The sequence below is a fragment of the Cajanus cajan genome, chromosome 9 (genome assembly GCF_000230855.2).
Source record: "Cajanus cajan strain Asha chromosome 9, NIPB_CcT2T_4, whole genome shotgun sequence".
Taxonomy (NCBI): domain Eukaryota; kingdom Viridiplantae; phylum Streptophyta; class Magnoliopsida; order Fabales; family Fabaceae; genus Cajanus; species Cajanus cajan.
The window spans coordinates 2978213-3117792 of NC_138525.1; the positions used below are offsets into that span (position 1 = coordinate 2978213).

The following is a 139580-nucleotide window of genomic DNA, read 5'->3' on the forward strand; positions in this document are numbered from 1 at the left end:
CCATACAAAACATATATATATATATATATATATATATATATATATATATATTTATTTTTATCTTATTTTCAAATTTTTTTATTTCTCTAAAATTGAAAATAATTATGTTAGTCCTATGACTACTATTATATGTAACTCATTAACTACTTATACGTCAAATAAAATATTAAACGGCTAACTTAAGTGATGCATACTAGTGTATGAAATACTATGTAATATTTTTATTTATTTTTAAATATTTAAAATAAATATTATTTACCTATCTTCAAATAAACATCAGAGACTAAAATTAGTTATTTCAAATTTTGTAAGGATGAAAATCAAACATAAATATTTTACAACAATTAAAACTAAATGTTTTTCCTTCTAAAGGGATCAATAACACTAATTTTTAATTTTAAAAAGATAAAAATAATTAAAAATTATAAAGACGAAACTCAATTTTATTTTATTTTATTTTTTACATTTTAAGTCTAGATATAAATTAGGCTTCTTCTACTTCTGCCACTATTTCATCTCAGGCCGACAGGGCCCAAACCCAAGTTATCCAACAAATATTGAGTGTATCCCTGTCAATGGTTATATATTTATTGCGTCCCTGTAATACAAAGAAAATAAATTATTGGCTCCTATCGTGTGAGATTGAAATTATTTGTTTTGTTTTTAATTTCAGTCTCCATCACTTTTGTTAAAATGATACATCATAATTTTTAAAGATTGATATTTTCTCTTTTAATATTTATTTTTTCACCTGGTAATTTTGTGTTAAAGAAAAAAAAATTAAAAAAACAAGTATATTGTTTCCTGTCAATTAAATACTGTTTGTATTTAAAGCGTAAACAATTAATTCTTAATTAAGTTTATTCTATTTTGTGTTGAACTTTGATTTTTATATGAAAAAGAATAACAATCAGCAAACCGTTGAGTTTAGATTGAGGACTTCCCAGTTTCTGATGCACAGGCTAATTAATGCCTATCATTTTGATTAATAAACCTTGTCACTTTATTAAGAAATAAATAAATAAAATAATTGTTTGAATTTTGAAAGCAATTTTTGTTGTTTTCTGCAGAAAAGTTGTTACAATTATTCGCTTTGATAACTTTTTTAAGATAAGTAAAATTATAGTTTTTTTTATTAAAAATATAAATTTATTTTATAATTAACTAAATTTTTTCCATTTTATCTTTAATAATGAGTTATTTTAAATATAAAACTGATTATTATAAATAATTAATTTTTTTTATATCTTTTTGTAACTTTACTAAACAAATATTTTTTCACATAATTAAAAATATCTTAAAATAACATTTTTATCTAATATATATAAATATCAAGTTCATTGCATGATTAGTTACAATAACTACTTATAACTTTTATTGACATATCTTTTCTTAACTAATATATACAAATATGTGAATTAAAGTATTTTTGATAAAAGAAATTAAGAAGCATTTTTATAATGATTTCTCCCCTGCCTGCCAAATACTCAGAATTTGAGACTTTATAATGCTGTTTGAGGAGTGGAGGTGGATGTTAGCATTATAGTATATACTATATAAAACAATCCAAATGCTCTTTGGACATAGATAATTTTTCTGGTTATGCAGATGTAACAGTCAACCACCTAGAAGTTAGATAACTCATGGTTAGTTAATGTTGAATGTTGATGCTGAATCTGCATGCATGCTTTCTGTGTTGTGATGGCTACATATTGTTGTTGTGCACGATGTCACACGCCCAAGTTTCTGCCTACATATGATTCTCCAAAATTTTGTGGTGCCTGTCATTGTGATTGTGACTGTCACTGTTCCACAAAGTTGGCAATTGGAGAATGGAGATAAATGGGTTTCCGCAAAAGCATGCTCATGTTGGATCTCCAAAACAGTGACTCGGTGTAGTGTATGTAGCTACATTGCTCAGACCAGAATTGGTTCGTTTTAACTTTATATATATTCATTTATGTATTTAGTATGTTGATTATGGTTCTCAATTTTTTACTTGCATTTTTTTTTATATTTCATTTATTATCACATTTTTCGTTCATGCCATTTCTATCATTATTCTGGCTAAAATTGCATTATTTTAACATGAAAATTTGACATTACAAATGCACTTATAAAATCTACCTTAAAAATTAAAGACAGGACTTTTTGTTGTTGTCTGAGAAACATTTTCTCTTTTATGGCTCGTTTAGTCCACTAAGGTTGTCTATGCTACTCAGAGAAAGCCTTGCATTTTAATGCGCTGAGGTCTGGTTCATTAAGATGCATTGATTATTTTTTGAACTCAAAATGCCAGCAAACATATACTGAACCATTTTATTTTTTTTGAAAAGTGAAACCCAGATCACTCTTTTAAAGTTATTGATTGTTCTAGTTATTTGCAGGCTATGTTCCGTATTTGAAATACTAAGAATTAAATTAAGATGGTAAAGATTCATCCAACTCCAACAAATGTCATTACAATGATTCGGCTAACACTATAGCCAATGTGTGCTTTTTACCTTAAATTATGGAAGATCATATTCCTGGGATGAGAAAGAAGCCATGTGGAATTTATAACCCTTCAAGTGGGGTGCTATCTTTTTTCTGTATACCGCATTATAAGCCTAAGTTATTGTGGTAGTAATGGCTAACTGCCAAAAAAGTCAAACAACCCTATTCAGAAAATCCTCAAAGCAAAGTTTTCACAACAAAATAAAGAGAAAGTGACCAATGACAACATGTGTATGTGCCATGTTACTTTACAAGACGTCTGATCTCATCCAGATTTCAAGACCCAATAGGGTGGCCCACTGGACCATCATGCAAAAAAAAAAAACCTGTCACAGCCCACGTACACAGCATATGCAACAGACGAAGGCACAGCACAATGTGATGCACTTGCATCCACTCTAACTTTACTCCAGATCATGAAACAGATTAAGATTCCTACATCAGTTGCCCAAAATCAATAACCCCTTCTGTAACACTAACCCAAACAAACCTAAGAATATCAACTTTCAAGATTATATAGATAAAGTCATCATAAAAGAAAACACAGTGGTGAGAACTGAGAACTCCAAAATAAAAAAATAAAAATCTAAGAACATGGGAAACATTTTCTTTCCTTGATCCCAACCAAAAGTACAACAAAGGAACAGAAAATTTGAAGGGAAAAAAAAAATCTAACTAATGGGTCTGTGGGAGAAAAAGCAAAAGAACCTAACCTAGGCTTCTTCCATAATAATCCATACATGATGATGGTGGTGATGTGAAGCATGATGACAGAAGTGAATTAATTAACCTCCAAACTTGGTCTTCTTCTCCTTGTCCAACTTGTCAAAGAAGCCAGTGAGAGCCCTCAAGGCTTTGACTTGGTACTGCAAAGCCAGAATATAGCCAGCAGTTTCATCAAAGAGCTTGTCCACTCCAAGTGACTCACCACCAGGCACAATCCTCTGCAATGCATGAATCTTCATCTCTATCTCTTCTCTGTCATCATCACCATCTTCTTTCTCTCCATCTTCGTCTTCATCTTCATCTTCATGTTCCTTCTTATTACTCTTCTTCTTCAGCACAGGCACTTGCTCCCTCCACCTCCTGCGGCTCCTCCGGAAAACATGCAAGGACTTGTGGGAGGGGAGGGGGGAGTTGTGGTCTGGTTTTCTGAGAAATGTGGGTATCAGGGTGTCTTCTTCTTCCATGGATGATGACATGTATGTGTAATAGTAATGTGAAATGGTGAGAGAGAGAGAGAGAGAAAGAGAGAGAGATTAATGTGTGTGAAGGAGTTATATGCGAGGGAGGAAGATGTTAAATTATTGTTGAGCTCTAGAAATGTCAATGCCAAATTGCCAACGAAGCTGGTCCCACTCGTTTTGGCCAAGAACACCCCCAAGTTTTGGATGGAGATGTGCCCTCACCAACACCCTCTTCTACTTCATCAATTTTTTACCCTCCTTTAACAAATACTACACGCTTCATCCAATGCTATCAAATTATACCATCATCAATTCCTATTAATGTAAAATAATGTTTGATAACATGAAGTCACTAATCATGTATTAAGATCGATTTTAATTGTTAACTTTAAGATATTGTGTGTTTTATTTATAAATAAAAAATCTTGATAATCAATTAAAAATGATAAAATTTCACAACTTTTACGTATAATTCTTTTAGCACACATATATGGTTTTCAAATAATTAAAATTAAAGTTCAACTATCTATCAACTCTAGTATAAAACTTTAAAATTATTCTATTATTAGTTTTCCATTGCTTATTATTTTAGTAGGTATTAATAAAATTATGTTAACTAAAATATTTGTAAGAAACCAGACAATTGACATATTTTTGTGGATTTGAGATGTTATTACAAGGTCACGGGGGAGTGGCATTAGCACAAATGAGATATTTATGGTCATTTGTAACATGCTAAACACATGCAGGAAGGTAATGATGCATAAAATATCTATTGGCACTAGATTTTAAGGATTCTTAGCTAGTAAGATTCAAATGAGAGACAGAGGGGGTAAAAGTGAAAGGTATAAAGTTTACAAGTGTGACTGAAAATGCAATGCAACCCCGTTGAGGAGTGAGAGCATAAAAAAATGGTCCCACAGGACACAAAACAAAGGGGAGAAAGCACATGTGCTCACATGAATTCCTTGAACCTAACACCCACCCATGTGCCTCTCCACTCTCTTCTCTTTCATATGCCATATGATCTGCATCACCACCCTTCGCATGACTGCCACGTGTTTACTTTCCAGTGACCCCACCTTGAGCCCCACAAAACCCCCTTTTAGGCCAAATTAATCATGCATCACCCATATTAAATTAACAGGTAGGGATTTTAAGGAAATCAAATACTCTTTGCTTAGCTAATTTTGGACAACTTGGTTTTCTGGATAAACAAGTTAACTTCGCATTTAAGCGCCATTATCGTATAAAATACTATGTCACTCACTTAATTAAATACAAAACACAAGAAGCATGACTACAGTATGTTTATTAAATGATTGATTATGTCGTATCCATAATAATAAATGCCTGTATGAAAATCAATTATCTGAAATGAAAGGTATCAACTGCCTTCAATTAATGATAGTTTTTTTCTTCCCCAGAGATCATAAATTTCACAGAACACCCAAAAATAAAAATTGGGTCATTATGATTAAAATAAAATTTTTAAATAACCTTATTACTGATGCCATATTCTAATATCTATGAACTTTATACTAATATTTGTCAAAAAAGTTATGACACTTCAGTATACTTTACTTTCTCAACTAAGATTTTTTCAAATTCTCATAAGTATGATAGATATTTTTTTTAAAATTTTAGAATTAGAAATTTATTTTGAATACAAATACAAATTATCAATAATGACATATAAGAATTTTTAGCTAAATTTTGTGCATATATAAATAGATAAAATTTTTGAGATGCAGTGGGGTTGTAATTTTGATGATATGGAGTAATAGTAGTAAAGATGATTGATGTTTGTTAATTTGGAAGTGATTGGGATTGCAGCTTTATTGAGTAATTAGTGATGGTGTGGCCCTGAGAGAGTGTGGTGGAGAATCAGAGAGGGGAGGTGGTGGTGTTTCCAAGAAGGAAACCAATCGGCGGATTGGGTCATTGGGATTGTATGAGAGATTTCCTTGTGTTGGGCATATGGGACTCCATGTGCTCAGACCCACTCGGATCCCTCCCTTCTTGTCACATTCACACACTACACCTCCCTTTTAATTTAATACCACACATTTTTTTCAATCCCTCATAATTTACCCTTTTTCCTATTTTATTTTCTTCCAGGGCTAATGGGGTCCGTACCACCATTTCTTGTACCAAAATTTAATCAAATTGTGTTACATAGGGCCTTGGCATATATCATTGATGAGAGAGCTCTTATAATTCACCATCATACATCTAATCTAACTGCAAAAGTCTTGTTTCTGTTCACATTTTAGTGCAGACCTTGTTTCTCGGTTATCTGTTCGTTCTTGCTCTTGTTTGGACATATTAACATCTCCAAAATCATCTTAACCAATGTCTCACATGGTAGGCCTCTAGGGATACCTAATGACATGTTTCCATTATGTTCCCTCCTTGGCCATTACATGGAACATTACGAGGACATAGGTAAAAAGTAAAGAATACATACAATAAATGTTTTACGTGTTTCATCTTGAATATTAACTACCAAACATGTTGAATAACTAGCATGCTTATGATTGTTTGAATTTAATTAGTAGTCGCAAGTTATAATTCTGAATATATAATAGTTACATTAAATATTTAGAAGAACATCGTTATCTACAATAATTATACTAAGATTAAAACATGATTATCTACAATAAACAATACATGTAGTATTGTACCCAAGAAAAATTGTGAATATTAACTAATATTTAGTTTATTTAACCATATTGTGAATGATGATAACCAAAAACATAGAATTGATCATTAATTAAAGAAAATTCTGTGAATATAAATGAACTAGGTTGGCCATGGCACCACAAAGGTTCAAACAAGGAAAGGGAGGTTTTGTCATCAATTTTAAGGATATGTAGGGAAATGAAACAAGAATTCAGTGGAGCAAAACTTATTAAAACAATATCAGCAATTAGGTTTAGAAAAAGAAAAAAGAAAAATAAATGCATGTAGCTAGTGAGGAATATTCACAGTTGGTGTTGTAGAGTGGGAGGAATGAGGATATCTTGACCTGTTTATAACTTAATGATCAGCACATGAACTGACTCAGACCTTTATTGGTGAGCCCCGCATTGTCTGCAGCTTGCATATGCAGTAAATGCCAAACAATAAACAAGCGACCAGATCATTCAAATGCATTATCTCAACTCCGTGTTTGAATGTCAGTTTTACCTCATTTTTTAGGAAATTCTTGATGATGCTTCTAATGTGTAACGATTAAATCAAATCAACAAACAATTGTACATTTTAGAGCCAAGCAAGTGGCTCTTTTTTACTTTTCCCTATGTGGGCTGTAACATTATTGTGACAAGAGTGATCCGCCAGGTTTTCTGATAGCTAAGTAACAAGCCTCTTTGCATCACCGTTACCAATTTAACTCTTCTGAAGTGAGAAGTAGAAAAAATCAAGATTACAACTGGTTGTACACTCTGAAAGCTAGCCTCCACATAAAGTTAACCTTATCCTGTATAGCTAGCTATTAGATAGAACTTCCAAAAGGTAGCTGCAGTAACTTCCTCCACATGGAAGGCCAATGTGGCTCCATGAAGCACATGTCCGTTCATATTTTCAAAATCATATGAAATACAGTGATGTCGTAATCGATCAAATGTTCGAACTATTTCTTCAGGGTTTGATTCCAATAAAAAGTGTCCATTTCTTCTTTTAAAATAAAAACAAAAGTAGAAGGAAATTATGTAAAAAGCAAACCTACTTTCAAGGATAAATTGTTACCGTGCCTAGGTGAGGAAACTTTGGCAGAGTTTGAGCCATTGATAAACTTTTAAATGGAATCCAGTTGTTTAAATAAACTTGTGAGGAATCTATTTTCGTAATGGCCAAAGGGAGTTGAACAATGAAACTCCTTAATCCTCTGCCAATAACATTTTCCACATTTTTACTAGTACTTTACCAGTCTGACTTATTTATTTCTATTTGGAAAATAGTTATTGCAGGAAATAAAAAAAAAAACTAGGAAAATGAATGTGTGGATTGAATTACAAGAGAGGGCTCAATTTCAGTTGTACAGTTTACTGATAACTGTAAGCAATGTTTACAAGGTTTGACCAATGACCAGAGAAAGCAGGCTCTTTCTGGGGAAGCACTAACCCATGTCATCATCTTACACGACACAAAGCACCACCAGAGACTACTGCTTCTCCACTATAAAGAACCTTTTCTTATTTTCCGCGAGGACTGCTCCACCTGGCCAAACTATTCACAAGACAACATTCTTCTAGAACAACCTTGTCATACCATACTGAACAGGTCCAACCTTTCTATGAGCAGTGGTACCAATCCTGCCATATTGTTGAGCCTTTGGCTGCAGCAACTTTGTGTCAATGCCTATTCTTTCATCCTGCTCTATCTTGTTCACTCCTGCTCGTGTCATAAAAAAAGGGTTGGTATCAATATTTATAGCCATGTCTGGTGCTATCTTGGCATTCACACTACATTGCTGGGCAAGTTTTGATTGTAAAGACACACCCTTGTCAACTTCTATTGCTGACCTTTCTTGTTTACCAGAGGTTGACCTTTGACAATGATTCGTAGGGGGGATAGGTTGAGAAGGAAGAACAGAACCTCTCATAAATGTCCTTGGATCATATGAACCCTTGACAACACTTGCATAATCGTAAGGAACAACTGGCCCAACAACTTTACCAGGTTTTGCTGAAAACAAGAATGATAGTTCATTGAGTACTAATAATGCACATAAACTTAATAAAACATGACGATAATTGATAACAATCATATACCCAGTGGGAATTTTTGCAGACCCTGAATGGACCTTGGCGCAGGATTTTCTGCATCCCTGGAATTGTTATATTCCTCAGCTGTTTGCCGGTTTTTATAGGAAGCAATATTTGATTGCTCTTTTGAGGATATCATATTTGAATGTACAATTGTTGACCTGTCAATAATTCCAAAATAGAGGAAAGCAAACCAACAAAAGTTCAGTATGATGTAATCTAATATGGTTCCCTATGAATGAAAACAGTTGAAACTTGTAACAGCAAATGGAAGAACATGCAGCCTGGAGCAGGTATGGATTATTTTGGCAGATTTCATCATCTCATGTTGTTTTGGTATGTCTAAAGTCGAATATCACTTAGGGTCATCGTATCCGAGGTATTATCCACTTTGACACTTATTAGACCGTCACGGTTTTGTCTTTGAAAAGGCACCTAAGTAGATTAAGGAGGGAAGATATTTATAAACTATCCTTGACTTCGACTCCTAAGTGATGTGAGACTTTTAGATATACTATAACACATGTCATGTTGAGACATGCAAAGAGCAGCTAAATAGGATGGCAGGGAAATAAATTAAGAAAAGAGCCAAGTAGAAACTAATTAACTGCAATATAAACCGTGGCTCCAATAAATAACACCAGGTTTGAATTTAAGGGTATATGCAACTCATGCACGTCACTTGCGATCCACACTGTAGTGACATTTCAAATGATTTATCTTAGGAAAATACATAGTAGCATCTGTGCATAATATTAGTCATTGCATTTGGTTTTTAGAACCTAATTCAACTTCACAAAATTAGCTTAAAAGGTAAGAATTGTCCAAGCCTTATGAAGAATTGGGTGTATCTCTAGTAGATGTAGGATTTCAACAAACATCATTGTCTACAAGGTGTAAACAGTAACACCACTTTGATACTGCATTATAGTATGTAACAATTGACCCAAGATATGACTTAAATAGAACATAAAACTTAGGCAATATTCAGCTTATTAGTTGGTTTTGTGCTATTGCATTAGGCCCTCAACCCAAATTCTAAGAACAATATTGATAGACCAAATTAGAACTAACTGGCATCACATCAGAGTCAGCTGCCTGTATCAGTTTCTTCTAGCACATGGATAAATTTTAATGCATCTCATCATTTGAGTGTATTTAACATTCATCATAGAATATTCAATCCTATCTTAAATATAATAATAATAAAAATAATATAAAAAGGAATCTTTTGTCAACAACCTATGATTACAAAAATGACAAGTGAAATTGATACATTAAGAATTATTTATAGGGAGAAAAGAGATATGGGAAGGAAATATCTGTTATTAGAAAACTCGATGCCTCAATCAATACACAAATATTCCTTTTATGCTAATGAGAGCCTATAACTGTCTTTTTATCCAACGATCCTACCCTAACAGAATTCAGTTATCAACAACTGACTCTACAAACTCACTTTTACCCATATATACATTTTAATGCCTAACAAAAATCCAATGAGATACTACATTAATGAAATTACCTGGGAAGTGATGCATGCTTTCTTTCAAGTGGCATAACTGGACAACTTTTACTGCCAGTTTCCTCAAGTTGAGCAAACTGCTGTTTGAATTGATCAACAGCACTGCAAAGAATATGCAACAATGAACAGTAAGGACAGAATAATTGGGTAGAACATACAATAGTTATTAAGGAAAAAAACAAAGAGCTGAAGAATAAACAAAAAGTAAGAAATATAAAAACCTTGGGTAAAGAAAATTAGTTCTCTCTGTTCCATTTATGTAGTCTTTCAATAGTTGAGGATGGTACTCTAGAATCTCACGGTAAATTAACTCTCCAATTTCTTCCTTTGAGACTCTCCGCCTTTCAAATTCAAACTCCATTTTTGTAATAGGCTGGCAGGATGGTTCCCTCTCAACTTTTGCAAGTCCCTTGAAGTAAGGATCAGCTAATGCCTGAATATGCCAAATCATTTGAAATTCTTGAGCAAGGAAGTCACATATAGTTGCAGATCAATATACTTGCTCTGATTGATTATATCTTTCTACTGTCCAAACTCCAAAGGAAGAGCATAAGCTCAAGAAGCAATTAAGTATCTGACTAAAAATAAATCCAGTGCACACACATAAGCAATAGATCACAATATAATGAACCTCTTCAGCAGTAGGTCGGTCTTTTGGATCAAAGGCAAGCAACCTTTCTAGTAGTCGAAGTGCTAAAGGATCTGCATTAGGAAATTTTTGTTCAAATGGAATAGGTTGCTTTTTCCTCATACTAGTGAGGTATCTTCGTGCCTTATCATTGCGTACCTGCATCCAACACAAAGATTCAAGCTTGTCACCAGCAAAACCATGATGTTAGTGAAATTAAGTTAAGCACTACAAACAGTTTTCCCTCAATAGAGGAAACGAAATTACCTGGGATATTGTGTCCAGCGGGGGAGTGCCAAGCAGATCTGTCATCAGATCTAACTGATGGACAACATTTTTTCCAGGAAACACTGGCTTCCCTATTAATACTTCAGCAAAGATGCAACCTATACTCCAAATATCAATTGCTGGAGTATACTGCAGTAAATACCTTAGTGTTAGCTCACCAGCAGACATATAACTACCAGAAACAGAAAACCAGTGGATTAATAATAAATAACAGATTGGTCTTGGGTCTTACTTTTAGCTATTGATGGAAAAGAAGATAACAGAAAGCATGTATCATGGGTTGATATGCAATTTCTACACACAAAACTAATGAGCATGAATTAGGGTATGGTGAGTCAAGACTATATATAGTTAGGTTCTCTCCCACTATATGATATCCAAAAGAATCTTGAAAAAGTCATACCCTTGAGTAAAAGGATCCACAAAGCTCTGGTGCTCTATACCACCTTGTAGCAACATAATCCTATAGAAGAATATTAAGTAATCAAAAAAACATCATCCCCTATGTTACCAATAATTTTGATATGAGAGGGGAAAATCCAGCATAGCTGGAAAAAGGTAGGAACAAACAGAGGTAATGCTGGGATGGAATACCGTCCAAAATACAGTAGTCGGTGTGTCACTGAAAGCAACTCTAGCTAACCCGAAATCACATATTTTAAGTTTACAGTTTGCATTGGCCAGTATATTCTTTGGCTTCAAGTCTCGATGATAGACGTTTGCTGCAACGTGTTGATAAGTATTTGATGAGAAATATTGACATTGATACCAGCAGACTTAACTTATGTTGATAAATAGACAAAGTAAAATATAAATGAGGACAAATGAATTAGTGAACATTCTGGCAAAACGATAAAAGTACAAGTTTAAAGAGATCCAGGAATGAAACAGAGAAGAGTCAACAACCGCAGAAGTTAGATAAAAAAATATACACGATTCCAATTTTCAACATCTTCACGAAGAGAAATTGGAGGAATGATGCAATTTCGATTATTTTTCATGAAGGTGATGAACACAAGGTATAACCACTAGCAACACAATGTGTATTCAACTAAGATATTCACGAACAAGTAACAATCAGATATTAAAAAATACCAGAGTGAATATACTTCAATGCTCGAAGTAACTGGTAAAGGAAAAATTGATAGTGCTCCTTTGTTAAGTCATCATTGGCTTTAATGACTTGATGCAGATCAGACTCCATGAGCTCAAAAACAACATAAATGTCTTTGAAGTCCCTCCTAGAAGGAGGCATCATAACATGCTTAATTTCAACAATGTCAGGATGTCGAAGAAGTCTAAGCAACTTTATCTCACGGAGAATACGTGCAGCATCGGATACATGCTCGAAGATATCATGAATCTTTTTAATTGCCACTTTTTCCCTAGTATGAGTGTCAATAGCTGAACAAACAACACCATAGCTTCCTTTCCCAATGACCTCTTGAATTTTATACCTGTTGGCATCGCCATAGTCGGAGAAAAATTCCATCTCCATTGAACTCTGTAGCAAAGATATGAAAGTAATCCACAAATGAAAATCAGGCAAGCCCAAATTTGATTGTCTGCAATTGTTAATAAATCATGCTAAAGCAACAAATGGGAAACAAGTTTCCATAATAGATAAATAGAAATTAAAATAATAAATAAATTTTCTTTGCTATTTTACAAGGGTAATTAATTTATATCTCAGATTCCATGATCCATCCATAAGTTTAATACACATAACACAAAATTTATGTGTGTCATACGATTTGCATAATGGAACTAACTCAGTATTGAAGAATCATAGACTCAAAGAAAGAGAGTAGAGATTATTTTCGCTGTAACTAATCATGTCTGCATAGACTGGACTAACACTAGCAAAAGAACAAATAATAAACAAAAAAGAAACACATCGTCACCATGCAACGCCTCACTCCCTGTCCCCAGTTTAACATAGCCAAAAGAAGGAGAAAATATTGCACTTAAAACCATCAACACGTCACAATTCTTATGACAAACAAATCTTCATTTGAGATTAAAACTTTTTTCTTCCCCAATTCACCATATTTCTTGTCAATTGTCATTCACCAACGTTTATTTTGGAGAGTCAATCTCGTACAACGCACCTAAAACGTGCAAAACACATCTCAGGATACGTAGAAAGAAAGAAAAGCAAAGGGTAGATTGATTGAGATGGAAGATCAACCCCATGAATGCCATCTAACCAGCTAAAAGAATAAGCATGCAAATTTCATCAACACATTAGCTCCTAAAAAAACGGTGAAAAAAATAAAGATCTTGTCAACCAAATGTCACGTGGGGGAGAGAAATTATGTCACGTGATGGACTAAAACATTAGGAGAGAGAGCTAACAAACACCATAACACGACCCCATGGAACCTACTTAGCAGAGCCTCACTCCCACACTGACTTAACCAATCTAAAAATCTCGGAAGTAACCCACCATCACAAAACAAGACAAGATTATATTTTCATTATTCATTCGGTTAAACTCAGCTTAGCCACAAAAGGGGCACCCTCATCATTCATTCGGGGACAGAGAAAAACTTGAATTTTTTTGCGGAGCAATTAATTAGAATAATGCTTGGAAATGAGGGAAACAAACAAGAAATCCACCTTTTTTTTGTGATCTTGCTGCATTCTGAGGCAACACCTACAAATTAAGCCACCAACATGAAACACAAGAAACTCATATGAAGTCAAGTTTCAAACTTGGCAACAAAGCTTAGGAACATTTGCCCCACCTACCCCAGCTCCTTAATTCAACAAACACAGAATCCAAACAAAACCCCACATCCAATCCCAACAACAACCACACCAAACTGCCACCACCACCAACAACAACAATCATGAAACGACGCAGCTCCGACTTATGACAAAAACTCACTCTTCCCTCTCTCGCACCCCCAAAGAGATCTCAGTAGCAAAAGCACGAATTGCAGAAGAAGGGTACACCGGCAGAGGGAGAAAGAGTATAAATTTTGAAAGGGTTTTGAAGGAATGAGAGAGGGAGGCACTTCTCTGCTTCGCATTCGCTTGTGAGATACGGATATGAGATTCTTGTTATACCAAAGTGGCGTATACGGTATTTTAAGAAAGTGTGGAGGGTGGTTTCGTAAATTCGGTTTCCAAAGACACGTGTCGAAGTAAGGTGGCAGATACTGTTACGGAATTACATGTCTGTCCCTTCTCCAACTTACATGGCACAGGGAATGTGCCAAACATGTGTCAGCTTTCAAGATATTAAAATGATGACAAATTTCGTTTCAATATATTTTTGGTTCTTCTAAATTATATTGATTTTTTTTTGTTAAAAACCTTATTTGCTCTTTTATAATATTTTTTTGTTTTAATTTAGTCTCACTTTAATTTTTTATTTCAATTTGGTTTCCAATAATTTAAATTATTTTAATTTAGTCACGTGGATGCTAGGTGGATGTCACGTAGATGTTACGTAGATGCGTAGGTGGATACCAAATTTTTTGAATACACCTGGAACCAGAACGGGCCGTTTTGATTTCAGAATGGGCTGTTCTGGTTTTAGAACGGACCGTTCTGGTTCCAGAATAGTCGATGATTATAGTTCACGGTTGTGAATCGTGAAAGGAAAAAGACCCAAGGTACAAAACATTTCAAACACTAGATTTGGTAATATTGTCAATGGGGATTGATAACTTCAATTGCTAAACATTTGGGCTATACAATATATCATTAAGGACGATGCAATGTATCACTAAGGATAATGGTAATAGGTTTTATTTCATTGTTAGTCAAACTGGAGTGTACCACTTCCTACCAAATTGACAGTCAAGATGAAACGAAACGGTGTTTCCTCTTGAAGTGATTGACGATGTACCCCAACAATAACAACATGTTCTTGAGGAGGTACAACCTGAATTTTTGTGGTTTAGGGTTTCCCTTCAACGTTACCCAGATGATTTCCTTTCTCAGTAATTTATTTGAACTTTTTTAGTATATGTTATGATCTGAAATTTTGTTTTCAGTTTCTGAATCATGTTTTTGTCTTTGAATTTATGATATGTTATGAATTTTTATTTTTAATTTTTGAATCACATTGTGGCATTTTGGTCAACGCATGCATGAAGTTGGCGTTCTGGAACGGGCAGTTCTGAATTCAGAACGGCCCGTTGTATAACCAGAACGACCCGTTCTGGTTTCAGAACGGCCCATTCTGCTGCACTCATGGTGTATTAAATTTATATTTTGGAACGGCCCGTTTCAGTGTCAAAATTAACACATAACATGTGCAAGCAGAACGGGCCGTTCTGGTTCCAGGTAAATTTGGCATCCACCTATGCATCTACGTGACATCCACGTGGTCAACAGTTAACTCCGCTTAAATCATTTGGACTGAAGTCCCAAATTGCAATAATTTAAATTATTAGGGACCAAATTGAAACTAAAAATTAAAGTATAACTAAATTGAAACAAAAAAATATTATAAGAGATCAAATTAGGATTTTAACCTTATTTTTTTAATCGAGTAAAAGTGTACATTTTTTTAAAATAGAAATAATATTATGTAAAGATAATTTTTATTTATCAAAATATAAAATTTAATCCCTCACTAGTTTTCTACTTACTTAATCAATTCTCTATTTACAATTTACAAATGTTTGTAATAAAATGCAAGACTCCTAGAATTAAAATTTAACAATGATATTTGTGTATTATTTTTCATTATAATATCTCTAATCCTTATTATAAACAATGTATAAATCATTAAAATCAAGAAGAATAATAAGTTGATTTTTTAATTAATTTTATCATAAATTTTAATTTTATTTTAATTATATCTTTATTTTGAGTAGTTGTTATATTTAATGTTAATTATAAGTAAATATATAAAAAGTATAGATAATATTTAATTAAATATATAAAAGAAATATAGTATTGAGTAACTTTAAAAATTAATAATTATTGTTTATGATTAGGACTAAAGAAAAATATAATTTATTACTTATAATTATGACTAGAAATAGTATTATTTTATGTCATATTTCTAGGAAATAAATAAACTTGTTTTTATGGAGGATTAATTACTCTATCTGGTGCACATAATTTTCGGATCACTCTTTCCTTCTAATGAACTCTCAAACTATTCTTTCTATCTCCACTATTTTTAAAAAATATCCTTACTATATCAATGACGTGCATAAACTTTAAATATTGGGAGCAATTTTTACATACTTTTTCTATTCCTAATTATAAACAACATGCTAAATTTTTATTTGGTCATAATTATAAATAATAATCATTAATTTCTAAAATTATCATAAACTTTTTTATAACCTTAATTACTATTATTTATATTTCATACACATTCACTTATAACTATTATTAAATAAAATAATTTTTTAAAGTAAAATGATATCTTTAAAATAAAATTTGAAATTATTGTGTAATTCGTTATAAACAACAAATTTAATTACTTTTATTGATATTGATGATTTTTTATATTATGTTAAGTAGATAGATTTTTTTGTTTATTGTACCCAATAAGTTTTTATTTTATGTAATTAAGATTCGAATTTTTTTAATATACAATACAACTTGTACTATAAAGATGAAAGAAAATTAATTTAAAATAAATAATTGAGAGATTTTTTGACTAATTATAAAATTAGTGCATAAAATGTAACCATAAATTATAAATAAAAATTAAATATTTAATTAAAAGTGAAGAGACCAAGACTAAATAAATATGTGAGGACAATAATAATATTATAAATTATATTTTTATTATATTTAAAATAAAAATGATAATTTATAATTATATATGTTTAATAACAATTAAATTTAAAAGTTAGTTAGGACATTTGTCCCCACACTTTTATTAATAGACTTGTCTCTATATACTTTTAAATTTGTGTAAAAAAAATATTATTAATCACTTAATTTATATATATATATATATATATATATTTAAAATACTTAAAGATACAAAGTATTTTTTACCTTAGTATTCTTATAAATTTTATAACCATAAAAAGCCTAAAACATCAAGTGTGATTTTTTTTTTGTAAAAGAATATATCAATGAGGAAAAGAGAACAACCTATTTATAATAGTAATAAAGATCTTAAGTTAATAGTATAAGTAATCTTTAACTTTTTTTTTTACCTATGAGAATCAAATTTAGTATGATAAGATTTTTAACAATTAAACTTTACTTAACCATTTGAATTAAACTCCACTAATGACAGGAATCTATCAAAATTTAATATTTTTAAGTATCATTTTCAATCGATGGAAGGTTTAGTGAGTATAAAAAAGTGTAAAAGAATAAAAATAATAATAATTTGATAAGTTCAATGAATTCAACACTAAATATTAAAGATGTTACAATAAATTAAACTTTATTTGGGTGATTTACTTAGCTTTTGGACTCATAAGTCACTTTAGTCCATTTTCTCAATTATAATGTAATTTTTTTCGTTTGATCTTAATTAAATAAGTTCATAAGACTTTTCATATTGCCTAAGTCAGATTTGAGTAATTTTAGGATTCTTAGTGGAAAATAAATGCTAGTGGGGGTTTATGTCCTAGTGAAGACTTTGTGGAGTCTATAAATAGGAGTTTCTTGTAAGCATCTATGACAAAATTAAAGATTAATCAAAGCGTGAGTTTTTCATTGTAAGAGTTTTTTCCTTTGTTCTTGGATAAGACTTTTATAATGTAGGGTTTACCAATGGTTAGAGTCTTGTTTCTTTTTGATAACTTTGGTTTAAGCGGTGAGTTGTAGTTAGGGTCAAGATCCTCTTTGTTCCTTTACTTAATTTTAGATGACCCTATTTTTAAAATCGTATCATTTGGTATCATAGCTTCGACTCTTAAATTTAGGTGTTATATATCATTTATCTGTTTATCTTCCTTAATCTAGAAAATAAAATAAAATTGTGCAATATTTTTTTTTATAATGGGTGAAGAGGAAAAATGGATGTTGATCTCAAGTTGTTGATGAAGGAGTTTCAAACACAATTTCAACTCTTGAATGCAAAATTAGATAATCTTAAATTCGCATCTAGATCTAGAAGTTCAAGGCAACACACTTATAAAGAGGATTATTCAAAGTGACACTATCAAATAAAAAAACAAGAGAGTGCGAGAAATCAAAAGAAATTAAAAATGAAAGAATAAAAGAAATAGAGATGAGAGAAAATGAGTTGAAAAAAAGTGAGAGAGTAAGAAAAAAAATGCAAAAGTTTTATGTTCTAGTCCTTTGTTTATAAGTAATAATTATCTTTTGAAGGGACTTGAAGAAGTGCTTCCAAAGAAGGAATGCAAAGCTTCAAATGAAAATGAATTTGAATTTTCAAATAAACAAATTTCTCAAAAGTTTGAAGGGACTAATTGTGGATTTTGTTATTCTTTTCAACCTAATCCTATAATTTCTTTTGTCTTGATGCCTAAAGAAGAATTGCATATAATTATTTTATGGGCAAAGCAATTCAATGAGATGGTGGATCCACATGCAAAACAAGAGATCGAACTTGATTCAAGGACGAATCACATCAAAGAAAGAGGGAATGATAGGAATCTATCAAGGTTCAATATTTTCAAATATCATTTTCAATTGATTAAAGGCTCAATGATTAGAAGAAGATCTAAATGGTCAAAAAAGGATAATTTGAAGAGCTCAACACCAAATACTAACAATGCTAGAGTAAGCTGAACATTATTTGGGTAGTTTACTTAAATTTTACACTTAAAAGTTACTTAAGTCTATTTTTTTAATTTTAATGTAATTTTTGTATTTTATTATAATTAAATAAGTTCAAATGATTTTTCATATTACCTGTTAGTTTTGAGTGATTTTAGACTTCTTAATGAAAAATAAATATTAGTGGGGATTTATGTCTCAATGAAGTTTTAATAGAAAGTTACTGCTTATAAATGAGTTTTAAAAAATATCATTAATCAAAGTGTGAGTTTCTCATTGTGAGACTTTTTTCCTTTGTTATAAAATAACAACTTTATAGTTAAATTTTATTGATAAGTTACAATTAAGATTACACTTCTTTTTGATAATTTTGGTTTTACTAATAGAAATTATAGAACGTAGTTAGTGTCAAATTCCTTTACTTGTTTTTGGACATCCTATACTTTAAAATCATATCAATTAATCTTTAAATTATGAAAAATTAAAAATTACAATTAAAAGGTTTCTTAAAAAAGAATAATTATCTAGCATTTTTTATATATATATTAATGTATATTAAAATACCCTTATTTAGACTTTTATTTTTTTCGACCCATGACCATGAGACATCAGTCACGAAACACAAATATAAATAAATCATGTCATATAACAATTAACGTCAAAATTGTTTTTGCATATTATATATATATATATATATATATATATATATATATATATATATATTGTGTTGTGTTCCCGTATGATCCTAAATTAACCTAATTAAATTGCATGAGAAATACACATTTTGCAATACTCAGAGACTTGGACCTATCTTTTCCTTTACACTTACTCTACTTGCACAACAATTCCAGACATCCTTATTAACCACACGATTTAGATTTACCAACATATTCAACAGAGTAAATCGTTTTGGATCAAAACAATGATATCTGCTGCATACTTTCATGTATCACAAATCCCAGATTTTGGGATAATAGTAAGCAATGGTAATCAGCCTAAGGCGTAGGGATTCGTAAGTTATTAATATGATATTTACATATTTGACCCTACGTATAAAATACAGATAGGAATACACGTACAAGTAGATAAGTTATAAATAATTGTACGTATATACGTATATTCTTAGCCTGCACCCAGGGGCACTCAGAATATACGTTTGGGCCCTTTCTGTCGGTTGCACCTACCACACTTCTCGCAATGAGCTTCCTACCTCTCCATTTCCATTTATGTCACCAACATTAATCTTTTTCTTAAATACATATTAAAACTTAAAACAATTTATAAAAAATTAAAATTATGTTACATAATATCTTCAACTAATTCATACTTAAATAACTTTTTTTTCAAATTAATTTCTTTATGTTAATTAAATATATTAATTCAGGAACTAAATTAACAGATATTCGATATTTTACAAACTACTTATATAATTTCATTAATTTAAAGACAAATGAAATTATACTTCATTATTCATGTTATTGTGAATGCAATGTTCAGCTTTCTTATTCCTCTAACTTCAAAAGGTTTCTAAACAGTTAACTAAGTGTCGACAAAATTGTAGTGCTACTCGTACACAACACAAGTGCTGCGATAATAAGATTTTCACGCTGAAAACATCAAATAGCCGGAAAACTATGTAATACATAAACTTGCACTAGTACTTTACAAGACACTACATTAAAATTACTGCTAAATTCAATTGAAATTGATTGCCAACTATTCCTACGCCTTTATATAATATGGAACACCTTATAGTGTGTTTGGATAAATTTTTTTACAAATTCAAGGAATTTTAAATTCTTAGTATTTGAATTACTTTAATTTCAATTTCTATCATTCTTAAAATATTTTGTTTGGATGAGTCAATTCAAACTTTTTAAATTTTAAATTATTAAGTTGAATATGATAATTTGATTCCATCATAGTAAAATTAATTTTAAAAATATATTTATATGTTGAAATTTTTAAATTAAATTTTATAAAAATAAATATTAATCCATTTTTAAATATTTAATAATTTTAAAAATTAATATTAGATAATATTTAATAATTTTAAAAATTAATATAAGATAATATTTAATAATTTTAAAAATATTTTTGAATATCCAATAATTAAAAGAATGAAGAGATAAGATAAAATATATAGGTGAAATAAGAAAAATAAATATGAGGAATTTCAAATTCTCCCACTTTTGAGAGAATTTGAAATTATACTATTTTAAGGAGTTTCACATGCTTGAATTTCAAATTCTTTGTAAATTCTTCATCCAAACAAAGCATTTCACCTCAAGAAATTTGAAATTCTTCAAATAAATGAATTACCCTATATAAATTTCTCGTCCAAACACACTATAAACTCATTCGCCCAACATTTATACAACGGATGGAAACATTTAATCAACTGCTTTCTTTCACGAGAAGTCGTAGTAAGATAATACAAAAGAATGGTTAAAAGGCTTCTTTATAATTCAACAATACCACCAACATTTCATGATTTGACTGTGTCAACTAATGCCCCAAGACAGCTCGACGTGGCCAATCAAGAATAAGTGGCACTACCAACCAAGGGAATTCTTTGACTGCTGCAATTTTAAGTTATAGGAATTTTCTATCTCCTCCTGCAATGTTCATTATTTTAAATAGTTATCATAGGTACATCTGAATGCTGAATATGTAATAGTGTATCAGATTATTAAGATTAACAGCATCATCACCAATGCTTTGAAGAACTTGCATTGCTGTAATGGAACCAAAATAACGTATAAATGACAAACAGATAATGAGTCATTAATCCTAGTATTTAACTCTTTCAAATGGAATATAGATTATTCTAGGATTTAAATGATTCATAATACTGGTATCTAGGTTTTGACATTGCATAAGCTTTTTAATGCAATAAAATGCTGTATAGGTAAAACCAACATTCATTAATGATCCCTACCTTGCAGGCTTTTAATAAAGGCTGTAAGAATGACGATCTGAAGAACGTAATGGCATTTCCAAGCGAAGTTCTATTCCATTCTGCTTAAAAAAAAGGTATTAAAATCACTTTCACTTGTATTGGACTCCAACTTGCAATTAGCATGAGTTATTAGAAGGAACATATCAATGTACATAAACAAGACCCCGAGAGTCCAAGACACGTAGTGATAACAAAGTAAAGGTTTTACAAAACAATAAAATTAACATACCACCATCAACATCAGCTTTTGAGCCTTCATTATTAAGCTCTTCTATCAGCTGCAATGTTACATACATACAACTCACAATATCAAGATTAGCATAAATTCAAGAAATGTCCAGAAATACTTAGAATTAGAAAGCATTATCCTGATGAACAAATGCAATAGTGGACTACATGCCTATTTTATACCCACTTTAGGCATGCCAAAAGGTGATGTTTATCCTTTTCCACAGATGAAAATGTGTTGGAGATGGGAGCAAGTGTCATTTTGCAAGTTTCTTATACTCCCAACTCCCAAGTAATAAATAGAAACATCCCTATTCAAAACTAAGCAAACAACTGAGCCAATGGAAAGCTTTCATCTCCCTGCATTGCAGGTAAGAAAATTGTCATTGCAGAAGTTTACCTGTGAAAGGGTGGGTACTGTAGTAGGATCAAACTCCTCGCACCGATTTGGATCAATAGGGACACAAACACGGCCTAGAACAAATAAGAATACCATGTAATGCTAGACAATCAAATTAGCCAATGAATTTATCAAACTATTTTAACTGGGAGATAGCTGTATAGTTTCAATTTTCTTGTTAAAAAATCAAAGAAAAAACCATGTGATTATAATGTCATCAGTGATTCTCAAGCCTCACATAAAATGTTCAACTGATTATGTCAATAAAAAAATGTGCATAAACATTAGATACTGACCTGTTTTAGGATGTACACAGAATGGTGCTTTAAGCAAATGATTCATATGTTTAGAAACCTAAAATATAAACAGTCTTAATGAACAAAAATGCAGACTAGAATTGAAAAGACCAAAAGGTGTTATCGGTTTTTTTATATATTGCTGGGCACTGTGACTACAGAAATGGTAATGGCATGAAAGATAACGTGATATGGGAAAAGCAGGCCAGCTCAGAGACGAACCTCCATATCTAGCCTGGGATAAGTAAAACAGAACACAATCTCTTCAACGCAACGACGCAGCCCTTGTGACTACAAAAAGGATTAGGAAAACAAATATCAAATCATGCTTGTTTCTGCAAATCCTGCATCATTTCGGATAATGAATCATACAATTTACAATCCTTTTATACGAACAATGGAAGCATGTAACAACTGTAGGAGGCCACAACAAGAATTTCAAGACCAATCTATTGCTTATGAGATCCATGCTCTTTCAATATTGAAGATAGCATACGACTTTGTAACCCTTATATTCTACATTTCCTAAAAGGAGGCTTGTGTTGTGTACCTTATGTTTTCCAGATTGCAGCAACTGTTTACACTGTTCCCATCGAACAACATTGATGTCTTCTTTGGCACTAGAAGACCTCCTACTATCTTGCCATCTTCCCCTAAGTTCAGACGCAATAGCTGCAAAAGTAACTCATGTATTGCATAAGATAAATGCAGGAAATGAAATAACAAGGTTTATTTGAAGGGAGGGTAGGAAAAAAATTACATTCATCAGGAATCATGTTAAGGATCTTCTCATATCTCTCCTCAGTACCAAGTATATCTTGATCAGTAAGCAGCTTTTTCTCAAAATAGTCCTTGAGAACATTAGTGTATGATGTCCTGGAAAAATAAAATACCTGTTTGGATATGAAATAAGAAATCTGCTTCTTAAAGTTAATCATTCATATGAAGACTTACGCCAAGAAAGGATGCAGAGCAGCACCCATCAAAGAAACCTTCTTGTGACTATTTTCATTGCCCTGGACAGCATATGAAATCAACAAAACACTTATACAAGTATTGACAAACCCACTTGTCATCATTATACTATACCTTATAGACACGAAAATAGTCAGCAACAGCAGCTCTTTGCTCATTAGTCAACCTGTATGAGTGAAAGCAACCTATTTGAATTTATGACTATATGGCCACAAGTAGATAAAGCATAACTTTTGATTGCTTAGTGCCTCACCTTCTTGCCTTCCCATCACAGACCCAACAATGAACACCTCTGCGTCCACTATATACCCAGAGAATGTGTTTGAAACCAAAGTCATCTGAAACAGTAGCCCCAAAGTAAAAGTCGGAACAACAGTTACAATATCGTATGTATAAGATGCAAATTAGTACCTCTTAAGGCAGTATCAATCACTTTGATCGCTATAGTCATCAACGGCCAGCAAACCAAACAAACATCAGCACCCGAACAGCAGTATCTAACATCATCGTAATCTGACATATCCTACAGAAACCCAAAATAAGAAAGGGTGTCAAATCAAACGTCAAGAAGGCCACAATAGCTAAAGGCTTCACTTGAAGTAAGAAGCAAAAAAATCTTACTATATCAAAAATCAACTCCCTCTCAACTGGGGCAAAAACATTATTTTCACTCTGTGCATAGGCATTCCTTTTAGCAGGCTGAACCAAATATAAGGAGCAGATTAGGCGACAGGGTAAAAGAAACATCTCATTACCACAAACATTTGAGTGAATCGTTTATGCCAATCTATCACAAATTGCAATGTATGGACAATAAGTTTTTTTTTTTTTATTTTTTTATTTTATTTTTACAATAATTACCTTAAAAGTCGTACAAAATATATTAATTAGTTGCCAATATAAAAATTAATCATTATTGCTGCATGAATTATAAAAACTTGAAGCATAATAATGGAATCTAGGTAGAGAGAGGTTGGAGAAAAGGGGATATATTACATCAACAGTGTAGACAGGTCCAATATCTATCTTAACAGGGGACTTTTCTTTGATGGAGTTTTCAAGCTCAATGGCGTTGTTGAAAGATTGAAAACGCAGATATATATCACTCTCCAGAGTAAAGGAAAACTCTCTTCGCCCCAAGTAAGATTGATCACAACCAGGGTGCTTCCCATCTACAAATAATCCCCACAAAAAAAAATAATTTAAAATTGAATTTTATGCGCCGTCATTCAACAAGAATCAGAAGCACGTGTTTGGCGATATTACCGTTTCCATAAGACACCCATCTGACTAAATCAGCAAAAGGAAACAGCTTTCCTGGCAAAATAAAAAAAAAAATGAAAAGAAGAGCAGAGAAAACGTTGAAATCAGGAAGTTATGCTAATTTGATGCAGAGATTGAAAGAAAAGACGAAAGGGGGAGCCAAAGTAACGAACCGTAATATAGTTTGAGATGATTGAGGTTGAAATCGGGTTCTTGTTGAGGGATCATTTGCTTTGCGACCGACATTACGAACTGAATCGAAGAAAACGAAGGAATCGAGAGCGAGGTGATTGGTGAGAGAGTGAGATGGCGGGAAGATGAACATATATGCAGCGGGAAACTGAGACAGTAATGGGCCTGGACCTCTTTGGCCCATAGGGTCCTTTTTAATTGCCCAACAAGTGAAAACGTGGGCCTGTCTTGTCGTCTTATCTTATAAATTAGAAACTACAATTTTTAACTATGTTCATTTTCTTAATTAGACATTATAAAATATAAATATTCTCTCTATTATTTTTTAATATACATTCACATATTACTCTCGTAATTAGTAAAAAAGAAAGAATTTAATTGTCAAAAAAGAAATTCTCTCAATCATTCAAGCTATTTATTTGTTATAATTTTTAACGTACAAAAATATTTATTTATACAGTACATAAACTAAAATATTAATTTTTTAATAAAATAATTTAATTTAAATATATTGAGTATACAAATTTATCACACTGTATTTTTTTGTCATTTAACCATAAGTTATCAAATATAATAAATTTATTAATTTTTATAATTATTTTCTGAAAATATTTAAATTAATTTTATTAAGTTAATTCATTTAATTTCATAAAAAATTACAAAGAAAATGCACCGCAATAAATTAATTAAAGTCCTAATAAAGTATGAATAAGTAAAAAAGAAAAACTACTAATAATAAAATGGAAGAGATGCTATTCCTATTCCGCGTGAGTTTTTGTTTTTTTTATTCTTTGATTTTCTTGGTTTTTGGAACATCAAACGTGTGTCAACGGACGCCAAATAAATATCTAATATGCCACCAATTGAGAGCATGCATAGAGAAAAAATAATAATAATGTTTTTATTTATTTATTTCATTTAAAAAAAAAATACATAGTAGAAGTATCTCAATTATTTTCTTCTGCTTGTACTTGTTCCCTCCAATCATTTTCCACCATTTTCTTTTCTTTTCTCTGATTTTCCGGAAAATCGTTGCTCTGCAGCACCGAGGTGATTGCAAGAGAAACTTCTCTTTATCATTCCAATTTCACTGATCACCGCATGCTTACTCTTTTCCATGAATTCTTAAGGTGCTCCTTTTCTACCTCTCCCTCTTTTTATTTTATTATTTTTATTTCCACTCTCACTCTATTTTCTTCTTACCAATCATTCGAGCTGATTCAAATTTAAGTTTTTCTTTTCAAGTTTTAGTTTTGCTACGCATGATCGGTTTATCTAGCATGTGGGTCCTCACTGTTCGAGCAAAAAATTTGAGCTTTAGTTAAGGTACTCTATTATTAGGTCTGGGAGCTTGTGGTTGGTGGTTGCTATGGATAATCTTACAGTAACTATAATATTTTCCCCCTTCTAGTTGACTAAATTTGTTGGGTCATTTTGGTTGGCCTTTAAGTTGACTACGTAGTCTCACATAGTTGTAAAATGCCTAGGCTGACAAATTATAAAACAAAGGGTGATCAACACCTTTTTAGGGCTATAGAGGTTTTAATTTAACATTTTGCTTGATGATGTGTACAAATGATTGCTTGTTTGTAGTTGTTTCCTGGCTGAATTGCGATGCATCTTCCTTAATTGATTGTAGCAGTGACAATTTTTTAATTTGTTATAGTTTGCAATATTTTGCATCCCTATAGTTTTATAACGTATTCGTGTAATTGATATTAGAAGTCTTACTCCTTGTTGTTTTTCGTTTCACTAAGTAATTAGAAAGTGTTTGGATGGACAAACATTCTGGGGATTCTATGCCAACTCATGGTGTAGCAGGTGCTTCCTCTTTGTGCATGATAACTGATAAATACATTCTTGCATGGACATAAAATTATTTAATAAGATGAAAATAAACATTTAAGCTGTTTTTATAGGTAGATCTGAGTTTTTCTCGCTTAAATCTGCCAAAGAAATGGGAAGCAGTGCATGGGGAATACCAGGTGGGACTGATTCATTTCATGCTTCAAGTGATGCTAGCTTGTTTTGTAGTTCACTTCCTGTTTTTCCACATGAAAAGTGTAAGTTTTAGATACTGTCATGATATCTGAGACTGAAATTTGAAACCACTCAAAATGATTGTTGAACCTTTATTGTTTCCTGTTCATTCTCCATATGCAGTAAAAATTACTAATTCAGAGCATTACGGTCAATCTGTTGATGATGACTGGCCAGTATTAGGCAAAGTTCTCAAAGGGGTTGGGGGACAGGATCCACTTGGACATATTGAAATTGGTGCAGTTGGAAACATGCTTCCTGATGATGATGAGCTATTGGCCGGTATAACTGATGATTTTGATCTGAGTGGGTTGCCCAGCCAATTGGAGGATCTGGATGAAAATGATCTTTTTGGCAGTGGAGGGGGGTTTGAAATGGATTTTGAACCTCAAGAGAGCCTTAGTGTTGGTATAGCAAAGGTAAGCTTATCTGATGAAGTTCATTCGAATGGTATTGGTCACTATGCAATTCCAAATGGCATGGGAACAGTGGCTGGGGAACATCCTTATGGAGAGCATCCATCAAGGACACTATTTGTGCGGAACATCAACAGTAATGTTGAGGACTCTGAATTAAGATCACTATTTGAGGTATTTTGCTTTAGCCAACTACTTCAATAAAAATATGGTTATCTTTCAAGTCAATATTTATGTTTTTGGTGATCATGCTATTGTTTTTTGGCTACTTATTTAGTCGTATCTTTGAATTGATTTCATGTATAAAGAACTAAGCCAATGCTACAACAAAGTTACGTTCTTGGTTTATTTGCTAGTTTGTACCTAACCTGATATTGTTATATACTTAAAGTGGAATGATGAGTTCTAAAATAATTTATTAATTTATTTATAGTTATATACTTATGAGATGTCAAATTAAAGTTTATAAGAAGAGCTTTGATTTACCATTTTATAGTTTAATGATTTTCTGAGCATGTCTCTACTATCTAGGAGGGTTGATGAGGAAGTTCTAATTGGAGCTTAAAAAGTTTCTTATTTTTAATTAGGAAATTTATATTTGGTTTGTGTATAACTTGGAGAGCTCCTTGTTTTTCTCCCGTTATTTCATTATTGTTAATGTTGGTTCCTTGTTTCTTTTGCTCCCCCCCCTCCTCCCCCAAAACTTCTAATAGCAATATGGGGATATCAGAACACTGTACACTGCATGCAAGCACAGGGGTTTTGTGATGATATCGTACTATGACATTCGATCTGCTCGCACTGCAATGCGTGCTTTACAAAACAAGCCCTTGAGACGAAGAAAACTTGATATTCATTTTTCAATTCCTAAGGTTTGCTATATATATATATATATATATATATATATCTGTAACTAAGGTTTGGTTAATTATCCAATATGTTTGCTCTGTGTAATTCATCTTTTCTTCTGCTGGTTTCAGGACAACCCCTCAGAAAAGGATATTAACCAAGGAACACTTGTAGTGTTCAATTTGGATCCCTCGGTATCAAATGATGACCTTCGTTTAATATTTGGGGCTTATGGAGAGGTCAAAGAGGTAAAACTTTAATTATTTACATGTTTTAACTTTTAACTGTTCATCTCAATGTATTTTCTTTTATCTTAATTAGTCTCTAGATCAGTACCTGGAGTAGTTTTGGTCTTACTTGCAGATCAGGGAAACACCACATAAGAGACACCATAAATTTATTGAATTTTATGATGTTAGAGCAGCAGAGGCTGCCCTAAAAGCATTAAATCAAAGTGACATCGCTGGGAAGCGCATCAAACTTGAACCCAGCCGCCCTGGTGGAGCACGTCGAAAGTAAGTTGGACTTATTGTTGATAGTTATGTTATGAGAAGTCTGCCTATCGATAAACATAATTGTTTAACTTTGACCTGGGGTCTTAGTAAGCATTTGCATACAAGAATAACCGTGTCAGTGCTTGAAACTTTGAAACTATGGTTTAATGATTGAGATTCGAACTTTGATTTCAACAACTCCTGCAAGTGATAGCTTAGAAAATAGAATCCTTTTACTTTCATTTTCTTGGCTTGTTTACCCAATTTTAAATGAGACGAAAATCTGTATTTTATTTAGCAGTTGATTTGTTCTTGCATGTTAAAAAACTATGAGTATATGGTAAGTTATTCTAAAGTGAGGTGGTGAAACACTTAAATTTTGAATTAATATGGAGTTCATGAGCATGATTAATGTTACGAGGTTTATACTCTCAAGGTATATTTTTGCCATGTACTCGTTAAGAAAGTTATTCAGGAATCAGGAACTGTAAAAATAGTTCAGAATCGTCAGATCTATCCCAAAGTCAATAGACAGAAGGAAGTAATGTCACCGCTCTAGTAACCCATATTTCCATACCTTTTTTTCCAGCTTTCTAAAAAACTCCAACTAAGCTGCTACATGCCCTTGCTTCCAATTTCTTTGCAATTATATGTACAACACATTTATGCCCTTGCTTCCTCCTTCTTTGCAATTATATGTACAATACATTTAATTCTTGACTGGCTATATTTTTCTTCTCAATCATGTAAATTTAAAGCTTCAACTCTTGTACATTTATTTGGTTTTTGTTTGTCTCATTTTTTAATTAGCTTTTCTTTGATATGGTTTGAGTTCGGCTAATATTATATAATATATTATATATCCTTACATGAATGATAATGTAATCTCTGCATAATTGTACCTGTAAAAAACTGGCCATACTTTTTCTCCTTTTAGCTTGATGCAACAACTGAGTCAAGAATTGGAGCAAGATGAAGCTCGAACTTTTAGACAACAAGTGGGTTCACCTGTTGGCAATTCTCCTCCTGGTAAAATGTCTTATCTCTGAGTTCAGTTTTCTTTGTCATTCACATTTCTAGTTGTATCCATTAGAAAAGCTATCTCCAGTTACAAGCTAAACTAGTTGGTAATTCTGCTCAGGTAACTGGGCACAATTTGGTAGTCCAGTTGAACATAATGCATTAGGTTCTTTTAGCAAATCCCCTGGTTTGAATTTTGGGAGCCCAATGAATACCAACCTTTTGCCTGGATTGGCTGCAATTCTTTCTCCACAATTATCAAGTTCTCCAAAGATTGCTCCAATTGGCAAGGACCTAGGAAGGGCTAATAATGCAAAGCAGATATTTGCAAGCTCAGGATCATCACAAGGAGCTGCTTTTCAGCATTCTACATCATTTCCTGAGCAAAAAGTAAATGCATTTCCTAGGCCTATATCTACTTTTGGTGAATCAAATTCAAGTTCTTCAAGTATTGGAACATTGTCTGGTCCTCAATTTCTTTGGGGAAGTCCAACTCCTTACTCAGAGCATTCAAACACATCTGCCTGGTCTTCATCTTCTGTGGGGGTTCCATTTACTTCTACTGGACAAAGGCAGGTTTTCCCATATACTAGTCGGCACAGTTCTTTTCTTGGTTCTCATCCACTTCATCATGTGGGATCTGCTCCACCTGGCCTTCCTCTTGATAGACATTTTAGCTACTTCCCAGAGTCACCTGAAACTTCTCTCAAGAGCCCGGCTGCATATGGGAATATGAATCACAGTAATGGGAATATTTTGATGAACATGGGTGGTCATGCATCTCTAGGTATCAGTGTTGGGCTTTCAGGAAATACTTCTGAAATGAGTTCACCCAATTTTGGAATGATGTCACTACCCAGGCAAGGTTCCCTGTTCCTTGGTAATGGTTTGTATTCTGGACCAGGAGCTACTAATACTGACGGATTAGCTGAACGTGGTCGAAGTAGGCGACCTGACAATAGTGGGAACCAAATTGATAGTAAGAAGCAGTATCAGCTTGATTTGGACAAAATTATGAGTGGGGAAGACACAAGGACTACCTTAATGATTAAAAACATTCCTAACAAGTAAGAGCTAAGCAATTATTCTAGTGAAGTGATCACTGTACCCATAATTTGAGTAGGGTAGAAATGGTAAGTGATGAATTTCATAATGGTTTTGTGTTGTGATTAAGGTACACTTCAAAGATGCTGCTTGCTGCAATTGATGAGAATCACCAGGGTAGTTACGACTTTCTCTACTTGCCAATTGACTTTAAGGTATGCACATCTTTGCTGAAGGGAATCACTTTTGTTCTCTAGGATGACTTATTTCATGAAGTTCGTTTTTGATTGCAGAACAAGTGTAACGTTGGGTATGCTTTCATCAATATGGTGTCTCCTTCACACATCATCCCCTTCTATAAGGTTTAAATTCTATACTTCTGCCTATCTGCGGTTGTATTTTTTTGCTATTATACTCAATTTCCTGTACTTGCTTTGTGTTGTAAGCATTTCCAATTTCCATGATGTGAAGTTGTATCTCGAGGACAAATGTCTTCATCTGTTTTTTATTTATTTATTTGTTTTTTTTAATTAATAGGTACTCCCTCTGGACCTTTATGAGTAAAAAATGTTTAATTTTTTTGGACTAAAATATAAGTAAATTTCAATGAAGCGAAATTTATTTGATGTTATTAATCCAAAAACACTCTTAAGACAATAAATTGGAGCACTATTTACAATAGATGCGGTTAAAGATATTTTAGGAAATGTAGTGTATACTTTATGTGAAAAAGTGAAAATTAAATGCATGTAATTAACTTTTTTAATCTGTGTAAAATTGGAGTAGAAGTAGAGGGTATTTCTTTTTAGTCATTTCCAGTAATTTGCTGGTAATTAAAAGAGTGCTGGTTTGAAGAAGTTTGTACACCTCCGTGTTAACAAGTTTCTTATCATGGAAATTTGTGTAGGCATTTAATGGGAAAAGGTGGGAGAAATTTAATAGTGAGAAAGTTGCTTCCCTAGCATTTGCACGGATCCAGGGAAAGGGTGCGTTAGTGACACATTTTCAGAATTCAAGCCTCATGAATGAGGATAAGTGGTGCCGACCAATTCTCTTTCATTCTGAGGGTCAAGGGATTGACGACCAGGTATGTTTTGACTATCAGCTGGTTCGATTAATTATAAGAGTGCTTGCTGAATGTATAGTTCCCAATTTTAGAGGTCTTGCAAATCTTGAAAATGAAAAGGCATTTGATATCGGATATGATTTTCATTTTCAACTTGTTCATACAATGGTTATCATGACGCCTACGTTGGATTAGGTCAAAGATGGGTACAAAGACTCCACTTTTGAAAAAATGTAAACTTAAATCAACCTAGAATTGTCAAATGTGCAATTAGCTTGATAAAAGTCTTTTCAACAATCTAATAGACAAAACTCGGTCATTTTGTTATCGGGATGTTTCTGAATAATACAAAGTTGGGGCAGACCATGAACCGCATGGACTTGACAGAAGGGTTGACTGGCGCTGTTTGGAGATAGAGAGAAAAAGATATGTTATTTGAATGAATAGAAATAAGAAGAAAGGAACTGAGGGATTTCTCTTGTTTGTTTGGATGAGTAGAAAAGAAAGTGGAAATATATAAATTATATAAAAGTATTTTTATAACAATTAAAAAGTGTAATTTTTACTTTTTTTAATATAATATTTTTTCTTAATATAAAATTATTTATTACTTATTATTTTCCTATTATAAAAGTTTTAAACCAAAAAAATAAAAAGGAGAGAGATTTTTTCTATCCCATTTAATTCGAATTTGGAGGGGGAGTGTTTTCTGGTGGATCCTACAAAAATAACTTTGTTCCTTTTTGTTTCTCATCTCAAACAAACAGTGGAAATTTAGTATTTTCATCCGATCTCTCATTTCTATTTCTTTCTATTCTATTTCTACCCAAACAAATAAGGGAGTAAGGAAGAGTTGAAGACTCCACTTGTTTATGAGATATTTCATGGTAGACAAGTAAGGATATTGAGGAGAAAAAAATCAAGTCCACATGTTTGTTGGTTGTTTTAGAGAATGTGCATCCACCTGTCTGTCATTCACATTATCAGAATCTATACAAGTTAGGTATATATGTTAAAGTAATAAATTGGAGGTAAATACCTACATTAACGCTCAAAGCCTCAAATCAAAATATGTACTCGTTTACATGATTGACATACCTGAATGTGAAATACTTGAAGCTGCATCTGAATTTCACATTGTTCATTTCACCAGCTAAATGTTCTTATTCACATGATTGTCAGACCTCCGCAAAGTCTATTCCCACGTAGAACTCAAATGATAAGCAAATTGAATAGTTTAAAGATGGCTTTGAGGATCGTCAACTTTGAAATTTAACTGTTTGTTTAACTATACGTTTGCAATACGAAATTTGCCTCATTGCCGCTTGCCAGACTAAACTTATTTTATTCATTTGAAATTTACATTCGTTGATCAATTATTTCACTTGTTTGATATTTCTTTTGAAGGGCATGTCTGATTATTTCTCTCTGCATACCATCCAGGAACATTTCCTCTCAAGCAATTTGAATATATGCATTCGTCAACCAGATGGTTCTTACTCAGGTGATTTGTTGGAGAGCCCCAAGGGCAATTTGGAAGAAAAAGATTAACTATTTGTTCCCTAGCCATAATAAATGGATTCTAGGAGTACTAACTGCTGCATAGTGCATGGCTAATCTTAAGGTGTACAAAGCTGATTTATCAAGTAAAAGAAGAAAAAAAAAACTATTGTTGTATAAAGGTGAGGGAAAAGCCTGGTTATCAGTGCCAGAAGACTAAAGGATGCAGTTTGTTGATGTGTAGTGTAGAGAAGCCATTGTCATTTAACCAGCGGAAAAGAATAAGGTGGAGTGTACTGCTGGATTGTGAGTCTCTACAGCAGCATGCTTTCCAGATTGTGCAGGATGACTCCGACTGGGATTTGTTGTTTTTTTGCCAACCTTTTGTTTTGGCCATTGCAGATATGGTTAATGTTAATAATAATAATATTATTGGGGGTATGTATGACAAAAAAGGTTGTATAGAAGGGATACAAGGAACAACTATCCTATGTGTTTTCAATGATGTCATGTAGCCAAAATAATGTTGAATGGCTGTACAGATGTTAACACTTAACAGATCATTGCTGTTGTATTTATTTCACGCTATTGTTAAGAATGTCTATACTCGGATAACATGTAGTGTCATTTCTCTTCATTTCATCATCCCGAAAATATCAGAATTTTCTTCATTATAATCAAGAATGAAGAGAATATGATTAAGGTTAAAAGTCTAGCATAAATTCTCAAATTCACATGGTCTATGTTATGCATTCCAAAATTGGAATCAAATTTTGATGTCTCTTGAATAGTATCTTTGACAAGTGGATGATTTGCTCAGAATGAAGGTCACATATTATAGTCAACATCCAGTGTGTTTGAATATCGTTTAAAATCACATTCAAGATAAATCCATCATTTTTTCCCTTTCACGTTTAGTTTATTGAAATGTGTGCAACGGATCTTAAAGGACTAACAAAAACACACAAATTTGTTCAACATACATTCCTCTCCAGATTCCACTGAGCTAAGCTCATATAGCAATATAGCAGAAATGAGTGGATGTCAACGACTTGACAGAGACTATGCATGGGAAATATTTTAATAGCAGAATTTTCCTCTGTAATATTAGAAGTGCTAAACATTGCGGTTGATTTAGTTCCATGATTTTCCCCTAGAGTAATGTTTGCCTTCAAATTTGTAGAGCATTGGCAATAGATCCTGCTAGACTCAATATTTCAAAAGGAGCCTTATTTTCTATAGCTTTCACAGTAAGTGGGCAAGAATCTGTGATCCAGAAGTTGGTAAATGCCTTTTTCAAGCCATCTGCATGTTGAATCAAATGGTAACACATTCAAATAAATGAATATAGGAGTATGTTACATTGTGCCAGGACTAACCATCTTTATGAATGAACCGTTCCCACGATTGATTAGGGAATGCTCCATGGGTGACATAGGCACTCACCTTTGCTGCACCATGAGCCACTAAAACTTTCTACGGGAAACCAATAGGAAAATAACACAAATATTAGACTAATGCATTGATAAATATAGTATCTATAATTCTCACACATATTCTATGTTGCCTTGACCAAACATGCTCTCTCTAATATATCATAAAAGGCATTTTCCACATAGTGTATATAGAATGAGAACATGCATAAGCAAATTTCCTTTGACAAAATAAACATTGATGTATACCATTTACCTGACACTCAATCAGGGTGCCTCCAGATTGGACCAAATCATCAACAATGACTACATGACGACCGGTGGCATTGCCTTCCTTGAGCTGAACAATTCTCTTATCACCTTCACGAACCTTTGTACATACCACCTACCATTTCATAAAATTAGATACTCTATAAAAATGAATTAAAAGTTAAACAAAGATATAGAGAACCAACCACAGGAAAATTATCAAACTGCTTGTGGAATCGCTTCCAAGCACCATCATCTGGAAAAGCTATAGCTATCTGAAAAGAACAACCAGGAATTCAGGATGTTAAAAGGTATATACTAGGATACCAACATTACTGCCAAAATTCAGGATGGAATGCAACATCTCAAGATTGGATCTACAGACAAAGGCAATGTGACTGAAGGATATAAAGGAATGCAGAAAACTTACATTTTCAGTGTCAGGAAGTTGACTCAAGCGATGTTTTAAGAGAGGAATGCCAGTCTCAAACAAGGGCAAAACCTCATCTCCAAAATAAAACCTCTCCTGCATAATATTTATTGTAAAAAAATGAGTGGACAAAGTTGTAGATTACATATATGATATCAAGTACATAAGAAACCAAAGAAAGAAGACAGAGTGATCATGCAATGTTAAATTAAACAGTTTCTAGCCAGAAGCCATGTTCTATTAAAAGGGGGGAGGGGAAGCTATAATAAGTTGGTTATGTAGTTATTCATGATGTTTTACCTGTATTATGTATATTGCCTCCAGTACTTACTTATTGTTAAAAGTTTGAGTGAATTATTATTTTAGTTCACCATCTCTGAAAGTATGTATAGATAGTAAGTAACCGGTAAAGGGAGTACAGATGTTTATATCTTCTAGTATACACATGATAATGATAGTTTACTTTCAAAAAGATTTTCACGGGGAGGAATTTCCATCCATGCTTAAAATCTGGTACATGTTTTCTGCATAGACTCTTCATGACACCTCATTTTGGGTTCCTTTTCCAAATCTTTCTCTTTATCTGCTGAAGAAACTGCTTAAAACATTTTATATAAGCCATCATCTTTTTTAAGTTCTAGCTAGACCCTAATAAAAAGGAACTAACTAGAGAAAACAAAATGCTGATGCCATATAAAAGCTGGTTAAATGTTAAGAAAATAAATGATTTCCAAGTCATCCCTGATCTGGCAGAAAAACAGATGGTAGGAGAGTTGGTTAAAACCCAATGCAGGGTACATGACAAACATGAATTATCGAGAGTTAAAATAATTTTATACAACTAAACACATATTGGGCTACTCAAGCTTTAATTTCACATCTGTTTACATCTAGGACATATTTTTTTGATGGGATGCTTCCTTCACTCATTATTTCAAGAGTCTGTCTATACTTCTCTCATTACGCAAAGTGCAAAAAAAATACATAAACACATCATCAAAAGACCCTGCAAAAATACTTGTACTAATAATCCAGAAGAACCTTAACTAAAGCACCACAATGCAACTCAAAAGTAATTCTTATGTATTTATGTTTAAATTGAAGCACACAAACCTGCAAGGCATGAATGTCATATATGACTAAACTAGTTGGTCCACCTCTTGAAATTGGAATATTAGATAGCATCCTTGCAAGGGTGAAGGCAGTGGCTACATCTCCTTCCTCTTCCATTCTTTCAAAGGAACCAGTTGGAAAGAAAGGCAACACCAATGTGAAGGAAGCAACAAAGAGACGAGGGAGTGCATATATGACAGAAAGTTGCTCACACACGTGTGCTGGGGAGCTGAAAGAGGCCAAAAAAGCAACATGCTGACCTCGGAGCTCTTCTGCGTTGTTTATATATATATTTGGAAACCCGTCAGGAAAAGACCTGCATGTGCATAAAAAGCTAACCAAATCAGTTTTTCAGTTTTATTGTCCAAAAAAGAAGAAAAAAATAAGAGAGAATAGTCTATGAATTGATAGGGTAAAAGGATTTTTACACCGATCCAATCACAAACCATCGTGTATTATAATGTAATTGACTTTTGTAATAAAAACCTTAAAGTTCATACAGTATAGGATTTCTGATTGATTCAGAGTACATAAATTTGTTTACATTGAACATGCATTGAAATTAAACTGAAAAGAAACCCCATCATGCAATTTGTATGCAATAATGATTTTGATGCGCCAGCGCCACTATGCCAAAGATGATAGCTATAGTTATTGTGAGATCACAACTAAAATTCATCAGAAAACATGACATGCAAGCAAGTTAAGGCATGACAAAGCATCAAAATAAACAGTTAGCAGATTCCTAGGAACATAACATGTCATGTCAGCTACAAAGCTAGAAATTCTAAGTCATGAATAATAATAAGCATGCTTAAAATGTTTCCCACAACGGGAAATGGATGAAAGAGCAAAGAGAATGAAAATGAAAGATTTTGGGTGGTAGAGAGAAAGAGACCTCCATTTGATATTATGGAGAATGATGTGGTTACAGTGATGAGCGATGTTGTGGGCAAGGTCTTGACAATCGATGGAGTAGAACAGATTGACTTGCTTCTTCTGTTCCTTCTCAACTGTCATCCTCAATTTCGTTTACTCACTCAACTCTCACTCCAATCATCAAATCAAATAGTATCCGATTAACCTCCTCTCATATATATATATATATATATATATATACAGGGAGCATATCAAATGAGAGAAAATTTATTATGAGAGATGAGAGGGTTAAAATATAATCCTTAAATTAATCAAGTAAGAAAAAATTTGGGGTTTAATCAAATGAGAGAAAATTAATCTAAGGGTTATATTTTAACTCTCTCATCTCTCATAATAAATTCACTCTCTCCCTATATATATATATATATATATATATATATATATATATATATGAGGAGGGTTCAAACGACACCGGTCATTATATATATATATATATATATATATATATATAATAAATTCCCTCATAATATAAAGTTATTGAGCGGTGTAACACTTAGTAAAAGTTACACCGGTGTCGTTTGAACCCTCCTCTATATATATATATATATATATATATATATATATAAATTATAATAACATCGATGTAACTTTTACTAAATATTATACCACTCAATAATTTTATATTAATTGTGAATTTTATAAATCCAACCGTTAGATTCAAAGTTCATATCATTTTGTATTTGTATATCAAATTTTGTTAAAATTAAACAATAACTTGAAGGTAATCAAAATATTCATATTTTAATATATTTTGAAATGAATATATTACATCAATTTTGTTTTATAATAATGAAGTATCAAATCATCTTGGATTAATATAAAATTTTGTATATATGTTTTAAGAGTAAAGAACTTTGAATCTAACAGTTGAATTTACCAAATTCACATTTAATATAAAGTTATTGAGCGGTATAATACTTAGTAAAAAGTTACACCGGTGTTATTATAACTCTTCTTTTATATATATATATATATATATATACAGGGACGGGTCCACGTTATGGAGAGTGGGGGCACCTGCCCCCACTACTATTTGACACATATATAATTTTTTATTTTAAAAAATAATATATTTTAAAAAATAAAAATTATATTCTAATAAAATAAGTATATATATTTAAATTATCATATGTAGAAAATATAGATTAAAAAAAATGTTTATTTATTTGATGCCTATCAACCTTTTAAAGGAGATTAATTCTCTTATGTGATAAAGAATACTCCTTAATAACGAATCAATTTTTTTTAAAAATTAATTATAATATATATATATATATATATATTAATACTCACATATATAATGTAATATATTAAAAAAAATAATTTTTGATAAAATAAAATTTACAGTATGCATGTTTACCTTTTGTGTTTTTTATTTATTGTATACGTTGATTAAAAAAATTAAAATAGTAAAATTGTATATATTAATTAAAAAAATCAAAATAAAAAAATTTAGAAGATTTATTTTTCATTTAGAATTGTTATTATAAAATATATTTTAAAATAAATTATCATCCAAAAATATATTAGATATTAAAAATATATTTATATCATAAATAAATTAAACTTGGTTTTTTTATAAAATTTAACATATTTATTTTTATATTTTTAATAGTATTAAATTATTATAAAGTAGACGTTTAGGATTGTAGTTCTACCCAAATATTTAAAAAATGTCTATGATAGATAATTAAGTTACTTAGAATATATATTTTTAAATAAACTTAGATTTAAACCTACTAAATTGTAATAAAATCTAATCTAACCTAATTTATTTTCATCTTTAATTGTAATTGTAGATATAAAAAGCTTGTAAAAAATAATTATGATATATATTTATGTCTTTAAAAATTATATATAAAATTTTTAATACTACAAATATATAAATAAATATTGCCCTCACTATATAAAATTTCTGGATCCGTCCCTATATATATATATATATATATATATATATATATATATATATATATAAATTGAAAGATCAATTCATTTCATTCAATATTTTATTTTCTACATCAAATTTTAATAATTTAATTATTAAATTAAAAGTTTTTAATACATAAATTAAGTTTTTAAATTTTTACAAGATTTAAAAATTATTTCATACTTCGTTTTATTAAATCAAATTAACATATAAAATACAAATACTTTTAGAATTATCGTGAATTTGAATTACTGATACGAAATTTCAAATGGTTTTCAAGCTTTTAAAAAATTTGTAACTTGATATATGTATTAAAAACTTTTAATTTAATGGTTTGATCGTTAAAATTAAAACATGAGTTATTGAAGAGAGTAAGTATAAATTTAAGGTTTAGGATTTACTCTTGGTAGACTTATTTTACTTAATAATTCATGTTTTACATCTAATTTCAACAATCTAACCATTAAATTAAAAAAAATTTAACACATAAATCAAGTCCACAAAATTTTTAAAAATTTGAAAAATCATTTGATATTTTGTTTCATTAATTTAAATTAATATATAATTATAAAAATATTTTGTACATTGATTTGAATTAATGGAACGAAATATCCTCTTATATAGAGAGAGGATGAAATTACTTACTCCAGAAAAAAGTTAACATATACTTACTTTCTTTAATAACTCATGTTTTACATCAAATTTTAATGATCTATTCGTTAAATTAAAATTTATTAATATATAAATAAAGTGTACAAATTTTTGAACAAATTGAAAATTATTTGGTATTTCATTTCATTAATTCAAATTGATGAATAATCATAAATATATTTTATATGTTGATTTGAATTTATAAAACAAAACATCAAATAGTTTTTAATTTTTTTTTTTAAATTTACAAACTTGATATATGTATTAGGAATTTTTAATTCAACCATTAGATCGCTAAAATTTGATATAAAACATAAGTTATTGTGTGAAATAAATTTAAGTAAACTTACTCTTAGAATAAGTTGATCTCTCTCTCTCTCTCTCTCTCTCTCTCTCTCTCTCTATATATATATATATATATATATATATATATATATATATATATATATATATATATATATATATATATATATATACTTCAATGATTAAATTAGGATCTAATTAACCTTCTTTTATGATGATTCAACATTTCAACTCCTTATTTTATTGGAGTTGAGTCAAAAGAGGAGATCAAATAAAAGTTCAATTAATCTCCTCTTTTGACTCAACTCCAATAAAATAAGGAGTCGAATCATCATAAAAGGAGGTTAATTGAATCTTAATTTAATTATTGAAATATATATATATATATATATATATATATATATATATATATTAATTGTGGGTAAAGATGGTGAATTTTGAAAAATATATATTATATTTTGTAGATTTATTTATGTTTTTAGTTTCCTATATTTAGGATAATTAAAGTTTTAATTTCATAATTATATTGTTAAAATTTGTTGTAAAACATAAATAATTAAATAAAATAAATTTAGGTAAACTTTTACAATTAATGAATCCCTTTCTCTCTTTATAATTAAATATAGAGTTAAGCCTAGGTTTTGATTGTCCAGGCAACCGCCTAGGGCCTATGGTTAAAATGACCCATTTTTTTAATTATACAATTATGTTATAATCTTATATTATTTTAAAAATAAATTAAATTTATGTATGTCTAATGATATGATTACAATATTTTATTATTGTTTTTTTTAATGTATTACATTCATAAAAGAGTAAAATATAATTTTGGTTCTACTAATTTTTTTAAGTTTAATTTTTGTTCTTAATTTTTTTTAGTCTTATTTTGCTTCTTCTAATTTGAAGTTGCACTACACATTTTGCTCAATGTTATTTACATAACATTCTATAATAAATAATAATATAAAAATAAATTGAATGAAAATATAAAATATTTTTTTGAGATTTGTTAACATTATTTTTTTTAGATCAGTGTTAACATTATTATTTGTTTAATATAAAAAATGTCATTTTAAGTTAAAGATTTAATGCATCATTTGATCTATGAATTTTTTAGAAATTTTTAACTAGATCTCTAAATTAAAAAGATAAAATAAAAAACTGTAACCGAATCTTTTATCTTTTTTATAATTTTATAATTTAGTTCATATTATTAGAGACCTATTCATAATTTGTAAAATATGATATATTTAATATATATATATATATATATATAATATTATGTGTTGTATTAGATCAACATTCTAATTTTATTTAACATTTTAGGATAAATTATAATCAAAACTTGAAGATATGAAAAGAGTTGAGTTGGAAGAATAATTATTTCAATTTGTAACTATACTTCCAACAGTCCTAATGAACAAACATAATATTTTATACAAGCAAAATAAGTATAACTTATGGTAGTATAGTCTTCTCTATAATCAAATTTGGTTCGCATTACCAAATATATTATTGATTTACGTCATTATATTTGTTAACATACTTACCCATCTAATTTGAACTCAAATTTTGTAATGCCTAAAAACATTTTTTTTTTTACCTTTTTGACATTTTGAATTTTCTTTTATATTTTGATTAGTTTTTACATTTTATAATCTAAAATGTGTATATGTATGAAAGTTCTATTTAATTTTATTTATTATGAAATAAACTCATTTGTAAAAAGGTTATTAATATATTAAATTTATGTCTAACACATGTTGCATCTGAATATTAAATTAAATAATATATTTTTAAAAAATCACTGAGTTATTATAAAAACTTATTTTATCAACTTTTTATACATATCAAGACACAAATATATTATTTAAAGAGAAAAATAATTTGTTTCTGTAATATTTTGTAAATATTTGAAGTGTTAAAGAAAATAAATCATTCAAATAAAAAAATTAAAAAAAAGATGATTAATCAAATTTTTTAAGCATGTAATTATATATTATAAACAATTGATTTCGTTTTAATATAATAGTAGTTATTATATAACTATTTAAAATATATTTAAATAATTTTTGTTTTTTTAGTTTGTATTATTATATAGTTATTTTTAATTATTTATTTCTCTATTAAAATGTTAAGTAATCATCATAAATATTAAAACTATCGTTAAGAATCAATAATAATAATTTTATATTTTAGAAGGATAAAAATTAAAAGAAAAATATTTCATAGGATCAAAATCAAAATTAATCATTTTATAAAGATAAAAATTATATTACAAAGACTAAAAATGATATTTATAAATTTTAGAAAAATAGAGAAATTTTTTTTTAAGAATTAAAATTGAAATTTACTTATTTTATAGAAACTAACAAATATTTACAAATTTAAAAGAAAATAAAAAATAGAAAAATAATTCAAGAACCAAAATTAAAACTCAAATAATGATTAAAAATATATTTAAAACTTAATTATATTATTATTCACACATATAAATCCATGTATAACACGGGTAGAGTGACTAGTATATTCTAACCAACTTATTTTATTCACTAACTTTGATCCATAGCTAATTGATACCTATTTTCTTTTATATATAAAATTATATATGGATAAGAAATGACACTTTTAAAATTACTATATAATGAGATACTGGGGTCCTCATTAGAAGCACCACCCCATTTTTGCTTATGCACACATAAAATTAAACATTAAAATATAAAGAAATTAGGAGATTAGTCACAAGTGGAGGTTAATTGGATCCAATTTGATTTGACGATTGGAGTGAGAATTGAGAGAGTGAGAAGGAACAGAAGAAGCAAGTCAATCTGTTCTACTTCATGATTCATCATTGTCAAGACCTTGCCCACAACATTGTCCATCATTGTAACCATCATTCTCCAGAATATCAAATGGAGGTCTCTCTCTCTACCACCCAAAAATTGTTTCAGTTTCATTCTCTTTGCTCTTTCATTCATTTCCCATTGTGGAAACCTTTTAGGCTATTAATTTCATGCATGTTTTGAGTGATATGTTTTGGTGCTTTCTGTGAGTTGGACCAATTCGATGTGCTCATCTATCTACTTCTGCTACATAAATTATAAATGGTAATTTTTTAAATATTACTCTTTTAACTTTATAGTGTGTTTGGATGGGAAATTTAAATGGAGTAATATTAATTTGAATAATTTCAAATTCTTTGAGGTGAAATACCTTGTTTGGATGGAGAATTTATAAAGAATTTGAAATTCAAGCATTTGTGAAATTCGTTGAAATAGTAGAATTTCAAATTCTTCCAAAAAAGTAAGAATTTAAAATTCTTCATATTTTTTTTCTTCTTATTTCACTTATATATTTTATCTTATCTCTTATTTCTTCAAGTTTTTAATTATTGAATATTCAAAAATATTTTTAAAATTATTAAATATTATCTAATATTAATTTTAAAAATTATTATAAATATTTAAAAATTAGCTAATATTTATTTTTATAAAATTTAATTTAAAAAAATCAACATATAAATATATTTTTAAAATCAATTTTACCATGGTGGAATCAAATTATCATATCCAACCCAACAATTTAAAATTTGAGAAATTTAAATTGACTTATCCAAACAAAATATTTTAAGAATGATAGAAATTGAAATCAAAGTAATTCAAATACCAAGAATTTAAAATTTCTTGAATTTGTAAAATTCCTCATCCAAACATACCATTAAAGAATTTATGTGTAAATACTAATATATATTTTTAATTTATATTATTACATAAGAATAATAAATTTTTTTTTACCCTGTGTTATTTATTACTAGTAAAGATTTAAGTCCCACATCTAAGATTATATAAGTGGAGGATAATTTTCACCAATTTTATAAAGTAAGTTACCTAAATCTATTATTTTAAGATTTACTTATAAGTCAATCATGATTTCATTTTTTTTTCAGGAGTCATGTTCGACCCTTATCCTCTAATGAAAATATTTTTCTCACAGAAATCGAAATATAAGATCCAACAGTCTTGAGTAGCGGTGTGAAGGAGTTCCAGCACAAGTATACCGTTGTTTAAGGTCATCGATTTCTTCAAGAAGAGATTCTCTATTAAAGGAGAAGGGTTGAAGATAATTTTTGGAAAAAAAAAATCCAATAATCTATGAAAAAAATCCTAACCTGACTTATAAGTAAATAATTAGTGATAATTTTTTTTATCCTTAAGTAATGATATAAATTAATATATATATATATATATATATATATAAACACATTAAAATTTGCACATAAAAATCTGGGAATTGAGGACAATATTTAAAAAATTACTTACTATAATCGATGTGATAAAGATGACAGGGTGGTTACATATTATTTGTACAACTTATAAAAGACACCAAAATATATTAATCAAAATATGTATGAAAGTAGTAGCCAGCCTTTTAAGCATTCTTATTATTATTCATCACTCAGAATTTCTAACTTTGTTGCTGACATGTTATCTTCCTAGGAATCTTCTACCTGTGTGATTTGATGCTTTGTCATGCCTTAACTTGCTTGCATGTCATGTTTTCTGATGAATTTTAGTTGTGATCTCACTATAACTAAAGTTATCATCTTTGGCATAGTTGCGCAGGCGCCTCAAAAACATTATTGCATACAAATTGCATGATTGGGTTTCTTTTCAGTTTAATTTCTATGCATGTTCAATGTATACAAGTTCATATACTCTGAATCAATCATCGTATATTGTATGAATTTTAAGGTTTTTATTACAAAAGTCAATTAAAGTATAATATATGATAGCTTGTGGTTGGATCAGTGTAAAAATCCTTTTACCCTATCAATTCATAGACTATTTTCTCTCATTTTTTTTTTCTTTTTTGGACAATAAAACTGAAAACTAATTTAGTTAACCTTTTATGCACACGAAAGTCTTTTGCTGATGGGTGTCAATCTATTTATAATATAAAAGTTTGAGCTACATTCTAATATTTCCAGTTATCACTTTAAAATAAATCTTATATATTGTTATGTCATGAAAAAAAAAAGTTTGTGTCATTTTATAATCTTTTTCTTATTCTATTATATTTTTATTTATAGAAATTAAAAGCTACAAAATTTAAAAGTCTTACTTTCCACAATGTCACTCTTCCTCCTCCTCTCTCTCTTTCACTTTTTATGTTTGAGTTTCTCACTCTTCAGTATTGTTATCGCCTCTCTCTACCTCCTCCTTCCTTTTTTTGTTTATAAGTTTCTCATTCTTCACAATGACGTTAATTTTGTCACTGTCCTTTCCTCTCCTTCATTGCCTTCACCTCCATTGACATTAACCTCTTCCTCTTGAGCTCATTTGTCCCAACACTATATCTTGCACCAAATCTTTTTTGCTGTCATCCACGACCTCCTCACCGCATTGAAATCATGTTTGTAACAACCAGAATCGTATCTATATCAAAAAGACGTAATGTTTGACATTTATTATGATTTTTTTTACCTATGACTAAAACTATGGCTTATATGGCTAGAAGAAATAATTTTCATATAACTTGAACGTATTACTGTATTAAATGTATGAAATTTCATTTTATAATCTTAAAAATTTCATTCTTTATCACTAATTTGTATTGCGTTCCTATGGAATCAAGGAATAAAGAGATTTCATGTTCGTAGATGGTATAGTAATTGGTTTCTATTTTTACTTGTTTTGATAACACATTTTTACATTTTCTCAATAATTATTTATTTCTTTTTCCAATGTCTCTCCATTTGGTGTAGGTTGGTTATTTGTTACATTTGTTATAATTTTTCTTTAATTTATACATGATAGTTAACTATTTCATATTAGTACCAGAATTAATATGAAATTATTTACTAAATCAAAATTTATATATCTCAAGTAATAGTTAGTTTTTATTTACAAGTATAATATTTATTATTTTTAAACAATTTTTATTGAGTTTTTTTTCCCAATAACCGAGTTATTAATCAAATTGGATATCTTAATTGTAAATCAATTATAAATATATAATTATTCATAAATTTTTTAAATAGCAGTTACTTAATATATATTGTAATATAATTATTTCATTTTATTATGACATAATTGTCTAAATTGATCACCTCAAAAAAAAAAATTGTCTAAATTGATTTTTATTAATTAAATAGTTGTTCCAGATCATTTTATTGTCATCTATTCTAAAATATGATACCTACACATATACTTAATTAGATTAACACATCTATTTGAGTATGCATTATTTTATACAATGCTACAAAAATTATCTTAATTACAAAGAAATTTAATTTGAATTATAGAGCTAAAATACAATCAAATAAGAATATTATTAAAAAACATTTTAATGTTAATAAGAATTATTCTTTATTTTTTTAAATATTAATTTGTATTATGCATAATTTTTTGATAACAGAAAATCAAATCAATTTATATGATTTAATTTATAATTTAAGTATTTTTATGCATAATTAGTTATATTTATTATTTTACATTAATTTTATTCATTTTTTATAATTTATGTATAATCATTTAAATTTATATTGAATTAACTGTTACGTTGTCCTACATTTAAAATATAATAATAACACTAAACTATAATTTAAAATTAAAAAGAATTTCTATCATATTTATGCTTTTTCACATAGAATAAAATACTTGAAAAGTAGAAGAAAAAAATCACAATTCTCAAAGAGACAAATTTTGTGATATAACATGGTTTAGTTTATAATTTAAGAATTTTATGCATTGTTTATGCTCATTTTGCTTTACTTATACTCACTTATTATATTTCATGTGCTTTGATATTTTATTTAAATTTTTATTAAAATAAAATAATTTTCTTGCAATTTTCATTGAGTAAAGCAAATAGTTTTTTTTACATTTTTGTAAATTGAGTCTTTTAATTACAAATTAATTATAAAAATAAAGTTGTATAAAATCAAAATATCTCCAAATTCTCCTTTAATTTGAATCTCAAATTATTGATATCATTTTTATTTGATTTGAGAATAATAATTAACTATTGAACTCTCATATTAGTACCAAAATCAATATGAAAGTTAATTTTCATAATATTTATATTTTTTTATATAGAATATAGTATTTGAAAAGTAAAAAAAAACATATTTCTATTCATTATTTCAAACTCTTTACAAATTTATTAAATATAAAATTTATTATAAATTTAATTTTTTAAGTATATTATATTATTTCCGTGCAATGCACGAGTTAATGTCTATTAACAGTGTTCCAAGGTTAACATGCTGCTTTTTAGCCTCTTTCAACTCCCCAACACACGTGTTTGCAATGACGAACCTTGATTATGACAAGGGGAGCCACGATTCTCCCAAACTTTTCTAATTTTATATATATATATACTCATATATATATATATATTAATATTATATTTGTATATTATCAGTTGGCACATGAAATTGAGTCTTGGACGACTTCACTCCTTTTTAGCCATTCTCCTTTTGGCTTAGAAGATAAACCAACATACAACCCCCTCTCTGGTTCTTGAATTTGTCCTCCTAGAGTTTTATTAAAGTTAATTGTGACGGTACAATGTCTAATGGAAGAGAGTTCATGTGGAGGAGTGATCCGAAACTTTGAAGGTGGATGCATTATTGCTTTTACTAGAAGAATGGGTAGCTGCTCAATTATCCAATTAGAATTGTGAGCCATTTTGCATGGACTTCAGTTTATTGTGGATCGTCAACTAAGCATGCAAGTCATACTTGAATTAGACTTTTTGGAAACAATTAATCTGTTGAAAGACGGATGTGCTAGGAATCATTTTTGTGCTGATATAATTCAGAAAATTTGCTAGTTATCCAATATTTTTTCGAGTTTTTTAATTTCCCATATTTTTAGAGAAGTCAATTTAGTGGCTCATTTGCTAGCCAAACATAAAGTTGTGTCATAGGAGAATTTTATTGGTTATGACTCTCCTCCTATTTTTTCCTTTCCTTATTAACTTTTAATCTAGCAGAAGTAGTTTAAATTTTGTTTTCTTTTTGAGCTTTTAAGCTCCCTATTTCACAAAAAAAAATAATTGTAATAAAACTAAAAAAATTGAGTAAAAAAAGAGAAATTCTATTATATTTTAATTAATAAAAAATTTAATTTAACATTTCCAATTTTTTTATCCAAATTCTGCCACTGCATGTTTGAGCAACTCTCTGTCATATATGCATTCCCTCGTCTCTTTGTTGCTTCCTTCACACCGGTGTTGCCTTTCTTTCCAACTTGTTCCTTTGAAAGAATGGAAGAGGAAGGAGATGTAGCCATTGCCTTCACCCTTGCAAGGATGCTATGTAATATTCCAATTTCAAGAGGTGGACCAACTAGCTTAGTCATATATGACATTCATGGCTTGCAGGTTTGTGTGCTTCAATTTGAACATAAATACATACGAATTACTTTTGAGTTGCATTGTTGTGCTTTAATTAAGGTTCTTCTGGATTGTTAATATAAGTATTTTTGCAGGGTCTTTTGATGATGTGTTTTAGTTTTTTTGCACTTTGCGTAATGAGTGAAGTACAGGCAGACTCTCAATAATTCATGCTAGTCATGTACCCTGCATTGGGTTTTAACCAACTCTCCTCCCATCTGTTTTTCTGCCAGATCAGGGATGAATTGGAAATCATTTACTTTCTTAATATTTAACCAACTTTTTTATGGAAGCAATTTGTTTTCTCTAGTTAGTTCCTTATTATTAGGGTCTTGCTAGAACTTAAAAAGATGATGGTTTATATAAAAATGTTTTAAGCAGTTTCTTCAAGAGATGAAGAAAAAGATTTGGAAAAGGAACCAAAATGAGGCGTCATGAAGAGTCTATGCAGAAAACATGTACCTGATTTTAAACATGGATGGAAATTCCTCCCCGTGAAAATCTTTTGAAAATAAAATATCACTATCATGTGTATACTAGAAGACACCATAAACATCTGCACTCCCTTTATTGGTGACTTCCGATCTATACATACTATCAAAGATGGTGAACTCAAATAATAATTTACTCAAACTTTTAACAATACTTGAGTACTGGAGGCAATATACAGGTAAAACATCTTGAAAAACCACATACCAACTTATTATAGCTTCCCCTCCCCCCTTTAAATAGAACACGGCTTCTGGCTCGAAACTGTTTAGTTTAACATTGCATGATCATTCTATCTTATTTCACTTCTTATGTACTAGATATCATATTGATATATGTAATCTACAACTTTGTCCACTCATTTTTTTTACTACAAATATTATGCTGGAGAGGTTTTATTTTGGAGATGAGGTTTTGCCCTTGTTTGAGAATGGTATTCCTTTCTTAAAACATCGTTTGAGTCAGCTTCCTGACACTGATAGTGCAAGTATTCTGCATTCCGTTATTTCCTTCAGTCACATTGCCTTTGTTTGTAGATCCAATCTTGAGATATTGCATTCCTTCCTGAACTTTTGCAGTAATGTTGGTATCCAAGTATATACTTTTTAACATCCTGAATTCCTGGTTGTTATTTTCAGATAGTTATAGCTTTTCCAGATGATGGTGCTTGGAAGCGATTCCAGATGTTGGAAAAGGATTTGGAAGCAATTCCACATGTTGCCTTCCTTCCTGAATTTTTACAGAAATGTTGGTATCATATTCATGACACATTGCAATGCTTGCTATTATAAATAGTATATACTTTTTAGCATCCTGAATTCTGGTTGTTATTTTCAGATAGTTATAGCTTTTCCAGATGATGGTGCTTGGAAGCGATTCCACAAGCAGTTTGATAATTTTCCTATGGTTGGTTCTCTATAAGTATATCCTTGTTTAACTTTTCATTCATTTCTTAGCGTATCTAATTTTTTGAAGTGATAGGTGGTATGTACAAAGGTTCGTGAAGGTGATAAGAGAATAATTCGGATCAAGGAAGGCAATGCCACCAGTCGTCAATGTAGTCATTGTTGATGATTTGGTCCAATCTGGAGGCACCCTGATTGAGTGTCAGGTAAATGGTATATATCAAATGGAAATCATATCATTCATCTAACAGGAATAAATATGCTAACTAGTTCCGAGTCTTCCGACCATTTAATATTTTTTATTTGACTAGTAATAAACTAATAATAAGTTCCATCGTATTCTTCCAAATGAACCCTATCTTTTTCTTTTAATAATAGTTATGAATCAAGCAAACCACTATTTTATTTTTATTATTTTGGGACATTCTTTGATCTACACACAGGCTGAACATTTTTTTAACTACAATTTCTTTAATATAATGTAAATAAAAGTGACAATAATGTTTCTACTTATAATCTCATTTAAATCATGTAAGCCCATGATTTTTAGTCAAATCCTGGTTACTTCTGAGAAACAAAGTGTACTACGTTAATATGCTTAACAGTTGACACTATCATTCAGTTAATATCACAATCACAAATTAATGGTCATATCATATCCAACAAGACCTAAAAAAAACAAACACAAATAAGGCAACCAAAAAACAAGTGTACATCAAATTTGAAAAGATCAGTGGGAACCCCATTTCCACATATGATGATCAACATCAATATCATTTTGTCCACTTGTCTTCATGAACAATCCCCTCATTCCCTGCTAGCATCATGTACTTATCCCTCCTTGTGAGTTTGGTGCACTCAAATCCCAAAGCATCAGCCAACTGTTTCTGTATATAGTTAGCCACCTCACAGCTTGACCTTCCTCCACCACCACATGTGAGTTCCTTTGGCACCTTTCCAAGAACCTCAATATAATAGCTAGGCCTTGGATTCATGAAAAAGAAAATAGGGTCCAAGCATTTCAAACCGCTTGCTGTGGTCCCATAGAACATGCTCACATGAGTATTAATTGCCACAGGCACTATCTCATCAGCCAATTCTGCAAAAAGTGAGCTGAACCTCAATAAATATGGCTCTCTACATGTTGTCCCTTCAGGACACACCACCAAATCACCTTCACTCAGAAGCCTTTGCATGGTTTCACCATCTTGCTTTCTGTCCCTTGTCAACCTCACAGTCCTAATAGGGGCTATCAACTCAGACACCTTGCTTAAGCTGTATGTGACTGCAGTCAAAGGCTTTGCCAAACACGTGCTTAGAAAAACAGGATCAAGGAGGGTCCTGTGGGAGCACACATAGAGGACCCCTTTGTTTGGATCTGACTTTTCAGGGACACTGCCTTTCACATGAAGATTTATGCCACTCCAAACACCTAAGGTCATTGCCAATCCATAAGGAAGTAATACACCAAGAAGGATTCTATAAATGGCCAAAAGAATTGCAAATGGAAACCACATGAACATATAGAGAGTTGCTGAGGGTGTAGGCAGGAATGCTAGTCTTCCATCATGAAATATTAAGGGCTTTGGATATTTGTCCCTTGGCATCACTGAGCTTGTGTTGCTCTTCCCCTCTTCATTGTTCACCACATATGATTCCTGTCATTATCATATAGCTGGAATTAGACACAATTCACCAATAAATTCAATAAAAACATGTCTACCGAATTAGAATATAAATGCAACAGACTTATTATTTTGTAGTTTCTAATAAACTTTAATAAATAATAGTGTGTTAGAAATATTATATTGCTATGACTGCTATTTAACTGTATTGTACTAACAAAGTTTTGTCAAAAAGGGAAACAACACAGTACACCTGAATAACCCGTACAGGTTTAACGTTGAGGTTTGAATGGTTTTATTTTTTTTCATTTAATGCTTGTAAGCAGAGGTCTCAGCTTTCTAGTGGGTTGTGGAAACAGTGAAAGGTTACTTAAGAGTTAAGAACACTGTACCGACAAGAGTTGAACAGTAACTGTGGTGGTTAAACAGGGAGCTAACTTGAGACTTACCTTGCAAAGGGAGAGGAAAAGATGATCATGAACACAAGAGCTTCCAACCCCAACATCAGGCTTTGAATTTCCAAAATAATCCTTTAGTGCTCTGTGCTTCACAAGTAAGCCAGAGCCAGAAAGCAAACCACTGAAGTAGGAACCAACAGTGTGCAACTCTGTGCCAACAACAGCCCCAACACTCAAATACTCCTTAAGAAACCCTTCCACCATAACTCTAGGCACACTTGTGAACACAACTTTGGACCCTGCTGAAGCTAGAACCTCATAAGCATGCAGGTTGAGATTCTCCAAGTAAAACTTGGGCAAAACAGCCCTTGACATGCTTTCCATGACACTTGTTCTTAGGCCACAAAAGGTGATGAAGGTCATGACCCTAAGCTTCAGCTCATGGTCCAAAATCCACAGCACAGGACAAGACAAAAGCAAGAGGAGTGCCCTCAAAATGCTGCCACCTTCAAAGGCAACAAGCATGAAGTAAGGAAAGAAGGAGTGAGACCTCAAGAGGACTCTATGGATGTCACAAGCAAGTGTTTGAGAGCCTCTACCCTCCAAATCACATTTGGTGACACTAGGGAAAGGGGAAGGACGAAGGGGTGGTTTAGATGACAAATACCCCAAATGAAAGCCATAACTTTTCATTTTCCTTGCTGCTCTATAACATGAGTTGGCAAGCAACTGGTACAAGATCCATTCTGCAAGCCTTAGGAGCACCACTGGAAACACCATTGAAAAGTTGATGATGTGTTTGAGAAGGAGAAAGAAAGGCAAGATGAGAGAGAGGGACAATGTGTGGAGAAGAGCCAAGTGTGCAGAGAATATTTATAGAGTCATTAAAAGGGTGCAGAAGAAGGGATTGTTCATTGTGGCATTTGGTTAACCACACCGCTGGCATTAACTTCACCTTCCTACATATTTTTCTTTTGTTTCCATTTTCAGCATTGGCTGTTGCATTTTCTTTCATGCAAGTGCTCTCTACATGATGCCAGATAATATTATTAGCCACTGACACAAATACAGTGGGTAGGTTAAAATGTTGGTGACCGCCTTAGAGCATTGCTACTATGTCTTTCAAATGTTGGCCTGAGCATTGGAACGTGTGTATGTGTATCCCTTTGAAAACCCTTTAGTCAAACTAATTCTATTGCATTTTCCCTTGCCATTTTTTGTAGGCCAATAGCAAGTTAGACCAACCACATCATCGAATCAATTTGACTTTGCAAAACCAATTACAGAATCATCGCAAGTCAAATTGCTCCTCTCAATACAAACTGTCGTTGACTACTAGTTCTAGTTCTATATTCTCAACCAGTTGCATCAAATTCTTTACCGAAAAATATTAGTAACTGACACATTTATGTATTACCTCTTTGATTTTTCTTTATAACAAATGTATATTAGTTATAATGTGTAAATTATTTAGAAAATAGGGAAAAAAAAAGGGTATAATTAATAATATAGTCATTAATGTTATCCTAAATTTTAAAAATGACAAGTAAATAAAAATAAAATTTTACTAAAAATTCTATAACAAGAAATAGAGGGAGTTGTATGTTTTCTATTCAAATTGAAGTTTCACAAAAGTCAACATCAATTATTTACTGTACTATGTTCTGTTATGCTGTCTATGGCATTGTGCATTCCCAAAGCAAAACTGGTCATACTCGAAGTGGGACATGTGTGGTTTGATTTTAATTGTTCAACTAATCTGCTGTCTGTGACGTGATTATCGCAAGTGACATGATTCCTTAGGCACTACACTACACATAGTTTTACAGTGACTTATGCACTATTCAAATTAAATAGATATCACATTTAATAAGTGTAATTATAATTTAAATTTTATCTGCCTAAATTTCTTTTACGTTACACACAGTACACCCGAGTAGATTTATTTGTTTTAACTGAAATATTAGTTATACGTCACTCCAACTTAGATGAAACTACATTTATGACAATAACATTGGGATGATTGAAATTAAGAGGTGAGAAGCGCCTGTGACCAAATAATTAATGTTTTCGCGATTTCCTACAGGGCAGGGAAGGTAGGTCAAGGTGGAGCAATTAAACTTATTCAAAATGTAAAGACATGCCTTTGGTACAAAATCTTTGAAAACCAACCTTATGGAGACTAATTCTTTCATATTTTGTTTGTTTGTGTGAGACGGTTAGTACAGCAATTCATGTCACCCTCATTTTGTGGTTTGGTGAACCCTTAATCATTTGATATGTCTGTTCAATGCACATAGTTTGCATGGAAACGTTTCGTTAAATTATTCCTATTAATTACATGACTTGATGTTATCATAGATACGGATGAGAATATAGCATGTCATACTAATATATAGTTCTAGTCCTGACCTATTATGGGGTACAATAGTCCTCTAATGAGAGTAATACGGGTCTTATGTTAACTCATTCATTTTCTCTGTATAATTTTTGTGGACAGTCTTTTAATTTTGGTTCTTGATACAATTAAATTAAGTTAACTGCGTTTTGATTTTGTTAGGGAACTAGATTTAAGACCCATGCAATGCACGGTATATAAACTATTTATTTATTATTAAAAATATATCTATTTTTCAATTTTATATATATTAAATATAAATTTTAGAATTATTATAAAATCAAATTGTATTTTATATGTTTTTTTTATGAAGTGTTTAATATAATTAATGGAAATAAATATTTACAATTAATGGTTTTTTTTTTGTTCTTCATTTTAATTAGGTTCATGTTGTCAATATAAATAGTTCATCATATAACTTTTAAATAACTTTGTTAGGGAATATGGTAACATCTTCTATATTGTAAAACATTTTTTTAATACATTAACAAACAAACTGATTCTTTTTTATAACTAGTTAATTGGTATAACTTTTTCACCGGTTTCATTATTTGTAAGGATAAACTAAGGTCTCTAGTCATAACTACATATTTAAATCAGAAATTAAACTTGATCTTTTATTAAAAAATACTAATGGCGATGTTGAATGATTTATTTTAACAACTTTTAGTAAAAAATTTATTAATTTATCTCTTTATTATTTTTTTCATAAAACAAATTAAAACTAAATAGTAAAAAAAAATTGGGTTTATAATGGCATGACAAAGAAATGTTTATAAAATAGAAGGATTGAGAATTTACTTTTGGTAAGATACTTTTGTTATATTATTTTTATGTTTAGGCATATTAAAGCATTGTGCTAGGTTTTGGAAAATCACTTTTGTATCATAATAATGTAATTAAGTGAGGAATAATCTTTATCCTACTAGTTAGTTTTAAAAGGTTAAGTTAGATTCCTATTTATTTTTTTTAAGAAAAACCAACTAACCTAAGAACTAAAAGCACTAAATGAATTGATGTGACTATCTTTACAAACTAATATGCAAAATTGTAATTAAAAAAATAAATACACATTCCAAAGACAAAAATACATTTCTGGAAGCATATTTTTTCAATTTTAAAAAGTACTTTTTAAAAGTATTTTTTTACTCTTGGATTTTGAAAATGCTAAAACATACTTTTGAAAAATATTTTTCAGAATAAAAAAAATACTTTTAGAAAGTACTTTCAAGAAGACAAAAAATATACTTTTTATAATGACCCGTCTGGTCATTACACTTATTGCAATCTAGTAACAATTAAGTGGAAGCATAAACATTAAACATCTACCTAGGATATTATGTAACAAGTAGGTAAATTTTATCCAAGCAGTCATATATGTAAGAAATAAAATAATTTTTCATAAATATATATATACACATACTTCATATAAAAGAAGTAACTACTGTATACAAAATAAACTTAGTTGTCAGTCAAATGTCTATATAAACCTAACTACCTCAGGATAGCAACATCCAAAAGAAAGTCACCTCCAATATGACTCACCACCGAACAACACAACTTGACTCGTTAATCTTATTCTGCTCTCATACTAAGTATAATCATAACAGTCCCAAACCATAAGGAAAAATATAAGGTAAGTTTGTGATACAAAAACAAAGTCATATAACATCATGCAACATAAATGGCTTAAAAGGAACATCGCTCATTACATCATATCATGTCTTGACATACAACTTAAAGTACCCAAGTACTCGTACAACTTAGGTAATTTCATCACAGTTATCAAATAATACATCGTCTTTATACAATATTATGTTCATATCGTTCATTATATAGCAACTCATACATCTTTGAACCTTTAACATAACAACACTTACACACACATATATACATATATAATCAACACTAGTTATGTAATAAGTAGCATAAACAACGATAAATACCAACACATCATAAACAACTACAACAATACAACCACTCATACAACTTCAATCCACTCACACATTTAATAGAACAACGTAGATTTACAATTGATGCGTCGTCATGCATATCAATCAGATCTCCTACAATTGAGGTGAATAGTTTAAGTGACTTGATCCTATTAAATCATAACAGTTGGTATAATACTAGAAAAGAACGATTGACACTAAGATAAAAAACAATGACTAGCACAAGGCTAAAACAACAATTAGTATAAACTAGATTGGTTTATTAGGTTTTGCCATTTAAATTAGGAAGTATGGTACTATGTCAAGGTAAAATAATTTGGATATGAGCTTACCACGACATTAGCTTGTAACACTAAGTCTCCTATGAAATTAACCAACTAACTATCTTCCAAATACCACAATCCTCCTATACTCGGTTAGGGATTAAGTTCCCAACTTCGTACTTTACTCAGTTGGTCACTTGTAATCAATATAACTCATCCTTGTCCCTATATGTCTCGACCTTGTCCACATACAGATACCACATAGAATCTATATGAGACAATTGAAAACAACTTGCCCATTTAAAAATCGACTTACTTACTAAAGGGTTCAACACAATGTATATTCATATAATGGGATATTAAATTTCAAAAACATCTTTAACTCTCTTATAGTTCCTATGTATCTGAACATAGACATGTGTACAATCACATGCCTAACAACTTAACAATTTATCATCATACATTGTTATAGCTTAAACATCACTTAACTTATGTTTTAACCATAACAACATAACATCATATCAACTTACATCTTTACAACTTAACCATCTATTAACATACATATCAACTTTCAACTTAACAACAATAATAAACACAATATTTAGCATGTACCTCATCACATACAACCATATATATATATATATATATATATATATATATATATATATATATATATATATATTGTCAGCATACCATTTCATCACACATCTCTAGCAACTTAGCATCATTCAATTCTTATAACTTATGCATCAACTAACTTACACCATTCAACTTATAACACTTCATAAAATATGCAACATGTCCATAAATCATCTTTCACCTTAACAACATAATTATCATTATACATTATCCATCATACAATCCATATATCCCCATTCTACTATAAGATAACTTAAAACATCATACAACATGTATCAACATAAAACTTATCAAAATCAATTATCATTCAATGACAACTTCACATAACACAACACAATTGGGGTTTCACTAATCTAATCAAATTCATCTTTATCTCATATGAAATCTAAAAAAGGTTATATATAACTCTTATGAAGACTTCAAGTTCTAACTCCATCATCTACTATATTAAAATTCACAAAAATCACATTAGTTTGCGTAAATGTTGACAACTTGACCCTTGTTCACTAAAATGGTCATAACTAAAGTCTTAGACTTCCTTTTTAGGTAATTTCAAAGTCATTGAAAAGATAACATCTAAGGCTACAACTTTTATTAAGAACAAACTCTAATTCAAAAATCATTGATTTGCTCAGTCCTTTCAATTCCTCTTAGCGAATCTTGACTTAAGTGGATTTTTTTAGAGACACCCTTATTCCCATCCTCATTTCACTCAATTGTTTCAAAACTGCTCAACGAATTCGTGATAAAGACAATCTTTGTTGCTCATGATTTTGGAGTTTTCAAGTCTCTCTAATCCATCCCATGCTCACCTACAAACTCTAAACTCAAATTCAAACCAGCAAAACTCATATGAACATCACCAATACTTAATTTCTTACAACAAAACAACTTACAACAAGGATTTAGGTAAAAAATCAAGATTTTTTCCCCTAAAACCCCAAATACCTCAAAAATACCTATGACAACTCCAAATATCAATATAATTTGCCATTAATGAGAAAATCAACAATACATTCAACATGCAACAACAAAGGATAAAAAAAGTCAAGCTTCCCTTATCTCAATTCATGGAGAACCAAGGAAGAGGAAGAAAAGGAGAAATTGACTCCGAGTCTCGAATGAGAGAGCTTCGCACAACATTGTGTCAGAGACTCTCAACTTCACCGACTTGGGATCCTCATCTCCAAGGTTCTAATCAACTTGAAGGGAGGAATAAAAAGGGTTCCTTGACTAGAGAAAAAGGAGAAGATTCACTCTCCTATAGTACTTCTTAGTAGTTTTTCTCTCTAGACTTTTTAAAAACTTGAGTTATGAGTCTAAAACTTAAGATAACCCCTCTTATGCCTTCTTTTAACTTACCCAACCTAACACATAACACAACCTCCTATAAAACAAACACATCAAAATATGAGTGTTATACTTTCAAAAAGTACTTTCTAAAAGTAAAAAAAATATAACTTAATAAAGTATTTTTCAAAAGAGCAATTTATTTATCTTTTGAAAAATACTTTTCAAAAGAATAATTTATTTATCTTTCAAAATTACTTTTCGAAAGTGTATATTTTTTTCCTTATGAAAAGTATATTTTAGAAGTATAGTTTTTCTGTTCCAAAAAAATAATTTTCAGAATAAAGTATTTAAAAAATAAATAAAAATGATATGTGTATTATTAATTTGAAGGAGGTGTATTAAAAAAAAAAATAGATCCACCATTGTTCTTCGTAAAAAAGAAGGCCCAATTCCATTCCATTTTTAAACCATTGAACATGATGGCGCAATCCCAATCTCCAAACCAAAGAGAGTTAGTGTTAGAAGGGCCAGTTATTTTCTTTTACATGCATGATTTATCGTTTATATTTAACTAGAATGTACTAGCTGTGTTAAAGTTTTTCCACTATTATCCGATTATAATTTAACATGTATCATAAATTTTTTTTATGATACCTACTTTAAAAGCCATACCTAAATCTTTACACACTAAAGAAAACTCGTATTATTATTATGAAGAAAAATGTTATATACATGTTAGAAATCCTATAATCTCTTCACGTATAGAAAAAGCAAGAAAGTTTGAGTTGGATAGAGTATGCAGGATAAAAATTTCTCAGCTTCTCATATATTTGTGGATGATTCCTTCGTATTTATAATTTATCAACAACATGAATTTGAGAGTAGTCCTAAGTTACGGTTATTTGTCCCTTAAGTTACAAAATTGTTTCTAATGTTTTTTAATAAAACACACTTTTTGATGTAAATACGTAATTTAAATTAATTTTAAAATATATTTCAATCACATTTTTTTATGATGAGAAATTTAGTTATTTAGGTGAGTTAGATTTGAAAGACTAGCTCGATAGACTTTTTAAGGCTAAAGAAACACTTATAAGTTATTTACAAATTAATTACTAATAAAATTCTCACATTGTAACAAAAAATTGAATTCACGTGTTTATAAGATATAAACCTGTTCCATACCAACTTTTATTCGTACTTCTTTTCGATCATATTTAACACTTCAAAATTCCATAAAAAAAAAAACTACCAAACTTCAAAATCAGTGATAAAAAAAATTAATGTCCATAATAGAAAGACACTTTCAAAATGATATAGGTGGTGGGTGATAAGGTGTGTGTTTCTAGAAGGTAGTGCAATTATTTACTTGAGAAGGTAAAAGAAGTAGTTGGTTGTGTAGTGACTGAAAAAGGTAATCAGTGGATAGTATATGGTACTGTTTATCCTCTTCCAGCTCTGCATGCAGTTGTAGATGTGTGAACTTACCAAACTCATCCACCAAATCAATTTCAATTATTATTATGGCTACAAACACTATGAGTAGGGGACCTGTGAGATATCAGTACATGACATTTGAACAAATTCCAATGTTCAGAATTCAGAAGCAAAAGTTGGCTCCCACCACTGTACATATTCACTGCTGTTTTGTAATATCACCATTGATCTTACAAGATTAAATATTAACTAAGAAATTAGAGTTAACACCTGTACACTAAGTCATAGGTAGTACCAACAAGATTAAAATGGACTTTAAAGTCCTAGCCAACAAATTTGATCCTGATTTATATAATTAAATAGAAAAGGCAACTACAAAGATATATTATTTTTCTAAGATCTAACAATACAACAGAAAAAATGTGAGCAACACAAAGAAAATTAAACAAAAAAGTTATGCACAGTCTATCTCTACAAATGTCCATCATCTTAGATTGCCTTTTCTTTCTACCATTTATGTGGTGTTGATTGTCATGTAGCTATTTGCTTTTGTGTCTCCCAAAAAACCTGTAAAAGGGGCAAAATTTTCCTGTTCAGAGCTGCAACATCCAACTCTCAACCATTTTAGAGAAAAGATGATATTATCCATAGAATGACACAAATATCAGCAAAGGTATTTAATGTGTCTGGTGCAGCAGAGGGAGAGGGGTTTGTGGGCACTGGCACTGAACCAAAAACGTTTGCACCGCTTGAGTTTGTTGTGTTCAAGATTGATGTACTAGTGCTGCAATTTTTTACACAAGTTAATAAGTATGATATTTTCTGCTCCAATTGTGGCAACATAACAAATGAAGAGTTGAAATTAAGCATGTAGTATATGGGAAAGAAAGGGTCACCTAGTGGATGGATATTGACATGCACCAGTGCCTGCAAAACATATAAATGCATTCATCAAATGTCCTCAACAACCAAAAATTAAATAATATTTGAAGAGCTGTGAGCTGGAAATAAAACAAAAATGTACATCTAATTTAATTGTCCATGTTTTGTACAAGATAAAGGTATTGTTGTGTTGGGCAATAAAAAATGTAATAAAGATGGATACGTGAGATGAGTGATTATAATCGGTATAAATAAGTAAGTCATTCCACTTAAAAGAAAAAGAAACTAAAATTAAGCATATATATATATATATCATATTATTTTAGTATATGCTTTTTTTAGTTTTTTTGGGGAATCTTTTTAAAAATAATTATTTTTCCATAAATAATCCCAACCAATTTCATAAATTTTGCACCAAGCATTATGTTACTTGATCTTAAATTCAAGTGGTTTATTTAAATATTATTTTGCTCTTTCTCATTCATATATATAATATATTTGTATACAATTTATTTAAACACATTTAATGAAAAAATTGTAATGAACAGCAGGACTTATAGATATTTGTGACAATATATAAAGGAGGCTTTCAAGATGCTGCGTACAAAAATGTTTTGACTTTTGCATCACTCAGATAACAGTTTTTAGCTCCTGCATCCCCAAGTCACAGCCTATAATCTATTCAAAGATGCAATAATTTCTTTTTAGTCTGTTCAAAATGAAACCCAACAATCATGCACATATACGTGTCTGATTACCAACCCAAAGGGCCCTACCTCTGCATGTCAATTTAGCACAAACTTCTACTACCAGTTTTCCGGGCTCATTTTCTTTTATAATACCCTTATGATCCAAAAAATAATGAATAAAACTTCGAATTTCTAAAACCAATAACTTTAGGGGAAAAAAAAAACATCTACTTATAATTTTTATATAAATTCTCAATATACCCAACAACTTGACCATACCCTTGGACTTGCTTAAAAACTAAAATGAATGTAACATAATTGAAAAAGTAGTGACAACTATAACAGCAAACGCCTTACTTGGGTTGGTGCTAATGATGACAGCAGTTCCACCAAAATTGCAGCTATTTGGAACAGGATTCCTTTGATAATACTTATTGAAAGCATAAGAAGCATGGTCCCTAATGGAAATTGGGTTGTAACAGCTTCCACCAGGTTGAATTGCTGAGCAATCAGCCCCACCATAGCCACAAGCATAGTCCAATGCAACTTGCAAAGCAATCTGTGAGGCAGTTGGGCTTGCAACACACCAACTTGCACCTGAAGACATTGGTGAGTTCACAGTGGTTGGAGGGGTCAATGGTAGTGTAGAGGCTGGAGAGACTGTGTCAGGGTTGGAATTAGGGTTCAGGAATGGTGATGTTGAAATGGTTGGAGTGGTGGGAACTAAGTTTGGAATGGTGGTGATTGGAGTGGTAATATCCTTTTGGACTGTAGAAATTGAGGCTGTGAATTCTTGTTTCCCTTCATGTCCTAGTAGTACATTCACATGTCTAGGTACTTCCTTTTGTGTCCTACTTGAACCTGTCTTTGAAATGACAATTGAATTACTTTGTTCTGTACTATGTCTAAAGCATGTGAAGAGAGAAATGAAATGAAATCAAATATTGGTTTGAAACAAATTAGGCCTTTTTTTTTCTTTCTTTTTTTTCTTTTTGAAAGGATTCAAATTGTGCCTATGACATTCAACCTAGTATGGAAACCAAAACTGTTTTGCTATTTCATTAGAAAAGTTGAGGAAATTTTCATTCAAACTAATTATTATAATTTGGCACCTTTAGGCCTCTACAATGTTTCAAAAGGTAATAACTTGGAATAGTGCATATAGATGGACACTTAAGGACAGGTAGGGTATCCTATGTACAGAGAGGCATATATGAGTCAAAGCAGTTGGGCCCTTTGTATCTTTTCAAGAAACGGTGGAACTAGAGAGAGGTTGGATGCAACTGTCCTATGTGAAACCCCAGAAAAATGAGCAAGAAAAGGACTTGTTTACATTTTTCTATGGTGTGTGTGGCTCTATAATTGCTGGAAGGAGTATTCAATGGAATAATACAAGAGACAATATTTTGATATAGGAAAATTGTCATCCAAATAAAAAGAGAAAGTGAAAAGCTCAATTTGTAAACTAAGATCCAACGGAAAGAAGCCAGGATGGACTAATAAAACTGAAAAAAGTGAATTGCTCCCAATCAGTCCAACATGTATATCCATTCTAATTGAAGTAAAGAAGAGAATAAAGCAATTGAAATGGCAAAGTTGAGAGAAGGAAAAGCCGTTTAGAATTCAAAACATATTCAAGGGTCCAAGAGAATATCAGTTAAAGAGAAAAGCACAGAATATGTGCAGAAGATAAAGAATAAGCAATTGAAAATGAGAACCAAAGACTGAGAATTGAGAAACAATATCTTAAACCAGAAGCAACTGATCTACCCATGTCAGAGTAGAACCATCAGATTCAGAGCTAAACCAAAAAAACAGATAAGAAAAGGAAGATATAAGAACTATAGAGTGAACTAGAGAAAGGGTATTACCTGAACAGAGAAACAGACACAGTATGAGAAATGTAACATAGTAAATTACACTCCTTTCCATCTTTTAATCTTACTATGCAGCTTCTTCTCCTCTCTCACTTCTTTTTGAATGTGGTTGCCAAGTTATAGTAGTTCTGCCTTTGAATCGATGAAAGAGAAAGGAAGATGGTGCATGATCTAGAGAAGAGAAAAGGGAAGATGTTTGTGTTTGTGGGCTAATGATGGAACCAAAAGTGTATATATATTGGTGGTGGAGACTGTGTGCAGTTGTGAGAGAGAGAAAGGAAAGATGGGGAGAGTGTTGGAGGGTGCAAGCAAGAGAAGGAGCAAAAAGGAGGGAAAAAGTGAAGAAGGTTGAAAACCAAGTAAAGGAAGAATTGTTTGGAATATAGGCTTGGTTTGTGGGCTTGTAAGTGATGATTGTAATCATGGCGCTGATGTGTACATTTTGCCTTTCTCTTTTTCTATTCTTCTATTTTAACTGTTGTCTATGACTTGTTCTTCTTCTTCTACTCTTCTTTTTCTTTTGTTTTTCTCCTTTATTCTTAGCAGGATATATATCTCAGAATATAAAATGTCTCGCAAATCTGATTTTTTATATTTGAACAATGAAAAGTTTAGATAAGATAGGTTTTAGGATTTGATATTGAAACTCAAAAAGTGTTTATAGAAGTATTTATAGATTATCTATTAGGATCTTTATATTCATAACAGAGATTAAACTTACGTTGTTTATAAAATATGAGTATGTTTCTTTTTAAATAAACCAACATTTATTTTCTTGCAATCATTTAGTAATTTTGTGTGGAATTCTTGGGTTATGTGAGAATTCACATTGTTAATGGCTTATTTGCATTTTGCAAATGGGAGAAGAAAAGAGACATTGTATTCAATCTTCCTCCCTAATAGATCCTCTATATGAAAATTGTGCCTCTTATATTTTGTGTCTTGTCTTTACACCGTCATGTTCCTAAATCAAGGGAAATTTAAAAGTATAATTTTTAGATGTGATATTTTTGTTTTCAATTTGGATGTGACACGGTTGGGTTGTTATTTGATTGTGACTTATACATGAAGGGCCAGGAGCCAAAGTGTTATCACTTATTACTGCCCATTTGATTGTACTGTCAGCTTTTTTTTTTTATAAATAATTTTCACTTTAACTGATTCCATGTTTGTTGTAAAGAAGGGTGGCCATGATATTGCAGCCCAACCCATGTCCCAAGTTTGTTCACTGCCAGAAAAGTCAAACTTCCTTCAAGTGAACTAACTAATTGTGTCAAAGTCATCGAATTCCCACTACAAATTACTTGGATCATGCCATAGGAAAAAAATGTCATGATTATACTGCTTTAAATAAAATAGTGGGTTTAAAAAAAAAAAGACTAATAGAACTCACTTATGCTTAACTTTTGTTTGCCATTATATGATAGTATGGAGAAATTAAAGGCGAATGTGGGTGAACCATGTGGTAATCAGGATGTGGTTAGAAACCAAATTGATTTGACCAATGGGCCAAAGGCAACCTTCAAAGTCTCTCTGTTCCGCCATCCTAATCTGCACTTTAGACCACTTCAATTTGAAAGATATACTAGAAAATCATACAATTAGGGCCCTAATAAACCACCCATCTTCAATTTAATGCCGTTGTTTATGTGTTAAAGTATTCAATCAATGCAAATGTTTAGTAAAGTATTATTCAAATATTAGATTATAATACTTAACTAAATTTTTTAATAAGAAAATATAAATGTTAATATAGACTTAAAATAATGTTTATTTATCATAAGTTAAGTCTTATAAATTTAGATTAATCATTGATTATCAATTTTAGAATTTCTTTTTACAAGATTAATTTATATAAAAGTAAAGTGATGTCTGTGACCACAATTTCATATTCAGATCTAAAATAGAATTTCAGATTCTTAACTAAAAAATATAAAAGTTGATCCACTTTTATTAATTATTTAACTATAATTAACTTCTGATTGATGGTGGATTCCATTTCATATACCAATCTAAATTTTATATTATTAATGTGAAGGTAAAAATGAATAACATTTATCTTAACTGGGAAAAAAATAAACACTCCATTCCATGTCTCTTTAGTTATGCAGAGTTTATGGAATGTGCAATTATTTTGAATTTAAAAAATAAAAGAGATAATGATAAATGAGTGTTAACTAAGTAATGAAAATATAGTTATTTTGAAATTGAATTTTATATATGACTACTGAAGTTATTTTTTTATATGCATTCAAAATATAATAGTAATATAATTTTTTTTTAAAAAGAATAAGATAAATTATAGTGTAATTTGTACAAATTTATTATCTATAACATTATATAAAGGGAATACAAACAACATTATATAAAGGGAATACAAACGTTTGTAACTACCATTTGGTCTCCACTTTTACTATGACCTTTTTATCCTTAATAATATTACATATTAAATAATTAATACAAGTAATTATGTCATTTTATTTAAGTAACTACTCACTTTTATTTCTTTTAACCACATATTATTTAAGTAATTGCACTCATTGTTCGTACTTTCACATTCTTCTCTTTCTTGCTTTCTCTCTATTTTGTTAAAGTGACTTCATATCCCTGCATAATATATCCTCCATTTCATGGTACATCCTTTCTCATGGCAGTCGAGATTCGAGAGAAAGGAAATTGTTCCTCCCCCACCAGCCACTTCATTTCATTATTTTCTTCTCGCAACAAACCCCTCACACCTTTCTTCTTCTTTTTATTCTCTCTATCATATCCTGTTATCGTCTTTGTCTCTTTGTTTTTCCTTCAAACCTTTCTACTTTTTTTTTCATTTTTCAATCCACTTAAATTGTCCACAATAAACATTTCACCAATTGTATACATTACGACCATCATTGTTCGTTGGTTTTGACGTAGAATCAGTACGAATAGATGGGATAACAACATGGGAAGGATTTCAAGGATTGGCAGTTTCACAATTGCGTCTAAGGATTGAGACTTTCTCTCTTTCGCTCAGATTCCTCAGCCATGTTTTTTCAGGTCGATTCTCTTTTCTCAATTCTATTTTCTCACGCTCATTAAAAAAATTCTACATTAAATTATGTAAATTTAGTCATTTTTTACCATGATTTTTTGCATTATTTTTACAGTAAATTTAAATTTATTCAACTTTTTAAAAATTCAAATTTAAGATATCTCTATTTTCCAAATTCATTTTTTTCCTTTTAAATTATAAAAATTCATTTTTAAACTTATTATCTTGATAGATTTAAAATTTTAAATATATAATCATATTTTATTAAAATTTTGAATTTAAAATTTGCATAATTTTGAATTTTGAATTTTATTTAATTTTTAATAGTTTTAAAATTACAAAAAATAATATTTTAAAACTTATAAATATTTGGTCTCCACTTTCTTTTATCCAATTTTACCCCTTATTATTATTGATGTTGATGGTTACTTTCTTTCAAAATAATAACCGTAAGGTGGTTACTTTCTTTCAAAATAATAACCGTAAGGTGGTTACTTTCTTTCAAAATAATAACTATACGGTGGTTACTTTCTTTCAAAATAATAATCACACAAATAGTCATCGTTAAGTATGTTATTTTCAAAAAAAATTATAAACCAAATCCATTATCACTCTATTATAAGTCCCAATCCAACGTTTTGTAAGATAATGTTTTTTTTCTCTCACCAAAATTTTCATTCAACGCTATCACCAAATCACACAATTATCGTATCTAACTGGGTTGCACATGATTCTTCTACAACATCACTCCCTATACTTTCAAGCAAGAAAAAAAACATATTTTTGTCCTAAAAAAAGTCAAAACACGTTGAAATTGACTTACCCGCTTGAATCCTGGTTCCATGACTCATTGCCAATGATATACATGAATGTCTTTCATATTGTGTTTTGATCGATGAAGGCCATTAGTACCTTTGATCTTATGCTTTCCCATTCATAGTTTCTAGGTTAGTATTCTCTTATAACTTCTATCTATAACTTATATAACTTAAGATTTTACCCTTATTGATGATTACTTTCTTTTAAAATAATAACTACACAATATTTCTATAATTTTATCCATTTTTATCTTCTCGCTCTTAGAAATTTTCTCTACCTACTTTGTACAATTTTTTTCCATTCTCCCTCTTTACATTTTTCTCATCCCAATCAATTCTCAACTTTCGCTTTATTCCAAACTCATCCCCACTCTATCCTGGTATGAATCACATTTGCAAGCAAGTTGTATTATATTTTAAGTCATCTTCTTTAATGTTGGATATAGTGACACATGGTGTAGAAGAATAATACTCTGACCCCAATAAAGACACCATTAAGAAGCATGATTGTGGTTATGATGATTAGTACACCCTTGATGATCATGACTTACATGAGGATGAAGAAATGACTTAAGACTCATAAGTCCATCAAACAAAAAAGGAGTGTAATTTTGTTTTTCTTTTCTCAATGATGACATCGCATCAATGCTATTAGTTACACAAAAATGACATGTAACATGTCTACAAGTTATTCGATTTAAAAGTATTAAAATTTACAAAGACATAAATAAATTTAACTATATTTGGAGGACATCCTTTGCATTGAATTCATTTCAAGTTTAGTCAATAGTAAATTTAAATGTATTTTTCTTTCATTTTATGTTTAATCAATTTTTTAAATGTCCATATTTAAAATATGTTTGTTTCTTATTTTGATTTTTATTTTCTAAGTTATAGATTTAATATTATAAAATTTTATTTGAAAACTTATTATTTTAATATATTTAAAAACTTAAATATATTTATAAATATCTAATATAATTTTAGTAGATATTATATATTAAAAAATGTTACAATTCAACCATGAAACATAAAATTTGATTTATGTTACCCAAATAATATATCACTATGTTTGATTGAACTTAAATGTGTATCTTAAATTTATTCTATTTTTTTCAATAAAATTGAGTTTACTAAATTAAATATGTTTCTCAACTTTAATCATTTTTTTCCATGAAATTATGTTAGTTTCAAAAGTTATGTTTTTAATATCACATATTTATTTTGTAGTGTTTAACTCTGTTGTATTAACTAAAATTTGGAAAATGGTGAAAAAATAATTGTTATCTAAAAAATTAGAAAGGTAATATAATAATATGGTTGTGAAAATATTTTTTATGTGTCAATTTAATATATATAAAAATATAATTTTAACATTTCTTCATTTAAATTAATTCTAACTCATATTTTTCTCAATATTAAGACACTTGAAAATGCAAGATTGAGTAATACCTATTATATTGACAACTTTCATGCAAAATAAAATATCTCTATTTTTAGGTTATGATTATTTCTTTCATAAAATAAAATAAATTACATGAAATTTTAAATATCTCATATTGATACATGACATTGTATTATTTATTTTTGTAGCTTTTTAAAGTCAAAGAAATTATGGATGATGTATTATATATAGAATTGAAATTTATTATTGAAAAGTATGACATTATTCAATTTAATTATTTATTAATTCTGATATATGTTTTAGTTATGTTAATGTTAACTAAAAGTAATAGCAGAATGACATTTAATTTCTATCATAAATTGCAAGGAACATAAAAATCGTCATGAAGTGGAATCTTTATTTGGTATTCCTATTAAGAAAATTTTATGATAGTAAAATATCATATTGTGTAAAATTATTTATATAATTATATGCCAACAAATGAATTCATTCCATATATGAGTTATTTTAAATTTTAAGATAATACATATATAGAGGCACGAAGTGCCTCGGCTCCACTAGTTTGAATAAAATATTTAAAAGCATGAAGTGTTTCAATCTTATAAGTGTATGTAAAATAAAATTATTTATTTTTATAATAATTATCTTAAATTTTACTAAAATACATGGGAAAGTTATATCCCACGAACATATATTACCTTTCATTGTCAATTTTAAAATATTACATATACTATTTTTTTCTTCTAATTTTAGTTTTTATTTAAATAAAATACATAGAAACATGAATGTCCCTATCTCACTAATGTATATAAAATAAATTTTTTTATTTTTATAATAATTATTTTTAAAATTGTACTAAAATAATGTTTGACTTGCAGAAGTCATATCTTGTAAGCATAATTAATCTTTGATTGTCAGTTTTGATATATTACATAGACTATGTCAATGACAAAAAAAAAATTAATTGATATTTTTACATGCATAGACATATTCATTAAATTAAAAATTCAAATTTTATTGTTAATTAACTAATTAAGGAAAAAATTACAGAATTTATCTAGTTTACTAGTTATAAATATATTCTTACAAAATTTTTAATTGAACAATTTTTATCTCTCAATATCGCAACTGAATTTTAGTCCTTTCTATTAAAAGTCATAGTTTTTGTAAAAGAAAATTTAATTAATATATTTCTAATTAAATTTCTTCTATTATATAAATCTTATCAAATATATTTATATTTTTGTAAAAATATATTAATATGTATTAGTTTATATTTATGAGATTATTAATTTATCTATAAATATATTAATAATATTATAGATATTAATTTATAGTAATATTAAATACTAATATTTTTAATTGGACTTAAAAGACTAAAATTGTTCAATTAAATTTTTTAGACTAAAATTACACAACTACAATACTTGAAAAATAAAAAATACAATTAAGTCTATTTTATTTTTATACTCTTTTATTTATTTTTTAAATATAAGGACACAAATTTTTTTCTTTCTCTAATAATAATGATAATAATAGCTAACATTTTTTAATAATTTTTTTTATACTTTTTTTTAATAAAATAAACACTTATTTATTTATTTTTATGTGTTTATTTAAAAAAATTTCTTTTTTAAATAAGCAGTTTTTTTAAGAAGCAACTTTTTTTTCCTTAAGAAACAATTGATTTCTGCATTGACAAAATCCAATGGCAAGATTTTATGTTTTAAAATTTTCTTAGATTTATGAATTTCCAGCACAAAAAGGGAGTGTGGAGTCCACTCATGGGTGGATAAATCATTATCAGTTAGTCCGTGACTCTTGCAGATTCCATTCCCTCATCATCTCCTTCACACTTTCGTGACCACACACAATGGCAACTCATTCTTCTGCACTTCCTCCATCATCACCACCCTTCATATCAAACTTCATCTCTGACCAACCATGTCTCACCATGCTCCAAAGCCAGTGCACCAACATGAAAGACTTCAAAAAGATTCATGCTCACATCATCAAAACTGGCCTTGCTCTTCACCCCATTGCTGCCACCCGTGTTCTCACTTTCTGTGTCTCTTCATATGGTGACATCAACTATGCTTACTTGCTCTTCACCACCACTCCAAACCCAAATCTCTATTCTTGGAACACCATTATCCGAGGCTTCTCACGGAGCTCAAGTCCACACTTTGCGATATCACTTTTTGTTGACATGTTGTATTCTGAAGTTCAACCTCAAAGGCTCACTTACCCTTCTGTTTTCAAGGCTTATGCTCAATTGGGTGCTGGCCATGTTGGGGCTCAGCTTCATGGGAGGGTCTTAAAATTGGGTCTTGAAAAGGACCAGTTTATACGTAACACTATCATATACATGTATGCTAATAGTGGCCTATTGAGTGATGCTAGAAGAGTGTTTGATGAAGTCATGGAACTTGATGTGGTAGCTTTCAATTCAATGATTATGGGGCTTGCCAAGTGTGGTGAAGTTGATGAGTCTAGGAGGTTGTTTGATAGCATGCCTACAAGAACCACAGTTACTTGGAACTCTATGATTAGTGGATATGTTAGGAATGGGAAGCTGATGGAGGCATTAGAGCTTTTCCGCAAGATGCAGGAGGAAGGGGTTGAGCCTAGTGAATTTACAATGGTGAGCTTGTTGAATGCTTGTGCGTTCTTAGGGACACTTCAATTTGGGGAATGGGTTCATGATTATATTAAAAGGAATCATTTTGAGTTGAATGTCATTGTTCTCACAGCAATAATTGATATGTACTGCAAATGTGGGTCTATTGAAAAAGCTATGGAAGTGTTTGAGGCATCACCTATAAGAGGGCTGTCATGTTGGAACTCCATTATAATAGGACTAGCCTTGAATGGTTATGAGAGAGAAGCAATTGATTACTTCTCTAAGCTTGAATCCTCAAATTTAAAGCCAGACTGTGTGAGTTTCATTGGTGTTTTAACTGCTTGTAAACATTTGGGAGATATAGAAAAAGCAAGGGACTATTTTGCACTGATGATGAATAAGTATGAGTTTGAGCCATCAATAAAACACTACACTTGCATGGTAGAAGTGTTGGGTCAAGCTGAGCTCCTAGAAGAAGCAGAAGAACTAATAAAGAGTATGCATATAGAGCCAGATGCTATTATATGGGGCTCTTTGCTCTCATCTTGTAGGAAGCATGGAAATGTAGAAATTGCAATACGAGCTGCACAAAGAGTTTGTGAGTTAAATCCAAGTGATGCTAGTGGTTATGTACTTATGTCTAATGTACAGGCTGCATCCAACCAATTTGAAGAGGCAATGGAGCACAGAATTTTGATGAAAGAAAGATTGGCAGAGAAGGAACCAGGATGCAGTTCAATAGAACTATACGGAGAGGTTCATGAGTTCTTGGCAGGGGGGAGGCTACATCCTAAAACTCAAGAGATTTACTCTTTACTGAATGATTCTGGTTTTGCACTTCAAGATTGATTAACTCCAAATTGATGAACTTGTGAAATTTAAAATTCAATCTGTTTATAAGGAAGCAGCTTTAATATAGCGAAGAGCTACAATAGATGAAAATCACACCTGAACCGTTAAAGTTGACTTAGTAATTGAGTGTTAAAGTAGTATGTATAAAGTCATAGGTTTTATAAGATCATTTTACGCTTAAAAAAAAGATGAGGATCACACAATTGTGGGAATATCCAATTTGCTTGTCAATACACTATTTATAGATTGATTACGGAAAAAATAAAGGCGCCTAAAGTAAAAAGAGAAAGATAGGGGCATAGGGCCATGGCATGAAATCCAAACGTGCAAAAATCCATTTAATTAATGTTATATCATGTCTTCCCAAATTATTTCAGTCACATTGGTAATTTAATCAGAAAACGTGGTGGTGTCTGCTAAAACTTGTATAAATTTGAGTCTTGGTCTGTCTGCCTCGTAGTTAAATGTTTTATATTTTACATTTTTACTCATTGCACTATCAAGTGGACTTACTAATCTCAATTGTGTTTCATGCATGTTTTGCTTTGAAGTCCTAAGAACAAATGCTGCTGCAATATACAATACGAACTCTGATAAGTAGATCTTATTGTATTGAAAATCATAACATTAATTTGTTAAAATTTGTTAATACAGCAGAATAAGCATATCATCTTTTTTAGCAATGTCAACCTTGGAAGACACCTGCTTGTACAAGAACCTGGTGACTTAATAGCTACACTATAGTGCATTCTGTGGACGTGAGACAACCACTAAGAAATAGTATGCTAAGTTTCAGGTTTTTGACAAGTTCCTCCCCGGTGCCCAAGAGTATATCTCTTGGGGCATTGTACCATTCATGAGCAGGTTCTGTGGCATTGCATATAAGTCAGAGATATCAAGATGGTGGGCACGTCCATTTTGGTAATGCTGGTTGTGCATTGCAGCAGCAAGTTCATCATCTTCTAATGGAAGACGATCAAAAGTAGCATGCATGAATGATGCAGCCATGATCACAACAGGGCCTGAAGCAATCAAAGCACCAACTACAGCACCTCCAACAACTTGCCCTTGAGCACCAGCCAAATAAATTGTGAGGCCTGTGATCCCTGGTGGTGCTGGTGGGGGAAGGATTGATCCCAGCAGTGAAAGAATCTCAAATCTACCATGAAGGGTCACAATGGCACCAGATGAACCTGGCTGGCGCAGAGTCACATTTGTTACACAGCCTGTTCCATTGAGTATGTAAAGGCCACGTTGCTTTCTCCTTGCAAAGTTCAACAAACTTTCATTCACATCACAGCCAGAGCTCACTTCCATGGCATGAGCCTTCAGTGCATTAGCACTGTCTCTGGTGACAATTATTGGTGGCTTAGGTTTGTTTTTGGAGCCGGCCGGCCGGCCCCTGGGCCGCCTTAAGGTGTCTCCGTCTGCTGCAGAAGAAACCGGTGAAACTGCTTTTGGAACTTTGGGAGATATTAGAGTAACATCAATGCCAGACATGTTTGAGTTCCCTTTGTCTTGTTCTTGCTTTCTGTCCATTTCACCAAACATAAGACACTTTGAGGCAAGGCAAAAGTGCAGTAACAAAGAGCAAATCGCTCTCTTCTGCTTCATAGAAAAGCTTAAGTAGCTGAATTATGAGAATAAATTTTATAGGACCCCAAAGGAATGATTGTTTTTTAGGACGGAGTTAAGTAATACCAACCAACCACAAATTGTTGTTTTTTGCATTACTCTGCCTAATTCTGACTAACTTGACTCATGTCAATTGCCTTCCCCAACAGATATCTCATGCCATATAATTATTACGCTTTACATCCCAATCTTAGCCACCTACACCATCTTTCTCGCATTATTATAATATAGAATTGCATGCCCCTATGTTCCTAATACGAGATACATGTTCAATTCTCTCTGATGTATATACAATTGAATTCACGTTCTCCCATCTGAATGATTAAAAAATACTCTATTTCACTCCCTCTGAAAAAAGAATCAAGCTAGTATAGAGAAAGAAGAGCTAGGGAGAGAGAAAGAGAGGAAAGTTTGAAGAGAACATCGAGTGTCTAAGACTTTAATTCTGTTCTGAGTAACACCACAGTTACTTTTTCCACGTCAGCAACTGTCAACTAACTATCAAAAAAATGAAAAACAGTGTGTAGAGGACATCTGTGCAGTGGAAGTGTCACAGTCAGAGAATGTAAATGATTTTCACACCCTGGAGGAGTCAGAAATGGAGAATGCACATGTTGGGAATACAAGGGAAAACTTCACTAAAGAGCCACGACTCAATCACACAAGTGACTAAGTGAGCTTTACTTCTATGCGGTGGGAGAGCTTGAATTGGCTGTCGTGGGAATTGGGAAACCATAGCGTGGAGTCTGAGGTAAAGGCAAAGTTAATGTTTGTGCATATTTATTGGGATACAAACAAAGTCTCATAACACACGTTCATGAGTAGAAAGAAAGATTTATAAAACACAAATAATTTTCATTGAAACAAAATCTTCTAGAAAATGATCAAAAGTAAAATCACGAAGGTTTAAGCTCAAAGTGAACAATGTCGTATCATTATGAAGACATGTATGTGTGAGTTCCAAGTGCCCAACAAAATTATGGGTTAGTGTTTGAACTTTGAAGACCTTAGGCCTTAGGGAAACACTCTTACACTCTTGCATCAGTTTGTTTTTTGTCCATGGACTTAGTTCTAGTCTAGTCAGTATCCAAAGTCGACAATCACAGACTAATCAAAGACTAATATCTGCGAACGTGAATTCCGCTCGTTAACTCTTATATCAGCTATTTGTTGAAAGTGTGTAGAAGACTGCAACATAGGGTCTTGTTGAGGTGCAACTCTGTTTTGAGGAACAAAGGCTTCCAATCTTATAGGATTCAAGGGCTTCAATTACATTAAGAACTAGAAGTGGTTATTAGGTACAGTTCATCAATAACACGACCAAAGAACCCTTTATTCATGAAGAGTCAATTATCTTTAGAGTAAATTACATTGATAACACTGATATTATGAGGTTTTGTTTGAAAATACATAACTCATGCTTTTTTAGTATTAACAGTATTTTAGTTTGGTCATTAATTATTATTATTTTTTAATATTTTTGAAATGAGATTGATCTGCATTTGTCTTTATGAATCGATGATTATCCATGGAAATTGAAGAAAAATGAGTAAACAGAAAATCTTTATAAGTTGAAGACATGTCATCAATAATTTTAGCGGAATAATTTGAGTTCTTGTAGTTAACATTAATTTTCTTATTTTTTTTTATGAATTTAGTTTATTTATTGAATTTTTTAAACTTCGAGAAAGCAAATGCTGTAAAATTTAAATTTTTAGTTATACTAAAAAAATAAGGATATTCAATTATCTTTTATTTTTTCTCTTCCTAATGAATAAATTCATATATTGATATGTTATTCTTCTATAGTAATTTAGTGAATAATAAATTAAGTTTCTTACTGCAAAAGTTTTAATTAATTTTAATTTTTAACGATAAATGAAATTAACTAAATTATCAATATATTTTTTTATAAAGAAAAATCTCTTCTTAGAATTTCACTCGAGATCGTGGCGTAGTTTCTTTTTCTAACCAAGAGAAATATAAAAAAAAATAATGAAAAATATAGGATAAATTATTCTTTTTTCTTTATCTTATTTATTAAAATTAATTTTGATCATTTATCTTTTAAAATTTTTATTTTCATTTTTTATCTCTTAAATCTCGATCAATTTAATCATTTTGAAATAATGATTGTTTTTAATTTTGTGTAAGGATGACAAAAATACTCGCACCCGCAAATATCTGTAAGTAAAATTCGATACGGATAATAAATGGATAGATTAAATGGGTACTCGCAGATAATGGAGATAGATAATTTTTTACCCGTTTATAAATGGGGCGAGGGTGGGTATGATGATATCTATATCCGCGGGTACCTATATAATAATATTTATTAAATATCTTAATTATTCTTGTACCACATAACCCTAAAATTACACTCTCATCTTATTTTCTTTCCATAGAATTATGTTGGATATAATTTGATTAATTTTCTAGCTTTGATTGGACCAATAAGATTTATGTATTTTAAGTTATTTACTTACGTTTGAAATTATGAGATTAGATTATTATAGTTTTGTGATATGAGACTTTCACTTACTTGTGTAAGATTAATTTATTTTAAGTTATTGAATATCTTTCATTTTTATTATTATTTCAACAGAATTAACGTTAAATACAAATTTAAAATTAGCATTAAATTTTTATTTTTAATATTTCAATGATATTAAATATAAATTTAAAATTATTTGTAATATAATTTTTTTAATTTCTTAAAAAATTTATAAGTATATATGAATATCCGTGAGTATTCAAGAAATTCATGAATACCCACTTAAATGAGCCAATTTTCATATAGCGAGACAGATACGAGTTTATTATTACCCGCTTCCATGGGACCCATTGTCATTCCGTTTTGTAACATAATTTTAAATTTTTTTTATTGATCTAAAACTTGAAATTTGTCTTATCAAATTTACTTGTAAGAAAATTATCTTATGCAACTAAAATTCGAATAAAATATTATAAATATTACAAAAATTATATAAAAAAATTCAAAAAAAAAACATTATTTCATATATCTGACATTTTTTTAATCCAATTTTCACTATTTTTTATAAATTTTTTTATCTGAACGTTAATTAAATTTTATAATTTTTATATAGTCTAATATTATAAATTTCATCTCTTCATTTAATTAAAAATTGATTCAAAATTATTTTATAAAATTAAAAATTATTATTATTATTTAGGAATGATGAAATTAATCCAAATATAAAAAGTAAAAAATGAATATTTAACGTATAAAAGATTAAAATGAATTAAAAAATAAGATAAAAGTAATTTAGTAAAAAAAAATAATGAAAAATTGGAAGTGAAAATAACGTTGTGTGCGTGAGCGTGACCGCGACCATGACCATTGTGGCGGTTCTCTTGGTCTTCTTCTTCTCGTCTCTCCAATAAAATCCTTCGCTTCTGTGGTTCCTGCTATGCGTCTTTTCCTCATTCCCTCTCCATTTTCAATTCCTCAACAATTAATAATATTCCAATCAAACCACAACTAACGTACGTGTCCCTCGTTCACGTTCTCATTTGCGTTGCATGTCGTTTTCATTTCTGTATTTTGCATAATCCAAATTCAAATCATAATAATAATACTTCTACATGCAGACATTGCATTAATGTTTATGGTAACAAATCCTTAGTAGCAACCTTGTGATTGATATTGATTTAATTAGTCTAATCTCTCAGGTTTTGATTTGCCATGTGTATTGAATCATCATCGTGTTCAACTTTTCATTATTTGTTCCTAATTTTTTATGCTTCTGCTGCTGCTATTTTAATTAGCATTTGATTCTCCCATATCAATGGTAGTGGAGACTCTAGTTCCTCTTCTTGAGGGCGACATGCGAGGCGTGAATGAAGGTCATTCAGCTCCGCTTTGCAGTGGGAATCTCAAAACACGGTCTTCCTCAAGAGATAACATGCAGGGTGCGGAACTCTGGACTAATGGACTTATTTGTGCTTTTGAATTCGTGAGGGGAAGGGGACCTACCAAGAACAAGGGGTTTCAAGGCAATCAAAGTGGAAACATTTTGCATGAATCAGATGGAGATGATTTGGGTGACCAGGATCACCAGCCAGCGCCACCTCATTTCTATTGCAAAGAGGGTCTTCCAAGGAGTTATTGGAGGCCAATTGGTTGGGATAGAATTTCGGAACTTGTCCAGGAAATGCATGATAATGATACAAAGCCGTTTGATTTCAAAGATGATGAGAGTGATGTTCCTGTTGCAATTGTAGCAACTCCTTACTGGGAATGGCCGGTGGGGCCCACTTGGTGGTGTCATTTGGATGCTGCTGATCCATTTGTTACTGCATGGTTTGGTAGTTCTCGCTGGTTGCATCCCGCTATCAGCATTGCTTTGCAAGAAGAAAGTAGGTTAATAAGTGATCGAATGAAACACCTTCTGTATGAGGTAAGGTAATTGAAAAAACTAATGAGCGATATTAAAGAGCGAAATATGCTAATTTTTATTTTAGAAAAATCAATTTGCTGTTACCATTTTGCAAATGGGTGTCTTCCAGAAACATCTTATTAGCTGCTGCGCCTCTTTCTGTAAAATAAATGACTCAATGTATAAGTTAAAAGCCATTGGATTTTGTAAAATAATCTTTTAACTATTAGTGTTTATTTTAATAGGTACCAGTTCGAGTTGCTGGAGGATTATTATTTGAACTTCTAGGGCAGTCTGCTGGTGATCCGTTAGCTGAGGAAGACGACATTCCCATTGTCTTACGGGCATGGCAGGCACAAAACTTTTTGGTGACTGCTTTGCATGTTAAGGGCTCAGCATCAAAGATCAACGTGTTAGGTATTTTAGAAGTTCAGGTTTGTTAGTCTGTTTCCCCCTCATTAATCAGACAGACAGATATCTAATCATTGAAATTTATTAAAATTAATTGGAGATGTTAATTCATTACATAATAATAAATAGAATGCATGAGATTCATGGAGTTCTGAGAGTAACTATAGAAGATTGAAATCCTTAATCAAAGAATGATTCTGCCAGAAGCATAAGTCTCTTACTATTTTTGTTCTGACTTGCCTTCAACTATGTTATACAGGAACTGCTGGCTGCTGGAGGTGCTAACATACCACGCAGCATTCACGATGTTGTAGCACACCTAGCTTGTCGACTTGCCAGATGGGATGATAGGTTTTGTATTATTTACGTTTTCTTACCAAATTACAATTAGATTTTTTAATTGGTTTCCCTGTTGACAATGATGCTTTTCCCTTTAATTAGTATTTTAATTTTGTTTTCTTCCACTGTGAATTCTATATGTGACCTCCATATATTACATAAGCATAATCTTGATTGAATCTGTTGGAAATGGTGTAACTAAATTTCACCTGAACTATGAATATCCAAATTGCTAAGCAACGGGTGTTGTTGCTTTTAGACCACGTTATTTATTAAGGTAAAGTGTACGAGGATTGTGATGCTTCAATTTAAATTTTAAATCTTTCTTGTGGATTATATCTCAAATGCAAGCATATATATAATACTTATATATATATACACATATATATACATACATAAATATATATATATAAACTGTTTCTAAGATCAACTAGTTAGATAAGATTAAATTTAAATTACACATAGAATGGAGCAAAAAATATATTTTAATGAATATATGAATAAAAGAGTATATGTCAATTTTTGGGAGAATGTATGGAATTTTACCTGCTTGTTACTCAGAATTATTTAAGGAAAATGATACATGAATCTGGTGGATAACACGTTAAGACCAAATGTATGAAGTTCAAAATATGATTTGAGTTTTCTGAGATTGTTGCAACTGGAGCTTCAACAGTTCAACTACTATTTGCAGTTGGCTATTCCTTTTCATAGCCGACAGTCATATCATATGCATATATGCTAATAAAGAGAAACATACCTTGTGACATGATGAAGCTACCATGTTGCATGTGAAGTGGAAATTATCTATAATAGTCAGTAAAAGGATTTTTATCCTCTTCATGGAGGTGAAGATTCTCTGAATCCCCGTAAGTCATCACAACCAGTTACTTTTGATTGGAATTTGGAAGGTACACATTTTCCTCTTGAAAGGCATGAATAGTGTGAAACTAGGTGTAAGAAACCGATGACTTGCCATGAAATAATAAAAAGAAAGGAATTGAACAGAGGAAGATACAATCCCCCTTTTTATTCTTCCTGACTACTGTAAAAATCCTGTTCAATCACAGGCTATATTTTAGTTTTTGCAACTCAAAATTAGACTTTTTCCCCATAGATACTTCTTTTTTGGGCATCAGATTGGGTAGTTGGCCTAATGGATTTAGCTCTAGTATTAATTTAAGGACGTGTTTTGTGTTTCATTTGATATATTTAGACTGAATCTGGTTTTCACTGTGTCCTCGTTTCTCTTGATAACAATATTCTCTGAAACTGATTAATTTTGCATTCTTAAAATCTGAGGCTGTTATAACTTATTATCGTACAGGCAATATTATGGTAAATATAAAAGCTTTGGATCTTTATGAGTGATTTACTTTTTAACATTCTATTGTGATCTAAAATCATACTTTGTTGGGATCACTATTGAATATGCAGTATCATCATGGGTATTTATCACTAATACCTATGATATCATAGGTTGTTTCGTAAACACATCTTTGGGGCTGCCGATGAAGTTGAATTGATGTTTATGAACAGGTGATTGCATGTGCTTTGGACATTATATATAAGATTTAAGAAGTTTAACATGGGTGGGCATTTTATCATTTTTTGTTCGTAACTTGGATGCATATTGTTCTTTCCTTCCTGGTAGGAGGAACCATGAAGATTTGCATCTGTTCACTATAATACTGAACCAAGAAATTACAAGATTATCGACCCAGGTAATTATGCAGATTACAGCATGACTAATACTGTATTGGTAGAGTCTGCTATAAACTTATAATAGTTTTGGGACTTCTATTGCTGTTGCCTTGCTGATTATGCTGGAGTTTTATATTCATAAAGGAAAAAACATTAATTGGAAGTTGTGATGTGATTCTTAATTTTTATATCAACTAACAATGTGCTTCTGAGTGATTGGTTCATTTTGTTACTCCCTTTTCTAAGTGGGTTACAATAAGAGTCAATGGAACTTTTTCTTCCTCCATTAATTAAATTATTTGTAGCATGAAGTGACAGAAAAAGAATAAAGGAAAAAAAATGGTTATGAATAAAAGGGAGGATGATACTATAAATATTCATCGAACATAAAACCCAAAAATCATTGGAAACTATTGAGCTATATCATGAAGTTCTCAGCTGTTTTAAATGTGACTCGGAAATGGTGATTTTATTAATAGCTAAACTTGCTTGGTTTTTTGGGACACCAACTCTAATACTGACATGACACCTCAACACAATTAAAGTCTAAAAGAAGACACGATATATATATATAATATATATATGTGTGTGTATATATTTATGTGTGTGTGTATATCATAAAAAAAATTACTAAATTGAATAATATTTTGTAATTAAGAGACATCATTATCATTCAAAAGGAAATTACACAACACTATAACTTTGTTGCTTTACATAAAAAAATTAACTAACAACTTGCTAAGATCTTTAATCAAGTCCCAAAAAAATACTTAAAAAAGGAAAATAGGAAATTTATTTATTATGATTCTATTTTTAACTTTAAAAAGATTGGTAAAAAAAGGTAAACTTGTCTATAACCGCGTCCGGCCATTTAAGATGTGTCCAAGTCATGTCGAAGCTGGATAAATTAAAAAAAAAAAAAAAAAAAAAAAAAAAAAACGCAAAATGTGTCTGACACGTGCCTATGGTGTGTCAGTGTTGGAGGAGTGTTGGACACCCCAACACCTCTGTTGTGTGTTAGTGCTTCCTAGGCTGGCGAGGAGGGTGTTTTAACTTCAATCCATAGTAGACTAGAAGTATAGCCCAGAAAAATGCTCAAATTAGTATTATTATATTCTTATTAAGTCAGCAGTTAATCCCCAATTATTTTTTGAAGTTTGAAGGTTAGATTGTCTGTTTCTTCATCTCTCAATGTCAGTGTCTTTTCAATATTGTTTCTTTTATTTGAAATGTATTTTAAAAATTTGTTACTTCCCTTGTCAGCATATGTACCTTGTTAAATAAAAATAAGAAATGCTGTAGAGAGCGATACTTACATATCACACAGCTTCATTGATTGCACTGCTCTAATCATTTAAGCTGACCAATATAAAAATGAGTGATTATGTAAAAAAAAATGGGGTACATAAGTAATTATATAAATTGTGTGCGAAAACACATCTATCTTTATCTTGTATGTCCTAACAGGTTATAAGAGTGAAATGGGCACTCCATGCAAGAGAGGAAATTGTTTTTGAACTTCTTCAACAGTTGAGAGGAAATGCAACAAGAGCGTTGCTGGAAGGAGTAATGAATGGTACGAGGGAAATGATTGAGGAGCAAGAAGCTGTTCGAGATCGCTTATTCACAATCCAAGATGTCATGCAAAGCACAGTCCGGGCATGGTTGCAGGTTTTCTGTAATTTTTACCGACTATTGAACTAGCTAACCTATAAGTTAGCAAGTTACAGATGTTTCATTGAATTCATTTATAATATGTACATAAGTTCATAAAGTAGCTATATAAACGTGCAAAAGATTTGGCATTAATTATTACTGGTGCATGATATTTTGTATCCAATTAGGGGAAAATGATAATGCACTTGGGTTGGCCTTTTTATCTTTGGAGGGCTAAAATAAGGATTAACTCTAATTTTTTGAATCAAGTTAAAAAGAAATTCTTTTACCATATTTACTTAATAATTGTCTTTCATATCGTTGTAGCATTCATAATGCAGACTAAAATTTGTAGCAGTAAACTAGGAGGATGTGTGTGTGTGCGTACATGTGTAGTATATAACAGTTAGAAGTATGTACATGATACTTGATGAAATTGTATAACTCTATATAGTGCTATAGTCTTGAGGAAATATAGAAAATAGATAGAGAATAAGGGAGTTTAATTTATTATGTCTAATAATCTCACTCTTCCTACTTATTTTAGGACAGAAGCCTCGCAGTTACCCATAATCTGGGAATATTTGGGGGTTGTGGCCTTGTTCTGTCCATCATCACCGGACTATTTGGCATAAATGTGGATGGAATACCTGGATCTTCAGGAAATCCTTATGCCTTTCTTCTATTCTCCGTGGCCCTCTTTGTGCTAGGGGTCGTGCTAATTGGAATTGGATTGCTTTATCTTGGGCTGAAAAAACCCATCATTGAAGAAAATGTTGCACTGAGAAAACTAGAGCTTCAAGAGCTAGTCAGGATGTTTGAACATGAAGCAGAAAGTCATGCGCAAGTACGAAAAACGCTGCCTCACAAAGATGTTCCTCGAACTGCATCAGTTAGGCAACGAAAGGGTGCAAAATATCGTCTCATGATGTCAAAGTTGTTCGGTCTCTAGATTGTTGTATAGCTATTTCATGGTTCAAGATTTACTCCTACGGATGATGTATCATGTTATGTCTTTGTAAAAAAAACAAAAAACAAAAAACAAAAACAAAAACAAAACTTTCCTTAGTCGATTTGACGAGAAATAATTTATCTCTTGAAATCTTTGGGTAATAATTTTTTGGTTGTTAGATGAAAATGATTACAAATGAATCTATAATTATCCTTTTCGTTTTTTAATATTAACAATGATTTTATCACTGAAGGAAATATACTGTATTACCTGTACACCTAATCTGTTTTATCATTATAATATCATGCACATTTACTTTACAGAGATATGAAATCATTTTTTTCTCTCCTTATTCATGATTCATCTAATCAATCAAATCACTTATTGCATTATAATATCAGTACCAGCAAGGAAAAGTAGATGTAACTAACTTTTTCCACTATTAGGATCCACTGTAGCTTGCCATAGCTCAGTCCTAGATTCCAAATGATGGGGCATACAATCAAGGGGTTCGTGTTCCACGTAGTTGGGGTAAATAGGAATATTTAATGGCAGCTGTATGGAATTTAGTGATTCTGTTCTAGTTGGGTATATAATATGAGACACTTCAATATTAGTAGTCCGTTAATTTAAGTTTAATTACAAATATTTGCAGACTCTTCTTATTAGAATAAAGTTTGTGCAAGGAAAGACATCAAACATTAAAATCAAAATTTGTCAACCTTCGCACGAACTCAGTTGACAGAAGCCATATGACTCTCAGCTGCACATACATGTAACCTCCATTCCTCTCTCTTGGTTTGACTAGTAGTTGAAAGAAGCTGCAATACTAGCTTGCGATCATTCTGTGATACATCAATCTGAATGCACCATGCAGGAGCACCTCCTGAGCCCTTGCTCCAGGAAAGAAGAAGCAGACTCACCAAACAGACCACCACTCAAGGAAGCCAAGAGTTCTTGTATTAACCTCATAGCCAACTTGTCCTTCAAGAAAGGGAAGATTATCCATCGCTCACGCTCTGCTCCGTCTGTATTATTCACTGACATGGGGGTAGATTTTCATGAGCCCTCTGAACCATATAAATCATCAACTTTAATAGTTAGGCTATCTTTTATCGGTGTTTTCTTGTATGTGGCAACTGGGGTTGCAGTTTACATGACTTCTGGGAGTTTCAAAGGCACTACCACTTTCAGGCCCGTAGATGCTGTGTACTTCACAATGGTAACTCTCTGCACTATTGGGTTTGGAGATATTGTTCCTGACTCCACGTTTACCAAGATCTTTACATGTGGTTTCATTTTGGTGGGTTTTGGATTTATTGGTTTTCTACTCAATGGATTGGTTGCATACATTTGTGATACACAAGAGGCATTCCTGTTGAGCATGATGGATGAGAATCGATACAAGAACATCCTCAGCACGTACATGGTTGATGAACAGAAAGGGAGAATGAGGATAAGAACCAAAGTATGTCTGGCTTTGGTTGTTGTCATTGGCTGCATTGCTATAGGAACAGTCACAGTGCATTATGCTGAGGACCTGAATTGGGCTGACAGTATTTATCTTTCCATGACTTCTGTTACAACGGTTGGTTATGGGGATTATTCTTTCAGAACTGTTATCGGAAGATGCTTTGCAATTATATGGCTCTTGGTAGGCACACTGGTAGTTGCCAGGGCACTTATATACCTCACTGAATATAGTATTCATAAGAGAAATCGTAAGATGGCAAAATGGGTTCTTCAGAAGAAGATAACCTTATCAGACTTAGCGGCTGCAGACCTTGATAATGATGGATCAATCAGGTATGCCTCAATGTTTGTAATCTCATATAAACTCTTTCCATGACCTTTTTACCACTTGAATAAATGAATTACAGCAGAATCAGTGCATTGGTTCCAAAGAGTTATAATTATAAGATGTCACGGCCTAATTAAAAGTAGGGGGTGTAAGCTGGTGCAGGTCGACCTCGACCTGTGATAACTCGTATACCCCTAAATTAAAAGCAGATTAGACAGAAACTTCGTAGCTAAAGCCTGTTTCAGTCACTTTGAAAATAAGAAATTGTAGGATAAATTAGGTCTGACGATAAATCAGTAAAGGGAACTCCTGACTATATCTGGTTCCTTGAACATTTTCTAGTTGTTTTAGCTTTATAAATCACCAATCAAAGCATAATGGGGACAGAAATCAAAGGACCCTCATCATCTCAGATCAACATTGATTGATATTGATATACCGGGGATGTGCATATACCATTTAGTCGTTTACCTCCACCTCGACGAAGGGATGTTTTATTTAAAATCTAGAAGAAATTCCCTATGAAAAAGAATCTAAAAGAAATTATCATGCGGTAAAACAGGATAAACAGCATCCTTCACTCTTGTCCCAACGCTCTCCTGTAAATTTGTACTTTTTTAAATGTTCTTTCCCATATCTTTTATGGCCTTATATTTAGGGGTGGAAAAAAAAATGAATTGGACTCATAAAAAACTACACCGAACCAAAAAAAAGAGTTTGACGAATTTAGTTCAGAAAAATTAGACTAAACTATTTTTTGTTTCACTACTTATACCGTAAAAATTTGAACTGAATTGAATTGTTTGGTGTTCTGAATTGAATTGTATTAGTGCTTTTAATTAAACTGTTTTGACCTATTTTATTTTATTTTTAATTTTTATTTTAAACTTACAAAAGGAAAATAATAAAAAATACTAGACCATACCATATAGGCCCAATAGTCTAATTCTTTTTCGAACCATTTTTTTTCAAAAATTGACCTACTGAGTTGGACCATTTTTTATACTTTTAATTTTAGCTTTTTTTAAAAAAATAGTTCAGTTTCTAAATAATTCAGTTTGGTTTAGTTACCAAATAATTCAATTCAATTTTTGATAAGATAGTTTAGTTTTTATAATTCAGATAGTTCAGTTCATTTTTTTACACTTCTACGTAAGGTTTCGCCCTCTTTAGTCGTTATTAAGTAATAGAATGAGCTTAGGAACTATCTGTAGCTGAATGACTGATGAAGGAACATGAACTCAGTTCAAATGGGTATGGGTTCTCAGGATTCATAATGACATGACTCCACTATGGTTGGTTTACAATGTCTTCGAACAATATATGTTCCAAAATAGACATTGAAGTGCAAATTTGAGAAAATGAGAAGGCAAATGTAACAAAAACATATTATCTGGTTAAGCCTGTAGCCTATAGGCCTCTATCCGCATGCAGAGACAATGCGGGAATTTTTAGTTTAATAGAGACTACTGAGTTATATTACTTCTATTCATTTTTCGTTGATCTTTTACTTTCATTCATTTTTGTTAACCATTTTACTTTGGTGCAGTAAGTCTGACTTTGTCATATACAAGCTTAAGCAAATGGGGAAGATTAGTGAAATAGACATTCTGCAGATAAGCAAACAATTTGATTCCTTGGAACATGGCATGTATGGCAAGATTACTCTTGCTGACCTCATGGAAACTGTTTAGTTCAAACATCTCTACTGAAAGGGCACAGCAGTATACGAAAGAGACTACCACTATTGTGTAGTGTCTCATGCTTGCAATCTTATCCCATGAATGGAGTGACTGTTTCTGCTACTAAAACCTTGATCATCATCAGGGCGAAAAGTCAACCTTAGTGTTAACGCATCTTTATTCTTTTTGATTTTTTGGTCAAAGCCAAAGGTGTCGCGTAAGGGATCAAACTGGTGACTGGTGACTACTCCCATATTTTATGAAAAGAAAATGGTGAAATAGCACTGGGTTCAGGCCTTGCCTGCAGTTACATCCTTTATACAATGGATGATTATTTTCCTGATCCTCTTGGATGTTACAAGTGTATTGAACATCATTACCAACCATTTGCTGTCACTTGCCCATACGCATGAAATATGAATGTTCAATGAATAGAAGCATTGGCCTTTACTTGCACCAATACTTGAAAATTGAAAAGCATAATGTCACGGGTGCCCATTATTATTCGTACTTTGTAGTGCTAGTTCTATTGGTTTCGTGATGTGATGTCATACTTCAACGTAAAAATAATACACAATTTGGATTCTTGTGGTACTATATTCTGAATAAATTTTACGTATGTTTCTGCCTCGCCACATCTCGGAGGTGGTGGGTTTGTGAGCAAGTGAATTTGTGATAACTTCTTGTAAATGGGATTTATAAAATTTCAATCCTTTTATTCATGGAGGCCTGAATTGAACAGGCCTTGCTTCAAACTAATACGTTCAAAACGTCAAGCATGGGACATTCAGATGCAAGAAAACTGCTGAAGGTGCTAGCATAACTAGCACATTAGTCCACAGAAATTTATGCAGTCTAGTTATGAATACATTTTTCGTTCTCAACATTCCACGAAGCATTTAATGCAAATTGCTTTTGTTTTGGTTACAAGTCTTTCTATAACAACTAGTTTGAAACTTGTAGTGACGATGCCAACGTTTTTCATAACAATTAGAGTACGCAAATTTAGGTTTGTAGCATACATCACCATAATAGAATAAGCAGCTAAAATAATAGCAATAATACTGAGGGAAAAAAAGAACACTGATTAATAAGTTAGTTTACTGTAAACACTTATCATGGCTATAGTGTAAACACGATTTACACAAGTCCATCAACAGAATAATTTCATCCATAGTTGCAGAAGTTCCTGATATCATAAGGTAGCAAGAATGCTTAATCTTCATATGAAGTATGCATAGATTGTGTAAACTCAAACACATAACGGGAATTGATGGTATTGCACGAATCAAATATATAAAATATGTGAATCATGGAAGAAGATTTAAAACTAAAAAAAAAAAGTCACACATCTGTAAGCCTGCCTGATACAAAGCAGATGCATGATTCAATTTCAATATCTAATTCCTCATGATGAACAATGGCAACAATAAGAACTTTAGGCGGTAACCTGCAGGGTAATTCTAAGGATGCTACATTACCTAACACAACCATCTCAGGGAATCCTCCAAAAATACTTCACTACTACGTTCATTTTTAGACAGAATAAGGTCAGAGAATTTTGAAATGCAAGTTAAAGAGATGGAAAAGCAGCTTCACTAGGCTATCCTTAGTCCTTGGGCAATTTTCTCAATCTGCTGCTCCTCCATGACCAAATAGACGATTGCAGGTTGGAAAGAATAGTGATAAATCAAGACAACAACACCTCTTCTCATTTTAATAAAATAATAATAAGCATCTCAAATGTTCTTTCTTGTTTCCACATTAAGTGATTAAGGAATACAGGAAAATTGTGGCAGACATTTTTTTTACGACTGAAGTTAGTTCTCACCTGGAAGCAATAGACGAGTTGAGCAAAACGAAATTGATCATATCCTCAGTTTTGTCTCCTTGGTACTTTTAATTCTGTGAGTTCAGAAATTTGAAAAAGTGTTGCATTACTTTTTCTTTATTATTTTCTCTTAATATGAATATTCATAACAATAATTCAAAATCATTAGAGAGCACCTATTGTAAAAATATTTTTATAGTTAAATCTTCAAAGGAGACAATAAGAATTATGCTTTGATAAATCAAAGTGTTGTACCTCTGTCTAATGCCATGGATGCTCTCAAGGAGTTCAATTGTTTGTTGCAACCTGGAATTATTTGGTCTATCTTCATTATCCAGTACCAAGGTAGAGACATTCAAAACAGTAACTAGTTCAGCTTCAATTTCACTGAGCTTTTGATCTATATGTTCCATGAAATCCTCGTAAGAGGATATTTCTGACAAGTTTCTGGCTATGTTGTCTTCATTTGAACTGCCGATACTAAGGGATTCTAGAAGATTCTGAGTTTCCTTATCCTCCACAGGATTACCTTCACTTTCAATAGAAAGTTGCACATCTTGAATATCGCTGAATTTCATCATATAAGGATCCGAGTTGTCCTTAGTAAAATATTTTTGAACTTCCTCCTTTGGAGCAATAATTCGAACTGGACTTGAAGCATTTTCTGTTGTGTCTTCAATGCTCACATTAATATTTCCAATTAGCTGACTTTCTTTCAAAGATATTGCCTGAAACCACAATAGGTTTCTTTCATTATACAGTTAATAAAATATGAACAATTTAACTAAAGAAAGAGTTGCATACAGAGTGGGAGAGACAACGAAAAAGAGAGAGAGAGAGAGAGAGAGAGAGAGAATAAACATTATACATAGACACAAACCAAAAAAAATCATTTAAAATACATGAGATATTCAACATTAACAGTCAGGGTTGATAGGTATAGTTATGCCCATCAGTGAGTAAAACACCCAAATACAGATTTAAGATAGAAAATTTGAGACCATCATTGCTGGTAAGCATTAATTTTATTTTTTTTATATAAATTTCACTTACATAAAGGTTATATGAGTCTAAAAATCATAATTGCCTAATGGGGATATATGAAATCCTAGTACATAGTTTTTCAACTTATGAGTTTTGTAGCAAAACCCAATTATCTAATGTAAGCAGCGTATGCTTTTATGTATTTAGAACTGGTTAATAAATGCCATTGTACAAACTATATAAATCTATACAAGCCAAGGAGAGCTATATAGACCATTATGTTGGGGTTTGCCTATGGAACTCTTCATTTCCAGACCAAGCAAAAACAAGGAAAATTGATGCCTTTCAAATAATTTGTGACAAGTAAATTCAAAAGCAGTTTAGTTTGTTGCAATATTGAAGTTAATCCGACCTCATCCATCAATTGTCTTCCAAGACACTGATATCTCAATGATTTCAAGAAGTAACCCAGTTTTCATCATCACTTTCTATAAAAGATGTTGGTTGCAATTCTTTGATTTCAAATGGTTCTATATACAACCAATTCTAAAACAAATTTTTAAAGGGTGTACAGAAGGATTTTTTTCTAAGTGCCTTGATCATGTTATATGAAAATAACAAATTGTAATTTTTTTTATTTTTGATAGCTAACACAATTTTATCACTGAGGATGGTGAAAGTCCAAAATTCCACCATATAGTCATGCCATTGCAGCCAATTGTCCCGCCATAGAAGGCCTCCCTTCACAAATTTCCTATGGCAGTTGACAAAAAATCTGCTACGTAATAATAATGAATTTTATATAAGAAAATAATACTTTATATATAAATAACTTAAACAAATCGGATGAGAATTGGGAATCCTCCTCAAATGAGCACAGGGAACAAATTGATATATGCAGACAGAAGAAAACAATAGCTTGAGAGGACTACACAGTCCCTTCTGCAGGTGCTCATGCCTCTCTACTTGTAAATAAGTAACGACTTTTGCACAAATACTTGAGATAAATCCCTCCCTCAAACATATTGGCCATGCATTACATTAAGAAACTAACACGCAGAAGAGATGAACAATTCATAACTTAGATAACAGAGCTGTTCTCTCTCAATGTATTGATATTCATGATAACAATGACATCATTGTGATTATGATAACTGTGAACATAATACTACAATAGTACTCATGAATTCACAACGAATTGAGTTTACCTCACTTAGCTTCGTGGAAAGCTCATCAAGCAACTCAATGCGTCTTTTAGACTTGTCTAAAGCCTGCAGCACCTTCTTCCTCTGAAAAAGCATTTCCCTTGCATAATTTTCATCCCCCTTTTGAATGCTTATAGCCGCTTGTTTTTGAAGCTTCTCTGCAGCCTCTGACAATCGTAGAAGCCTCAATCTCGCATTAGTTGCTGTTAACCACAACAAACAATTAGTTTTATACTAATCCCTTATCAGTTATCATCCCCTCACTTTCTCTTCCATCGCATCTCCACCTCAATTTCTTGCTTTTTCATCCTATCATATTCGCATGCTCTATCTAATTTTTTCTTTTTCTTCGTTCAATCTCAATACACCCACATTTTGGGGGTGTACATTTATAATCACTCTTTAGTCTTTACAATATTTCAATTCATGCATCAATCCTGAATCTTTACTTCACGAACCCTTTAGTCTGCAGTTCAATTTTAATTTCTTTTTTTTTTTTTGTAAGAATTGTAATGAAAGAGTAAAAAATGAAAACCTATATATTGATGGGAGTGACTGTAATGGGCGTTTATGAGGGAAAAAAAATGGTATTGAAAGTAAGTGAGAATGAAATTGAGTATGAGAGAGAGAGGTACCCTTAGTTGTGGTGGCTTGAGCCTCTGCATGAAGGTGATCAAGTTGAGAACGTAGTTGCTCAGTGTTGATGGTTGAAGAAGAGCAGCACGTGATGGTGGGTCTCCATGAACATGAAGGAACACCCATAGCCATAGGCATAGCCATAGCTTTTACTCTAACACAGTTCCACATCATCCTTTCACACAACAAAGTTAGACTTGCACACGAGTCAAATTAAATTTGGGTGAATTAAAATACAATTTTGGTTCTTATTTTTTTATTTTTTTTAGAATACTTGTTCTAATTTTTATTTTTTTTATAATACCTCAAATTTTTTTATAGAAAAAAGTTTATATTTAGTGTCCGAATGATTGAATGGTATTAGAAAATTTTTGCTATATGTGATTTTCCCCCTACTTTTGGGTAAAATGTAAAGACAATCAGAGGTTGTCAGAGACATGACCTAACTATCGCTACCATTACATGTGATATACTGATATATGATATTGTTCCCTATTTTCTAGTTTCTAGTAAAATCTCAAGGCGAGTTCGTAGAAAATGACTTCTATCATTGCATGTCATCTATGATTATTCCCAATGTTTTTTTTTTTTTCATAAAATCTAAAAGCAATTTGACAAAAATAAGAAGTAAAATGACCCAACTACCCCTGATCTATGGTATTTTACAAAGTAATAAGAGGTTGGTAGAAAAATGACCTAACACCTCCTATCATTCATTGCATGTGATCTGATTTTTTTTTATAATATTTGTTATAGTTTTTATATTATTGCAATACCTTGATTTTTTAGAGGAGTTTATATATTTGCCTTGCTCACCCAGATGGTGGAATCTTTTTTCAAAATTATGGAAATAGGCAAGTTTTCAAAAAAAAAATTGAAAAGGGAGTAAGTTTTGGATACTTGTAGAACACAACTTGTCAATTTATATTTTTTTAATTGAAATATTAGAAGTCATGACTAAGAATATGATGATTGATTTTTTTTTCATTTTAAAAAAAATAAATTTGAAGTCGTTTTATATCACGGCTTTATTTTTTAATAAATTTACGTGTAATTTAAAATAAAAATATATATTAGATTAAATAAATTTGGAACTTTTTTCCCTAATTTTTACTAATCCATGATCCGATAAGATAAGCAAAGACAAATTGACATGATATTTTTAAGCTTGAAAACAAGAGTTTTGGGCCGCCCATGCAAAATCAACAAGCTGCCTAATGGGCTGGATCGGACCAATTTGGTTCATGATATATACACCTCCTTTTTTCTATAAGTACACCTCTTTTTAAAAAAATAATTAAAATTTTAAAATATTTTTAATTTTTTGTTTTAAATTTTTTAATTTTACATCCACAACATTTAATTTAGTATTTTTTTTCACATATTTTTCCTCCTTTTTCCAATTTTTACATGCACCTCCTTATTTTTCCTTTACTCCACCTATTTTAATAACATGTGAAAATTGAAAGAGAAAAAAAAAAGTGTGTGAATAAGAAGAAGAAAATAGCAAATTGAAAGTTAAAAGTGTAATTTTTTTTTAATTATAATATTTTATATATTTTAAAAAAAAAAGATGTGTACTTATAAAAAAAAAAAAAAGAAGGTATATATATATGAGCCAACCAATTTTAGTACTTTTATCATCTCTCGTAGGAAGTAATATGATTTACTTTAATTTTATAATCCTTCTTTATGTTAAAATTACTTACTCCATGTAAACTAAAAATATTTTTTTTAAGCTATAAACTAGTAAAAAAAAATAATTTTTTTTATTAGGTACGAAATATATACTTATTTTGTAAACAACTAATTTTTACAATAAAAACAAACGGATAACTTTTAGTAATATTTTTCTTTTAAATTACTTTTCTCTATTTATAAAACTCAAAATCAAAATTTTATTTAGTATGTTTGGATGGAGAATTTAAATAGAGTAATTTATTTATTTAAATAATTTCAAAATTTTTAAGGTGAAATACCTTGTTTGGATGGATAATTTATAAAGAATTTGAAATTCAAACATTTGTGAAATTTCTTGAAATAGTAGAATTTCAAATTCTCCTAAAAAAAGTAAGAATTTGAAATTCTTCATATTCTTTTTCTTCTTATTTCACTTATATATGTTATCTTATCTCTTATCTCTTCATGTTTTTAATTATTGAATATTCAAAAATATTTTTAAAATTATTAAATATTATCTAATATTAATTTTTTTAAAAATTATTAAATATTTAAAAATTTGCTAATATTTATTTTTATAAAATTTAATTTAAAAATTCTCAACATATAAATATACTTTTAAAATTAATTTTACCATGGTGGAATCAAATTATCATATCCAACCTAATAGTTTAAAATTTGATAAATTTGAATTAACTTATCCAAATAAAATATTTTAAAAATGATAGAAATTGAAATCAAAGTAATTCAAATACCAAGAATTTAAAATTCTTTGAATTTGTAAAATACCTCATCCAAACACACGTTAAGAGATCTAAACTCATTTTTTTTATTTGTAGAAATTGAATATTATAGTACTACGAAAATCTACACACTATACTCAACAAACTAAATTGGACATCCTTAATATCAGTAATCTTAGTAATATGATTAACTTAATTAATAAAAAAATTAAAAATAATATTTATATAAATACATAATATGAAACCAAGCAAATCGAGCTCGATCCAATGTAAGCTGTGTTTAATGAAAGCTAAAAGTCGGTGGAAAGAAATTAGGTAAAAGAAAATGTATATTTTGTATTATTTAATTGAAAGCAAAATTAAAAAATGAGACTCGTTTTTTTTTTCTTTCTTTTTAGATAGACAAAAAAGAATAAAATTTGCTAAAATGATGAACTTATTCATAAATTTGTCTCGCTGAACTTTATTTTAAGATAATATAAAAACCATTTACTCATTTAATGTAATTGTACTTCTTTTATCTCAATTTTCTTTTTATCATTTGATCAAATAAAAAAGAAAAATTAATTGATTTTCTTTTCTTTTTTGTACAATCTCTCTCTTCATTTATCATTTAAACAAAACATCTAAGATGATACATATGAATTAATATTGTACGGGATGAATGTCTCCAAGCTGAGTTGAAGTCTAATCCGACACAAAAGCCACTCAAATATTCAACAATTTCATGCTCCTTCTAAAGAGTTTTCAATTGTCGACACAAACAAGGATAATGATGAACCCAGGAAATCTTGTTCACCATCCACTTCTTTTGATTATTTTTTTCCCAATAAAACAAATATATTAAAGAAAATTAACTTTAGATTTAAGTTGTTATGATTCAAGATTATTTAAATAACCCATAAATGAAGAGATATCATATCATCATAATAGAAAGAAAAAAAATCACTTTAATAAAACTTATTTTTTAACACGAGTGAACATAATATAATTTATTGATCATTTAAAATCATATTGTCAATAAAATTTAATGTAGTATTTTTGTTTGAGCTTAATTAATTAAAGTAGTTAAACTAAAAATTCAAACTTGTAATAAAATCCTGTGGTCCGGAGTCAAGTCAAGGGAAAGGCAGACAATGATGCTACTACCTCTAAACTTTAGTTTTATTTATTTTTTCTTTCTTCCTAATATATATGTAAACTTTATATTTGATTAATATATGTGTGAGTATGTATATGTGTCACCTACTTAACAAATTATTAAGTCTAAAATTATTATTAAAGTGATATTTTTTAAAATTAATAATAATGTTTTTAAATAAAAATAAATAAAAATATTTTAAAGATAGATCTTTTAAAAAAATTATATTCACATATATTTTATAAATAAATTTAAAATAAAATTTTAAAATATAAAAAATAACTTTTAAGTTATAAAATCTTTATATATATATATAAATAAAGTGCATAACCAGTTTTTCTAGTTAGAATAATCAATGAGAGTAATTTATATCACAAATAGAAAGAGTTGTAATTTCGTGAAAAAGTAATAAATTTGTAATTCGTGAAAAAATAATAAATTTGTAATTGGAAGAGTTATATTTATTATTTTTTTCACGAAATTCCAACTCTTCCTATTTGCGATAATATATATATCCGTTGATTTTACTTCTCATAGCGTTATATAAATTTTTATAATTAATTATATAAAAACATAATAAAGTTAATAAACTTATAATATATATGACTGTAACACAATAATATATTATTTTTATATAAAAGTAGTATATATTTACCTGTTTATTATTATATTAATATAATAATATAAAAGAAAAACTAAAACAAATTAATTAAAACACATAGGTTAAAAATATCCAAGAGTGCTCAAGTCCTCAAACGTGTTTGACAATTGGCTGGAAAATTGTTTTAAAGTTGTGGGTGTTTCTTGATTTTGAATTGAGAGAAAGAAAAGTCTGGAAGAATAAAAGTTTAAACATTTATTTTTATTTTATTTGATTATATAAAAGAACAAATTAAAGAAAAAAGTATGTTTCTAATTGTCTATCATCTATTCCATTTGTTTAATCCGAAGCTGTGTGGTTCAGCGGCAGGAATTGATTTATGTTTAAGCAAAGTCAGGAATTCGAATCTTACCTTGTGTATGCAGTTGTGTTAAATTTTAGGATTAATTATCTCACTTTCTTTTGAGGTGCTGAAGAGATTAGTTACTATTATTAACAATGGATACTCCAGTAATAAAAAAAAAAAAAAAATCTATCCCATTTGTTTCCAACCTAAATCTTCTAATGGAAATTAAAAGAATGGAGCAGGAAGGATGCACGTTCGCATTAGCATCCTTTATTAAAATGACTTTTTTTCAGCGTATCAAAAACATTTTTTTTTAATTCATAAAAATCGAACACAATATTAAGAAAGTTTATGACACTCACAGACTTTGTTCAGCCAATAGATTTATACTCACATGATATCAAATTTAATGTTAATTATAGTATGAAAATAAAATCACTGTACTTATGATTTTATATATGATTTTATAGTCAGACTCAAACTCTAATATAGAAAAAATTAATCTTTTAAATGGATCTTAATACATGAAACAAGTATTCTTTGGTTTTACAAGAAGAAGTCTTTTAGTTTCATTAAAAAATAATCAATAAAAAGAACAATGTTTACTTTTATGATAATTACTATAGGGAAAATAACTTATACTAACATATGGTTTGTTTTTATCTAAAAAATAATTTATTTATAAATATTTAGTTAATATGGTTAAAATTTAAATACTTATACATAGATATTTGTATAAAACTTAAAAAAATTGTTATATAACTCACATAATGGATAGTTAAATTCACTATAGATAAATCTTAAATAGAGATTCTCTTGCAAACTTTCAACTTTTGCAATTTTTGTTTATCATTAAGAGGATGTTTGGTATAAGAATTTTTTTTTTCCTAAAAATGTTGTTTGAAATGTGGTTTTTTATTTAATAAATAACATTCATAAATAATATTATTTTTCAATATAACATTTTTCACACAGGTTTTTCACGCAATTTTTCTCGTGACAAAAGGTGAGAAATATTAGCATTCTCATGTTAAAAGAAAAACTTTGATGCGATAAAAAATCTCATTATTTTTTATCTATTTAATGCAATAAAATTTTTAATTTTTTAATAACAATTATAAATATTTCTAAAATTATTTATTGCCAACAGGGCAGATGCATGTTGAGGGGTATGGGGTAATTGCCCAAACAAAGTTTTTCTTTCACTTAAATATTTAATAAAAACAAAACTTTACCCATGAAAAATATTATTTTCAAAAAAAAAATTATAAAAAAATGAATGTTGAAAATTACAAGAGATAAGAAAGAGAATAAATTGGCACTAATTTTATCATTTTATCTTTTAATTTTTAGCATTTTTTAATACTAAATAATAAGTCGCATAAATCACAAATACACCTTCATAGAATCTCAAATGAAATAAAATAAAAATAAAAATTTGTCACTCTATTCATGAAAGTTGTAATTTAAAAAAAACATAGGTATTTTAATTTTTTCACAAAAACATATATTTCTATAAAAAGAAAACTTATTATATTTTTAATTTGCAAACATAGTATAGCCTATATTTTTTGTCCTTACTAAAAAAAATTCATGGATCTGCTATTGATGATAACTAAACAGACTTTAATTATTTCTAAAAGAAAATTATGATTTTTGAAATTTATAAATTTTATGAATCATAATTCTTAAGTATAAAACAATTTTTTTGTGTACTAAATGTTCTTTTAAAATCATTTTTTAAGGTGTTAAAAAACTTATTGATATATCAAATAATTTGGACATCAAATAATGAATATCATATATATAATTAATTTGATCTTTCAATCATTTTTTCTTATACATATATTTTCTAATTAAATTTAAAAGTGGTATTAAGTATTATTTATTTGAATTGAATTATAAGTAGTATAGTCCTTTAATTTTATGGATGTTCCTTTCAGGTGGGGCCAATTTGGATGTGTTATGATTGTTTAATGGGCGGTGGTGATTGTTGGTTTTGCACCCACCCATCCCATCCCATCCCAACAAAAGTCTTTGGTTTACCAACTTCTCACAGCTATGATGTTAATGTATCAGAAGGAATTCTGTACCCTATGATCTCATTCACAAGGGATCACTCACCATTGGTATATATTTTGCTACAAAAACAAAATCTCACCTTTTCATTTCAACTCAACTCTCATGCTTGTTATCATTAGTAACAACCAGCTTAGGTCAAGGGTATATATGCTGAATGCTAATCACTGAACATCCAAGGATTGAATTCATGTTTTTGTTTTCATGTTATATACCAAAGAATTAATTTGAGAAAGTTAAATTATATAGATTTTCATCCATTGAATTTGACTTCACTCGTAAAAGTTAATCAAGATCTAAGTAAAAGACTTGCTTTTATTTTTTTAGTTTAATTTATATGCACTATTATATATCAAAGAAACATCTAACTAGGCATATCTATTGATTAGAAATTCACCCAATCCTCACATCACACTAATGAAAAAAAAATGTATGGTAAAGTGATCTAATTCCATTAAATGTTGCTGTAATAACAATTTATAGTAACAATACATATAATTAAATTGTTTATTTTTCTTAAAATGCATAAGCTAACAAAGAAATATATATAGTGAGTCCTTTTCATATGCATATTAGCTACTCTGCCTCCTTTATAAAGACAAGACAAAATAAGAATTGCACCAATATAGTCCTGGTGATAAGCTTTACAGTCAATGTCTTACGGTTGCAGATTTTCAATATATCATTATGTCAAAAATATATATTTTAGAGTCTCCTAGTCTACACTGAAGTAGCAAGAAAAAAAAAAGGAAAAAAAAAGCCTTTATTTTCTAATGTGAAAATTAAATCAAAAGGTGTTTTGTAGTTTCTATCATATATATCATAGAAATAATTCGATGTTAGATTTCTTTTCCATCATAAATTCGGGGTAGTATTACACAAAGTGATAATAATTGAGTTTTTGATATAACTTTGAAATGGTGAATGGTAGACTTTGATTCCCTTATTAGAGGCACAAAGTTAATTAACAACTCATTAACAGCAATCGATCTCCTATTTACCTCTATATTTTTTAGATTTAATTTTTTAGCCTATCCCATTATTACGTCTAATTAATAAAAGAGGATTCATGCAAAAACAACACACACACACACATTGATATATATGCTTCATAAAACCCTATTGCACAACACATAAACATAAACTTGTTTGGATCTTCTGACTTAATAGTTAATTAAAACGAGTGTATGTATAGAGATTACAGAAGAGAGTGGGGTGGATACATGACATTTTGACCATGTTACATATTATGATTTGATGTGAAGAATGTGATAGTGTGTGAGCATATGACAAGGCATAAGGGAGGGAAAGGGAACCAGATGCGTGCCACAAACTTCGGGCAGCAACAAAGGGAAAAAGGAATGTGACGTGAAAACCCACTTACCAACACTTATATAGCCATAGACATAGGCGTGATCAGGAACAGCATAATATATATATTTTTTCTTATATTTCTTATTCAAAGAATAAAATCCCATTAACCACCGAATACATGAATCAATAATTGTGAGATTATTCGACTAATTAACTAATGCTCTTTCAGTTAAATATTTGAAGAGAAATTTTTATCATCTATAATAATTTTATTATCTTTTCATAGAAAACATATGTAATTCATCACAAAAACTAAACACAGATGATAGATAGATAATTGTATTTCTTAAACATACGAACATAATTCAAATTATTTGGTTATACATATATATATGAAAAAGTTTTGTGGGTAAAGACGAACCCATTTCAATTATTTTCAAAACAAAGAAGGAATAAACAAAACATATTAATCATTAAATTTATACTATTTATAAATGACGAATTTGGTGATTCTTTTTACTATATTTTTAATATTATTATATCTAAAGGATACAGATGTATAATAATATAGAAGTAATGAATTTTGTTGCTTAAAAAATAGCGTAGAATTTGCGTGCGTAGGTACGTACAGAAGAATCAACAATAGCAGCAAACGATCTCTGGTACGTGCCACACTGCGGTCAAATGCCGGTGGCCGATGGCGTGACACGTGTAAGCCCAAAATTACAAATACAAAATGCGTATAGTCGGAATTCTTGACTAACCCCACTCCCTTGTTAACAACGTGACTACGACCCCCCATGACACTTCCCTTCTCTCTCAATAAAATATCTTTAACAATGATAGTAATCATAATGTATATCAACACATTTTACTTATATCGTTTTTTTTATGTATCAAATACTAAAAAAAATACCAAGGATCTAATTAATTATCAGGTATATTGTGCCTTGTCGATTTAATAATTCGAGGATCCCCGCAAATAATCAATCACATTATCGTATATATGATCCTACCAAACCACTTACGTGGAGCTCAAATGAACACAAAATGTAAATTTGAGCTTGGGTTTTTAAATTAATTTTTCTTCTTAAAACATTAATTAAGCAATAATTAGCTAATTAAAACCTTTACAAAAGGTATAGCTACCATCGTTGCCTTCTTAACATCAACTATCTTATATTATATAAAAAGAAAAATCTTAGCATGCAAGCATTATTCAACTTGTAATTTATCTTTCTCTTTTGATTAGATTCAAAACGATCAAATAAATTAATAGGCGGGTGCTTTTAGTTAAATGCGAAGTCGCTGTCAACTAAATAGGTAATAAATCTTTCAACCAACTGACTAATAATAATTCTCGAATCAATTGCTTTTTGAGGATTAAAATATTTGCCTCATGTTATTAAACTTTTTTTTTTTTTTTTTTGTATTTCTTTTAACAAATTTACACCCTTTAAGATATGTCAAATTGCATAATACATGAACGAGAAGAAAAAAAAAAAAATAACAACAGAGTGATTTACTATTTTTAATATTTGAACTCTCATAATCTTCAAGTCATGACCCATGAGACGACAACTTAACGTTCCGATATACAGCAAAAATATAAAAGAAATTATTTTCCACACTAATTAAAGTGTGTGTTAATTAAACAAGTGAGGCAAACTATGAATAGATGTTGTTTGAGAATATACGGTGTATTAGTATAAGATGAAGAAATTAATCACGCCACGTGCTCAAGCAGGTGTATATATATATAATTAACAATATGTTATTCCTTTATAATAAAAAAGAAATTAATTAAATTGATTTGCTTTAGAAAAAAAACCAACCACACACTGACTTTAGAAAGATTAAGATAGAGAAACACTCCCCAATTAGCTCCAAACACTAAAGTGAGGGTGCAAAAGTAGAAGGAATAAAAGCAAGAAGAAAAACAAAGTTCTAAACCAAAAGCTCCCTTTCCCATAACACATCAAATTTAAGTCTTAGCTCAAATATCATTCTCAAAGCTACCTTTATTTTTTCTGGCTCTTCCTCCTCCAACCTTCTCCTCCCTCTCTTCTCTTCCATGGCAAATGAGAAAGACCATTATTATGACCCTTTTCATTACAACCACTCATCATCAAGCTTTCCATTCTTTAGGGACAACAACTCAACACAAAACTTTCAAGGGTTTGATCACAATAACCCTTCTCCTCACACTACTTTCACTGACTGCTTACATGGTTCCATGGATTACAACACTCTCTCAAGAGCCTTTGACTTGTCTTGCTCATCATCTGAAGTGATCTCCTCCATTGATGAAAACCCCAAGAAGAATCCTAGTGCAGGAGACTCAGCAGTAGGGAACCAATCGACACCCAATTCCTCAGTGTCTTCATCATCTAATGAAGCTGAAGCAGTGATAGAAGAAGACTCAACCAAAAGCCTGAAAAATAAGCAGCCAAAAGGGTGTGATGATGGAGATGAAAAGCCTAAGAAAGAGTAGGTTTAATTGATTTCTTCTTCTTTTGCTTCCTCTTTCTCTGTGATTTCTGATAGATCAATGGAGGGTAAGAAGATTTTTCCTCATAGACTTTCCCTTTTTCTTCCTTTAACAATTCATGAATAGGATCTGATATCTTATTAATTTATATCTGTTCTTTTCTGGAGGTATATAGAATTTTGAATTTTCTCCTTTGGATTAGCACTATTTAAACTAATGCGGTGTCTTTTCAGTTGTTTATGACTTGCAGTGCCTCTTATGAAATGAATTTGGTCAATCTTGTCACTATATATACCCTCTTATACTATACTAGTGTAGGTTTTGTGTGTACTAAAATGGTGGAGTGGAATAATGATAGGCCCTCTTAACCCTAAAATAATTGTTATCGGTTTGGTGAGAACATATTTTGTGGTGAATTTGACTGGTGTTTTGGAGTGTTTCAGGAACAAGGCCAAGAAGAAAGAGAAAAAGCCAAGAGAGCCTCGCTTTGCCTTCTTGACTAAAAGTGAGATCGATCATCTTGAAGATGGATACAGATGGAGAAAATATGGACAGAAAGCAGTCAAGAATAGTCCGTACCCAAGGTTCATTGTTTTCCAATTTTGAAATTTCTTATCTATTACCCTTTCTAACCAAAAATGATGAAGCCTTGTATTTGTATCAGCCCAAAAAAATGATTAAGGGCTGTGGAATTTTGGTGCCAAAATCATCATATATTGACACACAAAGTCTTCTGTTTATTTATTGTCATATCGATGTAATGATTCATATCCTTGTCACATACTAAGGTTTTGTAACGGCTTATTTCTTAGTACTTATTAAGGCTTGTTTTTGTCATCAACTATGTAATCATGAAATTGGAGACATATCGTACAGTAAATATGATCATAAAATTACACTTTTATACATTCAACGATACACAGAAATCATTAGATCACGTCTTGATGACATGATATATCTTTCTCCAATTGCACATTTCACGTGTGAATCTGACATGACTCCTTGTGTATAATGCAGGAGCTATTATAGATGCACCAGTCAGAAGTGTGGTGTGAAGAAAAGGGTGGAGAGGTCATTCCAAGATCCTTCAATTGTGATCACAACATACGAAGGGCAACATAACCATCATTGTCCAGCAACACTCCGAGGCAGTGCTGCAAGCATGTTGTCATCACCTTCCTTTTATGGTTCCTCTTATATGGGATCAACCTTACCCCAAGATTTTCTTTCTCAGTTTCTTCCAAGTTATAGCCAAAATGATCACCAAAATTCAGTCTTCCATCACCAAAACCTTTCCCATAATCTCCATCCACAGCCTCAACAGCAGCAGCAGCAATTCCAACTCTCTCGTGACTATGGTTTGCTGCAAGACCTACTACCATCATTCCAAGGCAAACAAGAGCCATGAACTTGCTAAAGAACTTGGTGCATGTTTGGATTTAATTATTTTAGGAAAAATAATAGTTTTTTTTTACTATTAGAAGTTTTTTTAAGAAAGAAAAACGATTATTTTTTCAAGATAAAAACCAAACATGCACTTACAATTAATCCATTTCTATTAGCATATGGTGGAGCTTACAGTATATCCACACTTGTGTAGTAAGTAGTATCTTCCCTTTAGTTGGTCACTTCCTCTCTTTAAGTCATGTACCTAGCTAGAATTTGTATGGAAAAAATGGAAGACATGTCTATATATGGTAGTAGACGGGAATCTAAGAGCATTATATAGTATTTTAGAATATTACTGCAGATGACATTGATCTTGATTTTTATTCTTAAATATAGTTTGGTAAATTTTGTCAAAAATGTCAGAGATGAACGGCATGTTTTCCATTAATTGAGTACTTTGCAAGTTGCGAATATGTAGCGGAGAAGGATGGTTTGACAAGACGATTAATGTACAAATATGATTGATCCTTCTCAGTGAAAGGTATTGATAGGACTTGGTGATGGTTTCTCGGATCACTAACACAGTTAAAAGAGTGGTCAATGAGTATGCTACTACAAATGGAAGGTTTCAGTAACACGACTAAAATGGCAGCTAATTTATTTCATTAATTAATAACTATTTACATGCTCTTTTTTGCATGGGTATATATAGTACATGTGTGTCTTAAACATTTTGCAGCTTTTATAATACAAATTATTGGGGGATTAATATATTGTTACATGAAATTAAGCTTGTTTGAAGGGGAACCATATATATTTCGGCGTTTCAGTTTATAGTGCATGATTGTATGTGTTTGCGTGTGTAACTATCCTTTTGGCTGTGGACACATACCTAACTTTCAAGATTGATATGATCTTATGGTACTATTATTATTATTGCTCTTTTTTTTTTTTTTTTTTGTCCTGAAACCAATTGGAAGAATCAATATTATAGCTCCAGATGATTCAAATGCAAGCTGAAATTAGCAATAAATCTTTCCCACCTAAACCATTTATTTATACATAGGATCTAATAATTCGAAATGAAGTTATTTGGAATGATATATTTTGCTTTAAGAATAATAAACAATTTGTTAGAAATTAATTCAGTGTCTTTAAAAAAAAGTGCATGGTATCACAACTCCTACTTATTAATTAGTTATTATTATATCCATAGGAATTGACAGTTTTATTTCTCCAATATATATTCTTTCCCACATAGAACCTATTTTTGCTCCCAATATTAGGGTGAAAGTGGGAACTAATTAGTTTAATAAAGTTAAGAATTAAAATAGTTATGTTTCATTCATTTATGCAGCTTGCAAATTAACAAGGCTGAGGGTAATAGAGTTTCCTTTTTCTCTCTTGTTTATCTTTCAAACAAGGATGAAAGTAATTTTATTCCATTCTTTTTCCCTCTACTACATTCATAATTTTTATTCATCTAAAAAAATCCAAACATATCATTTAAATTCTTATGACATATACTCAATAATAGCAACGTCCTGCCATCTTCGTATAAGATGACTTTAAAATTATTATACCCATATAGATGATAACATCATAATGATTAGATAAATTACAATATTTTATTTTTATAATTATTAAAGTAATGATTTTCTCTTTTGATTTAAGATTAACATATTTATTCTAATTTTATATGTTTTATTATAATCATGTCATGTATTATATATGTTTAAAATTTATGTATTTTTATATTTTGTTGGAAAATATCGTATTGTCTATCTCAATTCTCTTAACATAGTTTATATATTTGTTGAATAAATTTGCTAGTATTAGTTGATTTGAAGATAGAGTCTAATATGTTTGTATTTTTATTTTTATTTTTTTGTATTTTTGGCTTGTGTTGTGTGTGTACTTGCTGGTTATACTAATAATCTAATTTTTTTCTCGATTTTATTTAGACCCTCATTATATTCAAAATTCACTTGAACTAATTTTTCAATCGATCAGTCAATAATTCACTAGAAGGACAATTTTATTTTATTTATTTTATCTATTTTATCCGTATACAAGAAAACAAGAAAATATATAACTAAAAAGAAAACAAGAAAATATAGGACAATTTTCATTTAAGAAAAATATTTTGCGAGCATCTTTGTTCGCAAATCTTGTTTCTCAAACGTTTGTTTTGTTTTGTTTGTTTGTTTTTCCCTATATTGCAACAAATTTATGCTCTAAAATTTTCAATATTGAGGAGCATTATTAGAAATTAATTAGTATAGTATTTTAGATTTTCAAAACAAATATGATTGGATTAATTTTCCTGTTTAATAAAACTTGTTTCACGAGATGTATTATAATACACGATCGACCTGTATAAATTCATGAGACAAGCCAAAGTTTGCGGTTGAAACAATAACTGAAATGATCACTCTTCCTTTCCAATCACATTTGTTACTTTTTCTCAATTTGTTTTATCTCTTTCTTTCTTTTACCTCATATTACCCCAAACCAAAGGTGTATATGCATTTTTCTTTCTTTATAGGTATCATTAACCTTAACCTTTTCATGTTCATTATTAAACAATTATTTGATGTTTACCAATTACTTTCACAATTAATTTGTACCCCTGTTTAATTGATTACGATAAATTAATGATAATCCAACTAGCCATACAACTATCCAAGTTGAGAATTTTATAAGAAAGAAAGAATGCATTGGAAATGCATGTTAATTATAGAGTACGCGATGTCTAAAAAATTATATATAGTGATTATATATAACTTATAAATGTATGACTATAATAATGTGTATATCTTATTTATTTATTTTCTCCTTAAAAATTAAATGTGTATTTATTTTCATTTATTTTGTCCCTGTGTAACTATTCAAACACGGGCGTAAATGCATGTTTTCCGTAGATAAAATCATACTTAAAATGGAAAAAGCAATTTGGTTAAAATTTCATAGTCCTCTCTCATCTGCCTATCAAGCTGTCTCACTCCTATACTCTTTTGGTGTTGATTATTTTATGTGATGTTGTACTAACTTGTGTTTATAGTTTTATTATTTCAACGTAGAAAAACAAATATTAGATATAATATTATATATATTTATTTTTTATATCTCTTTATTGTCTTTCTCCACACACACACACACACACACACACATATATATATATATATATATATATATATATATATATATATATATATATATATATATATATATATATATATATATATATATATATATATATATATATATATATATGTGTGTGTTTTTTAAAATGCACCCTAAAATTAAAAGGAAACCTTTTGTTATTTCAAATTTGTATTCAGAAGACATTTTTCTTATATCTAATTCCCTTTTATTAATCAAAGGCACACAAAGTGGTACGTTGTACTTATTTTAATGAAACTACTAATTTTCTATTTAATACTCATATTTGGTCTCTAAAAAAAACTAACTATATATAATCAAAATTGAATCGGTGAACTCATTTAAAAGTTCTCTTAATATAATACATAATTCCCTTGGATATATATATAGGACTTAATTTGACTTAATCTGTTAACTTGTGTTTTAATTTTTTTTATTTTCTATTTTAACTTTTTAATTACAAAATTGATACCTTATTTTTTTATATTTTTCTTGTTTTCAAAGATATATAAAGAAACAAACAAAAAAAAAAAGTTGATTTTAGTATTTTTGGTACGAATGTTTGAAAATAATCAACAAATTAAAAAAAAAAGTGACAATTTTGTAATCTTACATATATGATTTTGTAATAATCCGATGGGTTTCTACATTTTACAACTCAATATTTATAACAATGAAAAACATAAAATATAACAACCTAGAGTTGACATGCAAACATTTCCTTTATATACATGCAGTAATATATAATATATGTATAAACTTCATTATATTGAAATCATTAGGAAGTCCCTTATTAGGACTACATCTATAAACTATACATATATAAATATATAGTGATCCAAAAATTGAAAATATAAACCTAAGTTGTCAATGAAGTAACAATTACCAAACTAGCTACACCAAGGTAGCCCAAAAGTCAACATCGTCATTCTCCGGTATAACTCCCAAAACATACTCCTCCTCTAGCCTATCTCTGTATACTATTCTTATATCAAGTATATGATCATCACAATTTAACCACAAGAAAATACACGAAGATAAGCTTACCAAAAAAAACATATCAAGTATAAAAGTAAAGTGTAACTATACTACCAACATCAACATATAAACCTCACGACACAACTCATCATGGTTTTAACTTTAACAACATATATAGTACAATTTAACAAGATACTTAATGATTCAACACAACAATACCTCAAACATTCAACAACCTTTTTAAGGCAATGTTAAGTCTCAATTTTACCTCTTTTTGGATGAGACTTATTGAACAAATTCCACTCATCCTTTGAACCATTGCAATATAATTGTTCTCTTTTTGGTTCATTTTGTGTGCAGATATAACTAACCCAAATTCATCTAACAATACCTTAATCCACCTCATTTTTTGTGCAGGTATTGAGGAAGAGTGGAAAGTTGAAGACTCTTAGGATTGGAAACCTAAGAAGCTAAGGAGCAGAGAAGAGGTTCTGCGCCGGGCTCAATATAACCTGCGCTGGGCGTGACAAAAATAGAGTATTTCATCTCTGCCAGTTATATTAAGCCGGGCGCAAAAGGAATTAAGCCGGGCGCAAAAAGAATTAAGCCGGGCGCAAAAGGAATTGCGCCGGGCTTGTGTTGAGACAGAGAGTGCTTGACTTCTCTGGAAGAACTTGCGCCGGGCGCGAAGAATTGTGCGCCGGGCGCGGAACCCTAATCTGATCTCCCAGGCTCGTATTTGAAGCCATTTTCGGGGATCTTTCTCTCCATTCTCACATTGGGCGCCTCCAGGAGCTGCGGAAGGGATTCCCAGGGCTTGGGATCGTCCGTGTGCGGATCTTTCCTTCGGTTCTTCACTTCCTCTTCCATCTCTATTTTGTATTTGCCCTCTTTATTGAGTGGTTTCACCCATTTTGTGGGGTTAGATGTAACCAACGAATACTATTGTAATCCTTCTGGTTTTTATGATATATATACATGTTGTTTCATTCATTGTTGTTTATGTTTCTATTCTTAATGCTTGCTTTGGATTGATCACCATTTGCATGATTTAAGGTTCCATGGGTATTGGAAAATAACCTTTGAAACTAGTTCTGAAACATATGCCTAGTGGTGATTGTATCTAGGGATAGAGCTTGACCCATTAGTAGTCTTAAACCCTAGCCCGTAATGCGGGTGTAGATATTGGGTACTCAAGGGATTGATATTCAATATCCGCATCTAGGCTCTTTTTCTAAGGGATTAGGTTTGAGTAACTCTTGGGTTGACTAAGCAATGAATTCAACAAGAGATTAAGGATACATTAGTGTTACGTTTGGTGAAATCTGACCCCCACAACCTCACAATACCACAATACCATTCCTTACCTTTTCCACTCACAAAACAATATTTATTTACAGCTTTCATTCCAATAGTCACAACTTTGAATTCACTGCACAAACTATGAAATTGGAATTATTCTTTAGTCACGAATAGTCAATAAATGCTTATATTACCTTCTAATCCCTGTGGATACGATATTTTTACTACTTGAACGGCCGGTATACTTGCCGTGTTTGAGACCGTTGATAGAATTAAACGAATTTACAAATATTAACAAAAGTGTTTCAACGGAAATCTCAACAGGCAACAATTTAATAACACAAATCAACTTTGCAACTTAACACATAACAACATAGCATATGAACAATAAAACACAACCAACACATTATATGAACAATACAACTATATGCGTCATCACGCATTCAACTAAGATATCTCTTATAACACAGGTGATTAGTTTAAGTAGTTTGACCCTACTCGACCAACTAACAACGTAATGTTTTTGGGAAAGCTAGATCAACAACTAATTTGATATCAACTCACAATACAACATGATTTCTTGAATTTTTCTACTTAAACTATGAAAATCTAGTATTCTTGTGTCATGGTAAATCAGTTTGGGTATGAGTCTACCATGCCACGACCTTAGCATGCATAACTAAGCCTCCTATGAAATTAGTTCGTCGACTATCCTCCAAATACTATATATCCCTTCCAATACTTAGTTAGGGATTTTGACTCATGACCTTGTACCTTACTTAGTTTGGTCATTTTGTACACATATGGCTCAACCGGACTCCCATACAAATTTATATTTGTCATTTTATATATGTATAGCTTGACTTATCTCTCATACGCATTAACATTTGGCTGCTTATAAATAATATGGCTTGACCTGACCATCATGCTGCATCAATTAAGGTCCTAGAGGAAACTCAATATTCCACTTCAAGAGTTTAATTTCTCAAAAAGAATTTTCAACAACTAATTAAGCTTGTAGAACAGGATAACACCATATCCTCACAATGAGATATTCAATTCTCAAATCAACTTCTCCTCTAGTCCTAAGTCAATCTACACAACTCAACACTATACCTTAAACATTCTCAACACAATTACTGAACACTACACAACATACAACTTTGGTAACATTTCAACATTTAACAACTTACAACTTTCAACAATGTAAACATCAATATACATAATCCTAAATCAATGTATAAAATCCTAAGAACATACAACATGTGAGCATTTCCACTTATACACACCATATTCAACACTTAGTCAAATAAACAATACATTATATCTAGCAACTCACACTTGACACCATTCTTCTCGCGTTGACATCATTGATATAGAGAGTCTTTAATTCGCACACACCTGGAGCCAAACTACTTGCATCTGACATGATTGAAGCAAAGAACCTTGGTGTCAATCACATTTGGTGTGGCTAAAAATCCACACTTGGTCCAATTTCAGGCAAAGAGTCTTTACCTAACTCATGTCCGACAACACAACACTAGCACCCAACATCGTTTAGGAAAAGAGCTTATGTCTTGATTACGCCTAATGTCACTCAACCAGAACTCGATGTCACCAAGTTAGAGAGCTCTAAAGGTACCCACACTTGACACCCTCAATCCATGCTTAGCGTGACCAAGTCAGAAATTCCCCTCTAACTCACACCTGACGCTACCAATCTCGCCTTAACGTTAGTGAGGTTGAGAGCCTTTGGCTTGAATCACAACCAATTCCTTAAAGTTGTTCACAGTGTGATAGTGATTTTTGCACTTGGAAAAATCATAAATTTGTTCAGCCCACTTGAAACTCAAAAGATTTTCAACATACAACTCACAAAAATAGCTATAAACTTCACAATCACCTTAATTCTAATCAGAAATACAACATGCAACCAACAATTCACTAGAATCATCAAATTCACCTCAATATGCTTCAAGACACAACCAACTCTAATCTCAACTCAAAACAACAACATTATTCAACAATTCAAGAGAAAGAGAGAGAAGGAAGATGGTCAAGACTCTTTGAAGTACTCTTACAAATTCTCCAAGATTCTGATTGTTGATCGGCTCCAGTAGCTTCGAGTCATTACTTCGCTACTCAACTATGATCCTTTACACTCTTGGGAAGGCTAGGAAGAAGAAAGAAGAAATTTTAAAGAAATAAACTTATGAAGTCTACTTCTGAAGAAAGATATTATATATCCTCTCCTAATAGGACAAACTTAATATCTCAGAACAATTCCTAAACAATTGAAACTCATAAGAATTTCTAAATTTCTAAAATTTACAATAATTAAACAATTAAATAACAATAACAAATATTCTAATAAAATAAATAAATGTTAATAAAATTTACGGTGTTGATTTTTTATATATTATAATTTATCACTTAATTATTATGTAACAATATATATACTGCTCAAAATAAATTTGTGATAATTATTTCAAGAAGCCATGATTAATGTTGTAACCATGTAGTATAGTTGTTATATTAAACAAACACTATTATAGTTTTTCAAAATTATCTTTTTTATTCATTTATTAAACATGAGAGTTTAAAGTTTTTAATACAGAAAAATGAAGCTTTATGAATCTGTAGATTAAGAGGCTGTTTATTTTGGTTTTTTATTTATGAAAAATTATTCTTAAAAATTTTATGTGTTTTTTTTTTAAATTACTTTTATAGTAAAAACACCACCTTTATTATTTTGTTTAAATTTTATACAAAAATAAACTTCAAAATTTTACTTTAAATAACATTTACAAATATAATTATACAAAGAAAACAAAATATACAATAATAAATAAATTTTAAAATAAAAACTTAATATGGAATTTTTTTTTAAAAAAATTACTTTTTATATATGTATATATATTCAAAATGTTTTTTTTAATCTCAAACAAATTGACAGTCTAATTAATGTGATAAAAATTACTCACTATATACTTTATTATAAGAAAAAATGATTTAATATATATTAACAAAATTAGTTAATTGCATAAAATTGTTAATTTTATATTATTTTTTTAAACTAACCTTGTTATAAATATTCAAAATAATGATGCAGTGCAATTAAAGAGTCATACATTAGAGGAATGATATTTTATAGGAAATATCATTAAATGAGATAATAATCATTAAAATTTATTTATATTAAAAAAAATATTATTTATTTATTTATAATAAAAAACAGAGATAATAAGTTATTTGAAATAACAAATATTAACTAATGTCTTCAAAGTACTAGTGATGATAAGTATTGTGTTTTGATATGTTTTTAATAATAAAAAAGAGTTACTAGTAATTTGTCAATACTTAATACTAATTTGTAAGGACCATGATTAATTTGAAATTTGAGACAGGAATGATAAACGAGGGTTAGAAGATGAAATTCAAAGTCAAAGCAGGTGGAGCTAACTAACGGCGCTGACTACCTCACCTTGCTCCAACCCTAACTCATAACACTTTTTACTGTTAATTAGCTGACAAATAAGTAAGTATATAAACATTAATTTAAGACAAAATAAGCCTCATTTTATTTGTGTTTTTATATTTCCTTCCGATTTAAATTTTCACTATTCAGCTGTAAAATTATCATTTTGTTTTTCCTATTTACTATATAAATATTTGAAAACAATGAACGAATTAGGAATAATGTTATAATTTTTGTAATTAAAAAATGAAAACACGTACAGGTAAATAGGTCCGAAATCACGTCACCATAGTTAATAAGTTGTTTGACTTTTATAATAAATATTTTAAAAATTATATTAATAAAAAAATTTAACTGGTCGACATATTTTTTTATAAAAAAAAAAAAACTCATGTCTTATAGTAATTAAAAAAAGTTAAAATAGTATGTATATATATATGTAAAAATAATCATTACTTTTATAAATTAATTTTATTTAATTAAATTAAATTAAACTTATATTTTAAAATAGTATGAAAATTTATTATTGATCTATTAATAAGCCATCTAACTTAATAATGTTAGATATAAAAGAGTATGTATTGAAGAGAAAGAGAAAAAAAATTAAGTCCAACATTTTCTAAAAATGTAAGACCAAAATAATGCAAGAATTAATAAATTATTGTATATAATGAATTATTAATTCTAATAATAATCATATTAAAAATCACATCAAAATTGATTTTATTTAGTTAAACTCCAACTAATTAGTGTCCAAAAGAATTAAATATTTTGGCTCCACACTTTATTTAACAAAATAATTTAGTTTCGATAATGGATAACTTTTGAGAAAATGAGGAAAAAATAATTCATAAAAAAATAGTGAACGATCCGAAGACAAACAAAAGGTGACAAAACTGATTTATTGGATGATTTAATTTCCATGTCAAAACGTTATCCCAAAACTTTTGTAGATGGCAGAAGTCTAAATCATTATGGCCATAAATTTGGTTTACCATAATTAACGGAACTAATTAACATCCAAAGTTCCAAACCATCTTAATTAACTTCATGAATGAATCATTGAGTGCCTCCATTATTGATTTATTGTTTGCTCTGCCGCCATAGAACCTTTTTAATAAGCTTCACCTTTCACGCGACAAAATTTAAACCCTTAACAGTTTGTTTGTCTCCTGTGTTTTTAGTTTATTATTATAAATTTATCAACGATTAGTCAACATAAAATTACTCTCTAAGATTTCAAGTTATCCATAACTTTAATTTTTCAATATATTTCAAAATATTCTCTATTTTAAAATATTAATTTATAATTATACTTTAACACTTTTAATGAAAGACAGTTTGATAAAAAAAAATAGTTTAGCATAATGATATATGTTATTAATATTTTTAAAATATGTACATTGCTTTAAATGATAGATAATTTAAAATGAAGAAAATATCAAATAATATCTTGCAAGTGTACCCGCAAAAAATTAATTATGTTAAGCATCACAGTTTAATTAAATTCGTTTTGTAGGTGCAGTCAAAATAAAAGGTGAAAACAGTTGTTTGGTGGTGCACTGGTAACGATTTTCAGATTAAAAAAATGATATTTGTACACGTATTTCAATTTTCATAATACTTTATAGAGATAAGAAAAAATTTAATTAATTAATAATGTAATAGAGAGATAGAAAGTTAGAGAAATAAATATGTATTGATAATATAACTTTTTTTACACCGTTATTTAATTAATTATAATCTATTATATTACAGCAGCAGCAATATATTTTATTATGTTAAATTCAAGAACTAAAAGAAAGGTACGAATACAACTATTTACTAAAATGTTTATTAAAAATATAAAAACGGAAAACTAATTACCACACCGTTAACCAATCAAGCTAGTCAAAAGAATTTACTACATCAGTTAAATTTTATCTACACACATGGATTCATCACCGAGAAATAGTTAGGTCTAGTAAAAGTTGTTAATATCTCACAATATCACAAATCGAGATTTTTATTTCAATTAAGTTGAAAAATATCCATGTTTTTAATCAATATTATCTTCGAAAGTTGATACATATAGTAAAAAGATAAATTATATGGATCGACCCATACCAATTTATGTGATGTGAAAATTGTAAGAAAATAGTTGTTCATGTGGATTTTTTTTTTAATAAAAAAAAGACAAATTTAGTTCACACAATGAAATAGTGTTCTTACACTATTTTTCTCTTATCATTTTCCTCAATGGCACAAACAATTAGCAATTCATTGATATTGAAAAGATGGTCTAGCTAAATAAATGTACCACTTGTCCAACTTGCTTACAATAGCGGTTCTTCATTTGTCTACACATACGGATACAAACAAATAAAGTTGTTACCCAATAAAAGTTTGAGTGATGTGCAAGGCACATCTTGATGTAATGTGGAAAATGTTTCTTTAATGTGGGAGGGACAGTAAAAACTATCCTATTTTAATTAAGCTGTATTTTTTAGATGCTTACATATAAAAAAAATAAAATAAAAGAAAGGTAAAATCATGGAAATGATTATATACAGTGTGGATTTTTGTTATACTCAAATAATGATACTGATATAATAAAGAGTACATCAAATAACTTTTTAATGCATAGCTTATATAAAATTGTTCAAATAAATTCATTAATGAAGTAGTATTGTATTTCATGTATGAATTTATTTTCATTTTTTTTTATGAATACAAAAATACATATTGGACATTTTTAAAGTAAATTTTACATTGCAGTGAAAGTTTTTACAATGTCTTATAAATGGTTCTGAAAATTTTAAAGCTAAATTATTATAAAAATAACAATTTTAAATCCTCATACAAATTATAATGAACATGGTTTTAAAAAAAAATTAAAAATGCTTTTTTAATCAAATAAATCCTTTTCTAAAAAAACTTTTTTAATGTGTTTGACTAAACATGTTTTTTAAGAAATAAATAATTTTATTTTTTTCTAAAAAAAATAAACAACTCTAACATGTTTTTTAGAGAATTAATTTTTAAAAATAAACCTTTTTGAAAACACTTTTTTTTTTAAAAAAAAAAATTAAACAAATAGCCGTAATATCTTCCCAATCCTTTTACTTAATTAGTTGTATGTGAGCACTGACTGCTCTATTTTCTTAAGAAATAATCATGTTACTATTAAAAAAAAATATTTACTAATTTCTTTTTAATTCATGTTTGCATATACGTTACAGATGCATGTACTCTTCCTAGTTTTAACATCAATGGCACTAAATTATGCAAAAACTATAAAGAGTAGCTTCTATCGGATCTACGTATAGTATAGGCAAAGGTCGTGTTTCCAAACGTGTAGTTAGTGGAATATTTCTTATGACTTTACTTAATGAATTCGAACACAATTCTAAATAATAAGAGTTAGGTGAATGTCAAGAAATATTACATATAAAAAATGTTATTATAGATATAATATATATATATATATATATATATATATATATTTTGACATATAATTACACATAATTTTAATGATTTTGAATGAGATTTAACAACATATTTTATATCACTATAATTTATACTCACACTTTTTAACAATATATCAACATATATTATATTTATTGTGTGAGTAAAAATAATTTTTAGTAACATATATAATATTATTGTAGAGTGTGGGTCACTATATAACAATTTTCTTATAGTGTGTGTTCATGCTTTTAATATATTAAATATATTTACTTTCTTAATATTTTCTTTATAAAGTATAAGTAGATTTGAAATACAATATAACATTAGCCTTAAAAAATATATGGGAAAATTATGAATTGACATTGAACTAGTCATTTATACTGTGTTTGGTACATAAGAAATGTTGCAGAAATAAATAAGAGCGGGTGAAAATAGGTGTCAAGAAATATCTTCATTTGTTTGGTGTTGAGTGTCTTTTTTTTTTTAATGTTTCGCACTCAACTTTTGGAAATCTTTTTGTATAATTGTAGATATTTATATGATATTTCACCCATTTTATTTATAGAATTAAGTCATACTATAAGAGTAGAGGAGTAGTAGTAATCTTAAGGAATTGTCTCATTTTTGCAGGATTTTTTGGCTAGGCAGAGATCCACAGCCATAGCTGTGGATCTGGAGCTCGAGCTGTGGAAGTCTGGGAAGGATATAGAGGTCCAGAGACTTGCAGCTATAGCTGTGGTTCTGCAGCTATAGCTGTGGAAATCTGGAATGCTCATTTTTGGTTCCAGAGACTTGAAGCTACAGCTGCAGGGTCCAAGGCTTGAGCGTTGAGGCTTGGGAAATCAAGGGAAGCCACAGAGACTCACAACCATAGCTATGGTTTCACAGCTACAGCTCAGGAAGTTGCTTAATCATGAAGGAGTCTCCACAGTCATGGCTACAGAGCTACAGTTGCAGCGCCAGAAGTTACTTCACCTTGAAGGATTCTCCACAGCCATAGTTGTGGTTCTACAGCTGCAGTGGTGGAGTTAAAAATTTGCCCAGTTTTAAAGTTGATATAAAAGGGAAAAAGGAGGAGAACTCGGGGGCATCATACGGAGCACGAATTTAAGAGAGAAAAATAGGGGAAAAGCTGGTGGGGAAGGAAGAACGAAGGAAGAACAGAGATTTGGAAGCTGGATCCTTTGAGAACGAAGATCAACTCCATTTCTTCATCCTTTGCTTTGTAATTTCTTCTTTTCACTCTTTGATTCTGTAATGGCCATGGGTGGCTAAACTTCTTAAGGATTGGTTAGATGTAACTACTAACTCCTCTTCTTCTTAAATATATGCATTTTGATCTCATTATTTGTGTATTGATTCTTCGCTTAACGCTTATATCGGCTTGATCAACCGTTGTATGAATTTTGGCTTTTGAATCCAGTTGGAAAACGCTTTCGAAAACCCGAACTGAATCTTGCACCTAATCACTTCTTGTTCTAAGAATAGACTTGATTTGGTTAGTCACATTGTTCAAGTTATTGTTCTTAATGCGAAGTGTTAGACTCAAAACATTGAGGAATCATGTTTTGAGCTTAATGACTTTAGGATTCAACCTTGAGGAATCTTGTTGGATTATTTAATGAACGTGGAAATAATGAAATTAGAATTGCATTTATTTTAAGAAGATCTATGAGTTAGCAAGTGCTCTGAGCCAATCCTTGTTTCCTTATCATTGTCTTTACTACATTTGCTTTATTGTGTTGTTTGAATCTATCTTCATTCAATTGCAATTTTAAAATCATTCTCTTTTAAATCATTAGAGCGAGAATTACTAAACACGCAAATCCCTGATGACGATCTTTAAATACTACTTCGAAACTTGGTTCACTTGCCAAGTGGTAGGTTTGCGAAAAAATCTCATCATTTGGTTAAGTAAAATTTTGTCTGATAGAAAATTTATAAACGTAAGTTTCACATTTGTAAAATTTCTTCATAAAAAGGAGGAGGAATAGCATTGAAATTGAAGAGAGAAGATGTGGGATATTATTATTCCCATAAGTCATCTTCTCTCATTCGAATAAAGTTTACACAAGAAAAAAAGCTCTTGTTGTGATTTATCCTAACTTAAGTTGTGATCTAATAATCTTCGAGACATACCATTTTTAATTGTTGGTATAAGGTCACTTAAATTATAGATCCATTTTATTGTTGATTATTTTTTACTTATTTAATCATTGTTATTTGTCATTGATTTGATTATTTTTATTTTTTATTTTTAGCACTGATGAGAGTTAAGTTTAAGTTTTTAGTTTGATTTGAATTTAAAAATGGCGGATCTAAGACACCATAATCGATCGATTAAAACATTTGCTTAATTGATTATAATCGTTGGTTTACATGTACATGCAGAGGTGAGAATCTTTTATGTGTATTTGAATAACATTTTATGACATTCGATTTCTACTTATTATATTTGAATGCCAAAAATGCTTATTCAATTTGCATTTCATTCTAATGCCAAACTTTCAATTTGAATAACTCTTTGGCTTATTTGAATGAAGTTTCAATTTAATGGAATAAAACAACTTGCACGCCTAAGAGATGTTATTGGATTACAATCAAATAAATAAGTTTGATTTATTCAAATAAACATTAAATTTAATTGATTACACACAAATAAAAAATCAATAAATATTTTAAAAGAGTAAAATAATAATTTATATCCAATTATAATTTCTTTCCTCTATCTAATTAAATCAAATAATCTTATAATTTTATTATTTTTTTCTCTTTTTTTAAAATCAAACAAACTCATTTATGTAAGTTCTATGATTTTCTAATACATCAATTATAGATAATTAAAGGATCTTTGAAATTCATGATACTCACATAATAATAAGAAAGTGTGTACCTTTCTCCATAGTAGAAAATTCCTTTGATTCTTAGAGTACTTTGATCTTCTTGAGAAGAGAACCAAGATTTCACTCCCTTTGACTTTTCTTTCTACTTTTTCTATTTTCGTGATGACTAGGGTTTGAGAGAATATTTTCTGTCAGGGAGTGTGGATCTTGTCTCACATTAGTGAATATTTATAACCTCTAAAAATTATTATTCCCATCAAATAACAATTATTCTCATAACTGCTCCATTAAACTCATTTATGATTTAGTCTATAATTATTTAATTATTTATTTATTAGTCCCTTTATATATCACATATTTCTCACATGAGACATAATTATCTTACAATTTCTACTATATTTGTATTTATTTTATTTTTGTGACTGTAGTTTCTTACTTATTTCTCTTGTCAGAACTAGAGGCCGTGTTAAACATGCATAGAGAAGAAGAAGTGCAGTGTTAAACATGCATGCACCATAAGTAGTGTATGTATCCATGTGGTAAGAGAGAAGACTACGCACGTGTATGCGTGTGTAAGAGAAGAGAAATATTGAAGTACCAAAGGCTATAACAATAACAATGTCGCAAATTAAAGTTGGTCTATTTTGAAATTTGAATCGATTCTCATTCTGTGGTTAAAAAAAGTGACATGCTTGTGGCTGTTAATCCAATTGCATAATCAATGTCACTTGTGTTTTGGAATTCGAACCAATTCACTTGTCCATGCTAAGTTAACACAAAAAGTAGCCTAATTAAGGTAAAACTACATTCTTTTCACGTACCACCTAAACACGTTTTTTTCTTTCTTTCACGCTGATAGCAAGGAACAGTTAGTGACTCATAATGAAAGTGCATGAGCGGAAGGAAATTAAGAATCATATAGTGATGGTAAATTAGGGGAGTAAGTAGTTATGGATAAGTTAAAATAATTTAAATTCATCTAGTAAGTTTGAATAGAATATTTAATTCATATCTAATCTAATCTAATCCAATTAAAATTTGATATTATTTGAATTAGACGATGAATTATAAGTTTTTTTTATGAGTGATCTAACTTAATCTATTTAATAACATATTTTTTGATTGATAACATTGTAATAATATATTATATTTATTTTAAATTTTAATTTATATTAATATTGATTGTCTAAACGAATAACAATATAATTAATTAATAAATTTATTTTAAAATTTAATTTATATTATTAATTGATATCATCATATTTAAAATAAAATATCAAAGAATTTCTATTTATTATGAGTTATATAAATTTTTATAATAAATTTAATTATATTGATCTGAATGATTCAATCTAATCTAATCAATTTACAATTAGGTTAAATTTTAAAAAAATTACATAAATCAAACCGTTAATATTTTATTAAATTAAATAATAAATTTATCTAAATTTGATCTAGTAATCCAACGCTTATACCTCTTTCTCATCTTTTAACTGTATATGAAATGATTATACTCGTCACTATTAAAATTAGCATGAATTATTTATATTTTTAATTGACAGGAACGGATTATTCGGTTTGAAATAAATTTTACAATAATTTAAACACACACTACTAATTAAATTAGACTTCTTTAATAACGTAAATTATATATACATTCTTTTATTAAAAAATAACAGTTATCCTCCTCTAACGAATCAAATAGCAATTATTCAAATTGCTTTATACTGTTTAGGAAATCGCATATAAATGTGAAATACAAACTTTTCGAACTTAACATAAAACGGAGGAGAAACATATAATACTAAATTTTAGATGAATAACCAAAGTTTCGTACTTAATATCATAAATATATATATAAAATTGTCATATTTTAATGAAAGAAGTATGTATTTGATTAGATAAATTATGTTTCTTAAATATGTGGTTATGATTAAATCATAATTTTTACTAGTGAAAAACATTTATCATAAAAAGTCAACTTTAAAATTATGATTAGATAACTTTAAGTTATTAATAAAAAATTAAGTATAATTAATAATACTATTAATCTCAGAAATGGTTAATATAGTCAAGTAAAATTTTGCATTTAAACGTAAATTATATTAATTTAAATACATGTTGTAAATAAGATGTTTGTGATAAGTGTCTTAGAAATTATGGTTATTTTGACACTTACCTAACTAGGTTTAAAAGAAATATATATTTTAACCCCTATAATATTAGAAAAATCAAAAAAGATGTGTAAATAAGTTAGCTTATTAAGAGTTGATGGATTTTTTTTACTTATGAACCCTTATTTTTGCTTGTAGATTTAATGAAGTCTCAAGACCCCAAAAATTCCTTAAATTCGCTCAATCAATCTGGAAAGACTTAGCTAATTAGAAACAGAGAGCAAAATTAACAATAGAGCCAAATCTATTGGTCATTTGGAAAGGGCTAAGCGAATTTGGTCTAGAGAGGGATGGAATTTTGGATCCAAAAGGGCTCAACCAGTTGGAATTGGTTCAATTGATGAAATTTCCTTTACCTTGAAGAATTCATCAACTTGCTCAACCATTTGGAAAGAGTTGGACGGATTTGTCTCTCTTGCCTACTTTGTTTTAATTGTTGGACATGTTTAAGGGAAGAGTGGAGAGAAAAACTATCAAATAGAGGAGAATAGAGCAAAATAGAGCTAAGGAGAAGAAAACTTGAAGAGTCATATTGGTACGAGGATTTTGGACTCTTCTTCATTTTTTTTTATCTTTTTTTTGTATACGGAGATTACTCTCATTATTATGATTAACTAATCCACTCTTATGTTGGGATTGAATGTAATCCTTTTTATTTATATATGATGTTCTATTATTCTATATTAGTGGTTTGAGTTTATTCTTAATGCTTAAGGTGAATTAATCAATCATCTTTTGATCTTTGATTTAGATTTTGGTTAGAAAACATTTTTTAAATTTGTTTTGAATCAAATCACTAAATGACTCTAAAGGTTGGAAATAGATTTAGAGTTGTTAGTTGATCAAAATTCTTATACTTAATACAAGGATTCTAATTTGGTAAAATGGTAAATCATTTATTAAATTATAATCCTTAAAATTTCTAAATACAAGGAATTTATTTAGAATGACTTTAAACCATAAAACCCTAAGGCCTAAATAGTTTATAAAAAAAAGGAATGAGCCTTTTGACCCAACTAGGGTCATTATGCAAACTAATTATAGAAGTGGGATTTTAAATCTATTCCCACTTTGGGGTGATCAATATGGATTTCATTGATCAAAACATCAATCCATGCCAAATATTTTTATTTTTATATTTTAAAAAATAACTTGAAAAGTGAAGTCGAGCTACATGTGTCAATGGTGATCTCACACACAATTTTAATGACACTTATGTTAGTTAATTTAAAATAAGTCTCATTATCTCCAACTAGGGATCAAATTTTTTTTTAATAACTGGTTTAAGGGACTAGTTTTTAAAAAAAAAATTGTTATTTTTCTAGTGCTGCTACTCCCAACTAGTGCCACTATCGCCCAATGGAAAACTATTTTTTAAAAATTTTATATTATTCTTCTAGTGTCGTTGATTTGAGCAGAAGATATTCTTTTTTATATAAGGTGTCGCTACTCACAATGACACCACTCGAAAAAATTTATAATGCGTGTGTTGACACCACTTGAAAAAAATTGTAATACATGCATTACCAAAAAATAAATAAATAAAATTGAATCCTTCTCCGCAGAAACCATTTTGACGGATTTGATATTGATATTATTCTGAATTATGGAAGTGATATTTTATCATTTGATAGTAGCACAGTGGAGTGAGGTTGAATTAACATAAGTGTCATTGGAATCGCATTCGAGATTATGCATACAATTCGACTTCACTTTTTAAATCATGTTCTTTTTTTTAAAAAAAAAATTACATAACATGAAATTACACTATGTTGACTAACAATACTTGTATTAACGACTCTAAAGTGAGAAATTATATAATTAGTTTGCATAATAAAACTAATGGGGTCAAAAAGGCGAATGAATGAGAAGTCAAAAGGTGTGGCAAGAATATGGGCCAAGTTGCCCCATTCCCCATGGAAGTTGTAAAGTGGTAGCATAGCAGAGAAAAACTGTTATTGATAGAAGCAAGAAGGCTAGATGCTAGAGCATGAGTCCGTGAAAATAGGTCTACTTTTTCAGAATATTGAATTATTGTGTATTCCACTTCCACCGTTTGAACTTGAATCATTTCTTTGACTGTCTGCCCCATAAATGCTTCCTCAAGAAACTCCTCCTATCTATACATTCTTCTTTTCCCCCTTTGGGTTAAAAGTTTTCCCTTCTCATGATTTCAGTAAGAATGTAATTAAGATCCACATTAATGTTACACTTTAATTTGTTTCTGAAAGATAAGATTCCTTTATCACACTTGTATCAAAAATTGTACTATTGAAAAGAATCAAAAGATAATCATATCTAGCTTAATTAGTCATTCACAATTTTCCCACATCTTATTGGGGTACTGGTATCTTGAAATGAAAACTTGACTGTTAGAAGTGAAAATTTTAAATTACATCACCTATTTTTTGTCAGATCATTTGTGCAAGTTGGAATACAAGTACTTATGTCAGATGGTGTAGTCTACCAAGGACCACTAATGCAAGTGGTGCAACATGCACCACTTTTATTTATCATTAGATGTATCCAACCTATTAGCATATTATATATCCTATCACACATGATCAAAGTTTCTGAATTTTTTATTAAAATAATTTTTAAAAAAATTTTTTACCCAAAAAGCATATGTTCTAATGTACTAATGCAACTGCTATTCACGTTCAGAACGGTCCTTCTGAAATCAGAATGGCCCGTTCCAGATAAAATAATAACACATGACGAATAGATCAGAATGGCCCGTTCCGAAATCAGAACGACCCGTTCCAGATTCAAAAATAACACATGACCAGTTAAACTAGAACGGGCCGTTCTAAATTCGGAACGGATCGTTCTAACTACATATTTGTCATAAAAACTTTTTTTTAAGCAAAATAATATTTTTTTTTCATTCTACTAAATTACATTTAAAATTTAAGTATAGTTTTTCAATTGATAATGTTTTTCTATTAGAATTAGAAGTTTACATTAATTATATGCGTAAATTTCTAATTCTAATTAGAAAATAACACAAAACAAAATTTTCTACTATAAATATAATTTTCTCTCATTTAAATCATTGCAAAAATTTGTTAGTTTTAGTTTTACATCTTGACATTTTCCTCTTAAAAAAATGATGTTCACAAATATTTTTAAATTTGATTTACATTAGTTTAATTGCTTTTGAGGTGCATAGACTTTCGTCGTTTTGTTGCCAATGCCACAAACATTAGGCATTGATTAAATGTCACCTATTGTGAGGAGAGATACTCATTTTCTGTTTAGATTTGCATTGGGTGCTAATGTATGTGGCGTTAAACATAAGTTAGACAAAGGCCCTCTGCCTAATTAGGGTCGGACGTGAGTTTTGTCATACTAGACACGAGAGAATAGAAGACTCTTTGCCTCAATCACATTAGGTGCGGATAGTTTGGTGCTAAGCGTGAGTGAGATATGAAGCCCCTTCCTCAATGACATCAAGCATCCTATGAATGAAGCCCAAAACTAGGCCTAATAAGCTTAAAACCCAAAAAGTCTTATACTAAGGCTCATAATACAATACGAAACAATATAAATTCCTATATTACCAAATATATGAGAAAGGTGGTCATCTATGTAAAGCCCAAGTAAAGAGAACCCTAGGCCCACCAAACTCATTGGGCTCACTAAGCTCAGAAGTAATCAAAAGCCCAAAGGCCCATGAAGCCCAAAATTAGGCCCAATAAGCTTAAAACCCAAAAAGACTTATATTAAAGCCCATAATACAAGACCAAACAATATAAACTCTTATACTACCAAATATATGAGAAAGGTGGTCATCTATATAAAGCTCAAGTAAAGAGAACCCTAGGTCCACCAAACTCATTAAGCTCACTAAGCTCAGAAGCAGTCAAAAGCCCAAAGGCCCATGAAGCCCAAAACTAGGCCCAATAAGTTTAAGACCCAAAAAGTCTTATACTAAGGCCCATAATACAAGACCAAACAATATAAACTCCTATACTACCAAATATATGAGAAAGGTGGTCATCCATGTAAAGCCCAAGTAAAGAGAATCCTAGGCCCACCAAACCCATTGGGCTCACTAAGCTCTGAAGCAATCAAAAGCCCAAAGGCCCATGAAGCCCAAAACTAGGCCCAATAAGCTTAAAACCCAAAAAATTTTATACTAAGGCCCATAATACAAGACCAAACAATATAAACTCATATACTACCAAATATATGAAAAAGGTGGTCAACCATGTAAAACCCAAGTAAAGAGAACCCTAGGCCCACCAAACCCATTGGGCTCACTAAGCTCTGAAGCAGTCAAAAGCCCAAAGGCCCATGAAGCCCAAAACTAGATCCAATAATATTTGTTAACAATTTTTTTAGGGCGCATAGACTTTCGTCATTTTTTTGCCAATGCCACAAACATTAGGCGTGAATTAAATGTTACCTAGTGTGAGGAGAGATACTCATTTTCTGTTTAGATTTGCACTGGGTGCTAATGTATGTGACGTTGAAGATGAGTTAGACAAAGGTCATCTACGTGATTCGGGTCGGGCATGAGTTTTGCCATACCAGACACGAGAGAATGGGAGACTCTTTGCCTCAATCACATTAGGCGCGGGTAGTTTGGTGTTAAGCATGAGTGAGATATGAAGTCTCTTCCTCAATGACATCAAGCATCCTATGAATGAAGTTGGGCGCAAGCATGAAGAGTAAGAACAAATCATTGATATAGATATAAAAAGAGAAATGTGTGTGTGTGTATATATATATATATATATATTATATATATATATATATATATATATATATATATATATATATTCATAAAAGTTGAAAGATTATATCCAATTCCAAACAAGGAGTGATTTAGTTATTCATTTCCATGGTAGCCTTCAAGAAAAAGATGGAAAGAGGAAGAAAATGTACTAATGATTTGATATTAAGCTCCAAAATGAGTGTCAAAAACAAAGTTTATCATGCCCAATATATTTGAGAAATAACTTACTAATTAAGATGTATATACTTGTCAATGCTTCATCAATTAAGAAATAAACAGTTAAATGTGTTTAGGGTTTAGGGTTTAGGGTTTATGTTGATTTGTGATAATAGTCGTAGCACAGATAGAAAATAGATGGAATTGACCATGTACCATTCCATGTATTCTTGTGTGTGAAACAACGGGCCTTGCATTGGATGACCCATCAATGTGTGCTCACGTCTGTTGTTCCATATGTTGACCCATCTGGCCAGAACAGCCCGTTCTGATTTCGGAACGGGCCGTTCTGATCCATTCGTCATGTGTTATTTTTTCATCTGGAACGGGCCGTTCTGATCCATTCGTCATGTGTTATTGTTTCATCTGGAACGGACCGTTCTGATTTTAGAACGGCCCATTCCGAACGTGAATAGCAGTTGCGTCAATACATTGGAACATGTGCTTTTTGGGTAATTTTTTTTAAAAAAAAATTATTTCAATAAAAAATTCAGAAACTTTGATCTTATGTGATAGGGTGTATGATAAGTAATAGAATTAGATGCATCTAATGGTGAATAAAAACGGTGCATCCATACACCACTTGTATAAGTGGTCCATCCAAAAATTTACCATGTCTGATAACCTAGTATGCCACATAAGTTTTAAATACCCACTATAATCAACTTAGTAATAGGGAATTTGGATAGTGACCAAATTCTAAATTTTAATTTTGTTGCCATCACTATATTTTATTTTATTTTATTATTTTTATTTTCTTTAAACTTGGAAGAGTGAAATTTTTCTAATTTTAAATTAGCATAATATCTAGACTCAACTCCCCTCTTTTGATATATTTTATAGTGATTTTTCTTAAATTTTTCAATCTAATTAAGAGACTATACAATGACATTTTTAAATGTTTTTTGACCTAAAAAACTTTCAGTTCAGATGTAAAGTCAAAATTTCTTAATTAAAAATAAAGCCTTAAGAACTATATATGAATCTCGCAAATTATTTCACAAATTTATATCTTGTTAACGATCCCATAAGAAGTTATTTTTAATGTTGAGAACATTTTTTTTTTTGGAAAAAAACATTCTTAGACGTAATTTTCAAGTCATATCAGGCTCCGACGGTGAAATTGTATAAAAACCAATTCTCAAGTTTAAGAATCCCACAAGAAACTCCTATTCTAGATGCTTAAGGACAAAGACAAACCAAAAGCAAAAATGACAAGGAAATTGTAGCCAAATACTAGTCTTTTGTATATAGTCAAGGGCCTTGAAAAAAAATACATAGAAAAAACCAATCAACAATCGTGTAAGGAGAAAATAGACCCCACAGACATCTGTACAACACTAACACTCACAAGTCACAACCCCATTCTGATTCTGATTCTACCCTCTTTGCAAAGCTGGTGTATCATGTCTTCAATGCCAACATTGAATTAAAAAAACAAAAAAACAAAACCTTTTTATCCAAACGGGCTTTCTCTGATCTATCATCAGATGCAGCAAAATTTTCTGAAGGACACAGTTGTATAGATAAGTTAATGGAACGTGAACAACGGGAATTGTACATGCAGGCTAAGTCACATGCATGGGGTTGTCAATCCTATCCTTCAACGTGGCTTTCAGATATATGCCCCATCTTTTCAGCATCAGATGGACCAGAAACATCCTTCACTGTTTCAATTTCCATGCTGGCAGTGCCACTCTTTCTATTCCTTCTATCCTGAAAGCCATTATACAATCTCAATCAGTTATCAACCTTACTTTTAGTGTTTTGTCAACAGTAGCATAGAAGCACCAAAAACATGCACATAAAAGAGGACTCGGCTATTAAATAATAGATTAAATTGCACATTTTTGTCTCAATTTAATCTTTATCTTTAATTTTGATCTTTTATTTTTAATTATGTAATTTTGGTCTTCTAATTTTGATCCAACTGCCAAATCTGCACGCTTTAAATGCATCAATACATAATCTTGAGGGTAATAGTTGTTATGCCACATGCATGCAGTAGAATGACAACATAACATACCACTGAGTTCTCACTTTCTGCTCGAGCAATTTTTCTGAATTTTAACCGTCACCGTATGCAAATTAAGCAGTTATACTAATATGGCAGATTTTTTAAAATTGAAGAATGAAAAATGCGTAATTAAAAATAGAAAGATAAAAATTGCATTCTAAGAATTAAAAGAAACCAAAGGAGCAATTTAGCCTTAATAATATTATGCATCAGAATGCTAAATATGTAGAAACTGTATTTTCTCAGTGATATATATTATGATAAATGCAAGACATTATGGTTCCTTTGCTTGTCTTTGAGCTATACTGAGGTGCAAATAAAGTAAATAGTATGTATGTAGGCCGAAGAATATCGAACAAAAATTCGGGTTTTAGTCCTTCTAAAAATGGAAATTTTGATTTTAGTCTATAAATTTTTAGAAGTTTTGAAAATGGTTTGTCACTATTTCTTGATGAAGTAGCATGCATCTAAACATGTCATCTTAGAATGACCATTAAGGTGAAAGTTATGCCACATCTTTACTAAATGATCAACATCATCTAAAAATAATAAATTTATAAGGATTAAAGAGTTTTCATCCAATGTTTTGTTCCTTTAATTTCTAGTTAGCCAACACACGTATGATAACAGACGAGGTCAAAGAGTAGCAAAAATGTGATATAATATATATATATATATATATATATATATATATATATGAGAATTGAGAAGACAAGGTATTGAAAGGAACCTCTCGAAATGGATGTTCATCGGCTTCAAGCATCCTCACAACTTGACTCATTTTAGGCCTCTTGTCTGCATCAGGATCAATACACTTAAGTGCAACCAAGAGAGCACGCTTCAAAGCACGTGCTGGTGGTTTAACTTCAAGGCTTGAGTCCACTACTTCTTCAGCCCTCCTTGTCCCCACCATCATTTTGAGCCATTCAACTAGATTAACCTGTCATAATGAGTATAAACTAAATCTCATCAGCTATTTGAATGGCAGCGGTCATTTCTGGTGGAAAGCATGGTTAGAACTTGCAAGCTAGCAGAGTTCATAAGTGTTAGGCACCTCGGTAGCAGGACGTGAATAGTCTACAGGGTCCCTTCCAGTTACTGCTTCAAGCAAGAGGACGCCAAAGCTGTAAATGTCACTCTTCTCATTTAACAAACCACTGTTAGCATATTCCGGTGCCACATAACTGAAAATTCACAAGAAAAATGAGTTCCCAAGTGTAAAACTATAAATCCATTAGTCAAAAAAAAAAAAAAGGAAAGAGAAAATGACATATTCTGCTTACCCAAATGTTCCCATTACTCTAGTGGTTATGTGACTTTCTCCTGAATCCAGAAGTTTGGCCAGACCAAAATCAGAAACCTTTGCATTGAATTCATCATCAATCAATATGTTGCTAGACTTTATATCTCGGTGAATAACTTTTGGTTCAATTGCTTCATGTAAATAAGCAAGCCTGCCACCAGTAACAATAAAATGAGGGGTTAATTAGTGGGGCAAGGTCCATTGTTGAAACCTCCATAAAGATAAATTCTTAACTAATTAAGAAGTAAAATATTTAAACAACAGTAGATCACATGCTAACTAATTAAGAAGTAAAATATTTAAACTACAGTAGGTCACGTGCTCAGAACCCATTCCATCCAAAAGTGCTTCTTTTCTCCACACCCCGCCCCCCACAAAAAAAAATAAATAAATAATAAAATAAAAATAGGGGGTATGGGGTTGGAACCAGTTTCTTTTTTTTTTTTTAATTCCTCTCCATCATAATATTCAAACAACGCAATTGTAACTTTATTCCATTCCATTCTAGTCTATCACATATCCAAACATAGTTTAAGATTAAGAAACTTAGTCAATGCCCATTGCAAGAGCGCACATTGCTATTTAGTCTGAAAACCTAATCTGCTGAAAGATACCGCAAACTATAAGAAAAATTAAAGTCTATAACATGATATTATCAAAAAAACACAGATTAACAGACAATAGTGTTTATGATGTATTTTGACATGCACAAAATTACAAATAGTAAAAACATTAATTAAAGAAACACAAAATAATTTTACAATCAAAATTCAGAGATGAGAGATTAATGACAAGTATACCGAGTGTTTTGGCACCAGACTACACAAACGGTTACCATGGCCAATATTTTTAAGTTGCACGCTGAACTTACGCTTTGGCTGTGCCAAGTATAACTTTCATTCGGGCCTCCCAGGTAAGTGCCCCATGTTGGTGCATGTCCCCATGTAACCATTGTTCTAAGTTACCATTGTTCACATATTCGTACACAAGCAGCCTGAATATCAAATGGGAAGTACATTCATTATAACAGATAAAGAGACATAATATAGAGAAAAGCTTCTGTTTAATTTCAGACCTAGGAATCTAGGAGAATGACTTTTTTTTTGCAGGGGGCTAAAATTAAGACAAGAAACAACCTCACGCAAGATCAAAGTCAACCACCAATCTCTTTGGGGATTTCCAGTAGGATTATAGATCACCTACCTCATTCCTAGAGCAAGTTCACATGAAATAATATAAAACACAAAAGAAATTGGATTCAATCCCAAATTCTAGCTAGTAGGAGCAAAGGGACTTAACCAACTGTGTCACCTTTGTGGGGTGAAGAATATGACTATCTAAACACAAAGCTTGCCCTATTATTGAGAATGGACTTGTGAGAGTGTGCATATAACATGGAGTGGATACTTTTGTTGAAAAACAAAGAAAAAGTTTACCTGTGAACTCCTTCTACACAATATCCAAGAAGGCGCACAAGATGCTTATGTCTAACATGTCCTATAGCCTCGACTTCAACCCTGAATTCTTTCTCAGCTTGTCCCCTGTGAACTCAATGTAGAACTCAATTAAATAACAAGATTAAAAAGAAGCCATTGTTTACATATAGTGTAAGAAAGTGCCAGAAAAAAAAAATTAAAGAGTACAGCAATGACAAAATAAATATCCTTACAAGTTGTTAAGAAGCTTCTTCACTGCAACCTCAGTTTCATTAACCAGTCTGCCCTTGTACACAATCCCATATCCACCCTCACCAATAATGTTCTCAGTTGAGAAACGATTGGTTGCCATTTCCAGATCCCTAAGTGTAAACCAGTGGCCCCACCCAAGATGAGAAAACTCTGGCAAGCCAACTAAAGGAGAGGCAGTTGCCAGCGCTCCATGAGATGATATAGATTGCTTCTTAGCATTCCCAGAACTTCCTTCTTCCGCCGACAATGAACTAAGTCCTCTCTCATGATGATAAATTGAGCTGCACTGACTGATATTATCAGGATCACCGGATTTTCTCTTTCCCAAATGAAGCGACATGTTATCTGAATTGTAATCACTTGCCTTGTCATGAACAGGAATAAGCACATTTTCTGGTTGAACATGAGAACTCTGCACTCCAACTTTGTCAACATCAATATCTTTTGAGACATTCGGTATTTGGGATATAGAATGCTTCTCCAGAGATCTCCTAGACTTTCTCCGAAACATCACCCATACGGATAATATACAAAGAATCAGCACTATAAATGCACCAACACCTATCCCTAGCAAAACCCATCGTTTCAAACCCAAAAAAGACGTCTTCTTTGACAATTCAACATTCAAAGAACTGTTGGATGACATAATTGTTTGCACCAAGCCAATCAATATCGTTACCGCAAGTTCTTCAGCTGGTAGAACCAGGACATTCCCACCCGAGTACACGAATTCAGTTAAGTACTCCTTTTACTCAATTCTTTGAAACACACATCTGAGCATTCTAATTTACAGCCAACATTTCAGTTCTTGCAATTACGCCATAAACAAAAACAAAAACCAGAGTTCAACAAATCACTAATTGCACCTTTATCATGATATGAGATAATCTCGGACTACAAAGTTTCCTGTAAGCTAAATTTGAAGATTACAGACTCTCATCTCAGGCTTAATTGGCAAATGACATACAATAAAATAGAATCCAAATAGTACAAGAAGAAGCATACATAATTCAGCAGCCTCGAAACCAATACAATCAAAAAGGCATATTGAGTGAACTCACAATTCAATGGTAAAGTATAAAAGTAAAAGGAGTTGTTGATCATCGCAACAATTTCTAATGCAAAGAAAAGGAAACCGGGAAAGCATCACTTATGATCCAAGCAAACAAAAGAGAAAGAGAAATGTTTACAATCCAAAAAGTGATTGAGAAAGAGAAAGCATTTACCTTTGTGGTGATCCAAGGAAGCTAGACTCCTGGATCTTCTACCCAAAGAAGCAACAAGTTTCACATCTCATTTTGAACCGACAAGAGACTCAATGTGCAAAGCTAGGTACAAGAATACCTGAGGCTCAGCAACACACATACCCTACAGCAAAATCCAGATGCTGCAAAAGATGTAGTGGCACACCAGTAGGTAACAAGTGGGCCACACTTGAACAAAAATAGAAAAAGGAAGAAAAAATAATCACAGAAAAAGAAAATGGAAGGGAATGCCACACAAAAATCTTATTTTGATGGGAAAAACGCAGAGGGAGAGAGAGAAAATGGGAGAATTTTACTAATTTTAGAGAAGAGAAAGAGTAAATGTGGTAAAATGGTTGGTGGGTAGCATTGTGTCTGAGGGCAGGACCAGAACAAGCTGGAAAGGAAGCTTGGTTTGCAATGAAGGAAACCAGAGAAAGAGAGAGAGAGAGAAACAGTAAAGGGAAAGCAAATGTGAAATGAACAGGTATGGTGTTAATGGATGGATGGTTAAAAAAAATATTAAAAAAAACAAAAATTGTGATGAATAAGGAAGAAAGGTAAAGTAAAGAGAGAGAGAGAGAAATAGAGAATAAGGGGAAGGGAAGGGTCAACCTCAATCCAACAGAGGGAGCTAAGCACCAAATCTAGGCTTCCTCTGATGTCATGTCTGCTCACCAAACTGTCCTATTTGTGTGAAAAGGAAAAATCTTATGCAAATCTTGAAACTTGGCACCATGCTACTATATTTCCCCTTCACATGCTAATTCAATTTGCTTTGGGTTTTGGTTTTTGGCCATATCCCAAAATTAATTATAATGTTTAGAAAATCAAGATGGAAACAAAATTTTAAAAACTTTATTTTTTTTTAAAAAGTACAGGACGTTGTTATTCAAATAAAATTGTATTTTTTAATTAAATTTAAATATATTTCTAATCTTATTAATTTTGAATAAATTTATTTTTTCCTCAAATTTAAGATTATTATTTTTAATTTTATAATTTTTAATAATCTTATTTTAATCCTTCAAATTATCAATAATATATCTAAAAATAATAAATTAATACAATTATACAATATCATTTAGTTTAATGTAATATTTTTCACTAATAAGATAATATTAAATAATTTTATGTAATAGTATTTAATAATTTTTTTAACAAAAATTAAATATTAAGATTAAAATATTTTTTTTAAAATTACAAGATAAAAAAATTAATTTGATAAATTAAAAATAAATTTACGTTAAATTTAGTGAGATTAAAAATATTTAAATATTATAATTAAAGAAAAGATAAGTTAATTCTCCGTTGCTTTAAATGTGAATTTGAGGGTTACCTCTATAAAAAGATTAATTTTGTTTATACATAACCTTGAGAATTGAGAAGTACATTCATTAAAGGAAAATTTAAATTCATCGTCTTCTTGAGTGTGATGATTTGATGGTTATCTAAAATCCGGGCATAAAGGAAATTTTAATTTTTTTTCCTAGTATTATTTAGTATGTCCAATCCTAGAGTAATTGTTTCATATTATTTTGAGAGAAAAATAAATAAATAAACAAATATTTGAAAAGATAGTAACAATAAACAATTTTTAAAAAATCATGGAAAGAAACTAACAAATATAACCATCTATACATAGAGAAGGATTAAGCATAAGTAATGAAATTGTATTATTTCTTAACAAACTAAAATTTCAGCCAAGTAAAGTCAATAAAAACATATATCTTCCACTTTCTTGTTACCCTACAACTCAAGTATATGACTTCATTTAAGAAAAATTAACATTTTTTTTGTTATGTAAACCAATAACATATAAACTAAATTTACTATTTTAAGAAATTAATTCATTACCAACAATGGTTGTATTTTCTTTTCAGATTAGATTAATTGTGTGCCTGATGTCTAAGTGTGCTCCCATAATATAAAATTCCGATGACTATGATGAGAGAATTAATTTTGTCAATACGTTTTGACTAAGCTTGATCTTCATACCTCCTGAGGGAAAATGGCAAGCTTGAGTAAACAATTGTGCATTTTCTGAGTATCATTATGGGTTTAGAGGGCCACAAAAAGCCACCAATGGAGGGAGAAATAGATACTTTGATTCCAAGCATAATTTTTTATTAAAGATAATCCGGACAAAACTTTTGCACTTTTCCTCACCTTTCTAAATTACTATTGGAATTACTGTTTTTTTATTATCTATTATTAGAATATTATATTAGTTTAACATTACTATTGGCTCAAACTATTGTTAGAGTATTTTTTTTTTATAAAAGAAATATTTACTATATAGATAACGATCGATATTCCTAATTTTTATATTAATATATATATATATATATATATATAAATGTATAATTAACAAATATAAAATCTTGAAATCTATAAAGTAGTAATTTTATCAAATATTATAATTTGACAAAGATGAAAGTAATTATTTTCTCCTGTGATAGCGGGAATGATGAGGTTTTGATTTATAATTAGCAACGAGAATTGAAGAGATATATTATTTAAAATGCTCTTTTTTTTATTTTTTAATTAAGAAGTTGGTTTGATAGTGGGCCAACATATCAATAGATATAGTTATAATTTGAAGTCTATAACAATAGTAATTATTAGAGATTTAAGTTGTGGGAAGAAAAAAATATTTGTGAATTTTCCAGTACAACGTGCATAGATAGTTCTTAAAGAAAGTAAATTTGTTGAAGTACTTGTAAATTTTATCTATATTTGTAGCTACCCATATTACCCTATATCTTGCACAGTACGTTTGTCTTGAATCTTTATGGGTAGGCATGGCAAAGGGGCGGGGCGTTCCTATAGGTTTAAATTGTCCTTGCTCCAGCCCCCCATTCTCGATAGTCGCTAGGGGTAAAATCTGGATATTCATCCACGCTTCTGACCGAGTTCAGGGTCCCACCTCCACTCTTAGAATATTTTTCTTCTGTTTTAATAAATAATAAAAAAATTTAAAAAAATAAAAGAAAAAGTAAAATAATACAAATTTTTACATTCTTTTTAGTCAAAATATCTCTCAAATAGTTTAAATAATATTTAATACATTTTGCTATTATCTAATTATATTAAATTATGACATCAAAATTATTGATAATTTAATATAAATGGCACAACATTTTTTCTAGTATTGTTATGCATTTTGTACGTAGATGATGTTTATAAACTTTAATTATGACGAAATACCATATTTTCCAATTCAACAAAGTTTGTAGTAATATCATAAAGTTGTCTCAATCCAACAAAATTACAAAATACCACCAAGGCAACTAGACAAAATACAATATTTAAACTTATTAAATACAAATAAAAAGTAACACAATTCCAATTCATCATCCCACCATACATCTTTCATTTATTGATCATCTTCCAAATGGAAAGTAATGTCACTATCCTCCATCATTTCATCTACATAAAACAAAAGAAATATTTAATATACATTAAAAAAATAAATATAAAATTGTTGAGTAAAGTAAATAACTCATTAAAATAAATAATATAAAACATTACCTTCATCATCCAATCCTATTTCATCAAGTAAAATAGGAAATTCATGGATTACTTTAGAATTCTCATAACCTATAAATATCAAATATAATAAAAAGAATGTTTATAAAATAAAAATATACAAACATTTAATAAATTTTTAAATGCATTATCTTAAACAAAATAGAAGTTTCAACACTCCATAACTAACTTCTAATACACATTAAGGCCTCCAAATGCTCCAATGAAGTTGACTACGATGAGGACTTAAAATTTGACCACCAGTACTAAATGCTAATTCTGAAGATATTGTAGATATAGGAATAGCTAGAATGTCCTTTGCAATTGCTTGGAGTGTTGAATACTTGATACCATTCAACTTCCACTACATCAAAATATCAAAATCAGCAATTCTTGGTAAAAACATCCTCCTCTAAATAATGGTCTAACTCTGTTTTAACAAAAGAAATTCTAGCTCTTTTTTTCCTCATAATGTATATATCATACTCAGATAAGGCATCATTACCAACATTACTACTATCAATAGTTGGAGAGCTACTGTAACGACCCACCCTAGGTCGTCACATTAATAACCAGCCAAAATAAAATAATATAAAATAAAGAAAATAGAGCAAAAGCCAGCTACGCTAGAGTGTAAAAATTGTTTCATAATATCAAACATAATTATATCAGAGTCATTCTTAGTAAAATTATACAGTAATCCAATAGTAACATCATGAAATATAAGTTAGACACCCTAGGTGCTGGTCAAGCTCTACGTCTAGCCACTTCTCAAAGCAGCTACCCCAAAAGACTCCTTGCTATCCCAAGGCCTCACACCTGATCTGCTCCCCCACATAGTGAGATCATCACAGTCCAAACCACATGGAAACATAAGGGTTAGCACATATAAAACCAACCATAGTATATCATAATAAAATATCATTAAACAAATATTTATCCACAGTATTTATCCAGACCAACAAGTCATTTTCAAGCTAAATATAGACCAACCCAAAATATAATGTATACACGTCCATGCCAATGTATACATATTTTATGATAATAAAATAATCCATAACCAATGTATACAATCCATACCATATGTATACATATTCCATATCCAAAACAAAGTCACACCACTGTATAATCCATGATGTAACCAACACATCCAAACCAAGTGTTGATACGGTGAAACATGTCAGCAACCCATGTCCCACGCCTAACCTCTCATGGAAAATATACAGTTGGATTATGTCGTCACGTAACCCTGGTGATCATGGCCACTTCATCCATCGGTATGACTCGGCCTTGCCCCCATACCGGTAGCAAATAGAATACTTAAAGGAGTACTTCAGAATCCACCTAACATCTGAAGTGGTTTATCATATAATCTTTGGAAAAGTTCCACATTGGAATCCTCACCATGGGATTCCCAAATTCTATAATTTTCCAGATTATATCCTGATCTCACCAAGAGATCTAATCCATACCATAACCTTACTCCTTTAAGTCCTATTTACTTTTCCAAACCACATACACATAGCATATATCCATAATTACATATAAACATAACCATAACCATACCAAATCATTCAATATAATAACATAAATAATTAAATATCCAAAATATCCAGCAATTTAACCAAATATATGAAATGAAAATCTCCACATAAAATAGCATATTAAAATTATACTATTCCTATCATGCTCATATATACTAGATTAATTTTATAAGCACTACCCTTACTTGTATAAACCTGAACTGAAACTCGGGCAGAACCTCCACCTCTCTCCTTAAACAAGGACCGAAACTTGGACAGAATCTCCTCCTCTCTCCTCTTTTCTCTCCCCTAGCAGAACCTCCTCTACTGGATTCCTCTTTCTCTCTCCTCTTTTCTTTTCTCCTCCCCTCTTTTTCTTTCTCTCTCTCTCCTCTTTCTCTCTCTAGGATTCTCTTCTCTCAGTATATTTTTTTCACCCCCCTGGCCCCTATTTATAGGCAACCAGAGTCACCCGGAACGGCCCGTATTGAATTCGGAACGGCCCGTTCCGAATTTTTCAAATGTACGCAAATTTTTAAACTGGAACGGCCCGTTCCAAAATCGGAACGGCCCGTTCCCAAAAAGCAGAACGGCCCGTTCTAAAATCAGAACGGCCCGTTCCGAGACTCATCCAGAACGGCCCGTTCTCCTTCCGGAACGGCCCGTTCTCCCTCCAGAACGGCCCGTACTCCCAATTGGAACGGCCCGTTCTGGGCCCGTTCTCACTAAAAAAATTTAGTATAATTTTTAAGCTTGGAACGGCCCGTTTTGCTTTTGGAACGGCCCGTTCCAAGTTACCAAAACACCCCTTAAATTTTTTTGAAAATTGCGAAAATGCCATCTGTAATAAAATTACAAGAATACTCCTATACCTTTACAAAATTTACGAAAATGCCATTGATAATTAATAATAAAAAAATGGGTATTACAGCTACCACCTAAATCTTTACTTATTTTCAGTTGATAATCAGAAATCAAATCATCGAATCATCCTAACTTGAGAAAAAGATTCATGATCATTCAACTTTTCATAATAGTATTCAAGCAACTCCATTTTATATATAGGATCCAAAACAGTTGCAACTCTCATTATGTCATGAATCACACCCTAATATTTTTCAAATTTACTCAACATCTTTTCTGTCATTTTTTGAATCAAATCATTGGGAGAAATTATCCATTTACCTATTGCCAATTTAATCTCACAAATTTTTAGAAAATACATATTAGCAGTTGGATGCTTAGTAGCAGAAAATAATTCAGTGATAGCATTGAACAATTTCAGTTTTCCACACACATCTTTTGCAAATTGTCATTGTAAAGTAGTAGGCAAACATTTATATTGAGCCTCCCGTTGCTTTACCCGACTAAACACATCCTCATATGTTATGACAATTTCAAGCATTTTGTACATCGAATTCTATTAGTTGGACAATCTAAAACCAAACTCTTATTGTAAGGGATTCTCAATTATTTTGCTGTCTTCAAATTTTTCTTTTCTCTTAAGAGTTGCTGTCCAATATGCTATACTATCCCGAATCTTTCTACCCCATCTTTCACCACTTCCAACCCATCTTTTACTATCAAATTCAAGATATGTGCTCAACAACGCATATGAAACAAAGAACCATCCCTCAATAAAGTGTTTACCGGTAACTTATCCTTAATTTTTTCAATCATAACATTATTTGTGCTACAATTATCTAATGTGATAGTGGACAATTTTGTGTCAATGTTCCAATCCATCAAATCAACTAATACATTACAAAGTTTATCACTTAAGTGAGGAGCGGGAACATAAATGAATCTAACACAATAAAATTTTAATTGTGCAAATAAGTTAAAGAAAACTATTACCTCAAAATACGACTTTGCAAGTTCCAATTCCCATCAATATAATGAGTTGTGACTGCCATGTACCTTCTTTTTTTGATTACTTGATGTCCAAATGTCTGATGTAATAGTCACTATTCCTTGAAGACTATCCAACAACTTTAAAGCAATTGATCTCTTAAATGCATAGATTTTAAATATCTTTTTCTTCGTTGTATTTTTACTAGGAACTTGAAACAATAGTTATCTCCTAAAACCAAGATGATCCACAATTGCAAGTGGATATTCATGGATAATGATTGCATATGCAAGTTCTCTTCTTGCATTTTCTGCATCATAAGTTCCTGTACCCAACTCTTGCTTGCCTTGCATGACCTTAGGCATAAGAAATGTTTGCTTTTTAGTTACACAACATTTCATGCGTTGCCATAAGTGCTTTGTTCCATTTTTTGATTTTCTAACTAAATGTTTCTTACAATAATTGCATTGAGCTTTGTCTTCTTCATTAACTTTAACTTTTGTAAAATGCTTCCAAACCTCACTTTTAAGCCTCCTTGGCCCTGTTTGTGTACTTGCCTCTTCCATATTATCACCTGTTATATCTTAAGGTTGAGGTTCAATTGTTTAAACATGTTCATTAATTGCAAGAGTAGTACCAACACTTGAAGAATCATGATTTCGTTCTGGAATATTGATTGAGGTGTACTTTCTGGTGTCATA

At 30.5% G+C, this 139580-nt stretch overlaps 15 protein-coding genes across 33 annotated transcripts; 6 read left to right on the forward strand and 9 right to left on the reverse strand.

Moving 5' to 3' along the window:
- Positions 1 to 2987: 2987 nt before the first annotated feature.
- On the reverse strand, positions 2988 to 3808 carry LOC109805978 (uncharacterized). Its single transcript, XM_020368299.3, has one exon. The coding sequence runs from the start codon at positions 3696 to 3698 to the stop codon at positions 3282 to 3284; it is 417 nt and encodes a 138-aa protein (XP_020223888.1). The 5' UTR covers positions 3699 to 3808; the 3' UTR covers positions 2988 to 3281.
- Positions 3809 to 7674: 3866 nt separating this feature from the next.
- LOC109805956 (mitogen-activated protein kinase 10) lies at positions 7675 to 13957 on the reverse strand. Of its 7 annotated transcripts, none has more exons than XM_083064525.1 (11): positions 12801 to 12972; positions 11992 to 12400; positions 11467 to 11618; positions 11300 to 11359; positions 10876 to 11025; positions 10612 to 10767; positions 10202 to 10413; positions 9981 to 10082; positions 8462 to 8616; positions 8213 to 8375; positions 7675 to 8081 (listed from the first exon to the last, which is right to left on the reverse strand). In XM_083064525.1, the coding sequence occupies exons 1-11, from the start codon at positions 12834 to 12836 to the stop codon at positions 8057 to 8059; spliced, it is 1620 nt and encodes a 539-aa protein (XP_082920651.1). In that variant the 5' UTR covers positions 12837 to 12972; the 3' UTR covers positions 7675 to 8056. The 7 variants fall into 7 exon arrangements, with proteins under 7 accessions (XP_082920651.1, XP_082920650.1, XP_020223860.1 ...); XM_083064524.1 differs by having other exon boundaries at positions 8190 to 8375; XM_020368271.3 differs by lacking the exon at positions 12801 to 12972 and adding an exon at positions 13519 to 13957 and having other exon boundaries at positions 7675 to 8375; positions 11491 to 11618.
- A 6907-nt stretch (positions 13958 to 20864) lies between these two features.
- On the reverse strand, positions 20865 to 25019 carry POLA3 (DNA primase POLA3). Its single transcript, XM_020350752.3, has 16 exons — positions 24883 to 25019; positions 24713 to 24763; positions 24443 to 24618; positions 24068 to 24145; positions 23858 to 23969; positions 23700 to 23784; positions 23561 to 23612; positions 23426 to 23487; positions 23232 to 23347; positions 23022 to 23143; positions 22694 to 22762; positions 22472 to 22529; positions 22176 to 22249; positions 21777 to 21825; positions 21527 to 21606; positions 20865 to 21203 (listed from the first exon to the last, which is right to left on the reverse strand). Exons 1-16 carry the CDS (start codon positions 24953 to 24955, stop codon positions 21141 to 21143), a joined length of 1320 nt encoding a protein of 439 aa, XP_020206341.1. The 5' UTR covers positions 24956 to 25019; the 3' UTR covers positions 20865 to 21140.
- An 837-nt stretch (positions 25020 to 25856) lies between these two features.
- On the forward strand, positions 25857 to 33945 carry LOC109790762 (protein MEI2-like 2). Of its 6 annotated transcripts, XM_083064068.1 has the most exons (14): positions 25869 to 26031; positions 26147 to 26227; positions 26659 to 26722; positions 26821 to 26964; positions 27065 to 27531; positions 28071 to 28229; positions 28338 to 28454; positions 28570 to 28721; positions 29638 to 29729; positions 29842 to 30787; positions 30895 to 30979; positions 31058 to 31126; positions 31672 to 31851; positions 33274 to 33945. In XM_083064068.1, the coding sequence occupies exons 3-14, from the start codon at positions 26677 to 26679 to the stop codon at positions 33379 to 33381; spliced, it is 2565 nt and encodes an 854-aa protein (XP_082920194.1). In that variant the 5' UTR covers positions 25869 to 26031; positions 26147 to 26227; positions 26659 to 26676; the 3' UTR covers positions 33382 to 33945. The 6 variants fall into 6 exon arrangements, with proteins under 6 accessions (XP_082920193.1, XP_020205588.1, XP_082920194.1 ...); XM_083064067.1 differs by lacking the exon at positions 26147 to 26227 and having other exon boundaries at positions 25857 to 26031; positions 26666 to 26722; positions 26825 to 26964; XM_020349983.3 differs by lacking the exon at positions 26147 to 26227.
- A 354-nt stretch (positions 33946 to 34299) lies between these two features.
- On the reverse strand, positions 34300 to 37643 carry LOC109790781 (ribose-phosphate pyrophosphokinase 4). 2 transcript variants are annotated; one of them, XM_020350023.3, is made up of 7 exons: positions 37454 to 37643; positions 36556 to 36871; positions 35443 to 35538; positions 35219 to 35287; positions 35020 to 35148; positions 34777 to 34806; positions 34300 to 34635 (listed from the first exon to the last, which is right to left on the reverse strand). In XM_020350023.3, exons 1-7 carry the CDS (start codon positions 37573 to 37575, stop codon positions 34627 to 34629), a joined length of 771 nt encoding a protein of 256 aa, XP_020205612.1. In that variant the 5' UTR covers positions 37576 to 37643; the 3' UTR covers positions 34300 to 34626. The 2 variants fall into 2 exon arrangements, with proteins under 2 accessions (XP_020205612.1, XP_020205605.1); XM_020350016.2 differs by having other exon boundaries at positions 34710 to 34806; positions 37454 to 37641.
- Positions 37644 to 47598: 9955 nt separating this feature from the next.
- LOC109810601 (ribose-phosphate pyrophosphokinase 4-like) lies at positions 47599 to 54889 on the forward strand. Its single transcript, XM_083063560.1, has 6 exons — positions 47599 to 47677; positions 48549 to 48763; positions 49655 to 49751; positions 50106 to 50170; positions 50246 to 50375; positions 54279 to 54889. The coding sequence occupies exons 1-5, from the start codon at positions 47599 to 47601 to the stop codon at positions 50333 to 50335; spliced, it is 546 nt and encodes a 181-aa protein (XP_082919686.1). The 3' UTR covers positions 50336 to 50375; positions 54279 to 54889.
- GPAT1 (glycerol-3-phosphate acyltransferase 1) lies at positions 50755 to 53532 on the reverse strand. Its single transcript, XM_020354387.3, has 2 exons — positions 52244 to 53532; positions 50755 to 51827 (listed from the first exon to the last, which is right to left on the reverse strand). Exons 1-2 carry the CDS (start codon positions 52970 to 52972, stop codon positions 50943 to 50945), a joined length of 1614 nt encoding a protein of 537 aa, XP_020209976.2. The 5' UTR covers positions 52973 to 53532; the 3' UTR covers positions 50755 to 50942.
- Positions 54890 to 60296: 5407 nt separating the features above from the next.
- LOC109793875 (glucan endo-1,3-beta-glucosidase 12) lies at positions 60297 to 64085 on the reverse strand. 2 transcript variants are annotated; one of them, XM_020353348.3, is made up of 4 exons: positions 63617 to 64085; positions 62103 to 62610; positions 61071 to 61101; positions 60297 to 60958 (listed from the first exon to the last, which is right to left on the reverse strand). In XM_020353348.3, the coding sequence occupies exons 1-4, from the start codon at positions 63653 to 63655 to the stop codon at positions 60799 to 60801; spliced, it is 738 nt and encodes a 245-aa protein (XP_020208937.1). In that variant the 5' UTR covers positions 63656 to 64085; the 3' UTR covers positions 60297 to 60798. The 2 variants fall into 2 exon arrangements, with proteins under 2 accessions (XP_020208937.1, XP_020208933.1); XM_020353344.3 differs by having other exon boundaries at positions 62103 to 62606; positions 63617 to 64080.
- Positions 64086 to 70655: 6570 nt separating this feature from the next.
- Positions 70656 to 72388, forward strand: LOC109795084 (Pentatricopeptide repeat (PPR-like) superfamily protein). The gene has a single exon (XM_020354496.3). The coding sequence runs from the start codon at positions 70750 to 70752 to the stop codon at positions 72346 to 72348; it is 1599 nt and encodes a 532-aa protein (XP_020210085.1). The 5' UTR covers positions 70656 to 70749; the 3' UTR covers positions 72349 to 72388.
- A 552-nt stretch (positions 72389 to 72940) lies between these two features.
- On the reverse strand, positions 72941 to 73870 carry LOC109810593 (Putative AT-hook DNA-binding family protein). Its single transcript, XM_020374100.2, has one exon. The coding sequence runs from the start codon at positions 73849 to 73851 to the stop codon at positions 73144 to 73146; it is 708 nt and encodes a 235-aa protein (XP_020229689.2). The 5' UTR covers positions 73852 to 73870; the 3' UTR covers positions 72941 to 73143.
- Positions 73871 to 77310: 3440 nt separating this feature from the next.
- On the forward strand, positions 77311 to 83569 carry LOC109807399 (uncharacterized). Its single transcript, XM_020369919.3, has 8 exons — positions 77311 to 77493; positions 77776 to 78407; positions 78632 to 78820; positions 79057 to 79148; positions 80616 to 80675; positions 80791 to 80860; positions 82308 to 82511; positions 83044 to 83569. Exons 2-8 carry the CDS (start codon positions 77796 to 77798, stop codon positions 83446 to 83448), a joined length of 1632 nt encoding a protein of 543 aa, XP_020225508.1. The 5' UTR covers positions 77311 to 77493; positions 77776 to 77795; the 3' UTR covers positions 83449 to 83569.
- Positions 83570 to 84001: 432 nt separating this feature from the next.
- LOC109790374 (two-pore potassium channel 3) lies at positions 84002 to 87387 on the forward strand. The gene is made up of 2 exons (XM_020349517.3): positions 84002 to 85254; positions 86799 to 87387. Exons 1-2 carry the CDS (start codon positions 84320 to 84322, stop codon positions 86941 to 86943), a joined length of 1080 nt encoding a protein of 359 aa, XP_020205106.1. The 5' UTR covers positions 84002 to 84319; the 3' UTR covers positions 86944 to 87387.
- A 507-nt stretch (positions 87388 to 87894) lies between these two features.
- On the reverse strand, positions 87895 to 91803 carry LOC109788573 (forkhead-associated domain protein). 2 transcript variants are annotated; one of them, XM_020347339.3, is made up of 5 exons: positions 91587 to 91803; positions 90955 to 91154; positions 89018 to 89490; positions 88763 to 88836; positions 87895 to 88120 (listed from the first exon to the last, which is right to left on the reverse strand). In XM_020347339.3, the coding sequence occupies exons 1-4, from the start codon at positions 91759 to 91761 to the stop codon at positions 88800 to 88802; spliced, it is 885 nt and encodes a 294-aa protein (XP_020202928.1). In that variant the 5' UTR covers positions 91762 to 91803; the 3' UTR covers positions 87895 to 88120; positions 88763 to 88799. The 2 variants fall into 2 exon arrangements, with proteins under 2 accessions (XP_020202928.1, XP_020202922.1); XM_020347333.3 differs by lacking the exon at positions 87895 to 88120 and having other exon boundaries at positions 88193 to 88836; positions 91587 to 91801.
- A 9573-nt stretch (positions 91804 to 101376) lies between these two features.
- LOC109789655 (WRKY transcription factor 71) lies at positions 101377 to 103788 on the forward strand. The gene is made up of 3 exons (XM_020348672.3): positions 101377 to 101981; positions 102426 to 102566; positions 103000 to 103788. The coding sequence occupies exons 1-3, from the start codon at positions 101566 to 101568 to the stop codon at positions 103388 to 103390; spliced, it is 948 nt and encodes a 315-aa protein (XP_020204261.1). The 5' UTR covers positions 101377 to 101565; the 3' UTR covers positions 103391 to 103788.
- Positions 103789 to 126944: 23156 nt separating this feature from the next.
- On the reverse strand, positions 126945 to 132624 carry LOC109816217 (putative receptor-like protein kinase At2g42960). Of its 5 annotated transcripts, none has more exons than XM_029275255.2 (8): positions 131956 to 132624; positions 130711 to 131422; positions 130478 to 130582; positions 129913 to 130035; positions 129022 to 129192; positions 128793 to 128922; positions 128469 to 128678; positions 126945 to 127437 (listed from the first exon to the last, which is right to left on the reverse strand). In XM_029275255.2, the coding sequence occupies exons 2-8, from the start codon at positions 131373 to 131375 to the stop codon at positions 127318 to 127320; spliced, it is 1524 nt and encodes a 507-aa protein (XP_029131088.1). In that variant the 5' UTR covers positions 131376 to 131422; positions 131956 to 132624; the 3' UTR covers positions 126945 to 127317. The 5 variants fall into 5 exon arrangements, with proteins under 5 accessions (XP_029131088.1, XP_020236729.1, XP_020236709.1 ...); XM_020381140.3 differs by having other exon boundaries at positions 130711 to 131502; XM_020381120.3 differs by having other exon boundaries at positions 130711 to 131511.
- Positions 132625 to 139580: the final 6956 nt, after the last annotated feature.

Excerpts from the sequence above, each read along its gene's own strand:
- LOC109807399 (XM_020369919.3), top strand. The coding sequence starts at position 77,796 with ATGGTAGTGGAGACTCTAGTTCCTCTTCTTGAGGGCGACATGCGAGGC. Across the intron at positions 78,821-79,056 it reads TAGGTATTTTAGAAGTTCAG|GAACTGCTGGCTGCTGGAGG; the intron begins GTTTGTTAGTCT and ends TATGTTATACAG. Across the intron at positions 82,512-83,043 it reads CAGTCCGGGCATGGTTGCAG|GACAGAAGCCTCGCAGTTAC; the intron begins GTTTTCTGTAAT and ends TACTTATTTTAG.
- LOC109805956 (XM_083064521.1), bottom strand. The coding sequence starts at position 12,836 with ATGTTAAACTGGGGACAGGGAGTGAGGCGTTGCATG. Across the intron at positions 10,414-10,611 it reads ACCGACCTACTGCTGAAGAG|GCATTAGCTGATCCTTACTT; the intron begins GTTCATTATATT and ends TGGCATATTCAG. Across the intron at positions 10,083-10,201 it reads ACTAATTTTCTTTACCCAAG|TGCTGTTGATCAATTCAAAC; the intron begins GTTTTTATATTT and ends TATTCTTTGCAG.
- LOC109805978 (XM_020368299.3), bottom strand. The coding sequence starts at position 3,698 with ATGTCATCATCCATGGAAGAAGAAGACACCCTGATACCCACATTTCTC.
- LOC109789655 (XM_020348672.3), top strand. The coding sequence starts at position 101,566 with ATGGCAAATGAGAAAGACCATTATTATGACCCTTTTCATTACAACCAC. Across the intron at positions 101,982-102,425 it reads GATGAAAAGCCTAAGAAAGA|GAACAAGGCCAAGAAGAAAG; the intron begins GTAGGTTTAATT and ends GGAGTGTTTCAG. Across the intron at positions 102,567-102,999 it reads AAGAATAGTCCGTACCCAAG|GAGCTATTATAGATGCACCA; the intron begins GTTCATTGTTTT and ends TGTATAATGCAG.
- GPAT1 (XM_020354387.3), bottom strand. The coding sequence starts at position 52,972 with ATGGTGTTTCCAGTGGTGCTCCTAAGGCTTGCAGAATGGATCTTGTAC. Across the intron at positions 51,828-52,243 it reads TTTTCCTCTCCCTTTGCAAG|GAATCATATGTGGTGAACAA; the intron begins GTAAGTCTCAAG and ends TGATAATGACAG.
- LOC109810593 (XM_020374100.2), bottom strand. The coding sequence starts at position 73,851 with ATGTCTGGCATTGATGTTACTCTAATATCTCCCAAAGTTCCAAAAGCA.
- LOC109816217 (XM_029275255.2), bottom strand. The coding sequence starts at position 131,375 with ATGTCATCCAACAGTTCTTTGAATGTTGAATTGTCAAAGAAGACGTCT. Across the intron at positions 130,036-130,477 it reads TGTGTAGAAGGAGTTCACAG|GCTGCTTGTGTACGAATATG; the intron begins GTAAACTTTTTC and ends TTTGATATTCAG. Across the intron at positions 127,438-128,468 it reads ATGAACATCCATTTCGAGAG|GATAGAAGGAATAGAAAGAG; the intron begins GTTCCTTTCAAT and ends AATGGCTTTCAG.
- LOC109793875 (XM_020353344.3), bottom strand. The coding sequence starts at position 63,677 with ATGGAAAGGAGTGTAATTTACTATGTTACATTTCTCATACTGTGTCTG. Across the intron at positions 62,607-63,616 it reads GTGTCTGTTTCTCTGTTCAG|GTTCAAGTAGGACACAAAAG; the intron begins GTAATACCCTTT and ends TTTCAAAGACAG. Across the intron at positions 61,102-62,102 it reads CATCATTAGCACCAACCCAA|GCACTGGTGCATGTCAATAT; the intron begins GTAAGGCGTTTG and ends TATGTTTTGCAG.
- LOC109788573 (XM_020347339.3), bottom strand. The coding sequence starts at position 91,761 with ATGATGTGGAACTGTGTTAGAGTAAAAGCTATGGCTATGCCTATGGCT. Across the intron at positions 91,155-91,586 it reads TCAAGCCACCACAACTAAGG|CAACTAATGCGAGATTGAGG; the intron begins GTACCTCTCTCT and ends TGTGGTTAACAG. Across the intron at positions 89,491-90,954 it reads TTTCCACGAAGCTAAGTGAG|GCAATATCTTTGAAAGAAAG; the intron begins GTAAACTCAATT and ends TTGTGGTTTCAG.
- LOC109790781 (XM_020350016.2), bottom strand. The coding sequence starts at position 37,575 with ATGACAGTTGAGAAGGAACAGAAGAAGCAAGTCAATCTGTTCTACTCC. Across the intron at positions 35,149-35,218 it reads AGTTTGATAATTTTCCTGTG|GTGGTATGTACAAAGGTTCG; the intron begins GTTGGTTCTCTA and ends ATGAAATGGTAG. Across the intron at positions 34,807-35,019 it reads GCACCCTGATTGAGTGTCAG|AAAGTTTTAGTGGCTCATGG; the intron begins GTAAATGGTATA and ends GGTTTCCCGTAG.
- LOC109790762 (XM_083064067.1), top strand. The coding sequence starts at position 26,003 with ATGCTTACTCTTTTCCATGAATTCTTAAG. Across the intron at positions 30,980-31,057 it reads ACTTGCCAATTGACTTTAAG|AACAAGTGTAACGTTGGGTA; the intron begins GTATGCACATCT and ends TTTTGATTGCAG. Across the intron at positions 31,852-33,273 it reads GTCAAGGGATTGACGACCAG|GAACATTTCCTCTCAAGCAA; the intron begins GTATGTTTTGAC and ends CATACCATCCAG.
- LOC109790374 (XM_020349517.3), top strand. The coding sequence starts at position 84,320 with ATGCAGGAGCACCTCCTGAGCCCTTGCTCCAGGAAAGAAGAAGCAGAC. Across the intron at positions 85,255-86,798 it reads GATAATGATGGATCAATCAG|TAAGTCTGACTTTGTCATAT; the intron begins GTATGCCTCAAT and ends ACTTTGGTGCAG.
- POLA3 (XM_020350752.3), bottom strand. The coding sequence starts at position 24,955 with ATGTCGGTCGCAAAGCAAATGATCCCTCAACAAGAACCCGATTTCAAC. Across the intron at positions 24,764-24,882 it reads TCATCTCAAACTATATTACG|GAAAGCTGTTTCCTTTTGCT; the intron begins GTTCGTTACTTT and ends TTATTTTGCCAG. Across the intron at positions 23,785-23,857 it reads GATTGATACTGCCTTAAGAG|ATGACTTTGGTTTCAAACAC; the intron begins GTACTAATTTGC and ends CTACTGTTTCAG.
- LOC109810601 (XM_083063560.1), top strand. The coding sequence starts at position 47,599 with ATGCACGAGTTAATGTCTATTAACAGTGTTCCAAGGTTAACATGCTGC. Across the intron at positions 48,764-49,654 it reads ATGACATTCATGGCTTGCAG|AGGTTTTATTTTGGAGATGA; the intron begins GTTTGTGTGCTT and ends ATTATGCTGGAG. Across the intron at positions 49,752-50,105 it reads TCCTGACACTGATAGTGCAA|TTATAGCTTTTCCAGATGAT; the intron begins GTATTCTGCATT and ends ATTTTCAGATAG.
- LOC109795084 (XM_020354496.3), top strand. The coding sequence starts at position 70,750 with ATGGCAACTCATTCTTCTGCACTTCCTCCATCATCACCACCCTTCATA.